General features: G+C 40.2%; 4 protein-coding genes and 1 pseudogene across 8 annotated transcripts; 1 reads left to right on the forward strand and 4 right to left on the reverse strand.

Moving 5' to 3' along the window:
• Nucleotides 1-14,229: 14,229 nt before the first annotated feature.
• On the reverse strand, nucleotides 14,230-52,874 carry parp6a (poly (ADP-ribose) polymerase family, member 6a). 4 transcript variants are annotated; one of them, XM_047363598.1, is made up of 23 exons: nucleotides 52,550-52,874; nucleotides 48,341-48,501; nucleotides 47,809-47,886; nucleotides 44,008-44,102; nucleotides 43,737-43,797; nucleotides 43,451-43,541; nucleotides 43,208-43,274; nucleotides 39,679-39,828; nucleotides 27,689-27,839; nucleotides 27,331-27,462; nucleotides 25,649-25,744; nucleotides 25,391-25,483; nucleotides 25,076-25,201; nucleotides 24,773-24,838; nucleotides 24,598-24,665; nucleotides 24,335-24,383; nucleotides 24,102-24,214; nucleotides 22,639-22,711; nucleotides 19,967-20,036; nucleotides 19,012-19,091; nucleotides 18,486-18,549; nucleotides 18,072-18,156; nucleotides 14,230-16,914 (listed from the first exon to the last, which is right to left on the reverse strand). In XM_047363598.1, exons 2-23 carry the CDS (start codon nucleotides 48,341-48,343, stop codon nucleotides 16,812-16,814), a joined length of 1,914 nt encoding a protein of 637 aa, XP_047219554.1. In that variant the 5' UTR covers nucleotides 48,344-48,501; nucleotides 52,550-52,874; the 3' UTR covers nucleotides 14,230-16,811. The 4 variants fall into 4 exon arrangements, with proteins under 4 accessions (XP_047219554.1, XP_047219553.1, XP_047219551.1 ...); XM_047363597.1 differs by having other exon boundaries at nucleotides 24,773-24,835; nucleotides 44,008-44,117; XM_047363595.1 differs by having other exon boundaries at nucleotides 44,008-44,117; nucleotides 52,550-52,873.
• A 6,699-nt stretch (nucleotides 52,875-59,573) lies between these two features.
• pkma (pyruvate kinase M1/2a) lies at nucleotides 59,574-77,355 on the forward strand. Of its 2 annotated transcripts, none has more exons than XM_047362713.1 (11): nucleotides 59,574-59,704; nucleotides 64,939-65,117; nucleotides 65,352-65,443; nucleotides 68,159-68,290; nucleotides 68,390-68,576; nucleotides 68,670-68,940; nucleotides 69,035-69,185; nucleotides 69,602-69,754; nucleotides 72,245-72,411; nucleotides 74,940-75,121; nucleotides 76,317-77,355. In XM_047362713.1, the coding sequence occupies exons 2-11, from the start codon at nucleotides 64,967-64,969 to the stop codon at nucleotides 76,421-76,423; spliced, it is 1,593 nt and encodes a 530-aa protein (XP_047218669.1). In that variant the 5' UTR covers nucleotides 59,574-59,704; nucleotides 64,939-64,966; the 3' UTR covers nucleotides 76,424-77,355. The 2 variants fall into 2 exon arrangements, with proteins under 2 accessions (XP_047218669.1, XP_047218670.1); XM_047362714.1 differs by lacking the exon at nucleotides 72,245-72,411 and adding an exon at nucleotides 72,784-72,950.
• Nucleotides 77,356-78,459: 1,104 nt separating this feature from the next.
• LOC124866773 (trans-1,2-dihydrobenzene-1,2-diol dehydrogenase-like) lies at nucleotides 78,460-82,984 on the reverse strand. The gene is made up of 7 exons (XM_047362715.1): nucleotides 82,854-82,984; nucleotides 82,356-82,467; nucleotides 82,050-82,213; nucleotides 81,312-81,564; nucleotides 81,102-81,226; nucleotides 80,840-80,990; nucleotides 78,460-79,090 (listed from the first exon to the last, which is right to left on the reverse strand). The coding sequence occupies exons 1-7, from the start codon at nucleotides 82,941-82,943 to the stop codon at nucleotides 78,981-78,983; spliced, it is 1,005 nt and encodes a 334-aa protein (XP_047218671.1). The 5' UTR covers nucleotides 82,944-82,984; the 3' UTR covers nucleotides 78,460-78,980.
• Nucleotides 82,985-83,676: 692 nt separating this feature from the next.
• On the reverse strand, nucleotides 83,677-90,689 carry LOC124867185 (trans-1,2-dihydrobenzene-1,2-diol dehydrogenase-like). Its single transcript, XM_047363487.1, has 7 exons — nucleotides 90,527-90,689; nucleotides 89,361-89,472; nucleotides 89,032-89,195; nucleotides 88,670-88,922; nucleotides 87,990-88,114; nucleotides 87,747-87,897; nucleotides 83,677-84,152 (listed from the first exon to the last, which is right to left on the reverse strand). The coding sequence occupies exons 1-7, from the start codon at nucleotides 90,650-90,652 to the stop codon at nucleotides 84,043-84,045; spliced, it is 1,041 nt and encodes a 346-aa protein (XP_047219443.1). The 5' UTR covers nucleotides 90,653-90,689; the 3' UTR covers nucleotides 83,677-84,042.
• Nucleotides 90,690-102,028: 11,339 nt separating this feature from the next.
• Nucleotides 102,029-105,643, reverse strand: LOC124867596 (annotated as a pseudogene).
• Nucleotides 105,644-134,238: the final 28,595 nt, after the last annotated feature.

Below are 134,238 nucleotides of genomic sequence, written 5' to 3' on the forward strand. Positions count from 1 at the left end.
GGAACCACCTGTGCTAAAAGGGTATTGTGTGCCAGGAATGTTCTGAAGGGCTCTCTGGTTCTTGCATAACCAAAGCAAAAGCTGTCCAGGTAGAGTCCCTCGTCCATTATCCTTTATGTGGTGTTTATGGACAGGATGTTTGGTTTCGGAAACACCTTCCTCTCCAAAACCCACAGGGCTTACTCTTTGCAGATGGGGTTCTGTTGAGATCTTTAGGCAATAAACATTTGTGTGCAGTGGAGTGGTTCTCAGCTGAGTGTGAAGTGGCAAGAATGAGGGCCAGATCCTTTAATTCTGAGGCCGTTGTTCTCAGCTAGTAAAAGGTGGACTGCTCAATCCAGGTCAGGGTACAGTCTCTGCAGGACAGGGAAGTTCAACTATCCTGTTGTCTTCTTCATAAATGATGGTATGGAGTGTGAGATCAACAGACAGATTGGGACTTCATCTGCAGTAATGTGGGTGCTGCTCCGGTTTGTCCTCCATGATGGGATCAAAGCAAAAGTTTTTGCATATGATAGCAGGGGAGTTAGGCAGGCCTGCAGACACAACATCTTCTTGGACTGGGCATTTGAAATTTCTTTTTTTTTTTTTTTTTACCGTGTCCTGTCTGGCAGAGAAGCACTCACAATTGTTGTCTGAGTGTCAGAAAAAAGCCCAACAGATTTACTTTCACAGCTGGAGGATTACAGCTGATGCTTTAAAGCTCTGCTTGCTATTCATAAAAAGAAACTTTATTAGAAACTGCTTTGGGATTATTTCAATTGTTACAGACACGGAGACAGAAATGGAAAGGGAAAAAAAAGAAGCACGAAAGAGAGAGGGGGGCAAAAAGGAAAGACTATGGGCCTGCCCCATAGTCTAGTAAGAGACTATGGGACTGTCAAATTTGTACATTTTAGGTAGTCTTTTTATTTTCATAATCAGTCTATTTCTAACAATTTTACTTGGCTTGTGTTTCAAAAAGTAGGACCCATAAAATGACAGCAGTTTTGTCTTTTTTTGTTTTGTCTTGCTTCACTCTCAGCACACTGAACTTCCTGTTTCTTCCAAAGCCCTCTTGGTGCAGTTGGTGCACTCATTATCACCCACTAACACAAGATACCCACAGGGCACCATGTGACACTATGGTGGCCTGTGCTTTGCAATTAATGGGAAAGGCATTTTGGGTTTTTTAATACTTGGACTTGGATTTTTGAGATGCAATGGAAGGAATCTGCTTTGAACTAAAACATGAACTAATTCCAAACTCAGTGGCAACGAATAATGTTCCAGCCTGTTGTCCCGGGATGTAAGCCATAAAAAGTTAGAACATATTTCAGGTGCCACATAGTTACTGCTTGGTTAATTCATTTGTAGTTATTACCATCCATACCATCATGGAACACAACAGAAACTACAAATGATTATGTTTCTATCATGCTCATATCCAATCTGTTCCTCCTCTCTTTCTATTCTTGTTTATTTTGCTTCTCCTCTTCTTTCTTTCTCTGTCCTTCCTCCTCTGGCCAGCTATGCTCTCATTTGTCACATTTACAATGGAAACATCCAAATTTACAGATGCTATCAATTAATCACCTCCGCTCTAATTACAATCCAATTAACCTCTGTTTCCATGCGCCATGCTGCAGGACGGCCAGCACCCTTCCTATTCAATCAATTTGCTTAGAGAGACAGAGAACGAGCGAGAGTGGGAAGCAAAGTGAGATTTAATGGAAGAAGAGTGAACTGTGGTGGAAAAGTAAGGAATGAACAAACTATAAGGGCAGACCTGGCCAACCATATACTGTTGGTCAGTACTGTTTTATCTGTTCCTTCCCCTTTTGGTAAGGACCAGAATCCTGCAACATTCAACAATATTTTGGATGTGTTTGGAGAGGCTTAGGGAAGCATGTCTGCTGATCAGCTCCATGAAACACAGCTGGGAATAAACTGAAGCACCAGCTGCGAGTACATACATGCACATGTACTTGCTATACACAAACCTGAGCCCCCAAATAAAGGGTAAATGAGGGGGGTAGGCAGGAAAATATTAGAGACAGAAAGAACAAAAATTAGACCTAACTCAAGAGATAATGTCTCAGTGGAGGATCACAGGTGTGACAGAGAACAAGGAGAAAGCTTGAGGAGGAAAGAGTCAGAGAGAGACAGACGAGGAGGGGAAGGACAGGGATGGAGTGCTCTCGCTGCTTTTGACAGGAGGGTTGAAGAAAGAGGAAGGATATGTCCATTATAGATGCAACTGTTATCCTGATGCCCTGGGAAACCAGCCTGTCACCATGAACCACCTGTGCATTGCATGAGTGTGTGTGTGTGTGTGTGTGTGTGTGTGTGTGTGTGTGTGTGTGTGTGTGTGTTTGTGAGGATGAGGCATATGAGCTATTATGATCACTAAAAGAACAAGGTTACACATTCTGTAAATGCACGTGTACACTTTAGAGAGTGTGTGCACATTCACACACATGCTCATCCAGCTCCAACACAGATGGATATACACCTTGACTATTAGCAGCTCTGGATTTACAGTGGCCCGTCAGCCTTCAGCTTTTAATGCCACGTGGGGCCTGTTTTACAACTCTGCCCCAGGGCCCCAATCGGCTTTCAATTAGCAGGTGAGCTGCAGCCCTGTTCCCAATCAATAGCCCAGTACAGGAAAGCTGCAAGCACCCTGGGCCCCAGCTTGGAGGGAGGAAAGAGGAGGAAGAGAAGGAGAGGCTCGAAGACAGGGGAGCTGGCAAGAAAGGCTTATATGGAATTGTGCCACGCTGCTGGGCCAGAGGGCTGTTTGAATGGGTTGGACCTGTCACTTCCACTCTTTCTGCACGCATACTGACAAACACACAGGGCAACAAATGCATTATGGGGAATTTCTTCCTTCCTTCAATTTAAGTGTTCAATTCCTAATTTTCCCATATTAACAAAGAAAAAAGAGAGTTCCCCTTAGGTGCAATTGAGAAAATAAAAGTTTACGTATTTACGGGAAGAAAATTTAATTATAGAAATATCAAGATATAATCTGCAATTTAATTTACAATAAAAAGTCTGCTTTGGTCACAAAGAAACTACTGTATGATAAACTGAATTATAAAGATAATTACATTTCTATCTCAGAAAGTTTCCCAAGGCTAAGACTTTTTATTTTAAAATGTTTACTAAGAAGAGAAATGCTTTCCTTTTTTGAACAGCTTATCCAACCAATATATTACATCCATCCATCATTTATACCTGATTTTCCTTGAGGGCCACAGAGGGCTGCTGCCTATGTCCAACACTCATTGGGAGAGAGACAGGGAGACCCTGGATAGGTTGCAAGTCCATCAGAGACAAACAGAACAAACAACCATGCACATGCACACACTTAAACTTAAGGGCAATTTTTCGAGACCAATTAACCTAACATTCGCTGTTTTTGGACTGTGGGAGACAGCCAGAGTACCTGTAGAGAACCCTCGCATGCACATGGAAACCATACAAACTTTCTGCAGAAAGACCTCAGGTTGATGTCCAAACCCATGACTTTCTTGCTGCAGGACAACAGTACTGACAAGTGCCCCACCGAACGCATGGTTTTTAAAATGTTTTACAAATAAAAATCTATTAACAGTGGTGTGCTTTAATATTCAACCTTGCTGACTCAATCGTTTGTAGACCTGCATCTGCAATTACAGCTGCAGCTATTTTGAGGTAAATGCAGGTGCATGAATATGGCAAAAGAATGCATTTATAATAAATGAAGCTCTTTTTTTTTTTTTAGTTTGAACAATATTGTTTTTGGAACAAAAATAATATTGGTGGTTCTGGTCTTTGGATCATCCTGGTGACATTTAACGGTTCTCTATTCAAGGGGGCAAGAAAGATTTGCAATGTTATTATCTGTTAATGCAGAAAGAGCCACAGCATTTTTTCTCAGGGAAAGCGTTGTGTGTAAGCGCAGGCAACAGCAATGAAGTTCAGACAGTTTTTGCTGTTTTTGAGGGAACCTGGTTTTCTCTCACCTCTCTTTAAACTTGACTATAATACTCTGGCATCACCATACATGTAAGAATTTAAACTGAAATGTTAAACTGTAACCATCAAAACTAATAGATTAAACTGAGTTGTTTTTTTTTTTGCACCCAGATTTTATTTATTTATTTTATTTCATTGACAGGCTGAGAAGGCTGCTGCTGGATTACTCTTCTAACTTTCTTTCAGACCATCATACTGGTAAGGAGCCAAACAGCACAGATGTTGTATTTAATTTACATGATGAAAGATTTTGTCAGTTACTGTGCTTAAACAGAATCAAGATTTTATTAAAAAGGAACATTATGTTCCAACTCCCGTTTGACTAAATTTCTATGTAAGGCACCTAGATTTATTTAGTCTTTATAGCTTTAGAATAATCAAATAATTGAGTGCTTCTTTCCTCAAGGCAGCTTTCATCTGTGGTATCTGGCAGCTATTCAGTGTTTCTAGGTGTTTCTGACTGTGCAATACAGGTTACAAGGGCAAAACAAAAAAAACCATGCCAAATCCCATCTGTGCTGACAGGATGATGATAAGAGGCTTGAAGCTGACCCCTAACTGACCCCCAATATAAAAGAAGCCTATTTTAAATTGTCCAAGTTTTGGTCAGATTTACCGTATTGTTTTATGTTTATGAATTTAGCAGGTAAGCTTTCTGACAACAAAAGCATATATATTTTAAATGAAACCAGGCAGCTGTGCACTCAAACTGGCTTTCACCATATGTAACAATATAGACCTTACATTACATTATGTTGAACTGCTTAACAGCGGAGGAATGCCCAGTAAATTAATTTCAATCAGATTTGAATATGTATCCTTTGTGTGTTTTGTTACCTTGTTTTGTTACAAGGGGAGAGTGTTACAGGGAGGAGAGGTTATAGAAGATTGGAAGGAAAAGAAGAACAGGGCAAATGAGGAGGGGAGCCAGAGTGTTAGTTGAGTGACATGGGTGTCTTTGAAGGCACCGCTGTGGGGGTGGTGTTGTTGCTTGGGTAGGGAGCTGGTGGGGTACTTGAAGGCCTGTAGATAACTGCTCCCTCCAAAACCCTCCTCTTCTGCCTCCCCCTCTCTCTCTCTGTGCCAATTTTATCCGAGGGGGGGCAATGAGGGTCTTTGAAGACATTCCAGCAGGAGCTATGTGATTGTGTGCGCCTGTGTGGTTAGATGCATATGCAAAGCTTTATCCACAAAAAGGCTTACTGAAACTTTAATACTTTGAACAAAAATTTCAGAGAAAGTCAATGAATTTAAGTATTATGCCCCTTCATTTTATTTTTCTGTGTGCGTTTATGCATGCGTATATGCACATGTGTGGTTTCATGCATGATGAGAGAGCAGCCGGGTACTGTACATCTCACTCCAATGGTGGAGAGGCAGAGCTGGAGCTGCTGGAAGGCAGAGACAGGCAGCTCTTCTCTCCACACATCTCTGTTCAAAGGCGCCATCAAAGTCTGGCAGAAATGTCAGTGCTGCAGGCAGGGGACCGGCCTCTGAATGTCAGTCCTTCTCAGGTCAACACCGAGAGCCAGCCCGCCTCGCACAGACAGAAAGGGGGGGGGCTGGAGAGGTGTAATGAAGATAAAAAGACATAACACAAGAACAGTGATTAGAAAAGTATGATAAAGTAACCTGTGAAGTGATGGGACATGGGACTAAATGTTTTTGTTTTTTTGATCTTTTTTTTTTGGGGGGGGGGGGGTTGCAGCACTAAGGCTATTTTATTCTATCCCAGTGGGTTTCTTTGTTTCTTTGTGTTCCGCAGGATGTCAAGTGACTTCGCGCCAGAGATCCAAAGGCTACCTTAAGTCAGAGATATTATACAAACAGAAAGGATAAGCAAGAAGCAGCGGAAGAACAGGCAGCTCAAGACTATAAGACTAATATAACAGTAGACAGAAACACATGCAAGCATGTTGGAATGGGGCACAGACTAGTGATCGTCCTAGTTATGAAGAGCCTGTCAAATTACAGAAGGGTAACTCAATGGTAACGGAGCACACAACACATGCATAGCCAGACTCCAGGAGCCCCTGCCACCTCGCCAGCACTCATTAGTAATACAGGGTCCACTCAGGAGCCAACTGGAGATGGGATGTTGCACATGAGTGTATGCGGATGTGTGTGCTTCTGTGTGTTTTTGAGGAGAGAAGGTGCCTGGTATTAATGAATATGGTCCCTGACAATTTTAAAGCTGATTCCGCCACTATTCAAACTAACAGGTATTTTCTGCAAAACAAACTTCTTGTTTCTGCATTTGCACCTTAAATTAACTTCCAAGCTGATTTTCAAAAATTGATGACCTTGCATCCTGCATTGCACACAACCATGACTAATGTTGTCTGATTTCGCTTGACCCTGCCTGAATAAAATCTTGATTGCGTGCTAAAAAAGTTGAATGGAGGATCCCTTATACAAGCAGCTAAGATAAGGGTGGCTGGGCTCATCTTTAGAGTAAGGTTGAGGAGCTCCATCACCTGGGGTAGAGCTGCTGCAAATCAAAAGGAGACAGTTAAGGTGATTCTGACATCTGATTAGGATGCCTTACATTGGATTTTTTGTATGCACGTCATACTTGGAAGAGTTCCACATGCAAACCCAGACCTATTGGAGGGAACATATATCCCTTTGGGCCTAGGAACACCTTGGAATCCCTAAAAGTAGCAAGTGAGTGTTGGTGGACGAGAGAGATGTTTGGATTTCCTTTTTGGATCAGCTTTATACACACACTGATCACAGATAGCCTGAAGAGGATGGAGTATGCAGTTTTAGTAGCCAAATAAGGATTAAAACTACCCATCAAGTTTTTTTTAAGAAGATACAGCTATGTTAAAGTGAAATTGTGAGTCAGTCAGTCATTTTCTACCACTTCTTCCATAGTGGGTCGCAGGGAAGCTGGTTCCTATTTCCAGCTGTCAATGGGCGCGAGGCGGAGTACACCCTGGACAGGTCGTCAGTCCATCACAGGGCAACACAGACACACAAACTCATTTGCACCTAAGGACAATTTAGAGAAACCAATTAACCTAACAGTCGTGTTTTTGGACTGTGGGATGAAGCCAGAGTGCCCGGAGAGAACTCACACTTGCATGGGGAGAACATGCAAACTCCATGCAGAAAGACCCCCAGCCAGGAGTCAAATCCAGGACCTTCTTGTTGCAAGTAAACAGTGCTACCAAAGGCGCAAAAGTGCAGCCCAAATCTTATTTTTTATAATTAATCTATCTTTGTGGTTCAGCAAAATACCCGGCTAAAAAGAGAAATAAACTGATATGCAGTGGTTAAACTTGGGTAGTAATGGTTAAAGGACATTGGAGATTACCGTTTATTTGGAGAGTACATTGTTTATTTATGGGTGTGAAATTGAGGTAGGAAAGAACGGAAAGGCATTGCATGGTATTGTCAAGGTTGTGGGTTTGGAGGCAGGACCGGGATGCATGGCGAGGAGGCCGCATGGTGAGTAGATGAAGTTTTTAATAATGAAACTGAAGGTAGACCTACAGACTGGTAATCCAAGAGCACAAGTTCAGGAGGCGAACAGAAAACAAACCACTAGGAGAAACTCAGGAAGGCAACTAGAGTTGTTAACATAAGGAACCAGCGGGGAACAATGAAAACTAGAGAGCTTATAAGCTGAGGGAAGTGGAGTATGGACTAATGAGACAAGGAGGCAGGTAATCAGAGGAAACATGAAACAGGTGTGGACCAGGCTGCAGGGAACTGAGGGAATATGTTACTATGGAAACATGAGATAGAGAATGCAGAGACTGGAAGGGAGAACTAAACTAAACTAGAGACAACTCTAAGGAAAGGAAAGCTAAACATAAATAGTAATTCTAGGAAGAACTAAACATGGGCATGGGGAAAAGGTACACTAATGGAAAACAGACCTAAGGAAACCTATATAAATAAAAAACCCAACATATAACACAAAACTAAATCTGTAAGAAACACTAATTAGACAAAGCAGGGATATACTAAAGAGCACGGCTGGGAAAGAACAACTAATCTTAAGGGAAACAAGCAACTGGGTAAATAATAACAAAAAAGGGGTCTTAGGCTAAAGGGAAAAGGGGAACTAATAAACTGGAAGAATGCAACAAGAACCAATAACCTAACAGTAAACAAGCACAGAAACAATAACTGAGAAACTAAACAAACACAAAAGCCAAAATGGCAGATCCTGATGGGTATGAAGAGCAAATTGACTGAAAACCATTTATTTTTTGTACAGTGTCATGTTTAAAGTGTCACCATCTAAAGGCACAGCAAGGCTTTTTGAGCATTTTATATTTATTTTTGGGGGGTCTTGTTCATCAAACCAACTTTAATGTCGGACAAATAACCCTAGTAAATACAAAAAGCAGTTTTCAAATAATGATTCACTTTATTTACGGAAAAACCTGGCCCTTTGTGAAAAAGCTCCCTAAACCTAATACTTGGGTGTGCTACCCTTGGAGACAACAATTCCCATCAAGCATATGAAGTATTAATTAGTCCTTCACAGTACTGTGCAGCCATTCAGAGGTGGATTTGCTGGTGTGCTCTGGTTCATTGTCCTTCTGCATAATCCAAGTGTCCTTAATCTTAAACTCACAAACTGAAGGTCCTACATTCTTCTTCGAGACTTTTTTAGAGAGATTGTCAGTCCTGTTCAATCAGTTCCAGAAAATGGAAAGCAGCTACCACATTGTATACCTGTTGGTATGATGTTCTTTATCTGAAACACTGTTAATTTTATGCCTTGGGAAGTCTTGTGAATGATTAAGATGTTTTTGGTAAACAGCACTTTGTCTTTTTTTTCTGCAATAGTTTTTTTGCCATAGAACTCTGCAATGGATGACATTTTTTGCCCAGACTCTTTTTTTATGGTTCAAATGAGAATACTAACATTAATTGACACAAGGTCTTTAGTGCCTCTGTAGTTTACTTCGGGATATTTTGTGACCACCTGGATGTTTTGTTAACAAGCTCTTGAAGCAATTTTGGTACGTCCACCACGCCTGAGGTTTGCCACTGTTCAATTTTTTTCTCCATTTGCCTTATAGGTGGATGTGTAATCCCATTGGGTCATGATGTGCTGCTTTTTGAGATCTTGTCAGATGGGTTTCATTTAAATGATCTTTTGATCTTACTGATCAGGCAGAAATCCGGCTTGGTTGTGATTTGCGAAATTGAACCAAAAGTGTGGTTAATCACAGGATGAATGAAATCATAATTTGAAAACCCCTTTTTGTTTTTAATCTGGTTTTCTTTGGTATTAAAGTTATTTTGATCTGAAACATTTTGCTGTGACAAAATACTTTTTCACAATCCTGCAGATGAATGCCAATTGTGAAATGCAGAAAGATAAAAGTAGATAAAAATTAAGGTAGAATAATTTTCAGAAGCTGAACATCAAGGGGACAGAGATGGAGAGATGGAGATGAACGTTACATAATGATGAGGGAGAAAAACAGAAAAAAAGGAGCAGAAATATGATGGACATGATCATAGATAGGAAAAACTGACATATGATTATTGCAAAGGAGTTAAAGATGAGCACATGTATCATGCTTTAAAGAGAGGACGGGTGACAAATGAATGTAGTTTTTTTTTGTTTTGTTTTTCCAGTGGCACTTTAATGCCAATGAACACTTAGCTTTGGTTTATTCCCACATGAATAACAAGATCGTAGCAGACATGACATGCACTAAACACATATTATGATATTGACTGAATGAGGCAGGAAAGGCTTTGTGAAAGGATCCCACCAAAAGTTACCAGCAGCCTCTTTTTATAGAAAGTTGCCCTGTCTCTGGTAACTAAAAAAACACCTTTACTCCAGTGAGAATTACCGGAAAGGTTAAGGCGTCGAGAAAACGGGTACAAAAAGAGAAAAAGGAAAGTGAAAACACCATAGGGTACTGGGGAGAGAAAATTAGGAAAGGCTGGAAATGACAAAAGAAGGAGAGAGGGAGGAAAAGAGGGGAGAAAACAATAAGGTCTGCTGAGTGTAAAGTTTCCTCTGGATATGATATGTGGATACGGGCATGTCATCAAGCTTGTGAAGTGGAAATAATAAAGAATTAGATTTGTCTATGAAGACAGGGGAATTAATCCAAAATGAATCATGAAGTGGGGAGAGGAGGGAAGAAAAAAAATCAACATCAGCTATTTCCTTTTCCTCTGCTTCAAGGCAGATAGGGGCGGTTTGTGTGCGTACAGTGAATCCCATAAAAATTAAAATAATAACAAAGAAAAAAAACATACCACACACACACAAATGGAAGCTGAAATGTTTAGTAATACGGGGGAGGACGGGAGATAGTTGTGCAGAGAGCAAGAGTACAGATGGAAACAAAAAACATTTAAATGAACTGAGAGTGGGCACTGTTGCTGCCAGATTGTAGGCTACAGCTCTCCACCCCCCTCACCTCCATCTCTCTGGGAAGGGCTGCTGGTGTTAAAGAGGAGATGCCTTGGAGGCCATTGTAATAAATGCCACTTGTAAATTGCGGAGTGGAATTATACAATGTGCAGATGGATCCATACGCCAGAGCGAGACGTGGCCAAAAAAACTGCGAGCGATAATTAAGACTTAGGGGGTGAATGACAGAGCCATTTGTGACGACGGAATATGGCGTCCCCCCACCCCCCCCCCCTCGCCCGCCGCCACTCTCTAAGAAACAGAAGGGCTCGGAGAGGCTCGGTGTCACAAAACATTACCCACACAGCTGTTGGCTTTATGAGCAAGCTATGGCGTACTCCCTTCCTTCCTTCCTCCTTCTCCCTCTCATCCTCATCAGTGCTTTATCTCTTTCTACCAGCACCAACATCATGAGCCACCTTCCCTTATAGCGTGATTCTTTGGCATTTTGTGCCACCCCAACACCATCACCATCAACATCAGCTATTCAGTCTGTCACAATCCCATTCACCTTCTTCACCTCGCACCACCATCCTTGTTATCTCTGAAGAAGGAGAAGACCACTTGTACTACATCATTCATATCCTAACGAAAAGTGGAGGACTGGGAGAGGCTCTGCATGCACACTAAAAATACAGAGTAAAAGTTGACATGGAAATTCAATAAAAAGCACTCACATCCACAGTGAATAGTGTTTTAAATGGGAGTTTGTGGCTTTTTTAGTTTTCTAACCTTATTTTTCTTTTTGAAAAAAACAGTATTTAGTGTTATTAGTGTAACCATACAAATTCTTACATCCTTTACAAATGCAATCGGATAAAATAGAATATCTTCAAAACCTTAATTTATTTCCATTAAGTCATACTATTTAGATTAATCACACACAGTCTGATACATTTTAGGTGTTTATGTCATTTGCTGATTATGCCTTAGAGCTAATAAAAACAAAAAATTCTGGTTCTATGGAAATTTGAATGATACATAAGACTGATAAAAAAAATCTATTTTAACACAGATATTTTATGTCATGCCCTACACAATCATGGGAGAGACTGCTGACAGGTGTTAGTCATTGACACCCTTCAAAAGAAAAATTTAGCAGCAAAAGTCACAGAATTTGAACTGCAGCCAGAGTCAGTGCTTTCAGAGCCACCACGCAGAGATGTACCCAAGACATGCACTGCAACTGTTGCATTCCTTGTGTTAAGCCACTCATTAAACAGCAACAACAACCTCGGCTGGGGAGAGAAGGAACTGAACTGTTGTAGAATATGTCCAAAGTTCTCATTTCATATGAAAAGTTGCCTTTCGTTTTGGTACAGAGGTCCCAGAGTCTAGAGGAAGAGTTGAAAGTGAATGATTTCAAGTTTCTTTATGAAGTTATGTAATCTGCAGGTTTTGGTATACTGTGTTTTCTCCAGTCAAAAGCAAGAGCAGTTATCTGATTTTGGAGGACTTAATTTCCTTTTCCAGGATTAACTGGCACCTGCCCACAAAGCAAAAAAGTAAAATAATAAATACAAGGTTTAATGACTATAGTGTCACTGTGCTTGATTGGTCAGCAAACTCGTTTGACCTAAATCCCATATGAGAGACACCAGACCCAACAATGCAGACAAGCTAAATGCCACTATCCTTAACACAGCAAAACCAGAAGCTGATGGCCTCCAAGCCATGCTGCATTTCTGCAGTAATTAATGTAAAAAACAAAAAAAAAAAAAAAAAAACATGTGTTGAGTGCATATACTGTACAGTCCACGGGCAACATTTCTAAATTAAAATTTATTTTTCTTTATTGATCTTGTGTCATATTCTGAGAAACAGAATTTTCGTTTCTTATTAGCTGTGTTACTAGAAATAAACAGCTGAAATATATCACTCTATATGTAAGCAATCTGTACAAAAATGACATTCACCTACAGTACTGAATTAAATTACCTATGTAAATGAACAATTTATTCTAATTTATCAAGATACACTTAATAAATTGTAAGGTTTAATTTTTTTTTTTCAACCTTTGTTCCTTTGCAGCTAATCGGACATATTTCTTTTCAGACATCATCAGGCTTTGCTTCGGTATTACCACACCTTTTCAAAAATACAATCTAAACACCAAGTGCCTGTCTAGTTTTGTGTCACTGCATAAATAGGTGCTGTGCCCTGGTAAGAAGAACCTCTGCAAATTTATCTCTGGCAAATAAAATGATCCAAGGATGACGTGTCCATCAAGTTCTGCAATCAACTCCCTTTTTCCCTCTCTTAAGTTCATCTATGTCTCCGCCTCGGCCAACAAACCTGCCCCTGGTCTTGTCCAGCTCTTTGTCTCTGTCTCGAGGGCCTTTGCAGTCTGCAGAGTAGTCCACAAACTCTTAATTCAAACGAAACCCCTTCGCGCCCCGTTAAACCACTGACCTTCTCTGTCACTCCTGTCACCGACTGCCGCTGCAGACGAGGGCCTGAGCTGCAAGCTAAAAGACCCTATGCTCAATAAAAATGTGGGTGATTAAACAACTCCCAGTAATTGCTCCTTTTGTGCAGGAATCAAGCGGTCACACTTATACAAAGGGAGGAGACCGCGAGGCTGGGAGCAGCCGCATCCGATGAGGGCCAGACAAGCCTCAATGACCCTGTGCCCTCCCGTCACTACTCCTTTATCTGACCAAACAACCACAGTGGAGTGTGTGCTTGTTCACCAGCAGGTGTTTGTGGGTCTCCTGGAGTGTATGTTAAATATGCAAAGAAAGCTACTGAAACACAAAAAACAGCAGAATAACACAAGAGCTCCCCTCAGTGGTCAAACGTGTAACTATGCATGAAGAAACACATTTGGATTGAAGCGATTTGAAGTTGCAAGCAACCAGTCAGCTGGCTTTGGAATTGGAGGACAAAGCCAAGCTGGGCAACCTTGAACAACATGAGGTCCTGGTAATAGAGATCATAGCAATTTGTGAACTATACACATCATCTGCTAGTCACAGGAATATATATATATATATGTGTGTGTGTACCCAATAACCACGGCCACACATACACACGTACAGTGCCTCTCAAGAGCCTGTGAGTGCCACGACTCCCCTATGACCAAGCCTGCTGTCAACACAGCCAGCGCTTGCACACATACGGGACCCCGTATGCCAAAACAACAATCAGAATGGACTGCAGGGGAGGTTTAAAATAGGAGAGCTTTCTGTGGTTGGAGACAGCAACATAAACTGAGAGGGGCAAGGAAAAGACAGCTTTGGCTGATCAATAACTGTAAGTGATGCTCTCTTAAAGGGGTTAGTAAGTCAAGAAGTCAGTAAAATAGTAATAAAAGTATTTGAAATAATTTTATGAATTTAAAAAATGGTCAGAGTTGCAATGCATGTCATTGTGTTGATGGTATCCATCCTTTTTCTTTTAAAATGTAGCATGGTAGGAGAAAAGTGTGCTTATTTAAAAAGATTATTATAGTTATTGTAAATAAAAGTCTGCACATTAATTGAAATCAAAACAGTTTGTGTTTTTGTTCAGCACCCAATGATAAAGTTGTTGTGAACTAATGAACAATAGCAAAACTTAATCATGATAAAGATAACTGAAACATTTCAGTATTATCCATATGAGAATTGTGAAAAAGCAGAAAAAAGGTTTGATCTTATCTTCAGACTCACCTGCAAACCGAGATGTTGGTCTGCTTGAATGGCCGTGGAGGAATACTGCCCCCTTCTGTCTGAAACACCAGCAGAAAAGCTCAACAATAGACAATCAACAATAGACAACGTTGATTGTCACACATTTTCAACTGACATCAAAGCAAATAAGACTGTTTGTAAAACTGTGCAAAATCAGGCTTTATTCTTTTTTCTCCAGCACTGCTGCCTTTCATCAGCGCCATAATCACCATCATTGTCGTCGTCATAATCTCTGCAACATCACAAGGCAGAGACAGACGGTGAGAAAATAGACCCCTAAAGAGATTCAGCGCTCACACATCTTGGCAGAAACAGTTATCAGCTGTTAGCAGAGTCTGGCAATATACATCATGTACATCAGTTTTACCAAGTTCTCCTGTGTCCATATATACAATTTGCTTTCATTGCAGCATCTTTATGTCCAGTTAGTGTTTAGAGTTCCAGTACTATTTAAAAGTCAATTTTTTGTATAGACATACCATAGTTAAGATGTTGGATATTTAAGTTGTTTTTTTTTTTTTTACGCTATCACCTTTTGTCGTCCCTTGACTGTCTACGGCAGGTCCCAGGACAGTTGCTGTCTTCAGTTTAGGCAAATGCTGAATAAGTGCAATGTCTAATATAATATCAAGAAAGTACAAAGCTCACCTGGACTAAATGCTGCCGAAGTATTGTTTGGGAAAATAATCAAAATTTTTAGATTTTAGTTTTCCTGTGGAATATGTAGCTCATACACACAGATCAACACAGAAACATTTCAAGTTGGAATGACTAATTAAAAGATTATGATGCATGAAAGGTTATCACAGTAATTGGATCACACATTAAATCAACTCTTTTTTTTCCCCCAATGAGTCACATGCTAGTCCCATTACTAGTTGAAACCAGATGTTTACCTACACTCTATAAAAAAGCACACAACCTGTTTTTCTAAGTCTCTGGCAATAAATCATACTAAAGGTTTAATGTTTTAGGTCAGTTAGGATTTTCATTATTTTATTTGCCAGATGTCAGAATGAGAAAGAGAATACATCCATCCATCCATCCATCCATCTAGGGTTGCAGGGGCCTGGTGCCTATCAGAAAGAGAATGCCCAAGGTATCGTGTCTTTCTTTATCCAATGTACGTAAATATCTGGTTTCAACTGTACATATTTGCGTCACTGTTATGGATTCTGACAGCTACAGTTTTGTCCTGACACATCATCCATTATATTACTCTCTTAATACTTCTATAAGCACTTATAGACACTGAATCCCAATAAAATCAAAAACAAACCTGGAGCTGATAAATACAACAAATTCTACATTCCAGGCCATCATTTTATAAAATGTTTAGTGTGAAATAATCACAAAATGTATCTTTGGAGAATGCAATTCTCCTTCATACTTCCCAATTAATATGTGTACACGGGCCCTGCAACCTTTTTTTTTTAGGCTGGCAAAGTGCTTCCTGGGTAGGACCTAATTGGGATAGCTAAATAAAACCCACATTCTTCATAGGTCTAAGGTGAGTCTCAAATAGATATGAAAGAATGCATTTAGATTGGGTAATATGTCCAGTACACATATGGGTCCCAATTTTATCAAACTTTTTAAGGCAGTTTTGTAACCCACATACATTCCCATTTGGGGTCCATTTTTCTGCCCATTTCCTAACCATAAAGGCCCCATATCTAATTGGATCTCACTGTATATCGGCAGGTTGAAAACTGGAAATTCTGAATTTTCATTAAATGCAACAAAGAACTCCCACCTTTTTCAGTCAATAAACACATCACCAAAGGTCATGTACATTGATGCATTTTGTTTTGTGTTCAATAAAAATCAGATAAATTCATAATCAGGAATCCCAATTATTCATATTTGGGATTCGTTTATTTTCTGCTGGGTTCAAAGACACAATTGCAATAAGAGAACCTGCATATGTTTATGAGTTGTATCCCTTAAGATAAAATAAAATAAATAAATAAAATAGCAGTCAAAAAAGAAAACTAGAAATTTGTATTGGCTTGTCCCGGCCAAAACCAATTTTCAGTTTTCTCTAACTATTACAACAGTTATTAATAAACAAAAAAGCTAGATTTGTTATATATTGATATTAGGTTGAATTTCAGCAACTACCTTCTGTAGTGTGGAAGTATCAGTGGACATGGACAAAACCCTCCACAGTGGTGCATGTCCTTCCACTCATCGTGACCTTAGTTCATGTCTTTAGTCAAAATGTATTGCATAAACTAATGACAGATAATGACTTGCCAACGTTTTTGTGTCTGTAATCCCCTTCCATATTTGCCATAAAAAAAGTCAATCATTTGGAATGAATTTTTGTTTTACTACATATTCACAAAGAGGAATAAAAAACTGAAGTAACGAGTCCAAGAAATCAGTGAAAGTAAACACAGCAACAAGAGTATAACCTCGGCACTCCAGGAAAAATGTGTGCATTAGTGTGGACAGCAGTTTTGTTAATTCTAAAAAATGCTTTCACTGCTAAGAAATGGGGAAAAGCTGACTTAAACCAGGTGCAACCTGAGGGCCAGATGAATATGTAATTCGTAGCAATCCAGAGAAGGTGAAACACAGGAGAATGTGATGTACTCGGGAGCTTTTCCTCCCTCAGTTTCTGGCCTTAGGACGGCTCACTCAAACATTCGCTTCAATTGTCTGTTTGTCTGCTTGCCCCCAGCTGAGACAGGGATAGATTGGCTGCTGAACCTCCATTAGCTTGAGTAGATCTGGGTCCCAATAACACGCATGATCTCCTTCTGCACCTTAGGCTCCTGAGTGTTAATGTTGGCATCTCCTACTTGGCCATCCTCATACCTGCAAATATACACAAAAAACTATCATAGACAATGCCTTGTAAAAGTGTTCACAACCCTGGAATGATATAACCACAATACATATTTATTGTGAATTTCAAGTGATAGAACAACACAAAGTAGTGATAATTCTGAAATGGAAGGAAACTTTTATATATTTCAAAATATTATTGAATTAAAAATTGTGTATGGTGTACATTTCTTTCAGTCCCCTTTACTCTGCTACTCCAGTGCACCTAATTTTCCAGAAAGGTCAATTAAGCCATTACATGTGTAATTTAATCTCAGTATAAATGCAGCTGTTTTATGAAATTAGTGAACAAACAGCATTATGAAGACCAAAGAATGGGCCAGACAGGTTCAGGGGTAAAGTTGCGGAACACTGACACTGCACATTACCCTAACACACCATCCGATGTGGTAGTGGCAAATAATGCTGTGGGAACGCTTCTCTTCAGCACGGACAGGAAAGCTGATCAGTGTTGATGGAAAGACAGATGGAGCCGAAGAAAGGACAAACCTTTAGATCAAGTAGGACGTTCACCTTCCAAGAGAACAGCTATCCTAAATATACTACTAAAGCTACAATAGAATTGTTTAGACTTGTGCCACAACTTAAAAATATGCTTTTCAAGATGCTTTCCATCAAGTCTGAATGAGCTTGAGCTATTTTGCAAAGAAGAATAGACAAAACCTCAGTAGATGTGGAAAGCTGGTGGTCATACTTGCAGCAGCTGTTATTGAGACGAAATGCGGTTTTAGAAAGTACTGATTCAGAGGGGGTGAATAAATATGTTATGCTTTGTTTTAGCAAAAACTGTCAGTCTATCATGTAAAATTCATAGACAATACAGAACATTGACGTTTGTAGTTATGCATTATGTGAAAAAGTATAAATAAAGGGTGTAAATATTTTCCATGACACTTTAGTCCCAAATCAGTTATATTTAGCTGTAAATTCAGTTTGTTGGTCATCCATCAAAACCTAATTTCCAACCCATAATAAATTACTGCCTGCAAAAAAAATTCTATTCAGTGTAGTGATATTGTAACTGATGACAACTGATGACTGCCATGTTCAACATTTTTTCATCAAAGGACTATGATGCTTATTCTTTGAAAATGTTTCAAGGAACATAAAGCGATAAGATTACTCACACAAAAAAAAAGCGTGTACAGACGTGGTCGGAGACCGGACACACCCATATGTTGCCGTGTTTCTGCAGATCTTTAGATGTGATCACTGGGAAACAGAAACACAAAATACATATTGTATTCCTTTTTCTGTCATGTTTGTATGATTCCTCATTGAAAGTGTTCCTGTCTTTTTGTATTCAAAAACAGATTATGGTTTATTTTTATTTAACATGTATTTAACCAGGTGAGACAATTAAGAAAACATTTTCATTTACAATTATTATACTACTATAATCCTTATTAACAACTGATTTTTATTTATTTATTATATGTTTTTGTTTATACATACTCTGTATAGTCCAAAAATAAGTCCTCTGCATCAAATATATACTTATCAAACACAAACATGCATTTCACCTTGATCACAGGTATTACCTTCACAAAGAGCAATGCAGTTCAAGTTTCGACTTTGCAGAAACCTTGATTGGATTGGGCGGCTCTAAGGTTAAAGATAGAGAGAGGAGTCATGGTTTGCATTATAGATTAAGATCTAAATGATGTGTTCAAAGGACGTCAGATTTTTTTTCGAAATCTCTAAAGACACTAAAAGTCTGTATTGAATAAAAATAAAACATGAAACATGTGACCTATTAAGGAACCTATGAAAGGCAATATTTTGTCATGCAAAACTGTCATCACAGTGCTAAAACACATATTTAAGGAAAAGGTTTTCCAATTCATCATTTTTATTCTAATTTTATTATTGTGGCACTAGTGGCCTTTATTTCACAATATATGGAAAGGAAATGGGCAGAGAGAGAAGGAGAGAAGACATGCAGAAAAGGTCCCAGAATCAGGAATGGAATCCCAGATGGCTGCGTCATGGACTTATAGCCTCTGCGCATGCTCTAACTCTACACCACAATTTTAAGGTGAAAAAATGGTTAAATGGGTTCCTCACCTGTGGTATGGTGTTCATACGGTTGTAACGCTGTACCAGCTCGTCTTTGGTGGGCATGCGATGCTGTCCTTTCCCCATTCCTACAACAGACAGCATAGCAAAGCCAACAAAAAAGTCTCAGAAAAATCTTACTTCAAGTAACTCAGACTGTGTAAACGTCATTCTTTTAGTGTTCAAGGAAACTACTTTATAACCTGTAACCGAATGCATAATATATACACATACACACACACACACACACACATATATATATATATATATATATATATATATATATATATATATATATATCCAGTGTGTACTGGAATTCTAATTTCCCCTCAGGGATCAATAAAGTATCTTTGAATTGAATTGAATTGTGTGCAGAATTTGTGCATGCATAATTTAAACAAACATGCATTCAAACAATTGCAAACTGCTGTCTTTTTGAAAAATTGGGATTTGGGATTTTCTAAAGCTTTACAGCATGCTTTAAGTTTGAATCATTTGCATCATCTGAACAAAAACAATATACATTTCTAAAAAGACAGAGCAAAAGTCAATTTGAATTCATGACAAAGTGAGATGTATGCAGCCTTAAACTTATCTTTAGGACTTCCACCCCAGGTTAATGAGATGGAAATTTCCAACCTTCTAACATAATGTCTCTACAAACACTACAACATTAAACCAGCACTGTAAAACTAAAAGAGGAAATACAGCAAAATGTACAACAGGACACAGGGGAAACAAAATAAATAAACCCAAAATCAAAATCACATTTTAAACAACCACAACATGCAGTAAATGGTAGGCTGTACACACGGCTCAGCATTCACAAATGAACACACATCCCACTACAAAACAGTGGCATAACATGTTGCCAGCTGCAAGATGATAATCAGGCCACATCAGGAAGACATTGATTGAAAGCAGACGCAGCACAGTCTTAGTGGCAAAAATAAGGTGTTCCTACCTGAGTATCCAAAAGAAATGCTGGAGATGGGGCTCAGATAGATGCCCTTTCCATACGCTGCCCCGTGCAGCTTTGGATTGAAAAGAGCAGGGAGGAAGGATGGGTAACTGAGCTTTACATATATGCATAAGGCAAACACAAATACAGCCCAATTTATTCCTAACCAGCTTTAGTGAAATCAAAGAATATTTATGTGGATATCCGTTTTCACACAACTTAATCCAAATGGTGGACAGTGGACAACAGAGAGGACATAATGTGATGTTTTTGAATTTTGTGAGTAAAAATTCTAATTTTTTCGGTATTGAGGTAACATTCACAAGAAAATTAAGATTTACATTGTCACATTGAGTATTCATACCCCCTAAACTTTTAAATCGTGTTACAATGCAACAATAAACCTTTGTGTTTCAATGTTTTATTTGGATTTTATGTGATAGACCAACACAAAATCCTACACGTGTGAAGTGGAAAAAAAGGACACAGAGTACTACCTTTCACTGCAAACCTGCAAGTCTTTTGGTGTAAATCTCTACCACCGATGCACAACTACAGATAGAAATGTTTGCTCATTATTTATCAGATTGTATGGAGAGGATCCATGAACAGAAATGTGTAGGTCTTCCTACAAATGCTCAATTGAATTTAGGTCTGGACTTTGACGGATACATGAAAATGTTTTGATATAAACCATTCAGTTGTGTTTGTTTAATGTTGTCCTGCGGGAAGGTAAGCCTCCACCGCAATCTCAAGTTTCTGCAGCCTCCAAGAGATTTTCCTTCAGATTTGTATTTAGCTTCATCCATTTCCCCATCAACTCTGAACAGCTTCCCTGTTACTGATGAAAAAACATCCCCACAGCATGATGTTGTAACCATCATGTTTTACTGTGGGTATAATCTCATTGCTTAGTTTTCCAACAAAGTTTGGCATGTAGGCCAACAAGTTCAGTTTTGGTCTCATCTAACCAGAGAACCTTCTTCTACATGATATCACCTCCAAAACGACTTCAGACTTCTTCATCTTCATCTTGCCAGTCTTCCATAGATACAAGATTTGCAGAGCGCATGATTAATAATTCTCCTGTCAGCAGATTATTACACCTGAACATTGGATATCTGCATCACCCCCGGAGTTACAATGGGCATTTTGGCTACTTCTCTGATTAATAATAATTAGTTTAGGTGGGCACCCATGTCTCAGTAGGTTTGCAGTTGTCTACTCTTTTCAGACCTTTTAAATGATGGACTGAAAATAACTCTTCAAGTTTGCAATACTGTTTCCAACATAATCTTGTTTTGTACATCTCCACAAATTCAGCCCCTTCCTGTCTGTTGTGTTCCTTGGTCTTCATGATGCTATTTGTTCACTGGTGTACATCCTTCAAATGATAGCTGTATTTATGCTATGATTAAATTATACTTAATTAGGGGTTTTAAAGTGAGGAGGCTGAATAAAAATGCAACATTTTTAAGATCTTTATTTGTCAAAAAGATTTAAAAACCCTCTATTCTTTACCTTACACTAAACAATCATATTACTTTGTGATTGTCTATCATGCATTACCAGTTGAGGTTTGTACTTGTATTTTAACAAAATACAAGTACAAAAAAAAGTCGTTGGCTGCACACAATCAGTTTGCACTTTGGACAACCCTACGCTATGTGATGTATGCTAATGGGATAAATGGAAAAACACAGACATAATTAGGAGAGAGAACAAAGAGCATCTTCAGGGTTTGGATATAGGAGAAGAAAGTGGAAATCAGGATATGACCCATTTAGAAAGAATGAAAAAAAAAAAAAACAAGAATATAAGGTTTGTGTGTTAACTGAAGATGGAGACAGATTCAGTCTCTTTTGTTCTGTGAAACACAGTGACAGAGGAAGGGTGTGGATGCGGCAGCTGAAACAAAGAGAAGGAGACGAAAAGCACCGAGCCAAGAACCAAGATGGAGAGTTCAAAAACCCGCGAGAACAAATGAGACATATCAGAGTGACAGAGCAATCGCAACTGACAAGAATGATTCAACAAGCCTGAAGGTTTCTGATTTAATTGTGTTTAATCTATTTTCAGGATATGCAAGTTTCTCTAATGGTCATTATAGGCTGTATTCTGCAAATGAGACAATTCTGTGCTCTCTCTGGTGCTGGGTTACATCCTCGATATTTAGAAACAAAAATTTTATTTAGGCTAATTACTATAAAGATGTTTTTCAGACTGTATCACTTCCATTTATTTGAATTGATAAATAATGTGCAAATTCTAATTTCAAAGAAGCCGCTCTTCACCCCTAAAAAGGCTGTAACCACAACTACTAAACTTTTCTGTTGTATTATACATCTTTAGGCAAAACATATTTAGGGTTCTTTGTGAATGACCCCATCAGGGTGCACAGACAGCCTCCGGACATGCCAGCTGACACCACAGCCTATTCCCTAGGCACCTACATGGGCTGAAACGGTGTCTGCTGAAAACAGCCAATATTGACTAAAAACATCTGCCCCTGTGCCTTCCTCTCAAAAACAAAAAGTTGACAAAAGGAAAGGTGGCAATCATTAATAGCAAATATGGATCAGCCTGATGGGAAGCCTGCTTTGTAAAAGAACAGGTTTGCTGTGTTAGGAAAGAAGTGTCATAAATCCGAGCTGTAGTTAACCAGAGTTACCTACCTGCAGCTTAGTATAAGAGGCGTTGACCAGTCCATTTCTAAGAACAGAGTGCCAGTTCTCTATATGGGATCCACTAGAGCAAACACACAAATAATAAAACAGGGTTGAGCAAAGTAAGAGCAACAGGATCACAATATGTTACTGTTACTAAAATCACTTATGGAGAAAAGCTTAGTTTAATCAGTTACTTATTACTTATCTACTTGAATTTGAATGTGTATATGAGATTACATGGTACTGGATTGATTGTATAGGACATTATAATTGGATATGAATTTGACCCATGTGTCTTGTACACTGCTGTAAGAGAATATATATATAGTGAATTAAAATATACCTAATTTAAACTGAGCCGAATAGGAATCTTTATATAATATTGCATGGTCCTGGGCTGATTATACTGTATATTACATTATAATTAGATAATAACTGCACAATAACTGATAATTTTATAGAATCAAATATAACCAAATTGAACTGACCTGAATAGAATTGAGTGAACTATACTGATTTTTGTTTGCTATTTTAGTATTTTGTTCTTCTACATTTATACTTTATACCTGTATTTTTTAAACTCTGTTGATAATTGGTTTTACCACCAGGCACTTAAGATTAGCAATAAAAAGTGTGAAATGTGTTTTTTCTATGTTTGATGTTTTGATTTGACCTCAAGTCTCAACTGTAGTACAATTTATACAAATTATGCAGGAGTGTTTAAAAATGCAGGATAATCTTCAGATGTCATTTATTATTTATAAATTACATTTTTAAATATGCATGACTGCTGAATGGATCTCCCAGCATAGATATTTAAACTGTCTTAAAAAAACCAAATTGTTTCTTGGCTGAACTGGTGAAAATATTTCTTTCTTGCACTTTCACGATGACCTGCTTTATGCAAAGATGTTTATGTTTTGCACATTTTTTGTTAAGCTAAAATAAGAGGAAGGGTGCCCATGTTAAATTAAACATTCAGCATCTTCATTTTGAATTAATATATTTAAAGCATTTACCAGCAGCAAAAGGGAGAGTGGTAGCTTTGTGTATGTGCTTTAGTTTCACATTGCTGCTGCCCAGATGGGTCGAGAGTATCTAAAATATTCAGCAGAGCCCCATCTGCTACAGTACAAATCTCTATCTCTCTCACACAAATATCACTGGCTCCATGTGCTGGCTTAGAAAGGCCCAAGAGTGTAGCCACTGCTTTGTCCTTTTGTTTGTAATGGTTTCAGAGGCACATTCATTATGATCAGGATCTCATTATAATTAAAAAAATTCAGATGCTTACTGGAAAATTCTCCTGTTTTTCAAATATACTGATGGCAAAGAAAGATTTTGATAATGAAAAAAATAGAATGATATAACATAGTTTGTTTAATAAGACATGGGTTGTTTCAGCTCTTCGTAAAGAAAATGTAGAGATAGCAGGAAACCTCTTTTGGCTAATGGTAGGGGTAACTTACTGGAAGGCAAAGGTGCTGCCATAGAGCTTCTTGGCGGTGCGAAAGCGGGCCTCCTTGGCTGGGGGACTGCTGAGCAACAGGAACTGGTGGGAGGTGTGCATGAATTTCAGTTGCTGTAATGACACCAGAGAGAGAGAGATAGAGAGAGTGTGGTGAAAAAAACATAGTGAAAGTGTATCCCAAAACCTAGCTTATTTCTGGAGATAAGAGGGGATGATGTCCTAAAGTCATACCCTGCTGAGAGGCAGCTTGACGATATGAGATCTATTACTGGAAATGATCCTGCGAAGAAACACAGAATTACTCATAATATCAATAGCATTTATTATTATTGTTATTTTGACAATTTTTATTATTAATAATAGATGTTTAGTCATAGTAATAGTAGTAGTAGTAGTAATAGTAGTGTGGATGTATGTGGTATGTCAGGTTTAACATGTTTTTTAAAGGGTAAGAGTAAACACATTTTAGGAACAGATTCTCATCTCGTCCTCACCATTGCAACAGAGGATGGGCCAAAGGGTCCAGTTTGTCCATCTGTTTCTTGATCTCCAGATAAGAACCCTGAAAACAACAGAGAGGCATCTGCTGTTTTTATGTCTGTTTGCCAAAAATCAAATAAGTACTTGAAAAACACAAAATGATAAAGGCAGAATGTCTCTCTTTTGTACCTGGGTCATTTCACGAATGGACATGACACTGTCCAGTGCTTTCTGCAGTCTTTCATAATTCTTCTTCTGTGTCCAGGCGATATCAAACAAATGTGGAGGGGAAGGAAACAACAGTATGTTTAGAAACATTATTTTCAGAATTTATCATAACAAGCCTTTATTTATACAGGTAAATATAAATACAACTAAACATTGTGACAGTAGCTTATTAAATAAAATAGACGGTGCAATTCTTAGTTTAAGTATAGAATTATTTGGAATAAAATTGCTTGTAATCACAGATGAAGCAGTCTGGATGCAAACCTTTGGGTTGAATGCAAGAGTTTTGGGATCATTTGGATCAACAACTGATGGGTAGGGCTCAAAGATGATGCTCTTGCGGGGGGACTCAAGTGCAGCTCGACACATAGCCACAAGTAGGTCCACAACCTGGGAAGGGTTAGGGAAGGTTTGTGCCAATTATTCTGATGTCTCTCAGAATACATAAAGATAAAAGTAACACTATTTAGGGCAAATAATGTAATGGTGTTTGTAAGTTCTGTGTGAGTTGCTATTTTTTATATATGAATGTCAACAATTTGATCTCCAATAACGCTACATGTTTAGGTTTATTGTCACCTCTGCTCCCGTGGCCACTTCTTCTGCAGCTCCAGACATCACACCCAAAGTGTAGAAGGAGAACACACACAGCTCCCTGGTGCACACAGCAGGCTGCATAAACACAGTGAAATCAGGATGAAATTCACAAACTAGCACCAAGAAATCCATTTATAAAACAATAGACTGTACATAGAGATGTCTTTCATTTATGCTTTTAAATATATCAAAAAAAGTGTAAGAATCCAAATTGAATGTTAATACTAGAGTGTGTGATACCTTCAGCATGGACCCATTCTGAAAGACATGTTGTTCGTCACAGACCACACAGTACTCATTAAGTGTGGGGAGTCTCTGCTCTGAGTACTTCATTATCTATTACAAGATAAAGCACAGAGGATTTGCAAATTATAACGTCCAACTGCTGCACTCATGTTTACAAGAACAAAGGCTGCACAAATGGAAAGAATAGATACAGAAGAATAGGACCAGAGTGAGGCCAGTCTCTAGATTTACAGTCTTCTACATACAGTCCATCCTAAAATGTATTGTATTAATGTATTTTATAGGGTTTTTATCTAAAAGATCAACACACAATTGTTACACTGTCTTCTTCTTTTTTTTTTACAAATAAAATCTGTGTGATGTTCAGATAATGGAAAGAGTACATTTGAATTATTAGCTAAAACAACCAAGATTTCTTTAATATCTCTGGAGCAGCTGTAAATATCTACAGCTCAGGTGGAAGAATCTGTTGACAGGACAACGACTAGTAACACCCTCCATAATCTGGTCTTAATGGTAGAGTGGTAAGAAGAACGCTATTTTTGAAAGTATGTCATAAGATGCAAAATTTAACATTTTCCACAAACCCTGTAGAGTTAGAAGATACTATGGTCAAATGAGACCAAAATTCAATGTTTTCAGCATTCATCTGTATTGTATCTCCTGCGCATGATCAATAAAAACAAACTCAGTTTCATGTATTAGTTTAGATGGTTTAGGCATCAGCCTAATATCCTTACGTTTAAATGCTATCTGAGCCTTTGTAAAACAGAGGAGTCATCAACCTCACCTTGAGGGAACAAGTTGCTGCTCTTTTCTGTATAAATTATCCAAGATTTACCCTTGAAAGACACAGTATAAATCACTTGTTTAAAGACATCAGCATGAAACTACTTCAACTTCATCATGCAAAAACAGCATCGATCACTTAAACGTTTTCAAAAAGTGAGCTCCACTCATTGTGGCAGTAACATGATGCAGCTTTTCCTGGGAGAGAAGCTGGTTGCAGTTGACTGGAAGATAAATGGAACAAGGTACATTACAATCCTGGAATAAAATCTCTTGAAACTTGAAATTAGGCTGGAGGTTCACCTTCCAGCAGAGCAACAACCATAAACATACAGCCAGAGCTACAACTGAATGGTTTAGTTCAAATCATATTCATTAGTTCGAATGGCTCAGTCAAAATTTAGACATAAATCTAACTCAGAATTTTTGGCAAGCTTGAAAACTGCTGGTAACGGACAGTCCCCATCCAATCTAACTGAGCTTAACCCATTTTGCAAAGAATAGGCACAATTTTCAGTCTGCCGATGTGCAAACCCAGTAGAAACACACGCCAAAAGACTTTGTAAATGCAGCATAATATGGTTGCAGAACGTACTGTCTCAGGGGGATACAATACATTTGCCACACTTTTCAGATTGTTATTAAAAAAAAATGAAAAATAATGGATCTTTTCCTTCTACTTCACAATTATTCATTACTTTGCGTAAAATCAAATACAATACAATGAAGTTTGTGATACTTGTATGGTTGGTTTTATTTAGCTTAAAACTCAAGCCCCTTAGTGACCAACCAAGCTTCACAGAATTGTATCCAAAACAATATCCAACAACTGAAACAGAAAGTACAAATGTTTTTAATCATGGAGTGATATTTGCTTGGGATCTAACCTGCACTAAGAAGCCATACTCCAACGTAGGGATGTTCTTGCAGTGGCCGCCCGCCTGGGATGAAAAAAACAATTCAATCAGCTGCCTCGTGGTAATCTGCGCTGGGGCCCTGGCCGCCGGGACAGCTACGGTCTGATGGGTCAAGTGAAGACAAAGCATTATGGGAAAGGGCACACCAGCTATGTTTCGGTACGGGTGAGGGGAAGGCTCAGGTGAAACAATGCAGGTGACAGGTGGACGGAGACAAGGGTGTGAGTGGGTGCAGCAGTAACAGCACACAGTAAAACTTAAATTAACTAAAAATATGTTTCAAAATAACAGGAGTCTGGGTTGATGAAAGGTTCAAAATGACTCTAACCTGACTGTTTGGTGGATAGCTAAAGAGCTCCCCTTTAGGGTTCTTCATTGTACAGGAGATGGAGCGGTTCATCAAGCGAGTCACTCTCAGCTCAGGGACACTCAACTTCCCTTTTAGAACCGTGTCTTGGATCAGAGGAAAACTTGGAGACCTGAAAAGATCAAAAGCATCACTTAGGTAAGTAAGGTAAGGTAAGTTTATTTACAGGGGTTGGACAATGAAACTGAAACACCTGGTTTTAGACCACATTAATTTATTAGTATGGTGTAGGGCCTCCTTTTGCGGCCAATACAGCATCAATTCATCTTGGGAATGACATATACAAGTCCTGCACAGTGGTCAGAGGGATTTTAAGCCATTCTTCTTGCAGGATACTGGCCAGGTCACTACGTGATACTGGTGGAGGAAAACGTTTCCAGACTCGCTCCTCCAAAACACCCCAAAGTGGCTCAATAATATTTAGATCTGGTGACTGTGCAGGCCATGGGTGATGTTCAACTTCACTTTCATGTTCATCAAACAAATCTTTCACCAGTTTTGCTGTGTGTATTGGTGCATTGTCATCCTGATACCCGGCACCACCTTCAGGATACAATGTTTGAACCATTGAATGCACATGGTCCTCAAGAATGGTTCGGTAGTCCTTGGCAGTGACGTGCCCATCTAGCACAAGTATTGGGCCAAGGGAATCCCATGATATGGCAGCCCAAACCATCACTGATCCACCCCCATGCTTCACTCTGGGCATGCAACATTTGGGGCTTCTCCACACCGTAACTCTCACGGATGTGGGGAAAACAGTAAAGGTGGACTCATCAGAGAACAATACATGTTTCACATTGTCCACAACCCAAGATTTGTGCTCCTTGCGCCATTGAAACCAACGTTTGGCATTGGCATTGTCATGGAGTGACATTTTGGACTTTGTGGGTTCTTGTGATGGTTTATTTTGTAATTTAGATTATCCTTATGGCTCTTTGTTTATTTCTTAGGTTATTGTTTCTATGTTCCCCTCTAGTTTCTCTGTTTACTTTAGTTCATAGTTATTCTAGTTCTTTATTTCCTCCTCTGGTTTATTCTCTTGCTTAGTTTGTGTTTTCTGTCCTTTCGCTCTTCCTCAGCCTTTGTGTTTGTTTCACCTGTTCCTGCTCTTTCCCTGCCCCCTTGTCGCACCTGTTCCCTGTTCCGTTGATTATCTGCTTTTGTTATTTCCCCAGTATATTAGTTGGTTTGGTGTCTCTGTTCTGGGCTGGTTCCTTCTGTTATTCTGTTGATTACCCCTTTCCTTACCATGACTATGTTTTGTTTTTGCTTCGCTTATGCTACGTTTTGCCAAAGTACCTGCAGTGTTGTAAATGTTTTGGATTTTGTCTCTGGATTCATACCTGCAGTGTTTTTGTTACGTTTCGACCTTTTTTAAGAATAAACTATGATGCGGCTACCGAGCTCTTGTCTGCGCTTTGGTCCGACCCAAGATCCTTCTTCGACAGGCATGAGTGACCAAAGGTTTGGCTATAGCAGCTATATTGACCCTGTGGAGCTCCCAACGGACAGTTCTGGTGTAAACAGGAGAATTGAGGTGCACATTTAATACTGCCGTGATTTCGGCAGCCGTGGATTTATGTTTTTTGGATACAATCCGGGTTAGCACCCGAACATCCCTTTCAGACAGCTTCCTCTTGCGTCCACAGTTAATTCTGTTGGATGTGGTTCGTCCTTCTTGGTGGTATGCTGACATTACCCTGGATACCGTGGCTCTTGATACATCACAAAGACTTGCTGTCTTGGTCACAGATGCGCCAGCAAGACGTGCGCCAACAATTTGTCCTCTTTTGAACTCTGGTATGTCACCCATAATGTTGTGTGCATTTCAATATTTTGAGCAAAACTGTGCTCTTACCCTGCTAATTGAACCTTCACACTCTGCTCTTACTGGTGCAATGTGCAATCAATGAAGACTGGCTACCAGGCTGGTCCAATTTAGCCATGAAACCTCCCACACTAAAATGACTGGTGTTTCAGTTTCATTGTCCAACCCCTGTATATAGCACTTTTCAGCAACGAGACACTCAAAGCATTGTACATGCAATTTCAGTACAATCACAAAGAAAATAAACACAGACACAGACACAGAAAAACAAATTAAATGATAAAATCAAACAACAGAGGTAATTTAAAAAATAAAATAAAGAGAATAGAACAAGAAAATGAAAGGAAAATTGGACTGAAAACGTAACTACCGTAATTATGCTTAGATGGCACAGTCAAAGGCCACTCTAAAGAAATAAGTTTTTAATCTTCATTTAAAGCAACTTAGGGTTTTGGCGCTTTTACAGTTTTCTGGGAGTCTATTCCAAATTAGTGTAGCATAAGAACTAAAAGCTGTTTGGTTCTGGTTCTGTGTATACAGAGTAGATTTGAGCGAGATGACCTGATAGGTCTTGGTGGTTGATACACTGACAACAAGTCTGTAATGTATTTTGGTGCTAAGCCATTCAATGATTTATAGACTAACAGAAGTATTTTAAACTATTCTCTGAGCTACAGGGAGTCAGTGTAGGGACTTTAGAACCGGGGTGATGTGCTCCACTTTCTTAGTTCTAGTGAGGACACGGACAGCAGCGTTCTGGATCAACTGCAGCTGTCTGATCGACCTTTTAGGCAGACATGTGAAGACACCGTTGCAGTAATCAATTCTACTAAATATGAACGCATTAATTAGTTTTTCAAGGTCCTGCTGAGACATTAGTCCTTTAATCCTGGAGATGTTTTTTAGGTGATAGAAGGCCGACCTAGTTACTACCTTTATGTGCCTCTGAAAGTTCAGGTCTGAGTCCATCACTACACCCAAGTTTCGAGCCTGACTGGTGGTTTCTGGCTGCAGTAACTGAAGCTGTGTGCTATCTTTTAAACGCTCTTCCTTTGGTCCAAAGATTATTACTTCAGTTTTGTTTTGATTCAGCTGAAGAAAATTTTGGCCCATCCATGCATTGATTTCTTCTAAGCATTTACCCAGCGCTTGAATGGGTTCATGGTCACCTGGTGACATCGTAACGTATAGCTGTGTGTCGTCTGCATAGTTATGATAACTTACATTGTTGTTTATTTAAATCTGAGTTAGGGGGAGCATGTAGATATTGAATAGGAGGGGCCCTAAGATGGACCCTTGGGGAACGCCACATGTGATTTTTGTGGTCTCAGATGTAAAGTTACCTACTGACACAAAAAAGTCCCTGTCCTTCAAGTAGGATTTAAACCAGTTGAGTGCTGTACCAGAAAGGCCGACCCAGTTTTCCAAGCATTCTAATAAAATTGAGTGATAAACAGTGTTGAATGCTGCACTAAGGCCCAATAATACCAGCACTGTGGTTCTTCCACAGTCTGCATTTATACGGATGTCATTGAACACCTTGATAAGAGCAGTCTCTGTACTGTGGTGAGCACGGAAGCCTGACTGGAAGACATCAAAGCGGTTGGTCATTGTTAGGAAGTTGTTTAACTGTTGAAACACAGCTTTTTCAATAATCTTTCTGATGAAGGGGAGGTTTGATATAGGCCTGTAGTTCTGTAGTAGCAGCTTGTCCAAGTTGCTCTTTTTCAATAGAGGTTTGATAATTGCTGTTTTTAGGGCCTGGGAGAAAACACCTGACAAAAGGGACGTGTTTATTATTTGAGTTAAATCAGATGTCATTACAAGCAAAGCTTTCTTAAGGAAAGCTGTGGGTAAAAGATCGAAACAGCAGGAAGAAGAGCTTAGTTGCTGTATGATTTATTCTAAGATTTTGCAGTTTATTTGGTGAAATTGGGAAATTCTGTCAAAATCAGTTCTAGTTGGAGACAACATTGGTACAGGAGTTGATGTGGATGTGCTGACTGCCTCTCTGACCATTTGGGTTTTTTTAGTAAAGAATTTAGTAAATTCATTGCAGGCCCTGGTAGAGTGGAGTTCAGATGCTACAGTTACAGGAGGGTTTGTTAACCTGTCGACCGTGGCAAATAATGCACGAGGATTGTTTATGTTTTTGCTGATGATCTCAGAAAAGAAAGATTCTCTTGCATTTTTCAGTTCTAGGTTATATCTGTATAGTCTTTCTTTATTGTTTATATTGTGAACTTGGAGTCCAGTAATTCGCCACCTGCGTTCAGCTTTTCGACACTGCTTTTTTTCACTTCTGACTGGTGGAGCACTTCTCCATGGAGACATTTTCTTCCCAGAAACGACTTTCACTTTAATTGGAGCAATTGAATCAATGATGTCCAAGATTTTAGAATGAAAGTTATCTACCAGCTCATCTACAGTGTTACAGGGCAAAGTGGAGGTAAAAGAGTAAATCTGGTTAAAGGTTTCAGCAGCACCGTCCTTAAAGATGCGTTTTCTTATCATGTCTCTTTGGCAAACTGAGTCATTGCAGATGATGCTTTCAAAAATAACAGAAACGTGGTCAGATAGGGCAACATCAGTTACAGACACCTTGGAAATGTTTAGACCCTTAGTAATGATCAAGTCCAAAATATGTCCCTGTTTGTGTGTTTGCTGTTTAACATGTTGAGTCAAACCAAAATTTCTAAGAGTGTCACATAGATCTATTGCACTTTTGTCTTCAGGATGGTCCATGTGAATGTTGAAGTCTCCCACAATAATTAAACAGTCATAATCAACACATATCACAGATAAAAGCTCATTAAAATCACTGAAAAAGTTTGTTTTAGACTTAGGAGGCCTGTAAATATTCAAGAACATGGTTCGGACAGGGCTCTTTACCCAGAGAGCCAAATATTCAAAAGAGTCAAATTTGCCCAGAAATACTTTTTTACAGTGGCCACCCCTCCACCTTTTCTTTGCCGTCTGCTCTCACAAAGAAAATTGTAGTTTGGAGGTGTCGACTCTATCAGAATGGGAGCTTCATTAAATTCATGTAACCATGTTTCTGTTAAAAACATAACATCAAGATTGTGGTCAGTAATGAAGTCATTGATTAAAAATGATTTTCCTGACAGAGAACTAATGTTCAATAAAGCCAGTTTATATTACTTAGTTGCTTATATTAACTCTGTGTCTGGTTGTACCTGACAGTTTATGGCTTTTTTTGATTGTTTATTACTGTCTGTTATCATTTTGGCTTTGTTCTTTCTGTCACGTATAATCAGAATCAGAATCAGAGGGGAGAGTCTCAAAGAGTCTGTGACCGGGGTGGGAGGGATCAGCCAGAATCTTCCCTGCCCGCTTCAGGGTCCTGGAGGTGTACAGTTCCTGGAGCGACAGTAGACTGCAGCCAATCACCTTCTCAGCAGACCGAATGACACGCTGCAGCCTGCCCTTATCCTTGGCTGTAGCAGCGGCGTACCAGATGGTGATGGAGGAGGTGAGGATGGACTCAATGATGGCTGTGTAGAAGTGCACCATCATAGTCTTTGGCAGGTTGAATTTCTTCAGCTGCTGCGGCAGAACATCCTCTGCTGGGCTTTCTTGATGAGGGAGCTGATGTTTGGCTCCCACTTGAGATCCTGGGAGATGATGGTTCCCAGGAAGCGGAAAGATTCCACAGTGTCAATTGTGGAGTCACAGAGGGTGATGGGGGCAGGTGGGGCTGGGTTCTGCCTGAAGTCCACAACCATCTCCACTGTCTTTAGAGCGTTGAGCTCAAGGTTGTTCTGGCTGCACCAGTCCAACAGATGGTCCACCTCCCATCTGTACGCGGACTCGTCACCATCAGAGATGAGTCCGATCAGGGTGGTGTCGTCCGCAAACTTCAGAAGCTTGACAGACTGGTGACTGGAGGTGCAGCTGTTGGTGTACAAGGAGAAGAGCAGAGGAGAGAGAACACAGCCTTGGGGGGAACCGGTGCTGATGGTCAGGGAGTCAGAGACGTGCTTCCCCAGCCTCACGCGCTGCTTCCTGTCAGACAGGAAGTCAGTGATCCACCTGCAGGTGGAGTCGGGCACACTCAGCTGGGAGAGCTTCTCCTGTAGCAGAACTGGGACGATGGTGTTGAAGGCAGAGCTGAAATCCACAAACAGGATCCTGGCATAGGTTCCTGTGGAGTCCAGGTGCCGGAGGATGAAGTGAAGGGCTAGGTTGACTGCATCGTCTACAGACCTGTTGGCTCTGTAGGCAAACTGCAGGGGGTCCAGGAGGGGGTCGGTGATGTCTTTTAGGTGTGAGAGCACAAGGCGCTCAAAGGACTTCATCACCACAGAGGTCAGGGCGACGGGTCTGAAGTCATTAAGCCCTGTGGTCCTTGGCTTCTTGGGAACAGGGACGATGGTGGAGGACTTGAAGCAGGCAGGCACATGACATGTCTCCAGTGAGGTGTTAAAAATGTCTGTGAAGACTGGAGACAGCTGATCAGCGCAGTGCTTCAGGCTGGCTGGTGAGACAGAATCCGGACCAGCAGCTTACCGGGGGTTCTGTCTCCTGAAGAGTTTGTTTACGTCCCTCTCCTGGATGGAAAGAGCCGTCCTCGGCGTGGGTAGGGGGCTGGTGGGGGGGAACTTCAGGGTGGGGGTTGGAGGTGCCAAGGCCCCTCTTGAGGTTGGAGAGATGGGGGTGGTGGATTGTGGCTGCAGCTGTTGGGGGGTGTCGTGGGGGATGGTTGCAGGACTGTCCCTTTGTCTTTCAAAGCGGCAGTAGAACTCGTTCAGGTCGTTGGCGAGGCGTCGGTCGTTGATGGAGTGGGGGGCTTTCGGCTTGTAGTTGGTGATTTGCTTGAGCCCTTTCCAGACAGACGCAGAGTCGTTGGCTGATAACTGGTTTTGGAGCTTCTCAGAGTACAGTCGTTTGGCCTCTTTCACTGCCTTGCCAAACTTGTACTTTGCCTCTCTGTATATGTCTTTGTCCCCACTCCTGAAGGCCTCTTCCTTATCCAGTCTTAACCTTCTGAGTTTAGCTGTGAACCAGGGTTTGTCGTTGTTGTAACTCACCCTGGTGCATGATGGTACACAGCTGTCCTCACAGAAGCTGATGTAGGAAGTCACAGCCTCTGTGTACTCGTCCAGACTGTTGGTAGTAGCACAGAGATTTTACAACTATCTACTATAAGGGGCCCAAGTTTTTCCTGGACATGCTGATTTCTGATAGCGTTACCACTGGGGCCCAGACTGTATCACAGAGAAGTAATTTGAAGGTCCTGATTAGGAGGAGATAGATTAGGAAGTGGTGGGGGTCTGTAGCATTTGGAAGATGTTGGTTCGGTAGCAAGGCCTCGGCCACGGGGGGTGTTTAATGGAGAAGAGGTCAGAGCCATTTGGGTCCCGGTTTTAAGAGCTCCTTTCATGTTATCGGGATCCAGTAAAGCAAAAAGCGGGCTCAGTGGGGAGATGGGAGAGTTCTGTGCGGTTTGGGTCGGGGTCTGGGGTGAGGGCGATTTACCGGGGGTGTCGGTCTAGGTCTGGGTTTTGGGGGAGGGGGGTATAATGGGGGGGGGTCCACCTCTCCTGTGGATTTTGACAGGGAGACCTTTTGTGATGACCTCTCTTTCTCAGCCAACTGGCCGATTGTTTCTGCTGGAGCTGTTGGAGGCACCGTTATCATTGTTGTTGATACTCCATGTTCTCTGCTGAAGGTCGAAGCTGCTGGCAGATTATTTAGAGGAGATTAGATGTAAGACGTCTGGCTGCTGGCTTGTTCAAACAGAAACCATCTTGCTTGAAGAGTTGTCTTTTTTCCCAAAACATATTAAAGTTGTCAATAAAGTTCACAGGTGTGGTGGCACGTTTTTTTCAACCACTTACTAATCATCAGAAGTCTCGAAAAAATCTCATCTCCACAGAAAATCGGTGCAAAGGGTCCGCTGAGAAACACCTTGATATTGAGACCCCCAACAATATTCAGAAGACGAGTGAAATCCTCCTTCAGTCCTTCTGATTTCTTCTTAGCCACGTCATCCATGGTTCCACAGTGTATAATAAGGTTTTCTAGAGACGGGTGCATTTTTGTGATTGCGAGAATATTCTCTGAGATATCAGAGACCACGTTACTGGTACCAATCATAACTTCTGTGTTTTTCTTGTTGCAGAAGTTTTAAATCCCATCCACAGCTGTGTTTCCCACTATTAGGGTTCTTGGTCTGGTGGGGCGCTTTTTCTCTGGCAGTTTAGGAGAAGACTGTTTAGAATGAAGGTTGTTCACAAACCTTTTATTGTTCTCAGAAGATGGATCATTTTCCTGGTTTTCATTCTGTAGTGGAGCAAATCTGTTTTGGAGAGGAATTCCATTATTTCCAGCTGTCTCACTCCTATCAGTTGTTGTTACAGCAGCTTGCTGTCATAGTCTCCTTTTCCCAGGGGAAACGGGGACATTTCTCTGTAATTCTGGCCATTCTAATTTATTTAATTGCTGAGATCTTCCAGTGAGTCGTCCACGTTGATTTTTTGGGCATGCCCCTAAAAGATGCCAGGGGGGTCTGCCGGTAGGTTTATTCTCAGTGTTCTGATTGCGGGCTGAGTTGTTGAGCTGGCTGTCACTGTTTGGGATCACAGGCAGAGTTGAATCATCGTTGTACCCCATATTCACCTCCACATTCACTTCTAGTCAATGGATTTTCATCTCCAAAACAGCCAATTTCTGTAAACGTTTGTGAAGTCCTCTGTGGTGAAGGGAGGCATTTTGCGCTGATTAGCTAGCGTCAACTTGTCCTGCTTTCGAGTTCGATTATAAAAACATCCAAATCCTTTAAAAAAAAAATAATAATAATAATAATAATAATCCTTGGAAGTCACTGGTAAGAAGTTGTTTTAGTCCAATATTTCCATAATTTTGGCTAAGAGATAAAAAATTAGGAGTAAAAGAATGCAAGTAAGCAGGGAGCTTAGGAGAAAAACGTCTGAGCAGGCAGAGAGGCGGAAGTTAGCACTTAGATTAAACAATTCTGGTAACAGAACATACAGGGGCATCTCAATAAATTAGAATATAATAAGTTAATTTACTTCAGTAAATCAATTCAATAAGTCACCTTTAAATTGTAAGGATTAATTACATACCGAGTGATATATTTCAAGTGTTCATTTCTTTTAACTTTGATGACTATGGGTTAAAACTAATGTAAAACCAAAATATTGTCTTCTCAGAAAGTATTACATAAGGCCAGTCATGAAAACAAATTATTAATATAGAATTAATACCATTGAAATGTATGGCGATGTACAGTATGCTCTCACTACTTGGCATGGAGGCGATTAGCCTGTGAAACTGCTGATGTTTAAAGGGAGCCCAGGTGGTTTTATTTGCATCCTTCAGCTCATCTGCATCATGGCTCCAGCATCTCTCATCATCCTCTTGACAATACTCCATAGTTTCTATATGTAGTTTAGGCAAGCAAGTCTGCTGGCCAATCAGGAACAGTGATACTATTGTCAACAAGCCTGCTATTAGTTGGTTTGACAGTGTGAACAGATGCCAAGTCCTTCTAGAAAATAACATCTGCATCCCCATAGAGCTTCTCAGCAGAGGGAAATATAAAGTGCTCCAAAATGTTCTGGTAGATGACTATGCTAGCCTCTAAAAAAGTTTACACTCATCTAAAAAGTACTCTAGACCATAGGTGTCTCTTGAAAGAATTGTAAATAGTGGTTAGTGGGAGCCATTAATAATTCTGTGGTGGCACATAAAAACTGGAAGACAGATGGAAGGATTTCAGGTGTTACATTTAGGTATGTCGCTAAGGCAGAACTTACTAGAATAAATCTTGATCCTTATCGAGATTTTCTAAACAGCGTAATAGTTGCAAGTTTTTGTTGTCAAGTACCTATATACTAAATCCAGTTGGTTTATTATGTTTGAATGTTTTAGAAACCCACACAAAATCTGGCATCAAATGTAAATCAGGGAACGAAGGGAAAAATTAGGGACCTTGGGTATTTTGAGCGAAACATTCAAAAGCGAGCACATTATAGTACGAAAAAATTAAGTATATTAATGAGCATAAATGAATGAATGTTGTAACTCATAGAAGCTTGTTCTTATATCTCTTCAAATTGTACATAAAAATACCATGCATATAATAATGCCAGACTAATGGGCCAGGTCACTAAATTTATAGGGGGTGTTTATTGCGCCCTCAACCTACCGTTTTTGGAACCGCTGCTTTGTACCACTGATCAACAATTTAGTCCTTGTTTCTCCTTAGCCCAGGTAAGATATCACTGATGTATCTGGTTCAGGAGTGGCCCAAAACAATGAACGCCACAGTTCTGGATAAATCTACTGTATGTGTTGCAGCTATTTGAAGCACTGATTGTAGCTGCAGTCAACAACTTATAAATTTTCTGCCAAAATCTTGCAAGGTTTTTGCTTTACAATCCTCTCAAAAGTGCAGTTATCCCTGATGTTTGTCCATGCTTTTTCTATACCAGCACTATGTGAACAGCTAGCTTCTGTAGGAATGACCTTATGAGCTTACCCTCATTATGGTGGGTGTCAGTGACTGTCTGCTGGAAAACTGTGAAGTGTCTGCTCCATAACCAAGTTGGCACTAGCATCACTATAATATAAAATTGATTATTAATAATAACTTTAATATTAATAGTAAATTTTCAGAGAAACTAAAATTCTGATTTTTATTTGCTTTAAGTCACAATCATCAAAATTCTCTGTTACAATATCTAAAATCTATACATTATGAGTTTTACTTTTTAAATTGAATTATCGAATTACATTCACTTTCTGATTATATTATAGTTTACCAAGATGTACCTATAGATTGAGAGCAGAAAGGTTTTAGCTTTAAAACTTATGTATCTTGTTATTGGACTTTGCAGAAAAATAACTTCAGTTTAACTCCTTGTACCTGGGTGATTTTCTGGGTGCATTTTGCTGCTCTTGTCTCCTAGTCTTCATTAAAGTAGACACAAGACGGACAACTGAAATCGGTTTGGACAGTAGCTCCAGCCACTAACTGTTAGAGTACAAGGACCAGTGTTCGCTTCTGCCATTACTCTCAGTACATTATCCATATAGCCCCTTGACTGCTGTCAAGTCATCACGATGTCAGGACAGCCTAGTTAGTGAAGCTGGCTACCATCAAGTGGGTCACTATCCAATCCCTGTTTACTCATACCTGTCAAAATAATCTGAGACCTAGAGAAAGGCTGAGAGGAGTGTTTCCATCCCCGGGGGATCTTTTGTCAAGTTTTGAATTCAAGTCAGCGCTCAGGATACTATGTCGACAGTTTACATTTGTTAGACTAGATTTTTTTTAAATTGGACATCACCCTCCTATATATATATATATATATATATATATATATATATATATATATATATATACAGGGGTTGGACAATGAAACTGAAACACCTGGTTTTAGACCACAATAATTTATTAGTATGGTGTAGGGCCTCCTTTTGCGGCCAATACAGCATCAATTCGTCTTGGGAAGGACATATACAAGTCCTGCACAGTGGTCAGAGGGATTTTAAGCCATTCTTCTTGCAGGGTAGTGGCCAGGTCACTACATGATACTGGTGGAGGAAAACGTTTCCTGACTCGCTCCTCCAAAACACCCCAAAGTGACTCAATAATATTTAGATCTGGTGACTGTGCAGGCCATGGGAGATGTTCAACTTCACTTTCATGTTCATCAAACCAATCTTTCACCAGTTTTGCTGTGTGTATTGGTGCATTGTCATCCTGATACACGGCACCACCTTCAGGATACAATGTTTGAACCATTGAATGCACATGGTCCTCAAGAATGTTTCGGTAGTCCTTGGCAGTGACGTGCCCATCTAGCACAAGTATTGGGCCAAGGGAATGCCATAATATGGCAGCCCAAACCATCACTGATCCACCCCCGTGCTTCACTCTGGGCATGCAACAGTCTGGGTGGTACGCTTCTTTGGGGCTTCTCCACACCGTAACTCTCCCGGATGTTGGGAAAACGGTAAAGGTGGACTCATCAGAGAACAATACATGTTTCACATTGTCCACAGCCCAAGATTTGCGCTCCTTGCACCATTGAAAAATAGCTACTTAGATGGAGCAAAAAACACTTACTTGGGAATTGGGGAGAAAATGCTGAGCCCAGCACGGAACTTCTTGATGGTTCCTCCAGCTTTGAACCAGCTATGCCTCTTTTCCTGTTGGGCCTTGAGGAACTCATTGCTGAGGTGCTTCCACTGCTGTGAGGTGAATGTACTCAAAATCCTGCCACATTACAAAAAACTATGAGTGAATCTGGTCTGTGCTGAATTATAATTCTAATGTAATATATACTATAAAGGAAAATCATATTAAAAATTGACATTCTTGACAATGTTCTCAGTTTCTTGCAAAGCATTCATTCTCCTTTAAATTGTTGCATTTTGTCATGTTACAACCATAAACGTACATGTATTTTATTGGGATTTTATGTAATAGAGCAACACAAAGCAGCATACAATATGAAACTGTGTTCTGAATGCCCTGGATGTTTAATGAAGAACATTAGAGAACTAACAGCATCAAAAAGACTAACACTAAGACATGACACATTTAAGGGATAAGAGTGTGCAGAGGTTTAAAGCAGGGTTTGGTTATATAACAAAACCCCAACTTTTGAACATCTCCCATAATGTTTAATCCATCATAGGGTAATAGAGTCTGTATGCCCCAGCTCTAAACCTACTGAGACGTGGCTGTCCTAAAATGACAAACAATGTAAGAAGATTAGCCATGGTCCAGGACCTGCAGGACCTGTCGAGATCCATGTTCTATGTGGGAAATATGTTGACAACTCATCAATTAGCCATGTTTTCCAAGAATCTTGCCTTTATGGAAGACTGACAAGAAGAAAGTTGTTGCTGTAATTAAGACATAAAAAGCCCTGTTTGCAAGAGTGTTTGCATGCCAACATGTGGAAAAAGGTGCTCTAATTAGCTGCAGATTCTGGTCTACATGCAAAATGGAACGAGTGGTGGAAAACTAACACTGGCATAACTCCAGTTACATGGTCCTCATGGTAAAACATGATAGTAGTAGCAATATACTGTGAAGATGCTTTTTTTTGTCATGACAGGGAACCTGGCCAGGGATGGAGGAAGCTAAATTAAAGGCAATCCAACGACCTTCAATAAAATGCTAGAACTATGATGGAATAGTTTAGATCAAAGCACATTCGTGTGTTAAAATGGCCTAGTGAATATGTGGTGTGACCTGCTGTTGACAGATATTCTTCATACTCGGCAAGGGCACCAGCTACCAGAGGGCAGAACTCCAGCAGTTGGCGCACAGAACTTTCAAAAAAAGAATAAATTAATAAAATTAAATTAATAATAGCAATGAGTTATTATGTTGTGTATTAAAAGTATTCAGAAACTATAAACAAACACATTCCCTATGCCTCTGTAGCTTTTCCTCATTTGATAGAACTCCCACCGATGTCAATCAAATGTGCGGAAAGATGAACTTTCCAATCAATGTGCCACAGTCAGCCAAGCCAAAGTAAGTAGATGAAATGTATAAATGAGTTTATTTTGACGTTTCCTCTTAAGTGTATCTTAATTATATTTTGGATAGTGCCTCACAGTGAATGCTAACTTTTCTATTATATTCCCTAGGTCACAGTTTAGCTAAATAGCTTTACTACATGGTTCTGTTGTTGTGCCAAGCTGATATTAACATAGGATTTAGCTTCTGAAAGAACTGTTTCAATGTTTCTGTCATGGTTTTCACCTGAAACAACTGTGAACTGATGTTTGAACAGCCTTATGTGAGTTTACTAGCTGAATGGTTGATGTGTTTTCTTTTTAAATAGGTCAAGGAGAGGTCATACCAGGTCAAAAATGAGTTAATGATTGTTTTCTAAAAAGTTTATATAAGTATTTTTTACCATAGCAAGCCCATTTTTATTTTTGCATGCTCCTGATGACAGCCAAAAGTTGTACTATTTTAATTGTTAATTCATCCTAACTTGTTAAGAATGTGAGTCCCTGTTTAGTTTTTCTCTCTATGTTAATATCTGTCATTTACTCCTTTTAGTTAAAAATATGTCTGCCACTGGAAAAAGAATGAAACACTGTATACCTGTTTACATGACTGAAGAGGTTAAAACACTCAAGATGAAGCTTTTCAGCATCTATCTTATCTATCATCTCAAAAATATTTTTTACAAAATAATGAATTTCCTGAATTTATCACTTTCTTTGTGTGATAACCAAAACAGAGCATTGAGAGAAACAGTAAGGAGCATTATCTTTTGTCCACATTTAAATATTTAAATGAAAATAGTTGGCAGATTAAATAATTGGACCAGTTTTTTTATTGCTGGTGAGCAACAGATCTGCTCTAAATGTTGTTTGGTAGTAATACCTTCGCTTTTGTATGGTTTTTGAATGTAGTACATGGTGAAAGGATCTGATTTTCTTTGGCTAGTTAAGTTAAAATAAAGCAAATTTCTACAATAATGTTACTGTAGATACAGCAGCTGCCATGTGATCATATGAATATAGTGCAACTTCTTGTGTTTTATAAATCCACAATCACAAGTAAATAATTTGTTGTATTGAATGCATTAAGTAGTCTGGTGCAGCTACATGTTGTGCTTATACTGCTCAAAAACAGGTAAAACTAATCAACATCTTTCGTGGGTAGATGCATTGATACATATTTGTCACATTTGTCAACACATGGAAGCTCTAAATGTCTAGTTTTATTTTTGCCTTAATCTAATAATATCTAAAGCTTTAAATTGTTCCAAACCTTCATAGTGACAGAAAATAATGCGAATTTTAGCTTCTACACAGATTTAAATATTTACATAAACACAATTTTGCACAGGGGTGCACGGTGCGCAGTTGGTAGCACTCATTCATACTCCACATACCCTTAGGTGTATGAATGTGCATGGTTGGTTGTGTGTTGCCCTGCGATGGACTGGCGACCGGTCCAGGGTGTACCCTGCCTCTCGCCGGTAGACTGCTGGAGATAGGCACCAGCTTCCCCGTGACCCACTATGGAATAACTGGTAGAAAATGACTGACTGATTGGCTATTTTACACACTTCTATCATTATGGTTAAAGTTGTACAGTAAAAAAATGTTTATGACCAATACAGTTTACCCAGTTTGCACACTGCTACCATCAATATTAACTAAAGTTTTCTACAGAATATCTTAAACTTGGAATAGTTTATGCACATAATTTAACCCCTGTGGGCGAAACCATGATCTCGCCTAGGGCAACCAAATGGCTGTAGCTCTGAGTCTTTGCAAAGATGAATGGGCAAAAATGTCAGTCTCTACATTGTCAAGCCTGGTACAGACATACCCCAAGAAAATTGCAGCAGTTATTGAGGTAAAAATTGGTTCTAAAAACTGAATACAAATTCATGCCACTCTTTTCAGATTTTTACTTGTAAAAATCCCATGTATCATTCTTTTCTTCAACTTCACAATTATGCTCCGCTTATATTTGGTCTATCACATAAAATTCAAGTGAAATGCATTGAAGTTTGTGGTTGTAATGAGACAAAATGCGAAAGGTTCAAGGGGTATGAATACTTTCACAAGGTCTTGTGCTAAATTTAATAAATGATCTCCTCACTTACTTTTTGAGTTGCAGGCCCAGACTGAAGCCTTCTTTATTTGAAGGCTGAAACACTTCTACTGACGGCTCTGAATAAATAAAGATGACTAACATCATTACAGACTCGACAGAAAAACACTGAAGTTCTTTTCCAATCTCCCACGCGTATGACACATATTGTACTCACCTCCCACACTCAGTGAGGGGCATAAATACCTAAAGTCCCTGCTAGAAAACCAACATCCACACTCGCATCTTTACTCACCGGGTCCATCGAGATACTGAGAAAGAGAAAAGCGCAGTCTCAGAATAATGGGCTCTGTTCTGATAACTTTCCAGGCTGTTGCAACCTCCTCCTGAATCAGACACACACACATACACACAAATATACATGGTTAGCAGCCTAATTAGGGCCATTTCTCATTGCATTAATATCTTATGAGCACCCGATGCATTATAAATGATGTGTTACTTTGCAAAATGTCAACGTTAGAACAGTACTGGGAAAAGTCAGAAGAGATGTTTGCAGTGAGAAGAGAAAGCTGACTCACATCTAAGAAGCCGATGTTAATATGAAGATCGATGTCCACATCATCAATGGTTCCATACTCCCTGCACAGAGATGCAGAAACAGATTCAGTTAATCTGTCATTATTAATGTGAACCCATTTCTACTGATTACTCTCACTGAGTGATGAATTAAGGTTATTTTCTCCAATTTTATTTAGCTTAAAAAAATAAGAGGCAAATTTTACCTCACAACAACTTGTGTGACACCTAAAGATTTTCAGAAAAACATGATTCTGTGCATCCGTGCTATACCTGACTGAGATGGCACTGTCAGTGTAGATGTCTTTGACAGCCTCAATGTCTGCATCTAGTTGAGGGTGGCGGTACAGGTCAGCAGCACAGCTCCCCTGCAACAAGCAGCACTGGTCACAGTTATAGCAGTGAATGAATTCTCAGTGGTTCCCAATTATTTTCACACACACCTACATATACCACAGCACCAGCACATACTTTGCACTGCCAAAGTATTCCTACCCCTTCAACTTTTTCACATTTTATCCAACATTTTAGGCCAACTAAAAGTGCATACTTGTAAAGTGGCTGCAAAATGCTAGTTTTCAAATTTCCTACACCTAAAAATCTTAAAAGTATGGTGTGTATACCTATTCAGACCCTTTCATCTGACACCCCTAAAAGAGATTCAGTGCAACCAGTTCCCTGCATAATTTGATTTCAGTATAAATGCTGCTGTTTTGTGAAGGCCTCAGAGGTTTGTTAGAGAACATTAGTGAACAGGCAGCATTATAAAGACCAAGCAGGGGTAGGTTATATAACAATATTTCAAGCTTTGGATATCTTACAAAGTACGTCTCAATCCATTATCTGAAAATGGAAAAAGTATGGCACAGCTGCAAAACTACCAAGACATGGCTGTCTACCTGAAATGACAAGCTGTGCAAGGAGAACATTAATCAGAAAAGCAGCCAAGAGGCCAAATGTAGCTCTGGAAGAGCTGCAGAGATCCACAGCTCATGTGAGAGAATCTGTTGACATGACAATTATTTATTAGATAATTACAAATCAGGCTTTTAGGGAAGACTAGAAGAAAGCCAAGAAGTCCTGTTTGCAGTTTTGCCACAAGCAATGTAGGGGACACAGCAAGCATGAGGAAGAAGGACCTCCGGTCTCATGAGATCAAAACTACCTCCACGCAAAACACTGGACATCACCTTAAACACACTGTCACCACAGAGACAAATGGCAGCATCACGCTGTGGGTTTGTGTTCCTTCAAAAAATACAAAAAAAATACTCATAGTTGATAAGATGCATGGTATGATCCATGAACCTTGTTTTTGCTTTTGTCTGAGTTCTATGTTTTGGTTCCAATTGGTTCTGTATTCTTAATGATGCTTAGTTCTTAGTGTTAATCCATGTTTCTGCTCTGTCCTTAGTCAGCTCTCATTAGCTCCTTAGTCTTGTTCCCTAGTAAAGTTGCCATTCTTCTGTAGATAGTACTTGCCTGGTGTCTATGTCACTTATTACACATCCACAGTGTTTAGGCTCTCTTGTTTCATTGCTTCATTACTATTTTCTACTGTTGGTCTTGCTCTGGTTCCATGTTGATTTTCTTTGTGTCTAATTTGTAAAATCTATGGTTTACACATCAGTGAAGCCTCACTCCATCATGCCCTTGCTGATCTCCTTTTTGTATTTGGATTCCCATCATCCACAAAACATGTCAATGGATGGACCTATGCAGTACAATCTTGTAAGAAGGCTTTTTAGAGGCTGCTAAAGAATTAAGGCTGAGGAGGAGATCTTCCAACAGGCTAACCACCGTAAACATACAGACAGAGCTACAATGGAATGGTTTGGATCAAACCACATTCATCTGTTAAAGTTAGAATGCACCCCAGGCCGAATCTCATATGAGATGCTGCTGTAACACTTGTACATTGGTCTGCACAGGTGTTATCTAACTAAGCTTGATTTATCTTACAAATCAAGCATAGTCTCAAATCAGTCTCAAAAAACTTGCACTCTGGGGGCTAAAGGCAAATGCACACCATACTTTTCAGTTATATTTGTATAAAAGCTGAAAACCACATTTCATTTTATTTTCAGTTTACCATATTGCATTACTTCCACTTGATCTTTCAAACAAAATCCCAATAATGTAGACTGTAATAAAATACATTGATGTTTGTGATTGTAATGTTAGAAAATGGTAAAAAGTTTAAGGGGTATTAATATTTTTGCAAGACAATCTAGACTCAAACACCCAACAAGATCCAGATTGTTTATTTAACATAAAAAAGTGAATATCAGAACAGACGTATAATAACTTTATGCATTACTTTAAATAGGTTTTTAAATTTCTGTTACAAGAGGAAGATTTAAAAATATATATATTCTTGCACTTTCAAAGTATTTAGTTAGAGTTTTTTTTTTTTTCCAGTTACCACTGGAAGATTTGGTTCTTGATTTTTTTCTGGTATACTAATGGTCAAAACGTATTTCATGCTTGTGTCTGGTATCTTGAAGTCATACTCTCATCTTCTTAGCTGAGAGTGTGCAGTACAGCTCCATCCTTATCTTAGCTGCCATGCTTTCATGGACTTTGACTTTGCTGAACTGAGCTTCATGGTTTTACATTTCAATCAAAAGACTTGGAAGATAACAGTAAAAAGAGATAACTCTCAGATTAAGATCTAAGGTGGAAGTAGAGCAATCAACTTTATCAGATAAAGATGAGGAATTTTATGGTGGTATGGGAAATTAATTTGGTTGTGTAGTAGTCTGCACAGTGAAATATGCTGCAAACAGGAAATTATGCATTCATTTTTGGAGAGAATAGATAGTTTCAGATCTTAAGCTGTTTGAAGTAGTTTAAAATTGGGCCATTTAATTGTTCATGTTCACATGCAAAGGCTATAAACATCCTGAGTCAAAACAATTTGAAAATGTTTGCCCAGATGAGTGGTCAATCTGCTCTGCTGTTCAAACAAAGTAATCAGCTATTTACCACGTTTATATTTAGTCTAAATATTTAAAAAGACTTGACCTTTGAGATTGAGATTTGAGATCTGTCTGCAGACCCACCACCTCACCATTTGAGTCCAACCAGCTAATATCTTGTATAAACTGTGTTACTCAATAAAGAACCAAACCGCAATATTCTGTACACTAAGCACTTGAAAAATACAGCAAATTTAGTATGTTTTTATTCTGTATCTTTGCTTTTTCTGCATACCAAATCAAATAACAATGAATGTTATAGTCAACATTAGAACCTGTAATATCCATAACTATTATTGTACATACACATATATAACTATATAACTGTTACAATCAATATTATTTAAGCAGCAATTAGAGCAACTGCTGTTTTCTTGAGGAGAATCTGCCAAGCTATGCATTTTTGTGTAATTTGTTCAATAAATATCTTGACAGTGTGGTATTTTTACTTAAGGTTGTAATATTGTGAGACTCTCATAATGACCCAGTCTTGAAAAAATACACTATGTGCAATAGGTGCAACTGCAGAATAAAAAAATTAATAACAAAGCCAAAGTCCAAAGAATAACTTTGAAGGACCTTTATAAAGCCTGGTAAACTACTGATTGTAGCAGAAAATATTCTTGTTCTGCTTGTGTGACCTAAAGTAATTACACCCACTGTGCATGCAGCAGTCTTACTTGTGGAACCTTCCATTTGCAGAACAAGTTTCATTAGAGGAAAGTTTGACCCGCTTTGTAAAAGCTCAAAGCTCCAGTAACAAATGCCTTTGTGTGGCATGAAGAAGCAAGACCCTTTAAACAACTATGTTATAAATATGGGTGTTGAGCTCTGAATTGATGCTTTGTATTCAGTTGTTCTCGCTTGCAAGTTTCAGTAAACTGCATGGGTGCTCTCAACCCTAATTGTAAAGATAACCAACTGGCTTAAGGAAATTATGAAGAATTGTAAAATATTTATGTAATTTCATTTTTTACTACAATACCCTTTGAAAACAAATATGTATTAAACACACTACATTGAAGGAACATCAAATAATGTGTAACATTTTAACAAAACTACTTTAACAGAGAAGTAATCAAGCCTTCTCTACCTGGATTCCGTAAAGGAACTGTTCAGATTCGTTCTCCCCATCTGACTCCTCGTCTGTCCAACACTGGCCTTTGATGTCCTGTGGGCCCACGCATTGTGAAAACACCATTATAGTAGAGAGGGAATAAAATACAGCCTCTTTGTAACATCCTTTCATCTCCCAATTTAGACTTCCGTTAAAGGGCTTCAAAACACTGTTTTATATAGAATCTCTTGGAGGAGACTCAGAACATCCTCTGACATCTTCCCTCATAAGAATACCTAACTGAGAACGACAGGGGTGACTTTAACAATATGAAAAAAGACTTGTCAAAGCATGACAGTTTCAGCTCAACAGACCTGCACTTTCATTATAAAATAAAGCTAAAATAATCTGGGTGCCAGAACAAAATGTCAGCTATTCTGCATGCAGCACTGCATCATTATTAAATCTCCTTCACAAATATCTAAATTGTAAACAAAACGATGACTTTGTGACACGGCTTTATCAGACTCACTGATTACACACACCAATAGAAACCCATCTGTCTTACCATTGGATCGACTGTTCATAGGGCTCTCTCAGACAGGTTTAGGCCTCTGATTACTGCCAACCATTGCAGCCTATCTCCAGGTGAAAGGAGCAAGAACTGAGAAAAACGCAGAGCTTTGTCTGACTGTCCGTTCTTTTTCACGCTCCTCTGAATGCCACAGCCTTGGAGAAATTGGAAAAGATAATCAGCAAAGGAAGAAAACATGAACCAGAGGCTACTGCTAGTGATGCCATGCTCATTCAATGGTGCCCTCCTCCTTTTTTTTTTTTTTGTTTAAATTGCCTGTACTTCACCTTACCATGTATCCTAGCAACAGCCATCTCTGCCTCCTTTCAGAGTGGCATTAATCACTGTTGAGAGAAAGTGTGTGGGAGATATGTCCTGTATGTTCAGTACCCTGGATGTCTCCACTTCTTTGTTTAGGTTTTTTTTTTTTTTTCTCGGGATCCTAGTCTATTAATACCAAAGAACATGTAGGTATAGTTTTTCTTCAGAAATGCAGTAGGAAGAGAGCACATACACTGATATTACCATAAGAGTGAGAGATAAATAAATGAAAGAAAAACCATAATATAAGAGGAACCCATTGTTTCTACTGCTACTCAATAGTGAATATTCAAAAACTATTTCTATTTCTACTATATTTTTAAATGTAGCAAGACAAGAATCGCCTCTAAACCATTGGGGATGGGCAATTACAGCACTGTTTGAAAAATAATCAATTTAACAGTTATTCATCATGTGTTAATAACAATAAACTGTCATTTATGATCTGCATGTTATTCTTCTTGCTTTTTAGCTATTTTTTTCCATAAGATCATAAATAAAAGGCTGCATTTAGAAACACTTCAAAATATGACTGAATGGAATTAATTAATGTACTGTTTAGCAGCGAGGAGAATGACCAAATATTAGGGTTTAGGTTTCTATTTTTATAGGAGCAGTTATTTGTGTGGTTCCCAGACTATATGCAGTGATGGATTACAGCCAAAATTATTGTGATGTAAAATATTTAAAATATTTTTTATCATCGCTTTTATCAATATTGTGATATTTTAAGTTGATATTTCCCATTCCTATTATTCATATGGAAGGGAAATCTGTTATTTATGTAAAACAAGCAAACAAAGACTAGCATTAATGCTGCAAATGACAGTGTAGCATCACCCAGGCAGGGCATTAGTAAGGGCAATAGCCTGGGATCCTAAGGTTTTGGGGATATATATTTTGCAAACACAGTATTTTGCAGGGTTAAAAAAAAATCTACGTGCATATTGGGTGGGTGGATTTCTGTAGAGACACCAAACTATTTAAACTATTTGAAAATGGATGAGGCCATAGCTCCAACTCTGATCAAACCTTAAACATCAATCATGTCAGAAATAACAAAATTCTAGTGGCTCCAGGTTAATTTGCTTATCAACACGTTGATGTTTTGTCCTTTTCTACTTAAATTTGGTATCCTAAAAGAAACTATGTTGTATCCCTGTACTTAAACCTTGCCATGTCAGTATATTTTTCATTGTAGTTGAAGTATTTTCATAAAATATAGAGACAATTCACAATTGACTATTAGTAGAATATAGAAAATGACTTTGTTGTTTGTAAAAGCAGTTAGCAAATGGCCCCCTGGCAGGTGTGCACTGATGCATAGTCAATAAAAAACCACCCGAAGCAGACTGCTTCAATTAGTACTCCTAAAAGATGGGTATGAAACAGCCAGGGGCAAAGGTTTAAGCACATCCCCAAAGCTGAAAGATGCCATGTTTACAGGTCCTTCTCAAAATATTAGCATATTGTGATAAAGTTCATTATTTTCCATAATGTAATGATGAAAATTTAACATTCATATATTTTAGATTCATTGCACACTAACTGAAATATTTCAGGTCTTTTATTGTCTTAATACAGATGATTTTGGCATACAGCTCATGAAAACCCAAAATTCCTATCTCACAAAATTAGCATATTTCATCCGACCAATAAAAGAAAAGTGTTTTTAATACAAAAAATGCCAACCTTCAAATAATCATGTACAGTTATGCACTCAATACTTGGTCGGGAATCCTTTTGCAGAAATGACTGCTTCAATGCGGCGTGGCATGGAGGCAATCACCCCGTGGCACTGCTGAGGTCTTATGGAGGCCCAGGATGCTTCGATAGCGGCCTTTAGCTCATCCAGAGTGTTGGGTCTTGAGTCTCTCAACGTTCTCTTCACAATATCCCACAGATTCTCTATGGGGTTCAGGTCAGGAGAGTTGGCAGGCCAATTGAGCACAGTGATACCATGGTCAGTAAACCATTTACCAGTGGTTTTGGCACTGTGAGCAGGTGCCAGGTCGTGCTGAAAAATGAAATCTTCATCTCCATAAAGTTTTTCAGTAGATGGAAGCATGAAGTGCTCCAAAATCTCCTGATAGCTAGCTGCATTGACCCTGCCCTTGATAAAACACAGTGGACCAACACCAGCAGCTGACACGGCACCCCAGACCATCACTGACTGTGGGTACTTGACACTGGACTTCTGGCATTTTGGCATTTCCTTCTCCCCAGTCTTCCTCCAGACTCTGGCACCTTGATTTCCGAATGACATGCAGAATTTGCTTTCATCCGAAAAAAGTACTTTGGACCACTGAGCAACAGTCCAGTGCTGCTTCTCTGTAGCCCAGGTCAGGCGCTTCTGCCGCTGTTTCTGGTTCAAAAGTGGCTTGACCTGGGGAATGCGGCACCTGTAGCCCATTTCCTGCACACGCCTGTGCACGGTGGCTCTGGATGTTTCTACTCCAGACTCAGTCCACTGCTTCCGCAGGTCCCCCAAGGTCTGGAATCGGCCCTTCTCCACAATCTTCCTCAGGGTCCGGTCACCTCTTCTCGTTGTGCAGCGTTTTCTGCCACACTTTTTCCTTCCCACAGACTTCCCACTGAGGTGCCTTGATACAGCACTCTGGGAACAGCCTATTCGTTCAGAAATTTCTTTCTGTGTCTTACCCTCTTGCTTGAGGGTGTCAATAGTGGCCTTCTGGACAGCAGTCAGGTCGGCAGTCTTACTCATGATTGGGGTTTTGAGTGATGAACCAGGCTGGGAGTTTTAAAGGCCTCAGGAATCTTTTGCTGGTGTTTAGAGTTAACTCGTTGATTCAGATGATTAGGTTCATAGCTCGTTTAGAGACCCTTTTAATGATATGCTAATTTTGTGAGATAGGAATTTTGGGTTTTCATGAGCTGTATGCCAAAATAATCCGTATTAAGACAATAAAAGACCTGAAATATTTCAGTTAGTGTGCAATGAATCTAAAATATATGAATGTTAAATTTTCATCATGACATTATGGAAAATAATGAACTTTATCACAATATGCTAATATTTTGAGAAGGACCTGTGTGTTTAAATGAATTTTATACAAATGGCAAATACAAAGCATTTTATAATTTCAGAAAAGCATTCTGTGTGGACAAGGCCCATAAGACTTGAAGCTGATGTGTACCTGATGTGGATGTTGCATTTATAAAATATTCTTCTGTGGGCAGGGCACCAAAACTGACTCTATCCCAGGGGCCCACATCCTCCCAAATCTGTCCCTGAGCACCAAAATGCACATTTCAATTCATTATATCTAAGGCACATTAAAACAGCAGAACAAAGAAATTGCAGAAACAAAAAGTGTGTGAACAAAGACTATACAGCAACATAGATTTGCGCTGCAGATGATAATTTTAACATATCAGAAGGCAGAAAACCAGTTATGTTATATTGAGGCCAATAACAGTAAAAAAAAATGTAAATTCTCCAATTTCTTTATATTCCACTGACCAAATAAAAGTGCTTAAATGCTCGTTTTGGTAGAGTGCAGGCTAGCCCTGCAGAACCCTGCTCGTCTCCATCTTCAGCTCCTATCCGTTTTCCATGTCCTCAAGCCTACTCCTCGCATTTACATCTCAATCCCGCTCACCCCCGCACTCCTTGTCATTTCCTTGGCCTCTGTCGTCTCACATACCAATAGAGTCACCGACAAAATGAGCCCACCCACCCTCTGACAGTGCGCATATACACAATAAATACACACACATATATTCACCGCCATCGTTCCCCCATTTCTCCTTCTACTTCGGTGGTAGGTTAGCCCAAACACATTTGCGCTCAGGCGGATCCCAACCCCAGTGCCTCCCCCTCCATCGCTCCGGACCCCCACCACATCCATCCACACTTACCTCCACAGAGGATGGAGACTTGAAAGCTGTCCTTGCCTCAGCTTCTTTTCTATTAAAGGGCACACCTGCCTCTGCCTCTCTCTCTCTCTGTCTCTCCCTATGTCAGTGGTTGTTTTCCACTGAAATGACAGATGACAAAAGCACAATTAATAGAGCAGCGGAGAAACAAGAGCGGAGCACTCGCAGTTCTGGACTGTCTGTTTCTAGATGCGTGTTGTGCGCGCCTGCAAGCGCGCCAGCTGGTGCGTGCGTGTGGGTCTGTGTGTTTATCTATTGCAGATCTCTTCTCCTACTGCTCTCTTATATTTTGCCTGACAACACTGAGGTTCTGGGCATGCTCAGTGAGTCCAGGCAATCCAGTCATGTGACTCGCAGCTGACTGCACTGCTGCTGAGATATTGGAGAGAACAATGTGTCTAATCTGTATAATTCTGACGTTGTGTTTTTGTGGTGTGTGAGTATGTGTGAGTAATGTGTACACTTGCATGAGTCAGTATCTATTAATGTATTATGGTGCTCTGAATGCATATTTTAGTTGATATTTACAATGCTGGACACATTTGTTGGCAGTCATAAATATGAGTAAAAAGCCTTCAGATGAATGTATCTTTTATTCCAGTGTCATAATCTCACAATGAAGACGTACAAAATTATATGCTTTAGTTTGCGTTCATTTATTTAGAGGATAAATCTTTTTTTATCATTAGTCCCACAATTCTTGGTACCCCTGCTTTAAATACTAACAACCCCTTTTCACCATTAGCACAATACCTAGTCTCCTATAACATTTGACAAGGTTGGGGCAAACTGAAATGTGTTTTTTGACCATTCCTCTATGCTCAAAATGTCTGGATCATCCAGAGTTGTTTCCTATGCTCTTTTTTTATGGGCTAACTCTATAGATTTTCTACAGAATTAAGGATTGGGATGGCAATAGATGTGCCTGATGACCCATTTCTATACCAATGTGATTACATGTTTTGAGTCAACATTCTGTTTAAACAACCATTTTCATTTACCTGGCTAAATTCTTTCAAACCCTTGTGGGAGAGTTTGTTTTGGTCTGATAAAACTAAAGTTGAAGTTTACAAAGGGTATGTTTGGCCTAAAACAACAGTGAGTGTCACCTCTATGTACCACATAGTGCTGGTAGCATCATGCTCTTGGATTACCATTTTTTCAATTAGAACTGGGGGTTTTGTCAAGGTGGACCAAATTGTGAATAGCACCCATTAGCTTTGCCTCAAAACATTCAAATATCTGCTATAAAGCTAAAGTTAAAATAATATTTTATATTTCAGCATCACTGTAAGTCCAAGAATACATTTAAATCCAGAGAATGACTTCACAATAGCAAAATTAAAGCTTTTGAATGAGCTAGCAACAAACCAGAACTATATTGAACAGAGATCTGTGGGTTCACCTTGAGAGGGGCAGGAGATGTCCTAACAACCCCAAAGATTTGGAGAACTTTTGTTAGGGTCAGTAGGCAAATATACATAATTCAATATGTATATGCTGAAATAAAATTAAAAGGTGCTTTACAAAGTATTCATTAGAAGGTGGACAAATGTATCCAACTGGGTTATTGCAGCATTTTTTATATTGCATTTTTGAATTCTTTTTTTCCATCCGACAGATATGTCGGTTTTTCAGTTGAACTGTACAGGATAAATTTCGCAGTATATATATGTAAGATTTTTGAAATTATATATCAAGGCCTCCTTTTTTGTATAAAAATCTGGAATTTTAACAGGACTGTGGTTACACTTGTTAGAGCCAAGGTATCTAGCAAGTGTGCCAACAAATTTGTCTGTATATTTAATTCCGTTTTTTTTTTTTTTTCAGTATGATCCTAGATATAAAACAATGCAGTCAAGTTCAGTTTATTATTTGATTTGGAAAATACTTTTCTATCAAAGTAAGCCAAGCAGACTGCATTGAGTTTGTGACTTTGCAGCAATCCCTGCTCCTGAACAAGCATGTACTGATGGTGGCCAGTAGATTGCATGGTGCTGTTAACTTTGCAGCAATCCCACATTGAGCATGAGTGTAGCAACAGTGAGGAGGAGAATTCCCCTTTATCAGGAAGAAACCTCCAGCAGAACCAGGTTCATTTTGAGCTGTCATTTGCAGTGACTGGCTGTGGCTTTGAGAAGACAGAGCACACACACAAACATAGAAGTGCTGATGCAAGAGCATGTTTATGCGAAAAAAGGAAAGAGTAGCAGGCAGCAGTAGCTTCTTTGGTGGCTTCATCTAGGAGAAATACTGCTGAACATGTGAGCTCTGGGTCAGCAGTAAAATCAGTAAAAGCAGTAAAAAAAAGCCACTTTGTACATTACAAAGTTAGTCGCAACAATAGTGCTTTCAGTTACTGTCTAGTAGAGAGAGAGATAAACTGAAACACAGAACAAAATGTATCATCTATAGAAAGAGAACATGAATTTCTCGGGAGTAGTAGCTCAGCTGATGGCCCGCCCCAGGAAGGCATCACAGGTAAACAGAATACCAGGTCAGATGTAACTTCTATGAAGAGAAGAAACCGAGAGAGCGCATTAAGTCAATGTCACCAATATTTCCAGATAATGCATAATTGGAGAATAGTAGTAAGAGAAAGTAGCAGATTGAGGAAAAAATGTTCATACCCTAAATACCAAATATAAACCTGAAAAATTGCATCTGTCTTATGATATCCATAAAACAGTGTGTCACCGTGTGCCAGTGTGAAATGATGGTCACTGAGCTACTGAGCTAATCAGTGTTTACCCTCATTGTCTTGAGGTATCTATTTATGAACAGACAGATTAATGAACAGGTGTTGGGCCAACTGTCCACTCAGTGTGTTTGACTGTATAGTTACAAGGAAACACCAATTTGAAGACTACTTTTATAACTAGGAAAACAAGAGTGGTACCTAAACATTAAGGACATAGTTTGATATAAGTCTCTGTCAATACAGATACCAAACTTTCATGACAAAATTGACTTTATTTCTTCATGGTAACACTTATTTACCCTTTTGTTTAAGATGTGTATGTGATGTGGTTTGCATTGAACGAGGGTTTTCAGTTCACATTTAGACTCAGGCCTCTCAGTGTGTAATTTGCATGTGATCAAGCAAAGACAGATTTTTCACCAGATAACTTGGACTCCCTCCACAGTGTAAAAGCATGTGTGTTGTTTGAATAAATGAGGATTCTACATTTTCTTTGGGTGTGCATTGCTGATAAAGTGTTTCTGTTTCTTCTTGTAATAATATCTTTGTCTGGCTTTGTGAATTCAGTATTTTTATTTATTTACCCTTGGTAGATGTTGCTGCGTTAGGACTATATGTTTAGAAGCATTAGGCATCCTAACTGCTCATCAGAGATTTATCTGAGCACATTCTCTGTGTCTTACTGTACCCTGTGGGACTTGAGTTAGCAACACTAAATGCTGATTGACAGGCAGGAGCTTCACCAGTTGACACACAGAGTGGACTGCTGATTTCTTTTCCTTACCTGAACAGGTGTGTCCACTGCCTTCAACACTGGAGTGGTGTGGATACACACAGAGGCTGTCAGCAGCCAGTCAGGTACCAACATGGGTAATGGGAGCAGCAGTGCTACCAGCACATCTGCAAACAGGTAGGAACTACACCAAACAAATGGTGAGGAACATAATGGGTCCTTTACTAAACTTAAAAAATATATATAGATTCACTGTTTTATTCATTTGAGGGTAATTGTAACTTTTGCTGAGCACCTTTGCTATGTAGCTTGAGATACTTCTATGGTTAAGATTGACATGTAGCAAAGATTTACTTTAATTATGCCATCTATTTATTTTGCAAAACTGATAAAGAGGTGAGATAATTAACTATTCCTGAAAATAGAGTCAATAATCTCTGTCCTAGACATATAATTATTATATCTTTTGGTCCTGATGACCCTTAATAAAGTTACCTTTTTACATAGCTTTAAAACTTGAACTTTAGCTGAAGCATTTAACAAATGTTCTTTTACACAGTGGTATAATGTGATACTATTAAGTATCCTGTTAAGGTAAAAAAATATAATTTTAACCATTGTGTGGTTTCGGGTCTGTGGGACCCATTTTCATTATTTACTGAAGGAAAAATGATACAATTAATGTAAATTAATTGTAAATTTGTTTCCACTCATATCATGATTTTAATTAAGTGTTTAATTGAGAGGCATTAAAAATCACAAAATGCAACGGGTCCACCAGACCCAGAAACATTGGCTGAGTAAAAACAATATGAACACCACACAAGGGTTAATAAGTAGTGTCATGGAATAAACTAATAAACAATGACTAAATACTTAACAGCAATGAAATTTAAAAGAATGCATCCTGGCAAATTATGTTATTTGTGAATTTAACATCAACTTTGCTTTTAAATGAACTTGGTACAAGATTATGTTTACAGTGTTGTACTGGTCCTTCTCAAAATATTAGCATATTGTGATAAAGTTCATTATTTTCCATAATGTCATGATGAAAATTTAACATTCATATATTTTAGATTCATTGCACACTAACTGAAATATTTCAGGTCTTTTATTGTCTTAATACGGATGATTTTGGCATACAGCTCATGAAAACCCAAAATTCCTATCTCACAAAATTAGCATATCATTAAAAGGGTCTCTAAACGAGCTATGAACCTAATCATCTGAATCAACGAGTTAACTCTAAACACCTGCAAAAGATTCCTGAGGCCTTTAAAACTCCCAGCCTGGTTCATCACTCAAAACCCCAATCATGAGTAAGACTGCCGACCTGACTGCTGTCCAGAAGGCCACTATTGACACCCTCAAGCAAGAGGGTAAGATACAGAAAGAAATTTCTGAACGAATAGGCTGTTCCTAGAGTATCAAGGCACCTCAGTGGGAAGTCTGTGGGAAGGAAAAAGTGTGGCAGAAAACGCTGCACAACGAGAAGAGGTGACCGGACCCTGAGGAAGATTGTGGAGAAGGGCCGATTCCAGACCTTGGGGGACCTGCGGAAGCAGTGGACTGAGTCTGGAGAAGAAACATCCAGAGCCACCGTGCACAGGCGTGTGCAGGAAATGGGCTACAGGTGCCGCATTCCCCAGGTCAAGCCACTTTTGAACCAGAAACAGCAGCAGAAGCGCCTGACCTGGGCTACAGAGAAGCAGCACTGGACTGTTGCTCAGTGGTCCAAAGTACTTTTTTCGGATGAAAGCAAATTCTGCATGTCATTTGGAAATCAAGGTGCCAGAGTCTGGAGGAAGACTGGGGAGAAGGAAATGCCAAAATGCCAGAAGTCCAGTGTCAAGTACCCACAGTCAGTGATGGTCTGGGGTGCCGTGTCAGCTGCTGGTGTTGGTCCACTGTGTTTTATCAAGGGCAGGGTCAATGCAGCTAGCTATCAGGAGATTTTGGAGCACTTCATGCTTCTATCTGCTGAAAAGCTTTATGGAGATGAAGATTTCATTTTTCAGCACGACCTGGCACCTGCTCACAGTGCCAAAACCACTGGTAAATGGTTTACTGACCATGGTATCACTGTGCTCAATTGGCCTGCCAACTCTCCTGACCTGAACCCCATAGAGAATCTGTGGGATATTGTGAAGAGAACGTTAAGAGACTCAAGACCCAACACTCTGGATGAGCTAAAGGCCGCTATCGAAGCATCCTGGGCCTCCATAAGACCTCAGCAGTGCCACAGGTTGATTGCCTCCATGCCACGCCGCATTGAAGCAGTCATTTCTGCAAAAGGATTCCCGACCAAGTATTGAGTGCATAACTGTACATGATTATTTGAAGGTTGACGTTTTTTGTATTAAAAACACTTTTCTTTTATTGGTCGGATGAAATATGCTAATTTTGTGAGATAGGAATTTTGGGTTTTCACGAGCTGTATGCCAAAATCATCCGTATTAAGACAATAAAAGACCTGAAATATTTCAGTTAGTGTGCAATGAATCTAAAATATATGAATGTTAAATTTTTATCATGACATTATGGAAAATAATGAACTTTATCACAATATGCTAATATTTTGAGAAGGACCTGTATATCATATCTAAACAAATTGTAAGGCTTTTGGAATTAAGGAGACTGATCACTTTATTTTTTTAATACAAAACGAATATCTGCACACATAGAATAGGGCTATGCATGTCATGCCTCTTTATTGCAATACAGCAGAATACAACTAAGAAAAGAATAATATATATACTCAAACTAATACAATATAAGGACAAGAAGATCATACTTGTAGACAGTCTGAGTTGGCTTGGCTGTTTTTAATTAATTTAATTTGGCTGTTATTATTTTTTTATGATTATCATCATTATTATTATTATTATTATCTAATGACTGACTGCAGCAAAAGATTCCAAACAAACTTAAGCACAAAACATCAGTGGGATCCCAGTGATGTCGTATAATTGTCCATCGGTAGATGGCGACACAGCACCGTATTGAACCGAGTAGTAATTTACTCCTTTCTTCTCTTCACTGTTTGCAAGTCGCAGAGGAGATGGTACTTATAGCTAGCAATTATGACATAATTGCCCCATGGTTTAGAAACTAAATGCAGACAAAAATGGTTAATAACCACCAAAATAGCTAGAGGATACTGAAGCATGTTAACGTGTATGCCTATTAATAGTTTGACCTACCAAAGTTGTGTATCTCAAAAACTAATAATTAAAATAAAAGGTTCATGAAAGCTTTGGGACACGCACGTGGCATACCAATCAACCACACACTGACTACCTTCCTGCATGCAGTCACATGCTCCATTTGGTGCTCTTGTAACGCGTTTACGCTTCCCCATTGGCTCTCTAACTTTACCAAGCACTCCCATCACGTATTAACATATCCTTCCGCGACGTTCTTTGCGTTTTACACATTCCTGTCTTTTCAAAAAATAGGCAACATTTACATAAATATGTATCTAACCACTTTGTTTTCCTTAATATTTGTCGTTGGTTTAGTTGTATAAAGAGAATATCTGCCTTTGCTTTTCATGTTTCATTTATCATTTGTCGGATGGATATCAGCATCCCTAGAAAGTAGTTCCACACAGTGAGGAAATACTAGGACAGATCACCTTGAAGCTGGTCTCAGTCTCCTAGCAGTCATATCGCTACAAGCAGCCATAACCAGAGTTAAGGTGGGTATCTTCAACAGTGTTTTCAGTTTGCGGTTTTTAATAGTTTTGCTATTTGTAAAGCTCCTCTTAAACATTTAGCCTTTTATTTTTTTCAATAGCTTTAGCTATGTTGTTAATTTTCAACACGTTTTGCTCAGTGACTGAGGTCTGTGTTTTGTTCTCACTTTCCTTTTACAACTCGATGAAAAAATACAGCTGAAGGAGACAAGAGCAATATCACAAATTAGATGCTAGTTTTAAGTCCAATTATGTTGAATTTGAACATTAAAATTCAGTGTCTGAGAGAGAAAAAAAAAAAAAAAGATTTTTTTTTCTCTCAGACACTGAACAGATCTTGAGGCGCCAGCCATCTGTTTCTGTCCTAAACTTAAACTATATTCTTCCGGAGTTTTGTGTTTATTGAGTATTTTAAAATGGAGACATTTAGTGTGATGCGTCAAGTCTTAACCGTTGTAGAATCGCTTCCTGTTGCCTCCTGCTGTGGGTGTGGCCCCTCCGTCTTCTCTGCCTCCCATTGGTCATTTCGAGTGATGTCTGCAGATCAGGAAAATGTGACGCAGGATGGGAGAACGTGACCTTTGCCGCATCGTCTGTAATTTAACTCAAGCTTTAGATGCTAATGTGTTTCTAACAGAAATGAGGCCCGAATTAGTACGTGGTCCTTAGTAGTATTAGTCACTGAATGCTCAATTAGTGGTAAAAATGAACTATTTTCTCCTCCTTCTCTTTTGTTCAGACACCTCGAGTTTTAAGATGTAACTTTTAGACAAGTGGTGCCATACAGGTGTGGTCTGAAACGTTTTTGTTTTTTTTTGCCATAGAAAATCTGCTGCAGTATCTATCTGCATAATGGAAAAAAAACGGGTCTTATTTACACTGAATACAGAAAAGTGAGGGCAGGTCTCACCTTGCCTGTGTAGGCCTGGACTACATCCTCGTTATGTGAGCTTTTCCAAAAAGAACTAGAAAGGGGCCTTTTTGTTTAATGTTTAATTTATTCAATGGGCTTATAATACCCCTGATCAAATGCATCCACAGTGGCCGAGACTGCTGCCAGGCTGCCATGTGGTTTTGTATGTTTCAAGATATAATGTTGTATACAAAACAAAAGAATGTTTTGCTCTGTTTAACAATTCTGTTGACAAAATGTTGTCTTCACTCCCAAGGGGTCAAGGTGGGTCAAGATGTGTGAGTTGTTTGAAATGTATGACCCTAGCAATAAATAATTGCCTCAAAACAAATTAATCAGATGTTATTGCAATTATTATTGGTAATGTCCTGAGATCACAGACAGTCGCTCTTATTAGTTATCAAAAGGTCACATAGTAAGAAATCTGAATTATTTTTCCCTTTTCATTAAGTCACAGGTGTCAAATCCAGTCCTCGAGGGCCTGTTTCCTGCAACTTTTGTTTGTCTCTGTTGACACAGCTGAATCACATAATTGGATCATTAGCAGGACCCTGTAGAACTTTAGTGCATGATGCGGTAATTCAATCCTTTGATTCAGGTGTGTTTGACTTGGGACACATCAAACATTCTCTAACTACTGCTATAACACAGCTTGCATAGAAACAAGAGCACTTTATTGGTGGCAAAAAATCCATCCAGGTGTTTGTTGTTGACCTACTGTTGTGGTGAAAGGTTGAGCTGCAGCAGATTTGACGGTGTAGAAGGTCGGGGCTGTCACAGCTGGTCTGGCTCCCATGTGCCGGCACACATTTTATCTTCAGTGACTTCAGTAACTCCACAACTTATGGGTATTCCTTTACAACTGCAGACTCTCATTCTGAGATTTCAGAGAACTTAACTTTTGAATTTGCATTTCATTTTAGATTCAGGTTCATGAAACGCATAAAGAAGCATGCATGATGTTGGTGAGAGTTTACCAGCTTAGCTGACAGGCACCAGAGTGTATGTACTATGGAGTTTGATATTTCTACACACCAGCCTTCTATGCTGTGTTATAGTTAGCCCAGTTTCTGTTTTTAGCCCAGGGTCTGTATGATCCATGCTAGCAGTAACATTGGTGTGACGCTGTTCTGATGTGCCGTGGTGGAAGTCTCATGTCCGTCCGCTCGATCAGGTTATGGCGATTTCCCAGTTACAGCAGCCGCTCTTCATGTTCTTTATCCGCATTGAATGGATTTAAACCTGAGCTCCTGACAGTGTCACGTGTATGCAGACACACTGCAGGGGTCAACTCTGCTGGTGCGAGGCGTAGCTTGCTCACTAGCATCGGACTTTCCAGCACACTGGGGTGGCTCTGGAGGTCCTTGATTGTAAAGGGCTTGGTTGTCCCCAGGAAAAACCAGAGGATCTACTGGGGGTATGTAGAGCAACCTGGACATACTGCATAGGTTGAGTGAGTGTGAACAATGCTGTTCTTAAGAGCTGTCTTGGATTAGCCTTGTGTCACATCGCACCCATATTGGATGATGAGGAATGTCAGGTCACTGACAGCCATGCTTCTGTTGCTCCTAATGACTACATAGGGATATTTCACATTTATATGACCAAGATAGGATATTAGTTACCTTAAAAGCAGGAGATGGTGACACTATTTTAAGGTGGATGTGTTGGAAAGAGATTGAAGAGGATTGTTGGGTAGCCAACTCCTAAAGCTGTCCTGCTACTGCAGTGCTGGCCTGTTGTGATGCCCACAGGCTGTCCTGGGGTCACAAACCATTTTGTTTTATTTTTTACTAAACAAATGGATATTAGTATGCTTAGTTAGACATGAAGAACTGTAACTGTTTTGGGGGATTGTTTCTGTTGATTTTTCCAAGGTTATGTGAGGTTGATGGGGTCATATTCCTTTATACCCATCAGAAAAAAATACCATGTAGTCGCTACAGTAATAAAGAAAAGGATTAACCGACCAGACTTTCTCCAACAGATACCAATTTTTTTTTGGACTAGAACGCATAAGAGAGACCTGAGAGGCCTCTGCTGCAGGTTCTGTTTTTTCTGTGAAACCCAGAAAACTCCATTAAAGTACATGCTGTTTGTTGATGCACTTATCGACTGAAAACTGTGGTATTACTTGATTATTGAACAGGGCACATTCAGATTTTTATTTTTTTATTTTGTGTGTGTGTGTTTGATTAGTGATCACCAATCTGATCAAATCAATAAAAGCATTGGCAGATTCCAGTCTCTGGTCAGTCATTTCCAAAGCTGTGTTTGACATTTATACCACATTTGTGGATGACTAAAAAAACTCAAATATATTATGGAAATGTACCAAAAGCTGCTATAATTACATATTGATCACTATTTGAATTTATATAGGTTAAAAAATTGCAGTGGGTCATTAAATTAGGTTACTATTTAAAAACATGTTGAAGTGGTGATTTTTCTGTAACTGATGCCCCTCACACCCCTATTTCATGGTTGTGGTTTTGCCCAGACACAGAGGTCGTCTGGTGTTGTAGTGGGATATGTCTGCAGTCACATACAGGCTTGGTCTGAGCCATTGATGGAAATGTTGCATCACAGGCCAGTAGCTTCTGTTAGTATAGCAGCTCTGTCTGGAATCCCCTGTCTTGATGCATCTGTAGTGAGAATGTGATGAGTAAGAGGATGTTAAACCTCTAGTGCGCCTGACTTCATGTGTAAGATTTTCCTCTTGGAGGCCAGAGTAATTGTGCCTTCATTTGTACCACCTCTTAAAAATGTACTTCCCTGTATGCCAGTTTTTGCATACTGTTGCATCAAAACAGATAAGCCACCAAGTAAAACCAATTTATAGTTGCATTTGCTAGTTGACATTGAAAAAGAGAGCCATTTTCCATCTCTGTCGCACCTGTTAATGTCCGCCGCTTGTTGTTCACCCAGTGAGAGAGTATTGCTTGCATAATTTACAAATGGAGAAACTTAATCTTTCCACTGGTTGCTATAGAGGGTGGATGAAAAGTTGGCATCAGAGAGACCTTATGCTAATGATGCCTGTTTGCCTTTTCATTGGGTTGTTGTACTGTGTGTATATATATAAAAAAAAAAACACCAAAAAAACAGAAGGGTAAATTGGATTAAACAATTTTCATATAAATTGTCATACTACGACCATCTAATTTCTTAAAACATGGTATAATACAGGTCAACATGGCCTTGAGTGCTGTACCCAGGGCTTTTCTTAAAGAAATATGTGGTTTAGGAAAGTCTTCCTCACCAGGAGTTAAGTGATGCATAAAAAAGCTGTCGACCTCGAAATGTATTCCGCTCCAGTCATTTTAAATCCTTCCATTACTGCATTATTCATTCAGATACAACACTGTTGCATCCTCCTCAAATGCACCTTGGCTGTTAGTGGAAATGCGTTTTTATGTAATGAATTCAAACAGGCTCATTCGTATGTCAGTGACAGATTGAAGGGGGTGTAGGTTGTGGGCAACTGTTGGGGTTTTACCTAACCTCATTTCTATGCTACAATAAGTATCATCATAAAATCCCGCAAATTCCACAGTTGTAGCTTTATGACTGTATCGTTCGTTGCCACAGATAACTTAAGCGTAGGTGGGCAGGTGTGGATAAACTACCATGTGGGGCAGAGACCCCAGTGTACTGTTTAATAAAGATTGCGGGATGTGTTTGGGGGATTAGCCTTGGCATTTCAGATCCAGATCAACTGACTGGCTGTCTTAAAAGGTCAGGTGTTTATCCACTACTCATTTTACTGTTTGCGCAACCCAAAAACTGAGAGGAAGTCAAGAAAAGGGAGTGTTGCGTAAAAACTGTGTTACCACCAAACCATATTTGCACAGAATTCCACTGGGTGCATTTCATAAGTCTAATATTAAATTTACACATTTTCCCTTTTAAATGTCCACGGCTCAGATAACAGAATATTGACAGGCAAGATGTTTTTTTTCAGGAGTTCATGACCTGTCATTTCTAAGGGTCCTTTTCCTGAAATGGTTGCCTTTGTTTGTTGGGAGCATGGCTAATGGAAGAAGTAAGATCCAGGTGGTAGTTTGCAATGTTCTCCTGACCTGCAGGTAACAGTAGAACCCACAACAAGAAAATCAATTTCTACTTTCATTGTTGGCCTTTGAGGAAATTAACTGGAACACAGAAAGTTTATATCCTTTTATCTGTACAATGGCTAGAAATTCGCTCACACTGTCTTTCTGCTCATTTACTTTGCAACTGTGTAAAAAGCAAAGAACAAGTGTTGTTACTATGTTAGAAAATATTCTTACCCCTTGTTTTTTTTTTTTTTTTCCCCATGCAGAACTTGTCCGACTGTAAAAGCAATCACCATGCCTCTGCCAAAAGATATGGGCTCTGCCTTCATCCAGACACAGCAGCTCAACGCTGCCATGGCCGACACCTTCCTGGAACACATGTGCCTGCTGGACATTGACTCTGAACCCACCACTGCCCGCAACACTGGGATCATCTGCACCATTGGTCAGTCAATGCTTTAAGGTTGCATTCCCTTAAATCAAGGTGTAGAAACTCCCTTACTGGTGTCTTTAAGGGTTTTATTATTTTGCATGATGGACGTCTGAAGCTAAATCAGCGTTTGGCTTTTCACTGATGTGGTCGCTCAGGTTTAAAATTTAGTGAACTCACTGCAACACAATTGCAATAAAATTAAAAATGTTAAATGTTGTGTGTAAAGAAAGTCCTTTATTCCTGCAGGACCAGCGTCTCGATCTGTGGATATACTCAAGGAGATGATCAAGTCTGGAATGAACATTGCTCGTTTGAACTTTTCCCACGGTACACATGAGGTTGGTCATTTTTTAAAAATGTGATTTAATTTACCTAATCAAACAAGATTCTGTGCTTTATGTAAACTGGTAAATTGAGCTTTACTATCATTTTGTAGTTTTCAAGCCACTATTCGATCAACAAATTGACAGTGAATTGCAGCATATATTATGTAATGAACTGTTCACTGCATGGTAACTGAGCAAGGCCAGAATGGCTGAAAAATAGTTAGGTTTTTGCTAAGCGATGCCCCTTTTTATTCTAACATTTAATCAGTAATTTCATAATGTTGTATTTGAGTGACAGTAGGATTTAAAAAAATTATAAGTGAATTTTGTGCTTCAATATCTTAGGAACAAACACACATGGGGCCTTACAAAACATTTCTATTTTCCAGATGACGGGAACAAAAAAATACTGAAATTAGCTTTGAGCAATGAATGGTGATGAAACCAAACCAGTAACTCAAATTGAGGAAGAAGACTGATTGCCCTCAGCTTCTGTTTTGTAGTAACAGCTGTCAGTTGGTGTAAACAGAACCTTGTGCACAACATGGACCAATTTTCCCTTGCTGCAGAGGGAATCTCATTCCATCCGTTTTAAAATCATTAAGTTTACCATTTACCAACTAAATGCAACACTTGTTTTGATGCATGTATAGATATCAGGTTATATGAGGCAAATGACCTCTTGACCTTTTATTAGAAATGTTTTTGTCAAAAATTGTAGCTCTTTGTTTCTATTTAATTCTGTGCTCATTGATTACAGGCCTTGAAGTATCAGGTCGGGTCATGTTTAGTGATTTGAACTTTATTAAGTGTTTACAAAAGAGTCAAACTTCAATTAGCTTTTAAGGGCTAAATGCCTGTTTACATTCAACTTTATTCAAAGGTAGATGGTGCGTGTTGGAGTTTTCTTAAACACAAAATCTCAAATTTTATTCCAGCAACTGGCAAGAATGGATTGGAGTTGCATTGCAGTCTGAAAGCTGTTGGAAATGGTGCCAATGAGGCTAAAAGAAACTCTCTCAGGCAGCAAAATGATTTCAAGTAGTAATCAGCATTATTTATAATTACCAGGAATGGTGAAGTTAAGTTGAATGGGTGAGACCTAGAGAAAAACTGCGGATGTACGTACCTGCCAGTAGCATTGTTACTGAAAGCTCTGGCTACCGAAATAGACAGCAGACAGTTGTGTCCAAAGCCATAAACTCCGCACTACCTGTTAATTAGCCTCCCTAGAGGTTGTAAAACACAACCATACTGAGTTTCTCTCCTTCCAGCTGTCCCACAGCTTGATTGAAAGCCACCACGGGTGTGATTGTAACTGCAACATTTTATAGTCTGTGCTGAAAAAATGTGTATGTAGACTGGTTGTGTAGTATTTTTGATAAATGCAGATTTCAGGCTGGATATTCTTTTTAGGTTTTTTTTTTTTTGTTAAATAAAACACGACACTTCTTTAAATGTCTTACTGAAAATAGTCACATGTCATGTCATAAAGTTCAGTCATGGTCAAGGAGCGCTGATGATGAAGACATCAGCTGTGGTTATAGTTTCATTCAGCTTTTTACACCCAGCAATTTAACATCGTATTGCATACTTAATAAATGCAAGCCTCAGTGACATTGTACATATTTGGTATCCAATGTAACAAAATCCCACAGAATGCTTTTACATATTCTCCCGTCACATTAAAGGAAACTGACTGTTGTAATGCTGACATGACCAACGTCCTTTATGGTGGTGTGAGTTGTCAACACACCTTGTATTTTAATTGCCCTGACCTGATTTTGTAGCTGCTGAAAACGATGTCTGGTAACAATTCAGTTGCATGTCGGTAAATTAGAAAATCATAAAAAAGTCAATTTATTCAATAATTACATTTTAAAAGTGAAAGTCATAAGTTATGTATTATGATCTGTGCTAATACTTTGAAAGAAGTGCTTGAAATATATCACACTCTAACAGTTAAGTTTTGTTTGGATTATGCTTTACAGCTAATAAGAACTAAATATTATATAAGCAAATAACAGGTTTTTAAAATGGAAACCTCAGCTTAATGCACTGTACTTCCAAATAGCTTATCATATTTGCACTCCTACTCTAACCTACTCCTGCCTCCTTCTTGCATGAATTATTGCACCAGTGTGGAGAAGCATGTGGCACAGCTGAGGTGTTAACACATAAATTGCTTGTCTGAAGAAGCACATTTTTCCTTCCACTTTCCAGTAAAATACAAAATCATCACTGACTTATATGTCCATTCTTCCTCCATATGTTGGGACCTTGATTCCCAAATAAATGTATGTTCATTTGAAAAGAGGACAATGGGCCACTGAGAAACCATCTTGTCTTTTTTCTCAGGGTGGACAAGACACTTTTGACTTTGTCGCTATTTCAGGAGTGCCTTAACACAAGGAATGCAACAGTTCTGTATATGTCTATGTACGGTGGGTCTTGAAGCACTGACTCCAGTCTCGGTTCACATTGTGAATTTTGGGTTTTCATTAAAACATGCCAAGATAAAAGAAAATCTGTATGAGTTTCACTTTTTGAACTGAAGTACAAAAATTTATTTTTCAAAGATGGTGCAATTGATATAAATTCACCCGTATATTGTTACAAAAAATAAAATGACGTTTCCATATAGTGACACGATGGGGAATGCTACAGTTTATAGGCTTGGTTATATGAAAAAAAACACATTTAACAAACAAATCTCTCTTACTGTAGTACCACGGAGAGACCATCAAGAATGTACGGAAGGCATGTGAGAGCTTCGAGCCAGGCAGTATCCATTACAGACCCATCGGTATTGCCCTGGACACAAAGGGACCAGAGATCAGGACGGGCCTTATTAAAGGAGTGAGTTTAACATTAATCCCCACACCAGAACAGTTCTGCTATACTCCAGATTTGATATGAAATGAATGCATTTATTTATGCATGTTTATGATGTGACAGAGTGGCACAGCTGAGGTGGAGCTGAAGAAGGGCAACATGATCAAGGTTATCTTAGACGATGCTTACCAGGACAACTGTGGTGAAGATATCCTCTGGCTCGACTATAAGAACATCACCAAAGTGGTGGAAGTTGGCAGTAAGGTCTACATTGATGATGGCCTCATCTCTCTGCAGGTCAAGGAGATTGGTGAGTAGAAGATTATCGAACATGAAGTAAGCTTCCTCCTGTAAATTCTCATGGATGTTAAAGTTGCTGCTGTTTTATTGTTTTGTTTTCCAGGCACTGATTACCTCATGTGTGAGATTGAAAATGGTGGCACTCTGGGCAGCAAGAAGGGCGTGAACCTCCCTGGCGCTGCTGTTGACCTGCCCGCCGTTTCAGATAAGGACATCAAGGACCTGCTGTTTGGTGTCGAGCAGGGAGTCGACATGGTCTTTGCCTCCTTCATTCGCAAAGCAGATGATGTACATGCTGTCAGAGCTGTTCTTGGAGAGAAGGGCAAAAACATCAAGATAATCAGCAAGCTGGAGAACCATGAGGGTGTACGCAGGTGTGTATGATGTTGACAAGCTGACTGCATGTCAGGCTTGATCATTTACCATGTTTTACCAAGAACGTTGATCATTTGTTGTATGCGTTTGCAGATTTGATGAGATCATGGAGGCTAGCGATGGCATCATGGTTGCACGTGGTGACCTGGGTATCGAGATCCCCACGGAAAAGGTCTTTCTAGCTCAGAAGATGATGATTGGTCGCTGCAACCGTGCTGGCAAGCCAATCACATGCGCAACTCAGGTTTGTGAAAGCTGTTTTCCTAAAAATACTGTAAACACACAAAGGTATGCTGACATTAAAACTTCAGTGTAGATTTCTACTGTATTTTTCTGGGGATAAAAACATCCACAGAAATTTTAAAATCCTATTTTACAAGGAGCATCCTGACCAAGATGACAGCAGCTCAAAATGACTTTAAAATACACATGCATACACGTTTTACACATTTTAAGACCTGAAGGACATACTCAAGAATTGGGATCAATTAGCTTATGTCACCAGAGGCATATGTGTGTGTGTGAAAGGAGAAAGAGTAGTTTTTATCTTTTAAAAAAATTTTACTTTTTACAGAAGGGTCTGGCCAGTAGCTTTAAACAAGATGCACTGCCATAAAATTCGTTGATGTAAGTGTGAGTTAATCCTCCTAAACCATTCAGATGCTGGAGAGCATGATCAAGAAGCCTAGACCCACCCGCGCTGAGGGCAGCGACGTTGCCAACGCCGTCCTGGATGGAGCTGACTGCATCATGCTGAGCGGGGAGACAGCCAAGGGAGATTACCCTCTGGAGGCCGTGCGCACACAGCACATGGTGAGTCCATCTACACAAAAAATTCAAAATGTAAAAATAAAAAATTTGATCAAATAAGCATGATCATTAATGATTATAAGATGAGCTTTCATGATTTGTAGTTATGAAATTTAATTTGAAAATAATTTATGCTAAGAATCAGCTGCTTCTCCCAGAGTCAACTGTTGCTTATATGTGCCGCCTGGTTTTTGCTGCAGCTAGTGTCAGCATGTATACTGCCTGTCCTAAAAAAAACAAAAAAAAAAAAAAACTACCTGGATTTAAGAAAGTAAATAGACAAGATCCCCCTATTGGATTTTTACTGACTTGATGATTAAGTTTCAGCTGGCAACAAGTTATTTAACTCTAATGGATGCAGTGAATAGCTTCTCATTTCTTAAATGACCATGTCAAAGATGCATCTTGTGGTGGAAGGAAAATGTGTTAATCTTTTTCAGAATATTTTGGTTATGCATCAAACAAAGAAATCATTTAAGGAAATGGCTGAAAAATATTAAAATTTGGTTAAAAACCGTCAAACCAATATTGAAAACGATTTTGATTACCAATCACTTGAATGCTTGAAATCACATAGTTCAAAGAAAGTACAGCAGAACTCTTGGATGTGTTCAGTAGTGAACATAAGAGCATTTGCACATGCACAATGCAAAGAGAACTCAAGTGGTTGGGACTAAACAGTGTAGCTTTAGGAAAAATACTGATCAGTGAGGCTAATTCCTATAAAAGGGCCTCAATTTGCTGGGAAGGATGAAGATTGGACTCCAGATTTACTCTGTTCTAGAGGGAGGGGCGCATCAGAGAGGTGCATGAGGTCGTCGTGTCTAGTGTCAACCCTACAAGCCTGTTATGACCTGTGGTTGCTGCAGTTGGTTGGGTAAAGGTTCAGCAACGTTATGTGCCCAAAGAATGAGGTCAGCTCATAACCTGAATATACAGAATAACCAGGTTATTGTATCAGTAAATGTCTTCCTTCCTGATTGCACAGACAATCGCAGGATTCATCAGATTCAAATGTGCAGGACAGGTTCAAGGAGCATGCAACATCATTTTCACACATGGATTGGCCATCACAAAGTCCAGATCTTGACCTCATTGAGAACGATGCAGTCATCTGACTCTCCCATCATCTCTACAAGGTCTTGGCGTGGTTTATGCACTCTGAACAGCTATAAATGTTGCGAAATTGCAGAAGATTATTAAAAACGATGCCACACCGAATGAGTGCCTGTAACCAAGGCTAAAGGATGTCCAATGAAATGGTGGATGTGTTGTTTTTTTTCTGGGGACAGGCAGTGTACATGCTTACATCTTTCATTTCTGATCATCCACTGAAACATTATAAAAATCAATCAATACAATAATCATAAGGTTGTGTAGGAGCTGGAAGCACATGAACCGCTGCATGATGATAACAATGTGCATGTGGTTATTAATTACTTGAATAGCATGTTGGATGCTTTTTCTCAAAGCCACCACCAATGGCAGCTGCTGCACCTCTTTATCTAACAAATTCACTACACCTCATATTCGGTACCACTTGTTTTTTTGCAGTGGAGTCTCCAAAATGATGCTTAATTCTCTTACAAAGTTTGTGTGCCTGACTACATAATTTACCATTCAAATTCTGTATCAGATTAAAGGGCCGTAAGTGTTGGGCCTCTTTGAATTTATCAAATTGTGTTACTTTTTAAAGTTGTATTTTGTGTTTCTCAGTTAGGGACAGATAAAGAAATTGATTAAATTACCATAAATCATATTTTAGCAATATCCCAGTTTTTCAGTTGCATGGATGGACAATGTATTTAATCCCATCTTGTCTGTCCTTTACTCCCAATGCCTTCTTGGCTGACCGCTGCTACTCTTAGCCACAATGCAGATGTCTCCTTGACTCAGCAGATGCAGTGTTATTGATGCACTGAGGGTGTACTGGATGTCTCTGAACCTGGAGTAAACTCCATCTTCAACAGGAGCTGCACACTAGGCAAAAAAACCCCAAAAAATTAATATGGACTAACCTCTAAATGTTTTCCTGGCTGATTTTTAACTGGCTTGGACCCTTTATGTTGCATCTGAATGTCAAGATGTTTTGTTCCAGTTTAACAGAAGCCAGCCTGTCCTGTTGATGTGCTTCACAATCTTAATGAATCACTAATGTGACATTGGCATCGTATTTTTTAATTTATATTAACAATCTAGTATTTCAGCTGTGTTAGAATCTTTAACATAAAATTTAATATAATCTGACAGTTTTGGTATTTTTCTTCCACCCCCCCCCCCCACTAAATGCACACACCTAACTTATCCTGATGACCATCTTGATTTCTTCTGTCATTCCTACTCCTTTTTTTTTAATGTCCTCTTAACCTTGTCAATCTGTTTCCCATGTCTTGTCTCCCTTTTTTCTTTCCTCATTTTTTTTTTTTTTTCCATCTGTGTGTGCGCATCTGATGTGGGAATACCTTTACTCGATGCATCTTGCCCTTGTGCCAGATTGCTCGTGAAGCCGAGGCAGCCATATTCCACCGGCAGGTGTTTGAGGACCTGCGTCGTTCTACGCCACACTGCAGCGACCCGGCTGAGGCCATTGCAATTGGTGCCGTCGAGGCCTCCTTTAAGAGCTTAGCCTCTGCGATCATTGTGCTCACGGGCTCTGGAAGGTATGCCGGTTATCTGGCACTGACATCCTATGGATGTCTGATGGAAACTTGAAGAGGAAGAGAGGCAGAGTAGGGTCAGGCAGGCGCTGATAGATGAAGTAACTGGGCGAGCTGGCAAAAACCCAAATTAGACTGTTTATTCATCTCATCTACCATTTATCTACATATTTTTCTTAAGTCTTTTTAAAATCAGAGTTCAGCTAAACATTCCCACGTTTATTGTGATAATTTCCCAAAATTGTGAGTGATGGTTTTGAAACTGTCCTTGTCCAGATAGTCTAGTTGTTTTTGCCAGTCTCTTACGGTGGTGTGAATGCCTTGATGTGTTTGTAGTGGAGTGTGTTTGAGAGTAACCTTCCATTCGGGGCTTAGATAGCACGAGAGGCAGAAGCAGCCACCTTCCACAAACAGCTGTTCGAGGAGCTGAGAAGAAATTCCCATCTGACCAGAGACCCCTCAGAGGCTGTAGCAGTCGGAGCTGTTGAAGCATCCTTCAAATGCTGTGCTAGTGCCATCATTATTCTCACTAAGACTGGGAGGTAAGAAAGTATAAAGGGTTGCAGTATGAAAATGTTCCTGAAGGTAAGGTCTGATTATCACAGCTCCTAATTCTCCAGCATGTGGCCCTTCATTTTGAGTGTGTGTGTGTGTGTGTGTGTGTGTGTGGGCATGAAGAATGAGAGCGGGGCATGACATTAGCCAAATCAAGGTGTCTTCCTGTCTGTTTATTGTTCACAAATGGGTGCACTGGCTCAGAATGTAAATCAACTCACCAAATCTTATAAGTGACTTGCAGGACTCATATTTGATAGCGAATCTGATCAACACCGTTCTGTTTATGGAAAATGTTATGTCCATTTTGTGAGGTCTATATGTCATAGTAAAAAGCAAATATGACCAATTCTGTTTAATATTCTGTTGAACAGAACCAAATTTGTTTTTTAAAGGCTGATTTGATCAGAAGCCCACCTTTTAACAAGCTTACAGTACAGCTTGTTTAAAAGTGTTTTCAGAAGAAAACCTCCAGACACTTTGCAGTAAACGTTGAGTCAGCCATCAGCCCTAGGATAAGGTATACTATCAAACATGAAACCTTACTTTAGCTGAAGCTTTGCTGAAATGAAGTCATGTAACTGGACCAGGATTCATGGCACAGAATCAACTCTAGGAAAATAACAGATGTTACCATACCCATTCCAGGCAATCTTTGGTAGAAACTCCTAAGACGATTATTTTCTATGATGTGAGACTGAAAAGGTCATTAAGAAGATCATTAGTGTTCCTCTAGGGTTTTATGTATTCAGTTAAGTCTTTATGTAAAACATTTAGATTCAATATTAACTTTTTACCATGACTTTAGTAAACCTCAATTGGACTACTTAATGTGACCTGAAGCCACAGCACACCCATGATGCATTGCACGTGTTGTCACCTATTTTGGCGGCCTTGACTTTTCCAGACTGACATCAGATGTTTTGAAAATGAGCTGATTCTTGGGATCCTGCAACGTTTTTAAACTAATTCTATGATGATTATTGAATTGAAACTGTTTTAGAGCCCTTTCAAATCTCAGTTGGGGTCAGAATCTACCAGAATAGGTGATGACTCTATTTCACTTTGCAAAACTCCAAAAATGTATACTTTCATTGCACATAAAGGCACCAAATTTGATAAGTACACTAAGAAGTACATTTCACTCAACATTTATGTGGGTGGGAAAAGGTATGACTAAATTTGTTCTAAATTTAGATGTTCAAATGAACCACGATCCATTATTCTCTGAAAAAGTCTTAACGGTCTCTCTGTTTTATGTACAACTTCATATTCGCCAAACAAATCAACATCCAGCTGCTACTAGCCTAAATACTGATTTGACTGAGTTCTGTTCAAAATATGTAATAATGCGTAATACCTTGGAGCAAATATTCTTACATGCCAAAACATGCCATTTGCTGAGGGATCAACCCACTCAGAGCAGTTAAGCCAAAATCATGCACAAAAAAATATCTATTTTGTATTTAATATGAAAAACCTTCTGTTTGTAAATATGCTCATCTAGAACTCAAGTGGTACGTTTTAGCCTCACCTGGTTTAAATTCTGTTAAAAAAAAGAAAAATCTCCAATTAAGCACCTTTTTGCTGTCAGATTGTTAGTTGCAGCCCTAGATTTGATGAGCCTTTAACAGACATCATACTCTTGTTGATGGTTCTTTTTTTTTTTTTTTTTTCCAACAGCACCCAATTATGTCAACATTTTAAATAACTTAAGACCTTATTTTCACGTCATTAGCATTGACATGTAGTATTGTAAAGTCAGATTAGATCATAACCTGGTCTCATAATTGTACAATGTAGTATTACTAATTTCACTAAAAGGCTCTCCAGGTGAGGGGTCAGCCTTCTTTCAGTAGCAAAAAATCTGATGCAAAAAATAGGCATTTATGAGTGGTTCTACGGAAATTTATAATGCAAATTACATTGAATTTTCTTCAGTTCTCAGCTTCCTGTACGTGCATATCTGTCTGCAGGTCAGCCCACCTGCTCTCCAGGTACAGGCCCCGTGCTCCCATCATCGCTGTGACCCGTAACGCCCAGACGGCACGCCAGGCCCACCTGTACCGTGGGATCTTTCCTGTCCTGTACACCACACCCTCTCACGATGTTTGGGCAGAGGATGTTGACATGCGCGTCAACTTTGCAATGGAAATGGGTAAGCGGTTACATGGTGTCACTTTTAATGTTGTAGAGGAACTAGCATGACTGGACACTGCAGTTGTTGGTGCTCCATTTAAAGTATTCATACCGCCTAATTATGACAGTAATTATTACTGTGACTTTTCTTTTTCTTTCCACAAATAAAGATCTGAAATGTGGGGCATGCATTTTTATTTAGCCCTCTTTACCGTTATAACCTAAATAAAATCCAGTGCAATCAATTGCCATCAGACGTGGTCCACTGATGTACAGCAGTTCTGGGAAGTCCTCAGAGGTTTGTTAGGGAGCATTAGTGGAAATAAACAGCATCATGATGATTTAAGAACCAGACAGAGATAAAGTTGTGGACAAGTTTAAAGCTGGGGTTAGCCTATAAAAGGATACCCCAAGCTTTGGGCATTTCAGGCAACACTTTTTAATCCATGATCTACAAATGGACACGGTACTGTACAGCTAAAAAACCAACAAAGATGTGGCTGCCTATCTAAGCTGGTAGGCTAGCCAAGTAGAGCATTAATCAGAGAAGCAGCCAAGATGGTTAGTCTGAAGAAGCTGCAAGATCCACAGCTTAGATGGGACAATCAGTTGCCATGATAAACTTTGTCATGCACTCCACAAATCTGGTATTTATGGAAGAATGGCAAAAAGAGCAATTTTCTGTTTACTATGAGCCATGACTGTAAAAATGTTTGAAGGTAATGTGATCGGTGTTGATAAGAAGATTGAAGCTCATTAAAGGGCAATCCTGAAGGAGCAGATTAGAAGACTTGATTCCTTCTTCTGCAGGACACAGCCCTGAATATGCAGCCCACAGTGACGATGGAATGCTTTAGATCAAAGTATACTCATGTTGGAAACAACCTGATGATAGTTGAGACCTAAATCATATTGAGAATGTGTGGCAAAACAAGCTGATTTTTAGACACTCATTCACTCTGACTGAGCTCAAGTTCTTTTGCAAACATTTTTGTCTCTAGTTGCACAAAACTTGTAGGGACATACCTTTAAAAGACTTTAATCTGCAAAGCAAAAGGTGGTTTTACAAAGTGTTCAAGCCGTGACTGAATGCAAATGTATCCATGCTCCACAAGGGAGCATGGATACATTTGTAAAAAATCCTAATAGTATCTGAATTTGTTTCAGTTTGTACCATGAAAAACTGTTCTGATATTTTAATTTTATGTTTTTAGGCAAGGCCAGAGGCTTCTTCAAAGAGGGTGACGTTGTCATCATCTTGACCGGCTGGCGTCCCGGCTCTGGTTACACCAACACCATGCGTGTGGTTCTGGTGGATTGAGCAGCCTACGCCGCTGCACAACACTGACCCTTCTGTTTTTCACTCTCACCATCCTAACCACCAACTCCTGCAAAACTCAGCTGTTTAGTTTTTAGGTTCTCATGTAAACTGTTAATCATAAGATGCTTCTTACAGCCAAGGAGCTGTTTAGGTGGGAGCAGTTTTCTTCCAGATAATTCCAAGAAGGGTTTTCATTCCTTTAACATAGTTTTGTCAAACCAGTTGTCAGGGCTTCAGATTATTACACTCTGAGCAGAAACTGCTGTATTTATTCACTGAGTGGAAGCATCTGTGTATATTTGGCTCCATTTTGGGTGTTATTAGTATTGGAGCTGATCTTTAAGAGCACCTTGTTGTACTGTAATGAACAATATTGGCAAAGGTCTCTCCTACAGAACAGCTCGATCCAGAGGTTTGTATAGAGCTGTCTGTAAGAAGTGTCCTCTTATATACCAGCTTTCATTGTGTTTCAGTGTATCTGTCAGTGTTGCATTCCTCATCTTCTCCAGACACTGTTACATTCTAAATTGTACTTGACCTTTGTGAATATTATTTTTGTTTTGGGACATTCAACTCTGCTTATATATTGTCTAACTTTAGAAAAAGGTTTTGGGTGTCCCAGTCCAGAAGTGTTTGAACGAGTTACTGTTTTTGTGGTGGTAGATGTCATCAAGCCTTTACATTTCTTTGCATTTAGATCAAATGTGACATGGAAACTAAATCTTTAGTGGTCCGCTAAAGTTGACTGAACACATTTGGGACTTGTTTAGAACCCTTCTTTGACTTCTCTGTTTGTGACCCACTGTAGCTGTCCTGCTCCTCTAACATGCTTTTGATTGTAATGCTAAACTAAGAACTAACTTTGTAAAATGTTCCAGTTAAGATGTCCCACAAGACTGGAGTCCCATCAATAAAAGATGAGCACCTATAAACTTGTCAAACCTCTCATTTATGGGGAAGTGAAAGACTTGAACTGAGTATGTACCAGTTGGTGAGATGCCAGAGAAAGTGTTGGAGTACTGGAGTTTATAAACGGCATTATGCCTCCACTACCTGTTGCTGTTTTTAATATTGCTTACAGCTACTGGAATAAAAAAAAAAAAATCCTCATGAAATTTGATTTACCAAATATTAAACTTAAGAGGTTTTAATTCAGTTTGAAAGGAGCTGGTTCAGAGTTGTATCCAAACATAGAAGAATGTTGTAGAAAAAGGTGTGTAAGTAACAAGGATAACTGCATTCTTGAGGGGAAGGTGAAGCACATTTAAGAGTTGTGAGGACATTAGCTAGCAAGGTGAGGGCTATGGTTGGAGTTTGTGCTTCAATAGCTACCACATGCAAATTACTCCAGGACATGGTGGCTGCATTCTTTGTGTTACGCTCCTCCTGAACCAGAGACATCAGGAGTGTCTTAGCCAGGCTAAGAAGGACTGGACTGCTGCTCAGAAGTCCAAAGTCCTTTTTTCAGAATGAAGTGCATTTTGCATTTTGTTGGGGATCTGAGGTCTCCGTCTGTTCCTTGAGGTCCAGGGTGAGGGTTTCAGTTTGATGATTTGGCGTTTTATCAACTACAGTCACCTAGCTGGAAATTTCAGAGCAATTCTTGCTTTTCTCAGCTGACAAACATGAAGATCCTGATGTCATTTTCCAGCAGGACTATGACCTGCTCACACTGCCAAAGCTAACCCTAACCCCGGTTTAATGATCACTGTTTTATTGTGTTTGATTGGCCTGACATAAACCTCAGAGTCTAATGGACATAATATGTAGTCTGCTAACATTTCTTTTTAAAAATCGTTTTTTTTTTTTTTATTGGTCTTATGTAACAACTCTATTTTTGATTTCCATTAGCTGTAAGCCATAAATATTAAACTTAACAGCAATAAAAGTTTGCATAAATCTGATTTGAGTAACTTTTAAACTGAATTACAGAACTGAACTTTTAGAAATACTTCTTGATAATTTACTGGGAGTCACTTGTATATTTGTGTAATAAATTTAAGTATATAATTCAACAAATGTTATACACAAAAACATATATGCATTATATTTATTAAGCAGCAGTACAAGTATTTCATTTAAGTATTTAGATTATGTTGTACATTTTGTTTTAAATATTTGTAAACATGACATTTTCTCATAAGGTTATGCAGTGAGAATCTTAATCGCTCGTCTAATTGAAATTAAACATCTTAGATTGACATCTTTAGAAACTTAGAAGTTTTATTTTGGGCATGATTTCAAAAATGCTTCAGTTTTCAGTGATAGAGCTTTCATTGAGGTGTTGCCTTTACACCTCACTGCCTTTACAGATGGTAATGATTCTTGTACATGTAGTAATCAAAGTAAAAAAAAAAAAAAAATTAAACCAATATGAAGTTGATTTAGCATGCAGCTTAAAGTGAGTTGTCTCTTAACACAGACCTTCTGAGGTCAGCAAAAAATGAGGTACAGTGCTGTAGTGATGAATCCAAACTCCAGCTGGATCACAGTAATCAAGTCATTTTCAGTTATAAATTATTCTTTTGTCACAATATGAATACTATGTGTAAAACATTTACTGGCAGTCCTGGCTGAACACCACCCCTATCTGCCTACGGATCTCATCCTCCAGTTCAACCAGCAGAAGAGAGTCAGAGTGAGACATGACTGGACTCTCCTTCAGCCCTGCCGGGACAAACGAAGGCATAATCGCATTGTTTCTGGTGCCAACTAATGATAAATATTTGCATTACTTCTCAGTCACCAGCAGCCTTGAGATGCCAAAAGCACTCATTTGTGATACTCAATTATGCAGATGTACACTGCTCAAAAAAATAAAGGGAACACTTAAACAGCACAATATAACTCCAAGTAAATCAAACTTCTGTGAAATCAAACTGTCCACTTAGGAAGCAACACTGATTGACAATCAATTTCACCTGCTGTTGTGCAAATGGAAAAGACAACAGGGGGAAATCTTTGGCGATTAGCAAGAATAAAGGAGTGATTCTGCAGGTGGGGACCACAGACCACTTCTCAGTACTTATGCTTTCTGGCTGATGTTTTGGTCACTTTTGAATGTTGGTGATGCTTTCGCACTCGTGGTAGCATGAGACGGACTCTACAACCCACACAAGTGGCTCAGGTAGTGCAGTTCATCCAGGATGGATGTGAGCTGTGGCAAGAAGGTTTGCTGTGTCTGTCAGCGTAGTGTCCAGAGCCTGGAGGCGCTACCAGGAGACAGGCCAGTACACCAGGAGACGTGGAGGAGGCCGTAGGAGGACAACAACCCAGCAGCAGGACCACTACCTCCGCCTTTGTGCAAGGAGGAACAGGAGGAGCACTGCCAGAGCCCTGCAAAATGACCTCCAGCAGGCCACAAATGTGCATGTGTCTGCACAAACGGTTAGAAACCGACTCCATGAGGATGGTATGAGGGCCCGACGTCCACAAATGGGGGTTGTGCTCACAGCCCAACACCGTGCAAGATGCTTGGCATTTGCCAGAGAACACCAGGATTGGCAAATTCTCCACTGGTGCCCTGTGATCTTCACAGATGAAAGCAGGTTCACACTGAGCACATGTGACTGACGTGACAGAGTCTGGAGACACCGTGGAGACCGATCTGCTGCCTGCAACATCCTTCAGCATGACCGGTTTGGCAGTGGGTCAGTAATGGTGTGTGGTGGCATTTCTTTGGAGGGACGCACTGCCCTCCATGTGCTTGCCAGAGGAAGCCTGACTACCATTAGGTACCGAGATGAGATCCTCAGACCCCTTGTGAGACCATATACTGGTGCGGTTGGCCCTGGGTTCCTCCTAATGCAGGACAATGCTAGACCTCATGTGGCTGAAGTGTGTCAGCAGTTCCTGCAAGATGAAGACATTGAAGCTATGGACTGGCCCGCTTGTTCCCCCGACCTGAATCCGGTTGAGCACATCTGGGACATCATGTCTCGCTCCATCCACCAACGTCACGTTGCACCACAGATTGTCCAGGAGTTGGCAGATTCTTTAGTCCAGGTCTGGGAGGAGATCCCTCAGGAGACCATCCACCGTCTCATCAGGAGCATGCCCAGGCGTTGTAGGGAGGTCATACAGACACATGGAGGCCACACACAATACTGAGCCTCATTTTGACTTGTTTTAAGGACATTACATCAAAGTTGGATCAGCCTCTAGTGTTTTTTTCCACTTTAATGTTGTGTGTGACTCCAAATCCAGGCCTCCATTGGTTAATAAATTTGATTTCTATTGATGATTTTTGTGTGATTTTGTTGTCAGCACATTTAACTTTGTACAGAACAAAGTATTTAATGAGAATCATTCATTCATTCAGATCTAGGATGTGTTCTTTGAGTGTTCCCTTTATTTTTTTGAGCAGTGTATATTAGTATGAATACCGACTAATACATGCTAAAACAATTTAAATACCTTTGATCAAACACTGTCGGACCTCTTCTGCTTCATAACGCATCCCGGTGCCATTGTTGAAGTTCAGAGGCAAACAGGGTTCTGGCAAGGGGTACTGGGTCTCCTTCCCATTCACAACTAATGATGTAGGGCACCACATCCAGGCAGGAATCTAAATAATATTTTTAAAAGACCATACAAAGGCTTTTCTTTTTTAAATAAAATGAAAATGTTCCATTTACATTGCATTTATTTGTTAACCTAACCTCCCTTAATGACTTACCTGAATTGTGCCCTTGGTTCCAAAAATAATGGCATCATTGGGAAGCTGCATACTCGAAGAGTAGGTAAACACTGCCATTCGCTTGTCTGAGAACTTCAGAGTGACAATCACAGTCTCATCCACCCCTGTAATTATGAGGGAATAAATGGTATTTTACATAATGAAAGCACTGTATTTCAATGAAACGTAACCCTCTGGTTAAGTCGTTACCTGTCTCCAGGCAGACTCCGGTAGCTTGGATGCTTTCTGGCCTCTCTCCATTGTAAACCATACACACGAGCTGCAGGCAGTACATCCCAAGACTCAACAAGGCTCCTCCACCCAACTCCTTCTCTACTAATCTAGGTCTGTGCAACAGAGGAATGCCAAACTCTGACCGGATCATCTTCACCTCCCCAATCTCCCCGTGCGCCAGCAGCCTTCTGACCTCCATAGAAGCTGGGAAGAAGCGGGTCCACACAGCCTAGAGACAAAAGACAGCAAGCAGAGATGAAGGAATATTAATCGACTAGAATTAGAAATATTTGAGACCTTTTTAGTAACATCTAATGTCTGTTTTAAATTTTTAGAGCTCTTCTTTTTTCATTAAGTATTTTCAGGTTTAAATGTAAGACTACAAGACAGAGAGAACAAAAAATGTGTCAAAAAAAGAAGAACTAACTTTAGAGATCCAGCAATGCTGGAATGACAAGTTCCTCTCATTAATCCATCAAAGCATATTTCTGTGATTATCTGACTTTTATAAAACTCAAAGCACATCAAAGTACATGCTGTTGGCTAATCCATTTATAGACAGCAAATTCCAGGAGGTCTTATTTTTGATGCATTTAATAACCCTTGAATATATAGATTTTTCAGAATCTGCCAATTATTTAGGAAAATATCAGGTTCCAGTCTCTGAGTGATTGTTGAATCTTGACTTATCTTTCTGGTCTACTGCTTGATTACCTCCATGAGGAAGACTTGATTCGTTTTTGCAGAGTCCAGGATCTCTTTCACTTCTTTGGTGTTCATGGCCAGTGGCTTCTCACACAGAACATTTTTCTTGGCATTCATAAAGAGCAGACAGGCACTTAGATGGTGAGGGTGGATGTTCCCAATGTACACCACATCTAGGCAAACATTTAAAAATGAAGGCCAGATATAAATCTAAAAGATGGACTCTTCAATTTGTCAGAACATCGACTTCAAAGTGGAGTATGTTCAGCAGCGATCAAGTTTTTCACTGCCTCTGACAGACAGACAGAAACTGACCTATTTCTGGATCTCTGGCCAGCTCCTCGTAGCTGCCATAAGCCCTGGAGATGCTGTGTTTTCTGGCAAACTCCTGAGCATTCTCCAACATACGAGCTGCAACAGCCACAACCTGTAAATACAGTCACAGATGATTACAATAATTATCTATACTTGAGTTGTAAATTTGTTTTTATCAATCATTGCATTTTAATAAAAATCCTGCAGAAGAAATCTGTTCTTAAACTGTAGGTTTTGTTGTTGGCACTTCCATTCCTTATCCAGCAGAGGGCATCACTCATATAAACCCACTTTGTTTTGCAGCCAAAAAAAAAATGTATCTTGCCGTATTGTTTTTGTAAAACGTATGACTGAAACTATATCTATTAATATCTATATCCAGCAAAAGTACTGATTGGCAGTTAAGAACAAGAAAGAGCTTGGCTTAGTAATACACAACGAGACGTGTCGCATTCAAATCACATGTTGGATTTGTGTCTCTATGGCAGCAAATATAACCTGATGGTCTTGAACAGGAAGAGTCTTCAGGGCCACCGTAAAGTCATGACTGATCTTCCCCGCGCTGCAGACTCCCCACCTGGTTGCCATGTTTCTCAAAGTAACAAGGAAGCGTCTTTCTAGGAAGTGGGAGTATCTAAAGACGCACTCTTCCACAGGGGGGCGACAATGCACTGGATTATGCACTGGTTCCTTTTAGGGAACCGGTTCTTTTGGCTCAGCTCACTTAAAAGATTTTTGTTGCTTGAATTACCTTTATGCCATCAGTAACGTAAATATACGCACAAAATGAAAATATCAATTTAAAAAGCAAGACTTAAATGCCAGGAGACAGTCATATTTATTGTGAATCATGTGTTTCACAAAATGTGAAACCATCAGTTCACAATTATATCAACACTGAACACCATCCTAAGCAGTAACATGGAACAGACCCTATTAATTGTAAGTTAAATCAAAATGAGATCCTAAGGCATGACGTTAAACAGGCTTTTTATTATCAAAACCCTCTGAAATGGATGATTTAAAACACTTATGGAAGGAAGAGATGTAAAGACTTGTCAGTTATCTATTATTGTTGATGGTAGTTGTTGCAGAAACCTGTGGCACAGGTTTGAGGGTCTTTTCATAGAACCAGGTTGACTTGGATATGTTTTTTTTTCTCTTAATTACTCAGGGCTTTCTTTTTCAAACAAATATTTGGTAATGATATGAAACATGTAAATGTGACAAAAAAGATTTCACAGCAATCTCTCTCTGTCATATTTGGTATGTGGTGCTGCACTAACTTTACAGATGGGTAAAAGAAAAACAACACATGTAATTTTTTTTTTTTTTTTTGGCTAGACAATTTATTTCACAGATTATGCAAGATTTTACATTTCATTGCATAGTTGGCAGTGGTCGGTGAGTTCCAATACATATGTATGCAAAACTGGTGTTTAGCTTTAGGTTTATTAAATATCAAATAACAGCTTCTTAACATATGAAGGAGAGAGGTCATCTTTAGTGTTTTATATGTCAAAACTAATAGGAAACAGGTTAATCACAAAGCTGGAGGTCAAACAGTGTAAACACTTTAAATCACTTCTTAAATGACATGAAGTTAACTATTCCTGAATCAACAAGAGAAAGCTAGTCTCCACTGTAAACTGGTTTTCTTATATCACAGTGTGAACAGGTCTAACATTTACTGGCAGTCCTGGCTGTACACCACTCCGACCTGCCGGCGGATCTCATCCTCCAGTTCAGCCAGCAGCAGAGAGTCAGCATGAGGCATGATTGAACTCTCCTTCAGCCCTGCAAGGACAAACATACAGATGAGTCAGCTTGTACAGACGGCGATGGTCCATTAGGATTTCAGTGAAGAGGCGGAGCTTATGGAGTTGACTTTTAAACCCCGCTTTACAAGATGTTAATTGTTCACCAGTTATGTTCTTGTCACACCCATTTTCCTTCTTCACACACTCTCCTACTGCAGAGTGTTGGTTATTTATTACCTTCTACTACAAAACTAGAACCATCAAGGATTCAATTTGATTCCAGGCAACTCTCTTAAATTGAATCAAGTGTCTCATACTTCATTACTTTTCCTGAAGCGGCTCTCTTTAACACCTTTACAGTTCTAGGAAGTTTGCAATGTAAAGTACGGAATTTATGACAATATAAAGACCTGGAACTGCCAAGGCAGTCATTTTCCATCCCTGACAAGCAATGTAAAATGTTGGGTTAAATCTAACAGATCTAAGGGTTTCCTGACAATCCAAGGGTTAACCTTTACACTAGCGTTCACAGTAAAAGAGAGCTTATCTTGGTCACTGCTGCTCCATACCACCCTGTTTGTGTAATGTGACCTGCTAGGTTGAAGCTAAGTTCTCCGTCAGACCAACAGCGGTTTAGGAGGGACCTGATTGCAGTATGCCGTTACGTGTCAACACTAGCCATTAATACTTACGATGTCCAGAAGCAAAGTGCTTAGTACTTCAAGCAGAAGAACAATTATAACTGCATGTTTTGTCTGCACACAAATAAAACAGAACTAAGGCAGCACGATATATTGTAAATTTATTGTTATTGCAGTATGAATGTACAAAATATGAATATTGCCAAGAGTGAGGGTTGCAGCAAGTGTTGGCTATTCAAGTACCGTGCCTTACGGCTCTATGTGCCTCTGTATTTGGGGACACTTGTTTAATGAATCATTAAATTGTTCTAAAAGGTAAAGTGGTGGTAAGGTGATCAAGTCATTCAGAAACTAAAACCAAGTTTTTTCTGTGTACAAACAACCAACGCTAGCCAGAAGTTTTTTTTTTAAATAAAACCTTGTTGAGATAAAAATAATAAAAATTTTTCCAGGAGCTGGGTGGACTATTCACTATATGGGGTCTATGTTGGTTTAACAGTTTTTTTATATTCATTGCTAGTCATACTGTTATCACGACATTTGTCACTTTTACTGCATATCGCATGTTTTCCTAAAATGGTGGAGCGCTAAGTGGTACCACAAAGCAAACATGTTATGAGCCGAACTACTAACGATGGACGTCAAGGTGGAAAGATCTTTGGCAGAGCGAGATGCTTGTTTATTGAAGACTTTTTGAAGCTGTATGTGCCGAGTCAGATATACAGTTACAAAACTATTGCGAACCATGTGACCATAATAACTTTTGTTTTAAACTGTGTTTTATTATTTTATTATAAAATGCTGATAGATAATTGACTGATTTTATTCAAACCTTTGCAAAAAAAATGTAATTAATTCCAATAAGTTAGGTTTATGTTTATACCGATGTCTAAAATGCATGCTGTTCCTACAGTGCCTTGTGAAAGAACTTTTCAACCTTTTGCCACATTTCCGGCTTCAAACATGAAGATATAAAATTAAACTTTTTTGTGAAGAATCAACAACAAGTGGGACACAATCATGAAGTGGAATAAAATGTAATGGATGTGTCAAACTTTTTTAACAAATAAAAAACTGAAAAGTGGGGGGTGCAATATTATTCAGCCCCTTTACTTTCAGTGCAGCAAACTCCCTCCAGAAGTTCAGTGAGGATCTCTGAATGATCCAATGTTGTCCCAAATGACTGATGATGATAAATAGAATCCACCTGTGTGTAATCAAGTCTTCATATAAATGCACCTGCTCTGTGATAGTCTCAGGGTTCTGTTCAAAGCGCAGAGAGCATCATGAAGACCAAGGAACACACCAGGCAGGTCCGAGATACTGTTGTGGAGAAGTTTAAAGCCGGATTTGGATACAAAAAGATTTCCCAAGGTTTAAACATCCCAAGGAGCACTGTGCAAGCAATCATATTGAAATGGAAGGAGTATCAGACCACTACAAATCTACCAATACCTGGCCGTCCCTCTAAACTCTCATCTCGAACAAGGAGAAGACTGATCAGAGATGCAGCCAAGAGGCCCATGATCACTCTGGATGAACTGCAGAGATCTACAGCTGAGGTGGGAGAGTCTGTCCATAGGACAACAATCAGTCGTACACTGCACAAATCTGGCCTTTATGGAAGAGTGGCAAGAAGAAAGCCATTTCTTAAAGATATCCATAAAAAGTCTCGTTTAAAGTTTGCCACAAGCCACCTGGGAGACACATCAAACATGTGGAAGAAGGTGCTCTGGTCAGATGAAACCAAAATCAAACTGTTTGGCCACAATGCAAAACGATATGTTTGGAGTAAAAGCAACACAGCTCATCACCCTGAACACACCATCCCCACTGTCAAACATGGTGGTGGCAGCATCATGGTTTGGGCCTGCTTTTCATCAGCAGGGACAGGGAAGATGGTCAAAATTGATGGGAAGATGGATGGGGCCAAATACAGGACCATTCTGGAAGAAAACCTGTTGGAGTCTGCAAGAGACCTGAGACTGGGACGGAGATTTATCTTCCAACAAGACAATGATCCAAAACATAAAGCCAAATCTACAATGGAATGGTTCACAAATAAACGTATCCAGGTGTTGGAATGGCCAAGTCAAAGTCCAGACCTGAATCCAATCGAGAATCTGTGGAAAGAGCTGAAGACTGCTGTTCACGAACGCTCTCCATCCAACCTCACTGAGCTCGAGCTGTTTTGCAAGGAAGAATGGGCAAGAATTTCAGTCTCTCGATGTGCAAAACTGATAGAGACAAACCCCAAGAGACCTGCCGCTGTAATTGCAGCAAAGGGTGGCGCTACAAAGTATTAACGCAAAGAAGCCGAATAATATTGCACGCCCCACTTTTCAGTTTTTTTATTTCTTAAAGTTTGACACATCCAATAAATTTCATTCCACTTCACGATTGTGTCCCACTTGTTGTTGATTCTTCACAAAAAAATTAGAATTTTATATCTTTATGTTTGAAGCCTGAAATATGGCAAGAGGTTGAAAAGTTCAAGATGACCGAATACTTTCGCAAGGCACTGTATATCCAACACTATATTAGACAGAGGAAATACTCAACTGAATCTCCTGTGCTTGTGTTTATGGAAATGTTTTGCCATTAGATAAATACTGTAGTTATCGCCACAAATCACAACTCATCAGCTTTATCTGTTTAAATTAATGTTTTTTTGGTCTTAGCTAAATCTATTGAATTGCGACACAAACGGGACATAAAAACTCCATCCAAAAAGCTGTATAATATTTTAAGAGATGTTTTTTCCTACCCTGTTTGGAGTCATTTTGTCATTGTTGTAAATAGTTTAGTATTTCTCCATACAGATACAGTCTAAATCACCGGGCCTAAAGTACTACATTTTAAAGAGGATCACGTCTTCCACAAAGAAGGGGGGGGGGGGGGGGGGGGGGGGGGGGGGTACAGCAGTCTTAGAGGTTATGCAGCTAATGGTACCAGAACTATAGACTGAAAAATTGTCGATGTCTCATTACCTTTGAGCAGACACTGCCGGACCTCCTCTGCTTCGTAGCGCATCCCTGTGCCGTTGGGAAAGTTGAGAGGCAAGTAGGGTTCAGGCACCGGGTACTGGGTCTCCTTCCCATTAACAACCAGCGATGTTGGGGACCACATAGGAGAAGGAACCTGGAGCATGTGCAATGAACTAATGTCAAACCAGTGTCTGAACACATTTCTAATTTCCCATCAGATAAAACGGTCACAAACTGATGACCTACCCGGATCGTGCCTTTTGTTCCAGCAATGATGGCATCATTGGGCAGCTGCACGCCAGCAGAGCAGGTGAACACCGCCATTCTGTTTCTAGAGAACCTAAGCATGACCACAACGGTCTCGTCCACTCCTAGACGGACAAAACAAATATATGATATAGATCTAAAGAAAAGATGCTGAAAATGAAAACATGGCTACAAAAGCCAAAAAAAAAAAAGTCATCTGACCTAATTTAGTTTTTTCTACAGGGTCTATCATGAGGTGAATATGGCCTTTGGGGACATTCTTTTTAGATACATTCCTTTTGTATCAGATCCGTAAGGTATGCAATGATCCACTTTTCTGATGTACCGTTTCATTTTATTTTGTGATGGTCTATCCTTTTTATTGGGAAAAAAAAGGCACTTTTTGGTGTTTAGTGGGTTCATTGTTGGCCTTTCAGAATGGTGGTAAAAAAAAAAAAAGATCTCCAGAAGGTTAACATTTACTGTGCCAAACTCAGAAAACGGTGTGAAAATTAGAGATTGCATGGATCCGAATTTTCCTGGCCTATCCCGATTTGTGGTTTCCACAGAAAAAGTAGAAGTAGATGATGCCTTTATTACATTACTAGTATTCCATGTTTTATGTGAATGTAACTGAATATGCAAAGCCTCAGAGGTAAATAATTCTGCTAACTCATTACCTGTCTCCAGGCAGACACCGCTGGCTTGGACACTCTCTGGCTTCTCTCCATTGTACACCATACTTATAAACTGCAGGCAGTAGATACCAAGATCTAGTAACGCTCCGCCACCCAAGTCTTTCTGCACCGATCTGGGCACGTGCAGAAGCGGCACACCAAAGTCTGTACGGACCATCTTCACCTCGCCTATCTCCCCATGAGCCAGCAGCTTTCTGATCTCCACAAAGACTGGGAAAAAGCGGGTCCACACAGCCTGGAGAAAAAAAAGGTATTTTAAGGTGTTTACCTTTTGATGTTCAACTGTGTACCGTAAGTAAAGAGTACAAAGAAATATGACACTTCCTGGTGTGCTCCCTATTTACCTCCATGAGGAAGACGTCATTCTTTTTGGCACAGTCCAGAATCTCCCTCGCTTCCTTGGTGTTCATGGCCAGCGGCTTCTCACACAGAACATTTATTTTAGCATTTGTGAAGAGCCGACAGGCGTTCAGATGGTAGGGGTGGATAACTCCAACATACACCACATCTTCAGACATTAAGACACATGTCGTTCAGAGTACTGAATTACACTCCATAATCTGTGAGAAATACTAACAGAAAATTAACTCTGGGTCAAAAATAAAAACATTTTTTGATATTGAGCATTGTCATTAAGTTTTTCACTGCCTCTGACAGACAGACAGAAACTGACCTATTTCTGGATCTCTGGCCAGCTCCTCGTAGCTGCCATAAGCCCGGGAGATGCTGTGTTTTCTGGCAAACTCCTGAGCATCCTCCAGCTTACGAGCTGCAACAGCCACAACCTGTAAATACAGTCACAGATGAGTTCCAGAACTACCACCTTAATGAGGACCTCTTTACACATTCACTGTCTTGTAAAAGTAATAAATCCACACTAACAATTTCTAACAAAATGTTCTTTTATTACGTTTACATTGCCTTGAAAAAGTGTTCTTGAACTTTTTCACAATCTGTCATGTTACAACAAAAAAATATTTGATCTATCTTTTAAAATTGTCTATGACAGACCAACACAAAGTAGTGGGTGCATTTATATTCAGCCCCTCTGGGTCAAAACAGAACCACCTTTCTCTACAATTACTGCAGTAAATCTTGTGGGGTAGGCCTCTACCACCTATGCAAATCTAGAGAAAAGATTGTTTCTAATTCTTCTCTGCAAAATAGCTCAATCAGACTGGATGGAGAAGATTAACATCAGTTTCTAGATTTTCCCATAAATTCCCAATTGGGTTTAGGTCTGGACTTTGACTAGACTACACATACTCTCAAATCCTGTGCAGCCTCTTATAGATGTTTTTCCCATCAACTCTGAGGACCCTACTTGTCCCTGCTATAGAAAAGCATCCCACAGCATGATGCTGCCAACATTCTATTTCAGGGTGAGAAGGATGAGTTCAGAATGACGTGAAGTGGTAGTTTTCCTCCATACAGCTCTTCCTTGTAGGAAAGCACATTCCTTCCACATGTTAACCGTGTCTCCTAAATGGCTTGTTGCAAATCTCAAACAGGACGAATGTAGCTTTCCTCACGCCATTCTTCCATAAAAAGTCAGATTTGTGAAGTGCAGATTACGTAAAAGGAGTAACATCTAGATGCCCCTATAATGCATACTTTACGGTAAAAGTGTACGAGCTTCTACTGGTTGACCACGGCCTGGAGTTTGCATGTTCGTTCAACTCGTGTTTGTCCAACTTGCTAAAATCCACTGCCTGTAAAATTGTCCGTTTAGCAGGGAAGCAGAAACAGTTTTGACAGAACTTCTACTCAGAAAAAAACACGCTTTCTGATTGCCACAAGAACCGCTGGATGATTTCTGCTGCAGTTTAACGTACCCACCTGATGGTCTTCAGCAGGAAGAGTTTTCAGAGCCACAGTGAAGTCATGGCTGATCTTCCCGGCGCTGCAGATTCCCCACCTGGTTGCCATGTTCAACGAAGCGCCCTCAGAAGCCTCTTCCCACATAAATCAGCCTGAAGGACGCCTTAGTAGCTGTTCGCTGCCACTAGATGGCGAGAGAGCATCAATTGTCATCCCTTCTTCTTCATGGGTGTATTTTGCTGTTGCCACAAAATTGAAGGTGTGCATTACCGCCACCAACAGGTATGGGGTGAAGTTCATCATGGTTTAATTTCACAAATGTATGTTTGTATGGATAAACAACACAGTCATATTCATTTTTTTATTGTGTGCTCCCTTAATGTTTATGCAATGTGTCAATAAAAACTTTTATTTAATCTTTTCAAATTATGTCTCATATATCTTCTTTTGTGCTCATATTTCTGACATTCCAATATAACGTCCTATTGTTTTATCCTCTCCAAAGTAGTCACTTGTTCCTTGTATTTTGCTTTCGTATTTTTAAAAGTGTATAATTAAGTCCCGTATGTCCTAATCTTATTATTTTGTTACTAATCTTTCTTTCGTTTTGCAACAGATTTATCTAAAAAATTAAATAAGTAAAAATATCCATGAAAATGATTGTAAACGAATTATTAATAGCTGCAAAATAAAACTTTATGCATTATTTAAATTACCCATAGAAATAAGAAATTAATTCATTAATTCATTTTGTAAACTTTATTCCTTTTTTAAACTGTGTGTTGTGTTGAGTCTTCCTTGCCACAGTATTTGTCAGTGCATTTCTTTAAAAACTGGTAGAGTTTATGTGAGTTGATCTTTAAATAAAATAAAAAAATAGTATTTTCTTTTAGAAAATAAAAACAATTGGAGAAAAAGGTATGGATTTGAAAAACTAAATTTCATTTTTCATATTTACTGTAGTTTTAGCTATCATTAAACTGAAACTATCTAAGTTTAAATATGTGCAGACCATTTACCATGTTGAACATGTATTTGTATGCTATTTATTAGTGGTGTGTTCACCCAAAGACCTTTGTTGCTTTAACTTTCAAATGAAACGTTTTTGTTTTATAAAACCGAGCCTGTGTTAAGAGCATTTCTTCTGCATAATTTACCACAACCCCTAACCGTAAACTGAAAAAAACACGAAGCCTTTTTCCTCACATTTATCAACCCCTGCTATGCGTTTTTGTCATGTTCACAGACAATCAGTATTTGTTGTTATGGTATAGGAATGACCCAGTAATTGACTGAAGAATATAGACATTTTATTCTGGAAAAGTCTACAACTTTGAAACAGGAAGTATGTAGAAACCCTGATGTCATGATGCATTGGTTGTTTTTTGGAAGTTTTCTTTTACAAACATGCCCTATAATTTTTTTTGAGCATTCTGTGATGTATGGGTATTTTATTAAATGTTTACAAACTTATTGCACTTGATGTTAACATACTAAAAATTAGAAATATTTCCTGAGTAGTTTAAAATGAGTTACCAAGTATCTTATTTATATTTTAGCGTGATCATGATTTTTATATCAGCCAGTGGTTCTTGGGCTTTTATAACAAGTTTTATTAAGGGAAACACAAAGATATGGTAATCATTTTCAAACAGCTGTACACCAAGATAATTTAAGATTTAATGGTTCCATGCAGTCATTGCTAAAAACAGCACACATGCCTAACAGTGCAGACTCAGCTCTTCCTCTGCATGAATACAAATATAAAATTACCTGAATTCAATCCCTTCACTCCTTTCCAACATTTGTTGCTAGGATTAGATGGTGCGATGTAGACTTTGCTGATGCTGCATGAGGAGCCACAGTCCCCTTTTTCAGTCTTAGCGGGGACTCTCACAAACCGTTTTCCAGTACTTGTCTGTCTCAAGAAGATTCCATGTGTAATGAATACCTAATTATTACTGTATTTAAATTATAAAAGGTCCATAACAAAATTTCAACTGAATACCCTGTCAGTGTCACATGTGCCACTCTGAGAACCATGGATGCACAGTCAACAGTTTTGAGACTGAAATAAATTATTTTTTACAAACTTTACTGCTTCACTGTGGTTAAATCTTATTGTTAGATGTTTTGATGATGTACTGAAGTACAATAACAAACGTTTCATGAGTTTTGTCCGAGCGGTCAGACGCCTCGGAGCTCCACCGGTACTTGAACCCCGGAAACAGTCATCACTCTATCTAAAGAAATGACTCTCATACAGTTTCTAACTTTTAGCACCTTTAATCTAAGTTAAGGCAGAGGAATGATTACAGAGATCAGCGCTGAGGCTCCCGTCTCAGACCGTTGCCATCTGTTAGAGGATGACGAAGAGCCCCGATAGAAGGTCACATGTAGTTTTATATCTGGCACTCCAATGCAATGGATGTTCCCTCCCTCAGTGATTATCAGTAGACTATGTGTCACCATTGTGGTGTCTATCTGTTAGATTGTGTAGTAGTGGGTGTCCATCCTTAATCTAAGTGTGCTGTAGCCTTCTAATCAACCCAGTTATACCAGCTGCTCCACTATCAACCCCAGTGCTCCAGCCTCTGGTCATTTATGACAATCCTTGATTGATTTATCCTTGTACTGTATGTCTATGAGCATTCTTATCCTATTGTAACAAAAGGGAAACATTAGGACCTATACTTTACTTCACTATGGTATAAATGGGGAAAACAGTTATAAGCATATTAATAAAAGGTTATACCTAACAGTTTCAAAGGCTTTTTTTCAGTATTACATCAAGCGTATTCAAAGTGCCAATAGGTTCTCAGTAGGATTAAGAACTGGGGAGTTTCCTGGAAATTGAGTGAAATAATCTTTTGATCCTTAAACCACTTTGTTATTGCTTTTGCCTTGAGACATAATGTTGTGTCATAAGAAAGATTATTGTTTATTACTCAATTGCCCCTGGATAAATGATCAAACTTTCACCTAGAGGATGTTCTAATCCTGTTCTGAATTAATGGCAGTGTTTTTAGGCAAAATCATGAGTTCCTTGGATGTGAGGCAAACGCTCTCATGAATGCTCTCAGGATGTGCCACTGATGACAGAACCAATGTGTTGGAATTATGAATCTGAGAATATTATTTAATATTTTAATATTTTATCAAATAATATTTCGGTCTGTTAAGGGTTGTCCTGTGAATACCAGCCCAGTAAGGCGATGGTTCGTTCGTTCGTTCGTTCGTCGTCTTCCGCTTATCCAGGACCGGGTCGCGGGGGCAGCAGACTCAGCAGAGACGCCCAGACGTCCCTCTCTCCAGACACCTCCTCCAGCTCCTCCAGGGGGAGCCCAAGGCGTTCCCAGGCCAGCCGAGAGACATAGTCCCTCCAGCGTGTCCTGGGCCGTCCCCTGGGCCTCCTCCCGGTGGGACGTGCCTGGAACACCTCCCGAGGAAGGCGTCCAGGAGGAATCCGGTATAGATGCCCGAGCCACCTCAACTGGCTCCTCTTAATGTGGAGGAGCAGCGGCTCTACTCCGAGCTCCTCCCGGATGGCCGAGCTCCTCACCCTATCTCTAAGGGAGTGCCCGGCCACCCTACGGAGGAAGCTCATTTCAGCCGCTTGTATCCGTGATCTCGTTCTTTCGGTCATGGCCATAGGTGAGGGTAGGAACGTAGACCGACCAGTAAATTGAGAGCTTTGCTTTTCGGCTCAGCTCTCTCTTCACCACAATGGACCGGCACAGCGCCCCCATTACTGTGGCAGCTGCACCGATCCGTCTGTCGATCTCCCGCTCCATTCTTCCCTCACTCGTGACCAAGACCCCGAGATACTTAAACTCCTCCACTTGAGGCAGGAACTCCCCTCCAACCTGAAGAGGACAAGCCACCTTTTCCGGTCAAGTACCATGGCCTCGGACTTGGAGGAGCTGATCCTCATCCCAGCCGCTTCACACTCGGCTGCGAACTGCCACAGCGCATGCTGTAGGTCTTGGCTAGAGGGGGCCAGCAGGACCACGTCATCCGCAAAAAGAAGAGACGAAATCCACTGGTCCCCAAACCAGACCCCCTCCGGCCCTTGGCTGCGTCTAGAAATCCTGTCCATAAAAGTTATGAACAGGACCGGCGACAAAGGGCAGCCCTGCCGGAGTCCAACATGCACTGGGAACCGGTCCGACTTAGTGCCGGCAATGCGGACCAAACTCCTGCTCCGCTCGTACAGGGACCGGATGGCCCCTAATAAAGGCCCCCCGATTCCATACTCCTGGAGCACCCCCCACAGGGCATCACGAGGGACACAGTCGAATGCCTTTTCCAGGTCCACAAAACACATGTGAACCGGTTGGGCAAACTCCCATGAACCCTCGAGCACCCTGTAGAGGGTATAGAGCTGGTCCAGTGTTCCACGGCTGGGACAAAAACCACACTGTTCCTCCTGAAGCCGAGGTTCGACTATCGGTCGGACTCTCCTCTCCAATACCCTGACGTAGGCCTTACCAGGGAGGCTGAGGAGTGTGATCCCCCTGTAGTTGGAACACACCCTCCGGTCCCCCTTCTTATAAAGGGGGACCACCACCCCAGTCTGCCAGTCCAGAGGCACTGTCCCCGACCGCCATGCAATGTTGAAGAGGCGTGTCAACCATGACAGCCCTACAACATCCAGACACTTGAGGTACTCAGGGCGGATCTCATCCACCCCCGAAGCCTTGCCACCGCGGAGCTTTTTAACCACCTCGGTGACTTCAGCCTGGGTGATGAAAGAGTCCAACCCCGAGTCCCCAGCCTCTGTTTCCACCACAGAATGCGTGATGGCAGGATTGAGGAGATCCTCGAAGTACTCCTTCCACCGCCCATAATGTCTTCAGTCGAGGTCAGCAGTCTCCCGCCCCCTCTATAAACAGTGTTGGCAAAGCACTGCTTCCCCCTCCTGAGGCGCCGGACGGTTTGCCAGAATCGCTTCGAGGCCAACCGGTAGTCCTTCTCCATGGCCTCACCAAACTCTTCCCAGGCCCGAGTTTTTGCCTCTGCCACAGCCCGGGCCGCAGCACGCTTGGCCTCACGGTACCCGTCAGCCGCCTCAGGAGTCCCACAAGCCAACCACAGCCGATAGGACTCCTTCTTCAGCTTAACAGCATCCCTTACTGCCGGTGTCCACCACCGGGTTCTGGGATTGCCGCCACGACAGGCACCGCAGACCTTACGGCCGCAGCTATGGGCAGCAGCATCGACAATAGATGCAGAGAACATGGTCCACTCGGACTCTATGTCTCCAACATCCCCCGGGATCTGGTCGAAGCTCTCCCGGAGGTGGGAGTTGAATACATCCCTGGCCGAGGGCTCCGCCAGGCGTTCCCAGCAGACCCTCACTATGCGCTTGGGCCTGCCGAGTCTGTCCGGCTTTCTCCTCCTCCAGCGGATCCAACTCACCACCAGGTGATGATCCGTGGACAGCTCAGCCCCTCTCTTCACCCGAGTGTCCAAAACATGCGGCCGAAGGTCTGATGATACGACAACAAAGTCGATCATCGACCTCCTGCCTAGGGTGTCCTGGTGCCAAGTGCACTGATGGACACCCTTATGTTTGAACATGGTGTTCGTTATGGACAATCCGTGACTAGCACAGAAGTCCAATAACAAAACACCACTCGGATTCAGATCGGGAAGGCCATTCCTCCCGATCATGCTTCTCCAGGTGTCACTGTCGTTCCCCACGTGGGCGTTGAAGACCCCCAGCAGAATAATGGAGTCCCCGGAAGGGGCACTATCCAGCACCCCCGACAGGGACGCCAAGAAGGCAGGGTACTCTGCACTACCACTCGGCTCGTAGGCTGAAATGATACTCAGAGACCTCTCCCCAACCCGAAGGCGCAGGGATACAACCCTCTCATCCACTGGGGTAAACCCCAACACGAGACGGCTGAGCTGGGGGGCAACCCGGCCACCAGGCGCTCTCCGACGAGTCCCGACCCCAGGCCTGGCTCCAGGGTGGGACCCCGGCTCCGCCGTACCGGGCGACGTCACGTGCCTCGATATTGTGTTCTTCATGAGGGGTTCTTGAACCATTCTTTGTCTGATCCATCACCTAGAACCTGTTTGCCATGGGAGACGCTACCAGGGGCATTTAGGCCCCAGACAACATAGCCTCTAGGATCATTTGAGCACTCAAACCCCTCCACCACGTTAAGGTGACGGTTCAAGGAGGGGTGGTATTAGGACAAAATAGAAAGGTGTGAGACAAGCTCTGAAATTATTGAACAGCATAAACTCTGCACACAAATGGAATTAATTCACACAATTTCTTAAAATACAAGAATTTATTAACAAAAATAAGTCAACTCAACGTCAAACATATTTCAATCAACAAACTCTTTACTATGCTAAAACAATCCAACTAAACTACCAAGCAGAATTAAAGAATAGGGAAGATTAATGGGCTATGTACAATATAAAGTTGATTAAAGATGATTGGAAATTATGACCAAATGAGTGATGTAACATTACCATGCAATGTTTATGTTTGAGAACCAAGGATTATCTTGAAGGATCTGGAAATGAAGTTACGTTAGTCTTGGAACCAACTTAGACAATAATCAGCAAACGTTTAGACAACCTTTCACAATGCAAGATCAGATAAAATATTTTAATTAAATAATGTTTTAAATAATGATCTGCTGAATAAAACCAACCTTCTGGATGACCATTTCTCAACAGTGTCTAATTAGCTGCCTTTATTTATTGAAATAATATTTGAAGAAATATTGTATTTTGGAAAAGAGCCAAATCTTTCTGGAGAAATGGGGCTTAATGGTGTTTACTTAGTTATCAAATCTAGTAAATGATGTTCAGGGACTATTATTCACTAGCTTGAAAACTAACAACCTTTCTGTTAAATACTCTTTAGTAGCAAGCACGTGTTCTTACCGGTTAGCAGTTAAGCTAACAAAGAAGCTGATAGCTTAGCACCAGAATCAACACATACCTTTAAAATACTGTTAATAAAATAGTTAAAATACATAAGTGTGGACGGCGCGTTATGAGCAATCTTCTGTTTAAAATCACCCTTCAAGAAAAGTTTGTCTTAACTTTAAAAACACACAAAGAACACAACCTGAACACGTGTGCTGCAGATAGCCTGCGAGCACCAAGATAGCTGAGTTCAACACAAACAAAACTTCATAAAATGAAAAACGTTTAGATCATTTCATTCTAAATCTGTCTCTGCCCAAAACACCTAACCTCATGAACCATGGTGAGGAAATGTTGTCCAAGGGGCGGAGCTTGAAGAAACGTCCACAGTCAACAAGCGGTGAGCTTTCATCTAACCTCGGGGTTGAAGGTGCATTCGCTCTGTGAACAAAAGGGTTAGCTCCGGAGCTGTAGCTGGGCGGCTCGTTCTGTCCGTCAACCAGCTGTGCATTACCGTAAACACGGCGGTGCGGGCCGTTGTCCTTCCTTCAGACTCGGCTTGTAGAAACAGCTTCTCTACTGGGGATTTCTCTGCGACACAGTTTCGGTAGGCCTCGGAGAGAAAGTAAGCAATGCTTATACCTTAATTTCCCCTCTTTATGAATGAAATCACCGGGTACACAAACAGTGCTCCACTCATACTTAACTTGTGCATATGATCGCGTGATCTTATGACACTCTTGGATCCAGTTTGAAGAATTTATGTCTTTTTGCCAGCAAAAGACATTAGCGCGCTGGGCCTCTCCTGAATGGTCCCTCTCGAAGACCGTGTGGAAGAGATCGGCTTGTTGGAAAGGGGGTGCTCTTATTCAGACAGTGGCATCATGGGAAGTCTGCTGCTACCCCCCTTTCCTCAGTTGCTGGAAGTCAGTTAAATGCAATTTATTTTGAAAATTCCAGAAGAGTCCGTACCAGAGTTTAATGTTGAAATCCATGGCTGTGGGTCCCAACCAATGGTAGCATTTACATTTTTACCATTCTTTACAGACTTTATACCAGTCCTCTGCAGTCAAAATATGGTACTTCTTGCACAACTATAGAATGTGCTTAATATTTTTTCTCGGTGAAACATGGCTTTCTTGGATCTCTTTTTAATACCACTCCATCATCTTTAGGGCTCATCCCCCTTCCTTCTCACATTGCTGTGCAATGGTGGCAACCCATTCTCTTAGTTGAATCTCCTTTAGGGCATGGTCTGGACGTTTTTACTCACCCTGATGTTTTCGTAATTTCAGAGGAACCCTGCCTTGAAGTTCTCAATGATTTGATGAATGTTTGATTGGAGTAAAATCTTTCTAATGGCAACATAGTTGCTTGTAAAGTTCTTTTTTTTTTTTTTTTTACCGTGTCCTGTCCGGCAGAGTAGCGCTCAGAATTGTTGACTGAGTGCCAAGAAATTGCCCAACAGATTTACTTTCACAAGTGGAGCATCACAACTAATGTTTTAAAGCTCTGCTTGATATTTATAAAAGAAACTTTATTATAAACTTCTTTGGGAATATTTAAATTGTTACGGACACGGACACTGAAATGAAAAGGAAAAAAGAAGCTCAAAAAAGAGAGAGATGGGGCAAAAGGGAAAAAGGGGAGAAAAGGAGGAAAGAGTGGAGGAGAGAAAGAAGGATGAAGAGAATACAAGATTACACCCTGCTTGCTTATACACCTGCAGCTGTTTTTTTTAACAAAATAGTACATGGTAATTATGAATGTAAAATGTACTTAATGAGAGGTGCAGCCCAATATAGAACATCTGTGTATTTGTCAACACCTGAAGCTTAACACCTGTGAGTATGAGTGTGGACGCGCTTTTGTATACAATGTTTCTCCACAAAAATATGCAATAGCGAGTGTGAGGACCCACAGACCTGCCCCATGGATCCTGGATGGACACTGAGGAGATCCGAGCCACAGACATTAAATGGCCCCCCAAAGCACAGGAACCCCAGGAGAACCACCGCCGGGACTACCGCAACCCCCCCAGAGAAGAGCAGTGGAGAGTCCCAGGGGAACCACCCGGCAGCGACAGTGCAGAAGCCCCAGGGAGCCACAGAGACGAGCCCACAGGCCCCGCCGGCAGCCGTCCACGCCCGAGCAGATCCAGCCATGGAACCAGAGGCCCAAGACCCCGGGACACAGCACCCCCCAAGCAGAGGCCCGACAGAGCCCAGGGGGCCAGGCCCCGGCAAGCAGCCACCGGGACTGAGCCAGCACACACCAAAGCACCTGGCCTCGGACACTGAGAACCACAAGTACACCAGCGGGCAGAGACTCCAACCACCGGCAGGTAGTGTGGCGGGGAGGAAATAGGAGAGGGAGCAGTCCAAGATCCAACCTGTCACAAAAAAAAAAAAACAGGCACACACAGTCACAATCACCCACTCCCACCCTCATGCATACACATAAAATCACTCGCACCCAACGTAAAGACAAACAACAATGGATGTCATACACTCACTCACATTCCGCATGCATATTCTATACTCCCGGGTCTAGGCGACCGTACCCCCTAGGGGCAACCAGCCCCCAGACCAAGAAGGTGGTCCCCTTCCCTCCTGGGGCAGAGACAGGCAGACAGCGCCGGCACCGCCCAGACCCGGTTGACCCCGGCCCGGCTCCCCCCCCCCCTGCCCTGAACCCAGTCCCCAACAACCCCCATCCACCTCCGGAGAGGGGGCTCTGTACAAAAGAGGTGTCCACATGGCTCAAACCAGTCCGCCAACCAGAGCCGCTCCAGGACAGAGCAGTCCTGACCCCCCAATGAGCTCCGATCCCAACCCCATGAGTCTCCCAACCCCAGTGAACCCCAACAAGAACCTCCCCACAGGGCCACCCCCAACACCGATATCGAACACATCCCCCCGAACCCAAATGCCACAAATCCCCTCTCCCACAGGGGCACACCCCCACAGATGAACTCCATGGCCGAGAAGCTGATGAAGCCACACCCACACAGCGCAAAGCCCTGCTCTAAGAACCCCCGCCGCACCCCGCTCCCCCACCACACAGCTCGCCGCAACGGCAAGGCAAGGGCCCTGCGCAACACCACCCCCGCCCACTGGCGCAACAGGGCAGACTCCACCGAGCACCGCACCCACAACAGGACCCCCGACCCCGCACCATGATGGGACAAACTCATCAGAGGTCCCCGGCCAGCGGCAGGCACCAGGGCCAGTGTCTCCCACCACGCCCCCCTCAGCCACAAAAAACACTACATCACTGCCACTGCAACGACCGTCCAGTGAGAAACACTATCCAGCTCAGCTCCACCATCGCCGCCCAGCCGATCCAAACGCCGGTGACCCCACGCCCTAGAAGTGGACACAACCCCTCCACCCCACAGGATGCAGCCCCTCCACGCCACCCCCCAGCCCACCGCCCCGATCCCCCCGCGGACACGACAGCCAGTAGAGCAGCACACCTCCAAGCCTGCCCAACCCCCCCCAGACAGCGCCAGCAGCCCCAGCCCACCAGTCCACGAGAGGGATACATGCACCAGCCGGGTACCTGGGCCATGCAGGCAAACCGCTCCAGGCCAAGCACAACCCGCCTTGCAAAGTTCTTTTAATACAAAGTGATCATGACAACACCTTCTTCCTTAGAGCTAACCATAGTGGACGAATAAAAAATTGATTCTAGCACCACTGCCTTTTTTGCAAACTCCTTGCAGAAAGACCCTATGCCGAGATTTAAACCTAGGACTTTCTCGCTGCAAGGCAGCATTGTTACTAACTGCGCCACTGTGCAGCCCATCACTTAAGATGGATCATCAAAAAAGGGATCAGAATGATAAGAATGTTAAGTCTTTCATTGCTTTAATGCCAATAAACATTTTTCTATTGATCATAGAGAATGGTATAATTAAATAAAAAATAGATTCTTATTTTTTTCATTATACACATTATCTTTTAGGAGATGCCTGTGTCATTTGAATCAGAAACAAATTTGGTTGTGACTCTAAATGTGTGAGGGATATGAATAATTTAAATTTTGGGTTTAACTTTTTGCTTTATCTTTGCTTTACAAAGGATGCTATTTGAAAACAAACATTTGCAATCAGTTCTTTATCAAATTAATCAATCACACAACTTAGTGACAGCTCTGTTTAACTTTAAAGGATAAGAATAAGGATGGAAGGATGCTGCAGCACAACATAGTAGCTCTGTTGGTCTATGATCGGATTTCCCTGATTAAACAAGTGCTTTTAAATGTCAGTCAGTCAGTCATTTTCTACCGCTTATTCCATAGTGGGTCGCGAGGTGCTTTTAAATGTGTTTTACTAAATCAAACAGTTCCAATATGTTTGTTACAGAACAATGTTTTTGACAATCCGGATGCAACTAAATGATATATGTATATATAGAGTTCAAACAGACAGGTCACATGTTTTTATAATATATTGATTGTGGCTTTGATGGCAAATCCCAGTCACAATTACTGTGCTCAGGCTTATGGGTGATCTGCTTAATCTAACAATCCAAACCTGGCCTCTAGCAACTCCCTCAGTACCAGCTGAGCAGGTTTACTAATGGGGGAGGTAAACTTTCCTTCTTTCATCTGATGTCACTTTCTGTCCTGGCTGAAGACGACTCCCACCTGTTTTCTGATTTCATCCATGATCTCTGTCAGTAGGACGGAGTCAGCCAGAGGCATCCGTGGGCTCTTTAAATCCTGCAGAGGCAGATGAGCGAAGCAGGACGATCAGACAGTGGGACAGAAATGCAGCTAATTTTATGTACATATTCACGATGAAGCAAAGATTGTGGTAAACCAGGGATAAAAAAAGATTATGCAAATAGACAGAAGGGGCAAAAACAAGCCTCTAATAATAACATACTACAGAGGACACTCTAAGGACAGAAAACAGCACCCAGTCTGACCCAATAAGATGGGTGCCGTCGTGTATGATTCTTCATCTTAGGTTTTTCAGGATCCACCAAGAATGCAACTATTTCACTGAATTGCAGTGCCCTTTAAAACAGTGGTTTGAGCCTTTCAAACCTTGGAATCGTTTGAAGACAAATGCACACATTCTCTTTCATCCTGACCTACCTTTTAACAGGCACTGCCTCACTTCCTCCGCCTCGTAACGAAGCCCAGTGCTGTTGGTGAAGTTCAGAGGAAGGCACGGTTCAGGCAGAGGGTATTCTGTCTTCTTGTCATTCACTACCAGCGTGGTGGGGCAGTGCATGGACCCTAGCACCTAAAGGGAAAAGAGATGGTCCTGTGTTTTAACAGTCCAGACCCTTAACTCTTAAATCATCAAACAGATCATTGTCTAAATTCTTCAGCTTAATTTTTCAAGAAAGTTACTATACATTTTTTTTTTTATATGCATTATTTCTTAATAAGGTGAAATGGCTTAGCACAGTGTTGGCAAAACATACCTTAATAGAGCCCTTGGTGCCACTGATAACAGCATCGTTTTGAAAGCGAGCCGCTATTGAAAAGGCACAGAGTGCCATCCTCTTCCTGGAGAATTTCATGACCACAACCACAGACTTATCCACTCCTTCCAAAAAAATATATATATATATATGCCAAAGCTGTGAAACTGATTAGAAAAAAAGTAATAAAATTGCTAGAAAGATTTTATGTTTTTTTTTAATGGAGGGTCAAAATCAACAAATAAAAAACTTTATACGGCCATCACCTTATGACATTATTAAAATTCTTTTAGTGAACAATTTTCAGAAGGTTGTTATTTTTTATGTATTTATTCATTTATTTTCAAGTTCTTGTCATGTTGAGACTGGTTGCCAAATCGTGTCAGTGGCAGATTGCCCTAAAAAGGGAGAAACAGTTGACTTTGTCAAATTAATTGCATAAAATCTGAATCTGACTGCACTGTTCAACAGTTAGGATTAATTGGAATGTATGTACCTGACTTTGTGAAGTGCCTTGAGATGACATGTGTTGTGAATTAGCGCTATATAAATAAAACTGAATTGAATTGAATTAAAAGCCCATATGTGGTTAAAGGGGCAGATTGGATAGGCCAGGGCAATCTTAAAGAGACAAAGATCAACAGGGCAGAGAAGAAATACAAAAGGGACACAGGAAAATAACAACAGCAATAACCAACAAAACATAATAATAATATTATTATAATATATTGTGATTGTTGTTATTATTTTTAGTATTATAACATTAATTAATCGAGTAATTAAGTAAACTAAAAATAAATATATATATATATATATATATATATATATATATATATATATATATAAAGTTGTATTTTTTTCCTCCCAGTTATACAGTATTACTGTGTTGACTGAAGGGTATGTGGATTAGTCTTACATTTTAATAATGATAATAAATCTAGGATTTTCAGTGAAAACAATTATGCCCTGAGGTATAAGTAACTGTAATGTGTCACTCAGGGATTTTTCAGTCCTACACTTCATTTCAGTCAGGCTCACTTTGTGATTAACTGACTCATGCTCTTTGGTTAATAATAATAAGGTACAGCCCACACCTTCCTGCAACTCCTGCATGCTAAAGAATTACCAGAGTCAAGCAGCACACCCAAGGCCTGGATACAGTCTGGCCGTTAAACACCATCAGTACAAACTGTAGGCAGTACACTCCTATATCCAGCAGAGCTCCTCCAGCTCCTTCTCCACTGAGCGTGGGATGTGCAGCTGAGGGGAGAAGTAGGCCTTCACCAGCTTCACCTTGCCTTCTGCCTCTTCAGCCAACAGCTTGCGCACCTCAGCATGCACTGGAAAACAGTGGGACCATATGGCCTAGAATAGGACAGAGCAGTCAACCTTGCACAACTACAACAGAAGCCACTTCACGCTAAACCTTTGCTGATGTCGCAAATTGTTACCATAAATCTTCACCAAACTGAATCTTCTTTACTGAACACAACCTGTCTTGTTAAGACTGGTTTTCACATGCAAAACAATTTGTCTAATCGCACTAAGACCTTCAACAGCATGATCAATATTAGTATGTCAATGTGTAAAGGGTGTAGAAAAAAGGGGTCAAAGGATACTGACATTGTAAATAAACACCTTACATGGGTTCAAAAGGTGGGAAAATAAAGAAGATTTTGTGGAACATCAAGTCCTGTCACATCTTTGAAGAATGTGTGTCACTTCTGATACACACTTGCTCTGAATACTGTGTGAAAACAGAGATCAGTGGTGTGGAATTCACAGTGTTGTTCTGCATCATGACTGGTCACATTGCTTTTCAGTGACAGCACCAATTTATTTATTTTTTTACTTTTTTCCTATAAAAAAAAACCCATCTAAAAATGATATTGCTTGTTGTTATGTAATAAACGATTTTCAGGCAACACTATTAAACAAAGTTGCACCTTTTCTTTCTAATACGGGTTATGTTAATGAGAAAGTAATGCGAAAACTGAAGAAATGCACATAATTTGGGAATTACCTGCTTACACGTGACCTCGCTCCTGTGTGAAGTGAACAGGTCCGTCCATTAAAGCGGCGACCCAGCAGCAATTCACCTTACTAATTGGTGATAACGACCTACTGGGCCCACTAGGAGGCACAGGAGGGACCGTCTGATAGCATCCAATGGGGATGATAACTACTAATAACGGCCATTTAATGAGTTGATAACATTCGAAGCGGGTGCAAAGATCTACCTTACCTCCATCAGAAACACATTGTTTTCCTTGGCGGCCTCTACCAGCTCTTTGACCTATCTAGAGTTCATTGCAAAGGGTTTCTCACACAGGACATTCTCCCTAGCCTTGAGGAACAGCAGACCAACTCTCCAATGCTCTGTGTGCAGCACTCCCAGGACACAGATGTTTTATCTTTAGCTTCTACAAGTAACACTAAAACACCATTATCCACCTGTGCAGTTGGCTTGTTCTGAGTGCCTAACTCACCAATATCTGGGTCTCTGGCCAGCTCCTCATAGCTTCCATAAACCTTAGGAATAGAGTGCTTCTTGGCAAACTCTTTAGCACGCTCATTGCTCCTTGATGCAATGGCTGCTATCTGCACAATAAGCAAAATACACATTTTTGCTCCTATTCTGAATACGGTAGACAGTTTTAATCAATATTGACACTGCAGTAAGCTTGCTTATATCTGCTACCTGATGATTTTCAGCCGGCAGAGTCTTCATGGCCACGCTGAAGTCATGGCTTATCTTCCCTGCTCCACAAAGTCCCCATTGAGTTGCCATGTTGAATTGGATTGTAAGTGACAAATGAGCCTGATGCTGCTTTGGTAAGGATCCGTGCTGCAGGCAAGTTATGACCTTGAGAAGTGTTGCACGTTTGTGGAAGAGAAACTTACTAAACTGTCATGCTGCTACACCAGAGGGTAGAAGGCTCAATTTATATGCTGGAGAGGCACAATGTGTCACCTTCCTTCAACTCCCACCCTCAGGTTGAGGTTGTAATACGCAAATGCACATATAAACACATCCTTATGTGTTGTCTTGCTGCTGATACATGTGTTTTAATCCAGACTGAGGTAGTTTGGCATGTTATTTCTGACAATCTGTAACAGGACAGTCAGTGGGGTTTCATATTTCACATGCCATGGAGGAAAAAATAACATGTGAGGGCTCAGTTTCATAAATCAGCTGAGGGGTAAAATCTAGACCCATCAGATGCCGGAAGCAGGTTGCCTTCTCTGTGGTCTAGAAACTGTAATGGAAATTATTTTATTAAGTGTTCCAAAGTGTGTGACCTTTGGGTTACCTCACTTCTGTGAACATCTGTGTTAGGGAGTAAGCTGTAAAAGCCATTATCAGAAGTTTAATGGTTCAGACCCATCTTTTAGGACAATGTCAGGAAGGGCAGTTAGGTCTGTTCCTAAATAACCTTGTCACCTTTGAACTCAAGAAGGGTTTGGGTCATAAAACACAGACTCTTTGCAGTTGAGATAACACTGTCTTGTTCTGGTATAAATACTGTGTGTAAATGTTGATCGGGGCTCTGTTTCACTGACTAACCTCAGTGTCAGGGTCGTCAAATGCTGAATGCCTTTGAATAAAACTTATAAAGACAAAGTCCGGATTTTCTCTTGTTATGAGTCAACTTCTACCCACTTTGATAAGAAAATTCCACAACAAAACTGAGTTGCAAATTATGGTTTGACAGCTGCACTGAGGCCAATGATTAAACCAACATCTTGTGGAGGTTGTTGAAATAAATAAATAGGCTGTGTTGACAGAATACTCAAGAAGTCCAACGCAGGGCAACTTACCTGACCAATAAGCTGATGACTTAGGAACAGCATCAGCTCAGTTGCCCTTGAGCTAAATATTATCTTTTCAGCCAGACTGGCAGTTGTGTAAACTACATGCCACACTCTGCCAGTAGAGGACACTGTGTCACCAGCAGAATTAGCCTTCTCTTTCTGGCTCTGAGAATATGACATGACTCATAGTGAGGAATTACACAGAGTTTCACAAAATCAAGGGAACCCTAAAGAAGAATATGCACTATAAAAAGTCTCTTGGATGTAAATTACTAATGATTTATAAAATAAACCCCCCAACATAGAAGAAACATGGAAGGACAGCTTCATAGTCTAACAATTACTTTGCTGTTGTTTCAGATATTGTATGCTGAGGGCTTTACATACAGTTTGTTCACCTTTTTATACAGAGGCCAGCAAATCACAGTCTCAGCATCTACAGTGGGTAACGGCTCTTGTATTGAGAACAGCTTCACCTGTGTACAAAGGGTCACAAACAACTTCTTTTATAAAAGCAGAAGGAATTTTATCATTAACAGTTCTTGGTGCCTGTTCCCCTTTTATAGTTCACTTCCAAATGAATCCCGAGAGCTGTGTGCCGTTGTCATAACAACAAGGTACCAGCTGGGCAATTTGTATGCAAATGGAAATTGGGGCTGTCTTGATAATGCTGCCCATACCACAAGTATTGTTGGCCGTAGAGATCGCCAATTACCCCATGTGTAATATACTTTTTTTTTTTTTTTTTTTAGGTTAGGCAAACTGTAAAGTTTCTTTTGCTGTATTTTGGTGTAATTGCTTCTGCTATTGGGGAAAAGATAGCTATAGGTGAGAGGAGAATAGGTGTTACCTGGCAGGGTAAGTGCAACTTGAATTGGTGTGAAGCAACCAATTAGGTCTGTGCTGTCTGAGTCAGCTGCCAGCAAAGAGAACACAGAAAGCAGAGGCTCAGGTGGTCAAAGTAGGACAGAATTTGGATAGGCTCCGACCTCGTCGCACTGGGATCCCCTGATTTCACCCTCATCCTCAGCTGAGCCGTGGCTGACCACTGAAAATAAGAGGGTTTAAGCTCATCAGATTTTAATTTTATATAAAATTGTGGCTAGCATTTGATGATGTTTTTTTTCAGCCTCCTCTGCCCAGCCTGAGGATAATAGTGAACAGTAAAGATAGCTCATGAGCTTTAAAAACCTGAGATGTGGATGGAAGGAAATGCCTATTAATTTAGTCCAAGCAGTATGATTGTCTTCCACTTCTTTAACCTCACTTTTTTAGTGATTAATTGATTGCTGGCCCTGCGTCGTCATTCCACCGGGAGTAGGAAGAATGGCGTTGTTTGGATCACATGGTCTGTCACAAGTTTCTTCACATGGGGGTGTGGATCTTTTTGCCATCGGAAGTGGTTGATCACAACAGACAGTTTTGTGTCACACATTGTCACATAATTTAATTTGAGCATCTTGCTACTAGAAACATTCTTTGTCACTGGCAATGGAAATGGCATTGTAATGGTGCTACAATGAAAAATTGTATGATTTTTTTTTTTTATAAAACAAGGAAAATGTATAGTCAAGAATTTAAAACTTGTTTTTTATTCATCGTGTACAACTGTAATAATGACTGTAGATGCTATAAAAAGGCTCTGTTGCCATGAATCAGCTTTGTGTTTTATTAACAACTTTAAGTTAATGAGAAATAAAATGGCCCAGAGAAAGGCACCTTAATCTTATTGTGATTGATAGTAGTTATGTAGAGGGTGATTTTCACCCTCCCCCCACCTGTCTCTGTAAATGAGATACATTTTTGCTCTGTGGATATTAGTCAAAAGGGGGAGAGAAACAGTGTTGTGGCGGTTACGGGAGCAACATTCCGCCTTCATTTCAGTCTCAAGGTCACTGCAAAGACAGGGTGATGGGCTAAAACCAGCACACGGAGATGCCAGCCATTTTGAAAAATCCTTGGAGGGGGAGAGGGAATTGTGAAGCAAAGCATAATGAGTCATTTTGTCAGTGCTACACCATGTTGAAATGTATACACTGGATTTTTTTTCCATCAAAAATTTGACTGAGGGAAACTGAGAGGAGCAAGCAGAAATGGGAGCCTTTGAGCCGCTCTGTGCAGGCCCCTTTGAGAGCCATATCTTTGTCTGCAGCACACACACACTGGGAGGTTGAGCTGTGGAGAAGGCGCAGACAGGACCAGAACTGACTTTGGCAGCTTTCTCTAGATGTTAGTGCCAATAGAGAGAGTAGACACACCCACTGTAACATAAACATAATTTTCCTCATTTTAATTTTCCTTCTATGTGTTATTTTTGCCTTTTCTCTGTCTCTCTTCTTCAAATAGATATCTATGCTGATAAAGCGACATCCCTTAGTATGTCTCAGACAGGTTTACCACACTCATCTGGCACTATGGATTTTATGCCCTGCACTACACCAACACAAACTAGTACATAATTGCATTACTAATGAAGAATTATGCATATATTGAAAATATATTTTAAAAAATCTGAAAGGTTTAACAGGTATATGTATATAGCCTTTACTTTGATACCCCTAAATAAAATACAGAGCAGCTAATTGCTAGAGAAGTCACTTCAAGCATAAATAGAGTTAATCAGTGTGTAATTTAATCTCAGTATAAAAACTGCTTCTATGTGAAGGCCTCAGCGTTTGGTTAGAGAACATTTGTGAAAACACAGCATCACAAAGACCTGGGAACAAACAGGCTTTTACAAATTTCCATACCATGTTCTGTTTTTGTTCCACAACAAAATTACATGCTAGTTTTTGCTGGTATTTCACATAAATTCCCAATAAAACACATGAAATGAATATATAAAGTGTTCCAGGGTTATAAATACCAATGAATCCCCAAACTACCTCCCAATTCTTCTGCTTTATGATCACACAACATATTCAGGAAGGATTTTAAGTGAGCTTTAGTTTAACATTGCACTGTTTCAATATTTTAGTCATCTGTCTAAGAATGAAAACACACCTGTTTCCTTTAAAAAGGTGTACCCAGGTCAGAATTAATGGTTGCTCATGTAAAATATTCCTTTTTTCTCGGTAATGATCTCACTTGAGAAAGGTTTTTCCAGCTGGCAAATAACGCGCTCCACAGTACATTCTCTGCCTCCATGGAGAATGTTTATGTCCATTTGGGTCATCAACACTGCTGCTGTAATGGAGAAGGTACTATCTTAGTCCATTAGCTGCAGCCTCAACCGAGGGAACATTGAACACACACACGCTCACTTTTTTTTTTTTATTCTTGCAGTATCTCTTTTGATTTATTTTTTGCCTTTCTTTCTCTGTCTCTCAAGTACACAACAATATTGGCTGCACACAAAACCCACACAAAGCCCATGACCAGAACGGTGCCACCTTGTATCGCTGTGATTGTGTGAGGTGATATGGAGTTCATCAAAGAACCCCTGCTGAAGGGAGAGTGGTGGTCATGGCAGGGGCTGAGACATAGAGCTGATACCAGCCTCTATCAGCCAGCTGATAATGCCCATTTGGGCTCCAGGAATGTCCATTACGGAGTGTAGGTCCTTCACCTCTTCAATGTAGCTTCCAGGGTCAGAACGTTTCCACGCACGAGGAATGTCGTGATGGTGATAGTCCTTGCGGACTCAGATTAGAAAATAGTTTTTCACTGTAAAACCAAGTTTGGTAGTGATTGTGGGGGGGGGGAACTCAACAAAGAAGATACTGTCTGAAATCTGATCAGCAATAATTGTTCTGGTTCAAGATTCCTTAATTGTATGCATGTTGTGATTATTAGGCCCGAGCAGGAAGGCCTGCAAGGGCCTATTGTAATTGTTGCTCCGTTTATTTAATTCTGGCGACAAATGAATTGCCTTTTTTGCAGCTTTAACATATTCAAAAACTCACCAAATTTGGAAGAGCCATCAGTCGTGTGTGAAATTTATGTATTTGAAGGGTTTCTCAAAAGCTGCAATAAAAATGGCGCAACAGCGCCCCCTAAAGTGAGATGGGCCAACTGGTAAGTCCTAGAGAGTTGAAATTTGGTACATAGCTAGATCTCCCCAAATTATGAAAAAAAAGTATATTGGGGGTATGCCCTAAAACCAACCGGAAGTCGGCCATTTTGGGTCAAAAGGTCATTTTTGGACGTTTTTGAGCTACCGGCTTCATATTTGGTCAGTATGTCGTGAAGGCATTGGGGATTAAAAGTTATCAAAATTGTGAGTTTTTGAGCATGTTGAAAGGGCGGGACCAGGCCTCAAAGTTAGCCTTCTCACCGCAAATTTCGAACAGCAATAACTTTGACATAAATTGGCTGAAATACACCAAACCTGGTATTATTGATCCCTCTCAGGTCACCAACAATCCTCTCTGGTCAAATGATGACATCATCAAAGCCATGCCCCCTTAGAACAGGAAGTCACTTTTTTCACTTGGAAAGGTGCCTCTCTGACCCTCTTGACCCAATCAACTTGAAAGTGTCAGAAGACAGATAACTAGTGGGTGTAACTTCGTTTGAAGCATGGTGACTTTTCATAAAAGGTCGTGGCCGTGGTGGCGCGGTGAATTCGGACGTCAAGCCATGGCCATACGTTTGGCTTTAATTTCCACATACATCATCTGATCTGCACCAAATTCAATGTGATTGATCCTAGTCCAGTCCCCAACAGAGATCTGATGACATATTTGGTGGGCGTGGCCTAATTTGTCCACAGCGCCCCCTAGAAAATTTTACAAAATAAGCCCCAAGCCATGCTTTGACCAAGGATTGTGAAATTTGGTACACATATGTAACTTCTCAGAACCTACAAAAAAGTCTCTTGGAGCGTTGGTCCAAACCCCACAAGGAAGTCGGCCATTTTGGATTGAAGTTGCCATTTTGACCCCGGATTTGCCCTTTCTAGGCCACATATCTGAGCGAACTCCTCCTACAGCTTTTGACTTAGAGACTTGAAAATCACTCAGTATACTCTTAAGGCACTGGTGATCAAAAGTTATCAAAAGCTTTTTGATACATGAAACCGTCTGGGCGTGGCCACGCCTCAAAATCTGACTTCTCGCCATAAAAGACGAAACTGTTATTGTTCTTACAAGGAAAATCACAGACACATGAAACTTTCTGGCCCTGATCAATATTCAATGTTCAAATGCTGACATTATCGAAGCTCCGCCCCCTGAGAACAGGAAGTGTCATGTTTTCCTTTAGAGAGTCAATTTTTGATGTTCTTCACCTAATCAATGTGAAACTGTTCCAAGTAACAGATAACATGATGGTCTAAGACAGTCTCCAGTACTGACTGGTTTAACTTCAGGGTGTGGCTGTGGCGGCGTGGCGAATTCTGATGTCAAGCCACGGCCATACGTTTGGCTGTAAATTACACATGCATGGTCCGATTTATTCCAAACTGAATATGGTTGATCTTTGACAACCCCCAAACAACTCTATTGGATTATATTGGAATTTGGATCAACAGCGCCCCCTAAGACATTTCAAGTGCTCTATCTCCCTCATACATCATCGGATACACTTGAAATGTAGTATACATGATCATGAGATAATGATGGACATGTTGAAACAGTCAATAGATTACATCACTTTAGCCCCGCCCACTAAGAAACAAATGAGTGTAGCTTCCATCAGGAAGGTCCGATATACTCCAAACTGAAAATGGTTGATCTTTGTCAGCCCCCCAACAGCTCTATTGGATTACATTGAAATTTGGATCAATAGCACCCCCTAGGACATTTCAAAGGCTATATCTCCCTCATACATAATCTGGAATGTCGGATTTACTCCAAATTTTTAATGCTTCTCGCAAGACCAGAACTCTGCATGACCGAAGATCATTTGACATGTTATTTACAGTCCCCCTTAGTGGCGACATTTGGAATTGAACGGCGGCCAAATTGGTGGCGTGCAGCCGGCAATGCAAGGGGCCCGCGGTCGCTGCACAGGCCGAGTTGCCCTGAGGTGCGAGGGCCTTCAATGCTGCTTGCAGCTTTAATTATTATTATTATTATTATTTTATTTAATATTAATATTTTATTAAATAATAACTTGGGCTGTTAAAGTGTTGACCTGTGAATAAGGCGGTGCTATTAGGACAATATAGAAAAGGGTGAATCAAGCTCTGACATTACTGAACAGCAAAACTCTGCACACACATGAAATAACTTCACACAATTTCTCCAATACAAGAATTTATTAAGAAAAATAATTGATTATCTTGAGGAATCTGGAAATAAGGTTAAGTTAGTCTTTGAACTATCTTAGGCAATATTTGTATACCTTTAAACCACCATTCACAAAGCAACATCAGATACAACATTATTTTAATAAAATTAAATGTCTAACATTAAATGTCGGAGTAGAGTCGCTGCTCCTCCACATCGAGAGGAGCCAGTTGAGGTGGCTCAGGCATCTATACCCGATGCCTCCTGGACGCCTTCCTCGGGAGGTGTTCCAGGCACGTCCCACCAGGAGGAGGTCCAGGGGACGGCCCAGGACACGCTGGAGGGACAATGTCTCTCGGCTGGCCTGGAAACGCCTTGGGCTCCCCCCGGAGGAGCTAGAGGAGGTGTCTGGGGAGAGGGACGTCTGGGCGTCTCTGCTGAGTCTGCTGCCCCCGTGACCCGGTCCCAGATAAAGCGGAAGAAGACGAGTACGAGTACGAGTAAATGTCAAACAAATATTTGCTGAATAAAGTCAACCTTCTGGATGACTATCTCTCAATAGTTTTATTAACTGCCTTTATTTAGTGAAATAATATTTAAGGAAATATTATTTTGAATAAAAACCAACAACCTTTCTGGATAAATTATTCTTAGTAGTGTTTAATTAGTTATCACACTTTAGTAAAATAATATTTAGGAAAATATTTTGTAGATTGAAAAATAACAACCTTTCTGGAGAAATGATTCTAAATGCACTCATAAGATGGCAGTTAGTCACATGCTTTAGTCGTAAATGGTTTGAGCTAACAAAAGTGGACCCTATAGCTTGTTGCCACTCTCCTTAAACATCAAACATGTACCTTTAAAATACCATTAATAAAGGGATCAAACTGCATTAGCCTTGATGTCGCGTTATAGCAGATCTGTGATTAAAAACCACGATTTCATCAAAGTTTATCTTAACTTTATAAAACAACCCAGAACACATCAGCAGCTGAGCAGCTAGTCTGCCAACACTTGAATAGCTGAGTTTCTCAACACAAACAAAAGCAAACATCATAAAATAAGCATTATTCAGATTATTTCATCCTACACTAATTTTCTCTGCCCAAACACCACCTCTTACGTGAACCGTACTGGAGAAAAGATGTCCTGGGCGACGAGTTGAGGGAAGCGAAACTGTCCTGGTGATCCACGTGTGGGCATCAACAAAGAGACTAATGCTGCAGCTAGTCTCCATAGCCGAACTGTGGTCCTGTTACCTTTCCTCCAGGTCATGGGGAAAACCGCTTCAATTAGGGACAACATCCCTTGGGAGCTTCTGTAGCTTCTGCAGGCCTCAAAGAAAAGTCAAGCAATGCTTGTCTTACTACTCCCCTTTAATGAATGAATGCTGGGTACTCTTAAGAGGCCATGTGCACACAGTAAATATGCATTTTAATGATTCAGCTCTAGCTTGACTTTTTTCTGTTCTTTTTTTTAAGCTATTCATTATCGAACACTATATATTTAATTATATAAAACACATCGAGGCTACAATAGCTATTTTGTATGGTTCTAAATGAATAAAACAACTTAACTTGAGTTTATCCATAGAAGTTTTTCCCTCTAAACTTTTGCCTGTGTCTGAAGAAACTCTTCCAGCACATGACAGAAAAATTGTTCATTGTGACCAATGTAGGGCTTCTCCCTTCTTTTGATTCCCACTTCATCAGTGGTCTGAAGCCCCCCAATGGGCAGTCACAGTGACTTCTCTTCGGGGAGGTCGAAGCCATTAAGCAGCCAGCACACTATGCCGTGTCTCCCTGTTTAATTGCCTGATAGCGCCTGTGATATTTTTATCAGCCGCCATGCAGTTGATTGCTGCCAAGAGGGGAGATGTGTATGTTTGTGTGTGTGTGTGTGTGTGTGTGTGTGTGTGTGTGTCTTTACATGTCATGCCTCAGTAGACCTTTGACAAGAGAGCTGCCTGCATGCAGCAGGAAACCCTGTGCCTCAGTGCACCTGCATATCAATTTATATGACCCATCCTTTCAGCCATGACATGGCACAGAACATCCATACCTAAATATGGAATGGCTATTATGCCTCGTCATCAGCTTGTCATGTGGTAATTATTAATGTCCCCTGCATTTTGAACCTTTTTTTCTTTTTCTGCTGCTTTTCATCTCACATTGGAAATGTGTTCCACTACATTAAATAAATTCAGCGGAAAATATGCATGATTTTAAGGTTTCAAATTAACAAAAATTATAGGTTAGATAGATTAATCACTCTGGGTTGCAGCTTTACTGAAATGCATTTGTTTTCTTTCCCCCACTATAGAGAGTTAACAAACATTAGCAGAGGGAAGATGCCCGGCAATTGTTTAAATCAATTGAACTCTTATATATTTTGTCATGCTAAAACTACCAACACCTTTATTATAAATTACTGGGGTCTTATTAGGTAGACACACACTCATTTCTTGTCATCTCAACCAGCTTTATGAATTGAATTGAAATGGAACTTGGAACTGGACTATTCTTCTTACAGAATAACTCAAACTGGGAACACCAATTTTTAAGTCTGGCCAAATATTCTCAATTGGATTTGGGCCTAGACTTTGACTAAACCATTCAAACACCCAAAATATGGTTTTATCTAAAGTATTAAATGGAAGTTCTGGCAGTATTTTTATGGGTTGTTGTCTGGATGAAAGGGGTTGTCCCGTATTTAGCTCCATCCTTCTTCTCATCAATTCTGACTAATTACCCTGTCCATGCTGAAGAAATGCATCCCCACAGCAATTTGCTGCCACTACTGTGTTTCACCATGGGGAAAGTTTTTTTAAATTGATGTGCAGCATTTTCTTTGACATTTAGCTAGTTGCAGGTAGCTCAAAAAGTTAAACTTTGCATCTTTTTTTAGATTTGTAAAATGTTTTAAAAATGTTTTTAAAACCATCTATCCTCCACTGCTTCATGGTCATTGGCTGCTTTGTGTTTATTTATTAGATCGATACTTTTGTAAGACACTGGTTTCCTTTCACTCATACAGCCACTTTTACAAACACACACTTTATTGCAAGCACTTCCCTGCTGGCGGTAAGATTTATTAAATGTACTTTTGTCCACAGCCAGAGCGATTTAGGATTTTGGCAGTACGTAAGAAGAAGTTTCAGCGGGGGAGCCAGAGGAGAGAGAGGATCCTTATTAGAGTTTCAGTTTTCTCACTACCCACCAATATAACACTAAGTGAAGAACAGCTCTCTTATTTTCACAGCTGAAATTTTGGCAGGGGATTAGAAGGTGGATTTCACCTTGCTGGGATCTCTTTCAGTGCAAGCTCCGTCTTATGTGGGAATTATAAAATTCACTTTGCAGCTCCCTTCACTCTGGTCATTCAGCACAGTGATTGGATACAGTCATTTAGTCATGCTGTCTCAAAGGGGAAGCACAGATCTGGCAAAATAGTATGAACTCCGAATTGTAACTGACTTTAGTGTTTTTAAATGCTTCTAAGAAGATCTGTGCCTTCAAACAAGGCAGCTAAAGCTCAGTCAATCATTTACAAAGTCAGCTGCAGTTTATACAGTGGATGAATTTAATTAGCTCAGTGGAATTAATAAAGCAGAAAGAGGTTGTGAGTGGTAAAATTGCAGGAAATGAAATTATGATATGCTCTAAATCTCAAATATGCCTGACTGCATTTTTAATAATGTATATTGCCACTATTTTGAAACAGTGTTGACTTTTTATCTGACTTTTATCCCTAGATCATATTTTTCAGAACTTTGTCAAGCCATGTTTGAACACAGTAGGTTATGTGCCAAATTTGCCATATTTGGCCTATTATCAGTACTGTAGATTTTCCTTTCAGGCACAATCAAAACCAATGGCCAAACATAAAATTTTGAAAATAATACAAATTTCTCCAAAAGTTAAATAACAACTGTTTTTTTCAGCCAATCTTATTTTGCTTAGAGTGAGCATTAGCCAAACTGTCATACAGACAGTTTGCAGTCAACGTCAGAAAAGTCTTAGCTGAGCTAAGGAGAAATAGGACAGGACAGTTGCTCTGTGGTTCAAAGTCATCTTTTCAGATAAAAGTAAAATTTGCATTTCATTTAAGAACCAAGGTCCTTCCAGACTTGGGGAAGTGTGGAAGGAGAGTGGTGAGGCACGTGATCCAAGTTGCTTGAAGTCTAGTGTGAAGTTTTTACAATTAGTAAAGATTTGGGAAGTCATGCCATCTGCTGGTGTCCAAAATCACTTCAGTTGTCTAATAGAAGATTTTAGAGGACTTGATGCTTTCCTCTGCAGACAAGTATAATGGTGATGCTGATTTCATTTTCCAGCAGGACATGGCACCTGACCACACTGGCAAAGTACAAACACCTGGTTTATGACTATGGTGTTACTGTGCTTGATCGGCCAGGAAACTGCCCTGACCTAAACCCCAGAGAATCTAACACCTCAGCAGAGCTGCAGGCTGAAAACTTCCATGCCACGCCGCACTGATGCAATAAACAAGCACCCTACCAAGTATTGAATGCTTGGACATACCTTTCGGTATTCAAAATCATTTCTATGTTGCCATTATGAAATATTTTTTTCTGAGAAACTGAATATTAGGTTTTCATTAGCTGTATGTCATAAAGATCAAAATATACCAAAAAAAACAAGGGATATTTCCCTCTCTGTAATGAATTTGTAATTATATGAGTTTCCCTTTTTTAGTTGAATTAACCAGATTAAAATGTACTTTTTGATGGTATTCAAATTTAAGGAAATATGTCCCTACACATGCGGTCACACAATACATGCTCAATTTGTTCAGTTCTCCATCTTTTTCTTTTCTTTTAGTTTTAGAGTTGTTGGCTGTGTGTTATAACAACTGAACTCCCCCTCCATAAGCTCTGTGACTACTTGCTGACACAGACAGTTACATACAATATGAATCTTGCAGACTTTGCACATCAACACAATTCGCTTTGAAACACCTAGGGTAAAAACATCAAAGATACTCTGAAGAATCCATTTTTGTAATTCAAACATCCCTTCACTTAAGTACAATTAGCTGCCTTTATGTTCTCCTGAGACTATTTTGTCTATTTCTCAACTTTTGTGAAACCTGCTACTCAGTTGGCTGGTGGGGTTTTCCCCAACTTTGTTGCCTCTGTTCTAGCTCACAAATGTGTTTTAGACTTTTGTTTTTATGAAAATAAAAAAAGATGGAATTTAAACTTGAAGCAACACAATCTAAATGTTGTGCTATTGCACTGATGGACTTAGCTTGTTTTAACAGCCCCACAGTGACAAAATAATAATGATCACAGATCTTGCTGCTATAACCTTAACCAAGTCACTTTTCATGGTTTAAATGAACAAACTCATGTAGGATCAGAAACTGTTTTTCCAGCACTGATTTAATACAGTCCTGGAAAAAGACTGACATAAATGGTACAACTTTGCAAAGCTGACAGGCAGAAGGAGAGAATCACCAAACGCCTGAGTGATTTGTGCATCTCCCCAAGCAGCAAGTGATTTGATTCTCTGTGAAGTCATATTGGCAAAAGCATGGAAATCATTTCAAAGCGCTTGTCACAAACGTCAGTCAGAGGAAGATCAGACCTAGTCAATACTGAATGCCAATCAATACATAAGTATTCTATAATTTACACTATGTAGTCATTGTGTTCAACTTAATTAACTTTGCTCAAGGTTTTTCTATTGGCTCAGGGCTCATTATTCTCCTCTTTGCTCCTTCCTCTCTGGGTACTTTCTTCTGCCCTGGCTGCCTCTTTTCGTGAATGTGCTGCTGATTGCTCAGCAGTCCTATTGCCTTATGATGAAACCTATTTCTATCGCTTAACACACTAGAAGTAGTCCGCTAAATGTTAAGTTTTATGTGACATAAAAGGGGCAATAAATAATGCTGTGAAAAACCTTTTAGGATTTCATTGTGGAGAGGTCTAACAGTCATGACTGATTCTGATTTTACTCTGAGCTGCTATATGCAACAGCTCTCCTGGGATCAATGTCCTAACATTATAGGCCACTCGACATAAGGAGAAAGAAAAAAAAGATTGCAAATCAGAAATCTGAATTTGCAAAAATGGAGACAAATACATGTAAATCCTCTATCGTCCAGTAAAGCGCTGTGCAAAATATCTGATATACGATTTCTGTATATGTTACAAGTCTTTCTTGTCATCTCAAAGGGTTTTCTAAATTTCCTTCACTCAAGTACCTGACAGTACAATTTGTTCACTCAAGTACCTGAAAATGTTTTCTAACGTTTTGCACATAGATAACATTTGATTTTGCTCTCATTTAACCAAAGCACCTTCTTCCACATACTACATGGCTTGGGTTAAACTGCAACTGGGTCTTACTTTCTTTTAGCATTTGCTTTCTTTCTGTCGACAGATACTTCCACCTGATCTGGGGATCTCCGAAGCTTCTCCAGAATTACCATGGGCCCTTTGGATGCTTCACTGGTTGATAAATGCTAAAAAGGGTGGATTACAAATGTCTGCCAAACTTTTCAGATGTTTTATTTTTCAAAAATATTGAAAACTATATATTCGTTTGCATCACAGTTATGTGCTCTTTTCAGTTGGTACATCAAACAAAATACCAATGAAATACATTAAGGTTGAGGTTGTAACATGACAAAATGTGGAAAAATTCACGTGGTATGAATACTTTTAAGGCACTGTGTGCTGTCAGGGCTAGGAACAAAAACCCGACAGAAAATGAATAAAAAAGCAGCCAAAGTTTGAAAGACAGCCTTCAGAAATCCTAACAACTACTTAGCAAGAGCTCTTAAAAAGACACAAGGTGGAATGGTCTAAATCAGTGGTGTCCAAATGTTCAGTTTCAAGATTTCAATGTGTCAGTAGAAACGTTGCTCTAATTAAAAGATAAAATCTCCATCTGCATCAACAGCCTGTGCTGGAGGGACAAATATGTACCATCCTTAAATTGGGGTCGGGAGCACAAATTAATTCCCGGTTCACAAGACCACGGGTCTTAATCTTTTGTTCTCTATTTTACATCTGGAAGGTTTGACTCTAAATTGTTTGCGCTTAACTGGTTGATTCTCATTGAATTACCTGAAAATGGTCTCTATGTTTCTTTTAGTTTGGTGAGCCTGAAATCCACTGCCCATGGTGTAGTGCTATAAACCATGAAGGCCACAAGGGCCTGTGTGACATTCAGAGCTTTGGCTAGCTGACTACCTGCCCCTTTCATACGTTCCCTACCAGGAAATCTGCTCTACAGAGTGGTTTATCAGGAAAATAATTATGAGAGTCAGTAACCAAACCTCAAATTACCCAATTCATCCTGAACAATAGAGTAATCCTAAAGTAATTAACCCTTTTTCGGTTCTCATGGAGAATGATAATTGGATTTTGGTTTCCCCAGCTGTTCTTGGCTGACTCTCACACAAGTATTTTTTTTTTTTTTCAACACACATTTTGATTCATATATTGGCAGGAGAGAGGCCTGGGTTGTCCCAATCGTTCTCAAGGCTGGAAAAGAGGAAATGTCATAAAGACAAGCCTACAAAGAGTATTCACTTCGTCAACTGCTCCGATGGTTTGTTGTCATGAGGATGTACAGCCGCGTTATTTATTGCATGACCATCCTGATCAGTCCTGTCCTCAGTCCAAAGGCTTTTTCTGGCTGCAAAACACTCAAGGGGATGGAGATAACTTGATAAAGAGGGAACAATGACTGCAGGTTGAGGGAGGAAGAGGTGGTTTTGGCCAATACAGTTTACCTTCAGTCTGTAAAAACCAAGCAGTGGCATGAGAGGGATGCACCATCTACGGAAAGAAGCAGGAGGGGAAAAATGTGAGGAAAGGAAGGCTTTCTGCCCATCTGCTTTCACTGGTAGAAAGGAGGGGTAGAAAACAGAGGAGGATACCGCAGGGATCACCACTCATGGAGGATTACGGTTAAATATAAGATTACGGCTAAATATAAGAAAATGGTATTTTCCTCTCTTTAAATGGATTCCTCTGGTTTTTTTTATTTTTAGAAGAGAAATGATATTATGAAATATACAAGAATCATCCTCTCAGACGTACAGCATGCTAATATATTCTGTTATTTTTCATGTAGCGGGTAAAATATCTGTTTATAGTTCATCATTCCGAAAAGCAGCACTAAACATCCCTCTTCTTCAAATTAAACCCCACATATATCTACTGAAATGATTTACTAATGTGCCAGCAGTCAGTGAAACACAATAGAGGTCATATTTTAAACAGGACCGAGATCACATTTTGGAATTAATCTCTGCAATACAATTTGAAGCACTGACTTAATACATAGTGTTTAAAAATTTTGCGATCCTTGCAAGATGGCTTTAAGCCTTCCAAAACGAAAACTGGCAGCTGACTGAATCGGTTTTTGTGAGTTTGTCTGGAGGGAAGGAGGGAGTAGGGGTCATGCTTGGAAATGGACATTTAGGTGAGACTTATAGCAAATGCCAGGGTGACAATTCAAGCTACTGATTCTTGTGTTGACATATCGCAGGAGGGAGGTTGCAGTTCAAGGCTTCATATCATCACATTAAAGTCTGCCTGTCACTGTATTGATTAGCACTCATCAGATGATTCCAAACGGGCCAGTGTCTGTATAAAAAGCATGATTAAGATCTGATGAAAATCCATTTGCATTTTAATGTGAAGACAATGCATTAAAATGCATTAAAATAAAGACCAAAATAATAATGGAAATGTAATTAAGACAGCTGGGTTATAATTTTGTTAAAAGTTATGGATCACGCAGCAGTAAATCCCTCTTGTTGAGAACAAAAACTAAAAGAAAAACATATTAAACTACCGTAAATTCCGGACAACAGAGCGCACCTGATTAAAAGCCGCACGCTCTAATTTTAGAAAGAAAACCAATTTTGTACTTGTACAGGCCGCACCGGATTTTAAGCCGCGGGTGTCCCACGTTGTCATATGATTTACACAGAAAGATATTACTACTCATCAATTTCATAGGTCTACTGTTACCAGGCGAAATGTTTTTGGCGGCATGAAAAAAAACATGCATTAGCCGCACCGTTGTATAGGCCGCAGTGTTCAAAGTGTGGAAATATAGTGGCTTATAGTCCGAAATTTACGGTAAATAGTTTTAAAACTTTAGACACTGATGCTCTTGCTTATGGATTTGATGTACATTGAGTCATGGTTTGTACTTTTATTGTAAAAACCGAGGAAGACTGGTCAGGAATAAAAATGTAACAATAACAATATTCTAGGCGTTGAAGATCTGTCAGTCAAATGGGAAGGAGTATGGAACAAGTGCAAACCTATCAAAACACAATCGTTCACCTCAGTTGGCAAGGACAGCATTAATTAGAGAGGAAGCCAAGTGGTCCACAGGTCAGCTGGGAGAATCTGTTGAAAGAACTACTATTAGCTATGCACGCCATTAATCTGAACTTTATAGAAGAGTGGCAACAATAAAGCAATTATTCCAAAAGAAGGCCATAAGTAGTCTCATTTACAAGCCATGTAGGAGACAAAGGCAACATGTTAAATACGGTGCTTAAATCTGATTAGACCAACAATTATATTTTTGGCCTTCATGGGAAAATCTATGTTTAGTGAAAAACTAAAACACAATGAACTCACCATCCCCCAAACATGGTGGTGGCAGCATCATGCTCTGGAAATGCATTTCTTCAGCAGGAGCAGGAAGGCTGGTTAAAGTTGATAAGAAGATGGATGGAAGATTAAAACAAAAAATATTCATGATCCAATCAAAATCCAGAAGTTGAGAAAGTCCAGTTAATTGAGAAGTTGCGGCAACACTTGAAACTTGCTGTTTAGAGATGCTTTCCATCCGATGTGACTGAGCATGAGTTATTTTGCAGAGAAGAATGGGAAAAGATTTGTTTGGTTTATTTTATTTACAAAGCTGGAAGAGACACATCCCAAAAGACTTGCATGTGTAATTGTAGCAAAGGTGGTTCTGCATATGCATGCAGTGCTTTTCAGATTTTTTTTTGTAGAATATTTGACATTTTTAATTTTCACATCACTTCACAATTAGGCAGACTTTTATATTAAGCTGTCACATTAATTCTCAAAAACGTTGATTGAAGCATGTTGTTCCAATTTGACAAAACGTGTAAAGATTTGAGGGGTATGAATACCTTTGCAAAACACTGTACATTTATTTAGTTTTTTTAACTGTGTCCTGTCTGGCAGAGTAGCACTCAGAATTCTTGTCTGAGTGCCAAGAAAAAGCCCAACATATTTACTTGTACAAGTGGAGAATTACAGCTAACGTTTAAAGCTCTGCTTGATATTTATAAAATAAACTTTATTAGAAACTGCTTTGGGATTATTTCAGTTGTTACAAACACGGTGACAGAAACAAAACAGAAGAAAATAAGAAGCACAACAGAGAGAGAGATGGGGCAAAAAGGAAAAGGGGAGAGAAGAAGAAAAGAATGGAGGAGCCACAGTGCAGAAGCCCCAGGGAGCTGCAGAGACGAGCCCATAGGCCCCTACGGCAGCCGCCTATGTCCGAGTGGACTACCCACCAGCCGCCCCAGTGCAGGCACAACACACCTGACTGCTAACAGCAGCCCAGCACCCGGCCAGGGGCCAGAGCCACAGAAGGAAGCATTGGAGGAAGGCCACCACAGCATGCCAAGGACCGGGCACCCAGTCAACTCCATACCCAAACCCTGGAGGTGCCCCGCTGCGCTAAGCATGGCTGGCCAGCCGGCCCCTCCACCAAAGCAAAGCCACATCCCAATCAACACCGCACACTGCGGCACCCAGTGTACCCCCCCCAACCGACAGACTGGGCACTGAAGCCAGGGACTGAGATCCAAGGAAATTCAAGCGATCCCGAGAACGGATCGCTTGGGAGGATTGCCATCCCCCCCTTAACCACCAAAACCCTCGAACCCCGATCCCCTGCCCCGACACCCAGGCCCCACCCGAAGAAGCCACCAGCCCCCAACAGAAAGGAGCCAGCCGGAAGCGCGCGCAGCAACGACCACTCCAAAAAAAAGACCAGACCAGCCGGCCCAGTGCAATCAGAATATGCCACACAAAGGAGGACACATGACCAACATGCACAACCACCCCCAAACCCACGGGGCAGAGCCAACAAAGTGCCTAGTCCCTGATGCCTGGCACCGGACTGCAGCCACAACCACTGTACATTTCTGTGGTCCAGTGTGACCTTATCTTTGTATGCCTAATAATGTTTGTTTTAGTTAGTTTAACTTCCAGTTTATTTTTGAAATGTGTTTTCCCCCACACCAGTTTCTCTCTCCCCTTAGTTTATTTCTGTGTTTTGCTCTTTCCTTGCACATGTGGTTCATCAGTTACAATATCTGACCCAATTTAAATTCTACACTCTTCTTTTAGTCAGTTCACTTCACTGTTTTTATGTGCAACCATTTCCAGGTCTGTAACTCGGCTCAGCTCATGTTGTTGTTCTACATTAAAGCCCTTGATCATCTGGATGAGCTAGTTAGTCTTCGTTTTAACCTCAAATCAGCACCAATTTAATTTCTAGCATGCACTGATGTAGTAAATAACATTAAAAGAGATCTAAGAAGTAGAAATATTTGTTAAAAAGAGAAGTGGTGAAGTACTTTAGAAGCCGTAGTTCGTGTCGCCATAAGCAGAATTAATAACACACAAGGAAATCCATTTTGACAGACTCTCATTATCCACTGAGCCCATCACATTTCACACATCTCCACCTGATGATAGACACCATTATCTTCATTGCAGACTCCATATTATCACCTTTTTATATAAAATACTACAATTTCCACCCTACAGCCAGTCAACACCTTCCCCTAACTCAGTGTCCATCGCTGATCACCTTAATGTTTTAGCAGAGTATAAAAGAAGCAGAGTGGCGAGAATTTTTTTTCAGGTGGAGGCAGAGCAAGAAACATGAGTGTGGATATCTGGTCAGCAAATTGCGGCCATCAGTTCTGCGTATGCTTTCATTAACTAAATCCCCTCTGACACACACATCAGCATGGTAATACAGTCACTCATGTACACGGGCACAGACATTCATACTGACGCAAGAGAAAATTACTGCAAATCAGGCATTTACACAATATTTGCAACCAAACTGGCACATGTCAAAGGGCTTTGATGGTAGGATTTTAGAAGGGTGGAAAAAAAACACTAATGCGGATATGTTGTAGTTACTGAATGTTTCTGAGTGCTTTGGGGTCGTGGCTGCCAAAAAATATTGAGCCATGTCTACATGTAACCCACATCAGAAGATATGGAATTCAAATAATTTAAAATACAAACCCAATTTAGGGGACAAATAGATTTCAAATGTTTTTGTGCAAAACATCTACCATTTACCAATAACTGCTCTGCAAATCTCCACACTCCAGTTTGCTCCCTCTGGCCAACAAAAATATGCTCCTAATTTCCATGTCCTTCTGAGATGTTAATATTAAAATACTGTAATTAATGTAAAAGTCAAGCCACACTTTTCCCCTATTCTAGTGTAAATGTCAAGTTGAAGGGAGTTATCTGGCAAAACAAAACCCAACTTGAGACACAGACATATGCAGGGCTTTAACCCTGACGCCTGTAGGGTAATGGTTGGATTAATTACTGCTGAGTGTGACCGAAGAAGAAGTAGAACAGATTATCCCAGATGCTGCAGAAAAAGCTTTAGAACTAGTCCCTCCATGGCTGCCAACTCAGCTGCTGGGATGTCACCCTAACCTTGCTGATGTAGGTTGCAGAGCAAAAACCACAAAAAGGTAAAATAAGAGGCTCATAGTTTTTTTTCTCATTAGCATCAGATGACAAGCAGCCGGCTGAAAGCCAACCCTTCTCTCAGCAGGCAGGCATCAGAGCAGGAGAATAATGTGTAATTACAATAGACAATCTAAAACAAAGTCCTTCACTTACAATGAGTTCCTCCTGGAGACGGGAAGGTTACCTCAAGGGGGAATTCTAATGAAGCAGATGGCTGAGTGCTCACAGGGGCAGGCACAGATTGTCCTTCTTTTTTCCAGTCTGCCAACATTTCCAGCATTCTGAGGAGCTTCACCTGTCTCTCGACTGCTCTTTGTGTGCATTTCAATTCATGTGTGTGACTTTTGCTTACAGAAAATAAAAATAAAAACACAAGCTGTGAGAGAGAAAGAAGCAAATGATCTACCAAATTATTAGGAACATGGAAACAAAAGAGGCATTACTTTGCTCCTGTGAGCTGTTCTTATAGAACAAGGTGTTACTTGTAGGTTGCTGTGACACACAAAACTTGCATGTTGTATTTGTGAAAAAAAACAAAACACAAAAAAACCCAGGCAGGCGTTTTGTTATATTTTATTCTATACTGTTTTATTTCATCCGATATGTGTGCTTATGGACAGTTCACACCATTTTACCTCCACACACACATCTAGCCACTTATGCCAAGCATCCTTAGACACTGTGTGGGTAGGTACGAAGTCCTATCAAGTCACACTGTATCCACACAGCGCCTTATTGCATTTTCCCCATAGTTTCCATGGTAAAAATAGATATCCATTGATCAATAGCAAAGTGATCAAAATGCTGTCCTCCGCAAAAGGGTGAGAGTCCTCATTAGAAGTGTTAAACCAGTTAATGCTTTCAAGAAAAACCAAAGAAAACTGACTGGGGGAAAAAGTCCTCTTCCTTCCAGATCCTGTATTGTTACAAAGCAAAGAGATCCAGCAATGAAAATGCCTTGACTTCAAAAATGATGAACTCTGTACATACATACAGTTTGGTGTTCATTGCTTATTATTATGGGGTGTGGTGCAGATATCTGTCATAAGAAGAACCTAACATAATACAGAAACATAAATATGTCCTATGTAAATTTATTAATCAGTATAAGTGAGTACCCTTTTGTCATTATGCTCTCAACATCAGATTATGTGGATTTATAGTACGTACTTCAGCAAATGAAAGACAGCTCAGAGAGGCGGGACTTTTATTTTCATTTTTTTTTTATGTAAACCCTCGTCTCACGAAATAGTGTAAAATGTGGCCTTTTCTGTTTCTCTCCAATCTAATCTGGTGAAGAGCATCCCCACCTTTGACATCAACACAGAGTTGTCTGATCAGCTAGAACCAAAATGGAAGTGTACAATATGTATTTGGCAAATTTGAGTATGTGTTTTGTTGTTTTTCATTTGGTTTAGAAACCAGGTAAGTTTTTAAACATGATGTTTTAATGTAGCCTGCTTAAACTCAGTCATATTTGGGTTACATAACATTGTCTGACAGCCCACCTTTTGCTCAAACTTACATGACTGACTTGGAAGTTAATCCACTTCACTGGAACAGCTACAATACATAATAGTTTAGCACATAACAACAAACCCATTATCAAAGGGTAAAATCTGTCTTCATGTTACCTCCAATTAACACCAGCTTGAAAAAATTGGATGCAAATAATTGTTTCTGGAGGGATTTGATGAGTCTGTGGCCAGAGATCAAAGACCAAAGGGCTTCAAAAAAATAAAAGTAAAAGAAACAACAAAAAACAAAAACCTTCCCTAAAAATCACAGGTTTTGTTCTGCAACAACTAACCCTCTTTCTAATCAAATTGGTGCATTCACTAACTTATACTTATGAGCAAGCGGGGTAACACAAAACTGGCACATCCAAAATCTTAATTTGAAATAGGTTAAAATATATTATGTTTTCACTGGGTTACATTTGTTCATTCTTAACTAGGAGGATTAATACCTATTTACACAGTGAGAACTAATGATTTATCTGGTTCTTAAAGGAATGTGTTCCATTCCAGAGTGGGAAAAATGCCCAAAGATAGATCTTTCCTAGGATACGAGATTCAGCGTAACATTAAGCAACAAAAATGGAAGAACACCAACCAGAATTTGAGCATGCTGCTTCAAAGACCTGGAAATGCTACAGAGCGGTCATGATCTTAAACCAACAACTACTATCTGTGTGAAATCACATCGGCCCCGATTTCCAGGACCACAGGGACAAATGGCCCTGTGGAGACAGCTTGAGTGACAGTTCTTTCACTTATGCCCCTTTTCCACTAGTCCCTACTTAGAGCTGTTTGCTATGGTTCTAATCGCTTTTTCAGCGTTTCCATTGGTAACGGTTAAGTGGAACCGCTACTATTTTCGTATCTACTTACTTGTGGTTCCAACCGTTCTGAGTCATACTGAAAATGCAATGTCAAAAAGTTGTCGTTCACTGATTGGATAGGGGGCGGCATCACTAGTCACAGCATATTTCAATAACTAATATCTTCAATTGTTAAATCATTTTAAGCTGGGTTTATTGTGTATATAAGAACTGTTATCGCAAACTAGCAATATGCAGCTTTGGCTTACCCTCACGCGTCCTCTAGTTCGTATCTTTCCATTTAAATGGCATTGCTTGTCCCTTTCTCTCCTGTACTTATCCACAGTGCTTTGAGTCTTGCTGCCCAGAGCCTTCCCTGCCTCTCTTCTTTCAATCAGAGTCTGACAACAGCCATAAACAGAGCAGCAGCCTAGGCTGTTGTGTTTTTTGTGTCTCTATATCACATCACTTCGGGCCGTGGGTCCACCTTGCTATTAACAATCCCGCCCTCATTGAGATGGTACTCAGTTCTAAAGGAAAATCAAGGAGGATCAAACCACGTCAAACTGACCCGACCTTAATAGATTAGATACTAATGGAAAAGGGGCATTTGTAATGCACTTCATAATGCAACCTGGAGTTAGTTCATTCATTTATTAAAGGGAGGAGCTTCTGGCTTTGAAAACAATGGGACAAGCAGGAATACGACAAACCACCTTAGCAGAGTTGAGGAGGCAACCCAGGGGCTGCAAGGCTGGGCCTAAGCTAAAGGCTAGGCAAGAGGATAACCATAGGAGCTACAGACCATCAGTTGGGATATATGAACTCACTGCTGAACAAGATCGATGAGCTGACTGCCCAAAACATCCAGCAGATTTACTGTGAGAGCAGCTTGTTCATCTTCACATGTGACTTTAAGGACGCCACTTGGGGCTCTACTTTAGCTGCTTTTCACCAGGTTGTGGGATGTCCAACAAGGATCAACAGTACAGTTGACTTACTGTTTGTTACCATTAAGCATGCATACAAACTGGACAAGATCTTCAACAGGTCATTAAACCAATTTTGATCAGGGAAGTGGAACATTGAGGATTCTCTTCCTGGACTTCTCCGGTGCTTTTAATACTATCCAGCCATGTGCTTCAGGACAAATTGTACAAGATGCAAGTGGACCCCCGCCTGGTTGCTTGGATTTCTAGATACTGGTCAGCAGCAACAGAGCACCACAGGGCATGGTGCTGGTCCCTCTTCTCTTCACCCTGTACACTTCGTACCTCTGCAACAATTCTGAGTTGTGTCATGTTCAGAAGTTCACAGATGACACGGTCATTGTTGGATGCATCAGGGAAGATGGAGAGGATAAGCATAGGAGCCTGCTGAGGGACTTTGCTGTCTGGTTGCTACACTAACCTTCTTCAGCTCTAGACCTTAAGGACAAAGGAGCTGATTAGTAATTTTAGAAAGTCCAGACCAGGGCCAAGACCAGTTTTTAGCAAGGGGGCTGAGGTGGAGGCTGCACACTTCTATAAGCACCTTGGACAGCCTAATTTGCTGTCTAGCAAATTAGGCCGGACAACACACACTGACCATCTGTACAGGAAAGCGAGAGAAGGCTGTACTTCCTGGGGAGGCAGCCGTATTTTAATAACAGCAGGAAACTCCTGTGGACGTTCTATCAGTTTGTGGTAGCCAGTGTTTTCTTCTACCAGGTGGTATGCTGGAAGGATTCATCCAGACTGGATAAACTTATCAGGGGGGCAGATCTGTGGCATAAAATTGGACTCTCCATGCTGCATTATGGTGAAATAGCTGGACATTATGGATGATGCCAGTCAACCCCTGAATACAATCATCAGCACGACTAACAGTTTGAAGAACTACTTTGTTCCTTGTGACATCAGACTGTACAACTTCTCACTGGTGGTGAGGAGAGGTAACATGAGGACAGAGAATGGGAGTAGCAGTGCAAGTATTTTTTATTTATTTCTGTATTTCTTTGCTGTTTTTTTTATTTTTATTTTTTTGCTTACTATTGGTTTGCTGCTGGAATTTAATTTTTTCTGAAGGGATCAATAAAGTTTTATCCAAAACCAGTACCCTAAATGTCTCCAGGAGGAAAGGGAGCTTATTTATACTATTTCTGTTCTGAGGAATGGGTATTCCTGACCTACTGTACATTGGACATGCATTAATATGAGTAACAGATGTTACTCATATTAATAATTACTAATCCATTAAAATAATATATATATATATCTCAAAGGCTCAAAACAAACATGTCAGGCACTTCTTTCTGTCTCTTTTGTTGTCTTTTCCAATAACCTGAGTTTGAAGCATTTGGACACGATGCTGATAGTCATGATCTTTCAACTACCCTTCACTGCTGTCTCCTCTCCTGATCTCAAAAAGCAGTCTTCCTCCCATGTTTGTATGGGTGTCACAGGCGAACGTAATGAAAATAGTTCTCTGCATGAGAAAGTGAGTCATCGTTGTTTTTCTTTATTCTGCTCTCTCAAAAGACAAAAAGTTTCAAGCGTATCTAATTCCCAACTAATTCTCCAGAAAAGTGCTTTCTCCATGCTGCATTATGCTACAGATGCAGTAGTGTGGCAAAACGTGTGAGAGGATGGAAATAGAAAAATCTGCTCGAAGAGTAAACATTTCTGTCAGGTGAAAATCTTGTTACTCCAATTTCAGCTATATTCATATCTTTACTCTGAGAGAAGGATTACATGGTCTACTGTGAGTTGAAAACATTCCATGACCCTGAGGATTATAAACTCTCTTTTCATTTCCAGTAAAGAAATTCATGTCTTCATAGTCATCAATCATATACTTATTTTCTGCAATTTCTCCAAAATGCCAAGACAGGCACGTTTGCAAAGACGTTTGCCCAGATGAACTCCAGAGGACATCATGCAGCTTGTATCAACTCTCTGACAGTGACAGATTTAAATGGTAACATGCTCATCCATCCGTTTACTAAACCACTTACAGTGCCTTGACAAAGTATTCATACCACTTAAAATTCTCTACATGTTGTCTTGTCTTACTGGGATTTTATGTGATAGAGAAAAACAAAGTAGCTCATAAAAATGAGATGGAAGAGATATGACTAACAATTTTCAAATTTCTTTTCAGAATAAATATCTGACAAGTGTGGAATGCATATGTATTCATACCCTCTGAGTCAATTGTACATTTCATTACACATGCAAGTCTTTTAGGGTATATCTCTACCAGCTTTACTCCTCCAGAAACTGAAATTATTGCCTATTCTTCCTAGCAAAATATTCAATCTCAACCAGAGGTGGAGAGTATATGTGGACAAAATGTTTTAATTATTTCCGGTCTGGACTTTGTTTGGGCCATTTTAGTGTGCTTTGATCTACAGGGTTTGACAATGAAACTGAAACACCTGTCATTTTAGTGTGGGAGGTTTCAAGGCTAAATTGGACCAGCCTGGTAGCCAGTCTTCATTGATTGCACATTGCACCAGTAAGAGCAGAGTGTGAAGGTTCAATTAGCAGGGTAAGAGCACAGTTTTGCTCAAAATATTGAAATGCACACAACATTATGGGTGACATACCAGAGTTCAAAAGAGGACAAATTGTTGGTGCACGTCTTGCTGGCGCATCTGTGACCAAGACAGCAAGTCTTTGTGATGTATCAAGAGCCACGGTATCCAGGGTAATGTCAGCTTACCACCAAGAAGGACGAACCACATCCAACAGGATTAACTGTGGACGCAAGAGGAAGCTGTCTGAAAGGGATGTTCGGGTGCTAACCCGGATTGTATCCAAAAAACACAAAACCATGGCTGCCCAAATCACGGCAGAATTAAATGTGCACCTCAACTCTCCTGTTTCCACCAGAACTGTCTGTCGGGAGCTCCACAGGGTCAATATACACGGCCGGGCTGCTATAGCCAAACCTTTGGTCACTAATGCCAATGCCAAACGTCGGTTTCAATGGTGCAAGGAGTGCAAATCTTGGGCTGTGGACAATGTGAAACATGTATTGTTCTCGGATGAGTCCACCTTTACTGTTTTCCCCACATCCATGAGAGTTACGGTGTGGAGAAGCCCCAAAGAAGCGTACCACCCAGACTGTTGCATGCCCAGAGTGAAGCATGGGGGTGGATCAGTGATGGTTTGGGCTGCCATATCATGGCATTCCCTTGGCCCAATACTTGTGCTAAATGGGTGCATCACTGCCAAGGACTACCGAACCATTCTTGAGGACCATGTGCATCCAAAGGTTCAAACATTGTATCCTGAAGGCGGTGCCGTGTATCAGGATGACAGTGCACCAATACACACAGCAAGACTGGTGAAAGATTGGTTTGATGAACATGAAAGTGAAGTTGAACATCTCCCATGGCCTGCACAGTCACCAGATCTAAATATTATTGAGCCACTTTGGGGTGTTTTGGAGGAGCGAGTCAGGAAATGTTTTCCTCCACCAGTATCACGTAGTGACCTGGGCACTATCCTGCAAGAATGGCTTAAAATCCCTCTGACCACTGTGCAGGACTTGTATATGTCATTCCCAAGACGAATTGACGCTGTATTGGCCGCAAAAGGAGGCCCTACACCATACTAATAAATTATTGTGGTCTAAAACCAGGTGTTTCAGTTTCATTGTCCAACCCCTGTAAATCCCTCCGTTGTAGTCCTGCTGAAAAGTGAATCCCCACCCCAGTCTAAGGTCTTTGCAGCTTATAAAAGGTTTTCTTCAATGATTGCACTGTATAGCTCCCTTCTCCCTTCCATCATTTCTGATCTGCTTCTCTGTCTCTGTTAAAGAAAAGTATCCCCATTGCATGATGCCAACCCCCACCATGTTCCACAATGGCAATGGTAATTTCAGGGTTATTGTGCACCATCTGACCAGATCATCTTCTTCCACATACTATTTCTATGTACTATGTACATGAGTAATGGTTGGTGTGTTCCTTGTTTGTCATACTTTTAACTAAGGTTCTCTAAAACAGGACACACTACAGAACTTTCACAGTCTTCAAAGACTTTGAAAAAACTTGGAGATCACATTATCAGACTGGTTTCAGTAGATTTATTTTCATTACTGAAAGACTGAGGCTCACACACTTAGGAACTGCACCTGCTGAGGGATCACAGACTGCAGGGTTGGTCAAACCAACTAAGACCAACTGAACACATGAAACTCTCATGGACTTTCTTGTGAGGATGACAGTTTGAAGGGAAGGGATGCAATTTAAAACAGGGAAAGTTTATCTGACAAGTAACTTGGGTGTTGACTGTATTTCTTATTATACTGCAGTCAAGAGTTTGAAAGATTGATTTTTTTTTAATGTAAGGTTGTTTGGGGGTTTTGGGAAGACTTTAACATTTTTAATCTAAACATTTTCTTATTTCTATCTTAACAGACAACTATATAATGTTTGGGCTGGACTGTGCAAACAAACATTGGGAATTATATAATAATAATAATAACAATAAAGGTTAATGGTTGACATTGTAACCCTAAATGGTTACGTTAAGGTTTATAATGTTGTATAGTTGCAAATACAGTTTTTCAGAAAAAGAAAGAACGGCTCACAGCTTCAATTTTTCATTCTATGTCAGCAACAAGAGTTTGTAAACATGTTTAATTAACTGAGACTGAGGTAAAGTCTGTTCCCCTCACACACTTGCACACTCCGGTCTTCATCCCCTCTCTCACCAACATATTTTTGTGCCAACTCGTTGGGCCGACTGACCGTAGCTTCTGCAGACTGAGGCACTTTCTCTGGAAATAGTGGGTTAAATTGGGCAAAACATTATGTCTTCATTTTAACAAACCTATGAGGCCTTCTCAGAAAAGCTATATTTATGCTAAAATTAAATTACACAAAGGTGAAATCTATTTACAAGGCCACTGGTTGCACTGGATTTTATTTAGTAATATCAAGGTGGCTGAATACAAATGCACACCATACTTTTCAGATTTTTATTTGCAAAAAAAATAGAAAAACTGTTTCTTTCCAGGTTACAATTATGGATGATTTTGTGTTGGTGTATCATACAAATCCTAATAAAACACATTGAAATGTGTGCTTGTTTCAAAATTCAAAAGGTGTGAGTACTTTTGCAAGCCACTGTAAGAATAGACCAGACTATGTTCAAATGTCAGCCCCTGTCCGATAAACTTATAAGCTGTGACCTTTCCTCGCTAGTATCCTCCTTTAAGAGAACCCAGCTTCAATAACGGAGCTAGGCAGGTAGGGGGTAAATAATAGTCACACAGAAACATCCCAAACACTGACT

This window comes from Girardinichthys multiradiatus, chromosome 4 (genome assembly GCF_021462225.1).
Source record: "Girardinichthys multiradiatus isolate DD_20200921_A chromosome 4, DD_fGirMul_XY1, whole genome shotgun sequence".
In the NCBI taxonomy this organism is placed as follows: Eukaryota; Metazoa; Chordata; class Actinopteri; order Cyprinodontiformes; family Goodeidae; genus Girardinichthys; species Girardinichthys multiradiatus.

What these genes read in the sequence shown, in the direction of transcription:
- parp6a (XM_047363595.1), bottom strand. An exon ending in AGTTCCTTTACGGAATCCAG is followed by an intron (nt 44,118 to 47,808) that starts GTAGAGAAGGCT and finishes AACTGTGACCAG; the next exon opens with TGCTGCTTGTTGCAGGGGAG. An exon ending in GACAGTGCCATCTCAGTCAG is followed by an intron (nt 43,798 to 44,007) that starts GTATAGCACGGA and finishes ATCTCTGTGCAG; the next exon opens with GGAGTATGGAACCATTGATG.
- pkma (XM_047362713.1), top strand. Translation starts at nt 64,967, where the DNA reads ATGCCTCTGCCAAAAGATATGGGCTCTGCCTTCATCCAGACACAGCAG. An exon ending in TGGGATCATCTGCACCATTG is followed by an intron (nt 65,118 to 65,351) that starts GTCAGTCAATGC and finishes TTATTCCTGCAG; the next exon opens with GACCAGCGTCTCGATCTGTG. An exon ending in CCGTGCGCACACAGCACATG is followed by an intron (nt 69,755 to 72,244) that starts GTGAGTCCATCT and finishes CCCTTGTGCCAG; the next exon opens with ATTGCTCGTGAAGCCGAGGC.
- LOC124866773 (XM_047362715.1), bottom strand. Translation starts at nt 82,943, where the DNA reads ATGGCAACCAGGTGGGGAGTCTGCAGCGCGGGGAAGATCAGTCATGAC. An exon ending in TTCCTGTTCAAGACCATCAG is followed by an intron (nt 82,468 to 82,853) that starts GTTATATTTGCT and finishes CTGTATTTACAG; the next exon opens with GTTGTGGCTGTTGCAGCTCG. An exon ending in CGGAGTCTGCCTGGAGACAG is followed by an intron (nt 81,227 to 81,311) that starts GTAACGACTTAA and finishes TCATAATTACAG; the next exon opens with GGGTGGATGAGACTGTGATT.
- LOC124867185 (XM_047363487.1), bottom strand. Translation starts at nt 90,652, where the DNA reads ATGTGGGAAGAGGCTTCTGAGGGCGCTTCGTTGAACATGGCAACCAGG. An exon ending in TTCCTGCTGAAGACCATCAG is followed by an intron (nt 89,473 to 90,526) that starts GTGGGTACGTTA and finishes CTGTATTTACAG; the next exon opens with GTTGTGGCTGTTGCAGCTCG. An exon ending in GAACAAAAGGCACGATCCGG is followed by an intron (nt 87,898 to 87,989) that starts GTAGGTCATCAG and finishes CACATGCTCCAG; the next exon opens with GTTCCTTCTCCTATGTGGTC.